The sequence below is a fragment of the Perca fluviatilis genome, chromosome 1, assembly GCF_010015445.1.
Source record: "Perca fluviatilis chromosome 1, GENO_Pfluv_1.0, whole genome shotgun sequence".
NCBI classification, from domain to species: domain Eukaryota; kingdom Metazoa; phylum Chordata; class Actinopteri; order Perciformes; family Percidae; genus Perca; species Perca fluviatilis.
The window spans coordinates 19604028-19746453 of NC_053112.1; the positions used below are offsets into that span (position 1 = coordinate 19604028).

General features: G+C 39.8%; 7 protein-coding genes and 20 non-coding genes across 38 annotated transcripts; 1 reads left to right on the plus strand and 26 right to left on the minus strand.

Moving 5' to 3' along the window:
* Positions 1 to 401: 401 nt before the first annotated feature.
* Positions 402 to 35846, minus strand: pnpla6 (patatin-like phospholipase domain containing 6). 7 transcript variants are annotated; one of them, XM_039785132.1, is made up of 38 exons: positions 35738 to 35846; positions 27487 to 27575; positions 24378 to 24431; positions 24044 to 24131; positions 23851 to 23933; positions 23583 to 23674; positions 23300 to 23440; positions 22880 to 23039; positions 22357 to 22437; positions 21814 to 21942; positions 21617 to 21697; positions 21345 to 21480; positions 21037 to 21111; positions 20146 to 20243; positions 19544 to 19723; positions 18255 to 18332; positions 17513 to 17718; positions 16871 to 17002; positions 16597 to 16720; positions 15325 to 15438; positions 15174 to 15249; positions 14942 to 15091; positions 14670 to 14733; positions 14190 to 14358; positions 13874 to 14056; positions 13650 to 13768; positions 13120 to 13276; positions 12806 to 12922; positions 12574 to 12643; positions 9175 to 9267; positions 7512 to 7535; positions 6999 to 7115; positions 4908 to 5056; positions 4571 to 4723; positions 3420 to 3536; positions 3222 to 3303; positions 2857 to 3002; positions 402 to 2124 (listed from the first exon to the last, which is right to left on the minus strand). In XM_039785132.1, the coding sequence occupies exons 2-38, from the start codon at positions 27532 to 27534 to the stop codon at positions 2050 to 2052; spliced, it is 4161 nt and encodes a 1386-aa protein (XP_039641066.1). In that variant the 5' UTR covers positions 27535 to 27575; positions 35738 to 35846; the 3' UTR covers positions 402 to 2049. The 7 variants fall into 7 exon arrangements, with proteins under 7 accessions (XP_039641066.1, XP_039640985.1, XP_039641225.1 ...); XM_039785051.1 differs by having other exon boundaries at positions 6999 to 7535; positions 27487 to 27572; XM_039785291.1 differs by lacking the exon at positions 6999 to 7115.
* Positions 35847 to 36503: 657 nt separating this feature from the next.
* LOC120568545 (ATP synthase subunit d, mitochondrial-like) lies at positions 36504 to 40066 on the minus strand. The gene is made up of 6 exons (XM_039816127.1): positions 39966 to 40066; positions 38408 to 38538; positions 37454 to 37550; positions 37008 to 37079; positions 36810 to 36872; positions 36504 to 36687 (listed from the first exon to the last, which is right to left on the minus strand). Exons 2-6 carry the CDS (start codon positions 38527 to 38529, stop codon positions 36556 to 36558), a joined length of 486 nt encoding a protein of 161 aa, XP_039672061.1. The 5' UTR covers positions 38530 to 38538; positions 39966 to 40066; the 3' UTR covers positions 36504 to 36555.
* A 1407-nt stretch (positions 40067 to 41473) lies between these two features.
* Positions 41474 to 43876, minus strand: LOC120574931 (homeobox protein MSH-C-like). The gene is made up of 2 exons (XM_039825483.1): positions 43395 to 43876; positions 41474 to 42769 (listed from the first exon to the last, which is right to left on the minus strand). The coding sequence occupies exons 1-2, from the start codon at positions 43804 to 43806 to the stop codon at positions 42357 to 42359; spliced, it is 825 nt and encodes a 274-aa protein (XP_039681417.1). The 5' UTR covers positions 43807 to 43876; the 3' UTR covers positions 41474 to 42356.
* A 32760-nt stretch (positions 43877 to 76636) lies between these two features.
* Positions 76637 to 86218, minus strand: caly (calcyon neuron-specific vesicular protein). 4 transcript variants are annotated; one of them, XM_039816558.1, is made up of 5 exons: positions 86038 to 86218; positions 83385 to 83680; positions 82600 to 82719; positions 80853 to 80966; positions 76637 to 78719 (listed from the first exon to the last, which is right to left on the minus strand). In XM_039816558.1, exons 2-5 carry the CDS (start codon positions 83511 to 83513, stop codon positions 78471 to 78473), a joined length of 612 nt encoding a protein of 203 aa, XP_039672492.1. In that variant the 5' UTR covers positions 83514 to 83680; positions 86038 to 86218; the 3' UTR covers positions 76637 to 78470. The 4 variants fall into 4 exon arrangements, with proteins under 4 accessions (XP_039672492.1, XP_039672484.1, XP_039672479.1 ...); XM_039816550.1 differs by having other exon boundaries at positions 76637 to 78722; positions 83385 to 83551; positions 86038 to 86217; XM_039816545.1 differs by having other exon boundaries at positions 76637 to 78722; positions 83385 to 83647; positions 86038 to 86217.
* Positions 86219 to 97110: 10892 nt separating this feature from the next.
* LOC120556888 (trace amine-associated receptor 13c-like) lies at positions 97111 to 98103 on the plus strand. The gene has a single exon (XM_039796741.1). The coding sequence runs from the start codon at positions 97111 to 97113 to the stop codon at positions 98101 to 98103; it is 993 nt and encodes a 330-aa protein (XP_039652675.1).
* A 1299-nt stretch (positions 98104 to 99402) lies between these two features.
* nsmce1 (NSE1 homolog, SMC5-SMC6 complex component) lies at positions 99403 to 109616 on the minus strand. Of its 3 annotated transcripts, none has more exons than XM_039816186.1 (8): positions 109493 to 109616; positions 106766 to 106897; positions 106046 to 106167; positions 105362 to 105439; positions 104139 to 104285; positions 100803 to 100919; positions 99999 to 100125; positions 99403 to 99541 (listed from the first exon to the last, which is right to left on the minus strand). In XM_039816186.1, exons 1-8 carry the CDS (start codon positions 109578 to 109580, stop codon positions 99507 to 99509), a joined length of 846 nt encoding a protein of 281 aa, XP_039672120.1. In that variant the 5' UTR covers positions 109581 to 109616; the 3' UTR covers positions 99403 to 99506. The 3 variants fall into 3 exon arrangements, with proteins under 3 accessions (XP_039672120.1, XP_039672129.1, XP_039672138.1); XM_039816195.1 differs by having other exon boundaries at positions 109486 to 109596; XM_039816204.1 differs by lacking the exon at positions 109493 to 109616 and adding an exon at positions 109337 to 109469.
* Positions 109617 to 110674: 1058 nt separating this feature from the next.
* vps37a (VPS37A subunit of ESCRT-I) lies at positions 110675 to 119719 on the minus strand. The gene is made up of 12 exons (XM_039810990.1): positions 119257 to 119719; positions 117554 to 117628; positions 117333 to 117450; positions 116319 to 116422; positions 114609 to 114828; positions 114033 to 114103; positions 113709 to 113836; positions 113536 to 113594; positions 113137 to 113205; positions 112479 to 112622; positions 112251 to 112339; positions 110675 to 112087 (listed from the first exon to the last, which is right to left on the minus strand). The coding sequence occupies exons 1-11, from the start codon at positions 119361 to 119363 to the stop codon at positions 112259 to 112261; spliced, it is 1176 nt and encodes a 391-aa protein (XP_039666924.1). The 5' UTR covers positions 119364 to 119719; the 3' UTR covers positions 110675 to 112087; positions 112251 to 112258.
* Positions 119720 to 123093: 3374 nt separating this feature from the next.
* Positions 123094 to 123305, minus strand: LOC120569705. Its single transcript, XR_005640950.1, has one exon. It is a non-coding gene; the product is annotated as a small nucleolar RNA U3 (small nucleolar RNA).
* Positions 123306 to 124068: 763 nt separating this feature from the next.
* On the minus strand, positions 124069 to 124283 carry LOC120569594. Its single transcript, XR_005640905.1, has one exon. It is a non-coding gene; the product is annotated as a small nucleolar RNA U3 (small nucleolar RNA).
* Positions 124284 to 125039: 756 nt separating this feature from the next.
* Positions 125040 to 125254, minus strand: LOC120569665. Its single transcript, XR_005640939.1, has one exon. It is a non-coding gene; the product is annotated as a small nucleolar RNA U3 (small nucleolar RNA).
* Positions 125255 to 126000: 746 nt separating this feature from the next.
* Positions 126001 to 126215, minus strand: LOC120569683. Its single transcript, XR_005640946.1, has one exon. It is a non-coding gene; the product is annotated as a small nucleolar RNA U3 (small nucleolar RNA).
* Positions 126216 to 126955: 740 nt separating this feature from the next.
* On the minus strand, positions 126956 to 127170 carry LOC120569670. The gene has a single exon (XR_005640942.1). It is a non-coding gene; the product is annotated as a small nucleolar RNA U3 (small nucleolar RNA).
* A 756-nt stretch (positions 127171 to 127926) lies between these two features.
* LOC120569617 lies at positions 127927 to 128141 on the minus strand. Its single transcript, XR_005640922.1, has one exon. It is a non-coding gene; the product is annotated as a small nucleolar RNA U3 (small nucleolar RNA).
* Positions 128142 to 128900: 759 nt separating this feature from the next.
* Positions 128901 to 129118, minus strand: LOC120569659. Its single transcript, XR_005640936.1, has one exon. It is a non-coding gene; the product is annotated as a small nucleolar RNA U3 (small nucleolar RNA).
* Positions 129119 to 129881: 763 nt separating this feature from the next.
* Positions 129882 to 130099, minus strand: LOC120569689. Its single transcript, XR_005640947.1, has one exon. It is a non-coding gene; the product is annotated as a small nucleolar RNA U3 (small nucleolar RNA).
* Positions 130100 to 130859: 760 nt separating this feature from the next.
* On the minus strand, positions 130860 to 131074 carry LOC120569633. Its single transcript, XR_005640928.1, has one exon. It is a non-coding gene; the product is annotated as a small nucleolar RNA U3 (small nucleolar RNA).
* A 762-nt stretch (positions 131075 to 131836) lies between these two features.
* LOC120569638 lies at positions 131837 to 132053 on the minus strand. Its single transcript, XR_005640930.1, has one exon. It is a non-coding gene; the product is annotated as a small nucleolar RNA U3 (small nucleolar RNA).
* A 759-nt stretch (positions 132054 to 132812) lies between these two features.
* On the minus strand, positions 132813 to 133029 carry LOC120569643. The gene has a single exon (XR_005640931.1). It is a non-coding gene; the product is annotated as a small nucleolar RNA U3 (small nucleolar RNA).
* A 756-nt stretch (positions 133030 to 133785) lies between these two features.
* On the minus strand, positions 133786 to 134002 carry LOC120569615. Its single transcript, XR_005640919.1, has one exon. It is a non-coding gene; the product is annotated as a small nucleolar RNA U3 (small nucleolar RNA).
* Positions 134003 to 134757: 755 nt separating this feature from the next.
* On the minus strand, positions 134758 to 134972 carry LOC120569621. The gene has a single exon (XR_005640923.1). It is a non-coding gene; the product is annotated as a small nucleolar RNA U3 (small nucleolar RNA).
* A 755-nt stretch (positions 134973 to 135727) lies between these two features.
* On the minus strand, positions 135728 to 135942 carry LOC120569799. Its single transcript, XR_005640976.1, has one exon. It is a non-coding gene; the product is annotated as a small nucleolar RNA U3 (small nucleolar RNA).
* Positions 135943 to 136698: 756 nt separating this feature from the next.
* LOC120569673 lies at positions 136699 to 136912 on the minus strand. The gene has a single exon (XR_005640944.1). It is a non-coding gene; the product is annotated as a small nucleolar RNA U3 (small nucleolar RNA).
* A 755-nt stretch (positions 136913 to 137667) lies between these two features.
* Positions 137668 to 137882, minus strand: LOC120569623. The gene has a single exon (XR_005640924.1). It is a non-coding gene; the product is annotated as a small nucleolar RNA U3 (small nucleolar RNA).
* A 755-nt stretch (positions 137883 to 138637) lies between these two features.
* On the minus strand, positions 138638 to 138850 carry LOC120569653. Its single transcript, XR_005640935.1, has one exon. It is a non-coding gene; the product is annotated as a small nucleolar RNA U3 (small nucleolar RNA).
* A 755-nt stretch (positions 138851 to 139605) lies between these two features.
* LOC120569628 lies at positions 139606 to 139820 on the minus strand. The gene has a single exon (XR_005640927.1). It is a non-coding gene; the product is annotated as a small nucleolar RNA U3 (small nucleolar RNA).
* A 754-nt stretch (positions 139821 to 140574) lies between these two features.
* Positions 140575 to 140790, minus strand: LOC120569541. Its single transcript, XR_005640891.1, has one exon. It is a non-coding gene; the product is annotated as a small nucleolar RNA U3 (small nucleolar RNA).
* Positions 140791 to 141544: 754 nt separating this feature from the next.
* LOC120569680 lies at positions 141545 to 141759 on the minus strand. Its single transcript, XR_005640945.1, has one exon. It is a non-coding gene; the product is annotated as a small nucleolar RNA U3 (small nucleolar RNA).
* Positions 141760 to 142426: the final 667 nt, after the last annotated feature.

Sequence of the window (142426 nt, forward strand, 5' to 3'; positions counted from 1 at the left end):
ATTGTTGATAATTATTGTGAGAAATCATTAACGTGATCAGTGTCTTCACATAGATGAGCGTCATTAATCATTAATAATCATATATAATATATAAAACTAAAGGCAAACTGAGCACATTTGTTATTTCAGAAGAGTGTATCAAACTGTTAGCCCTTCATATGACTCAATACCCATGAAGTAGCTCTCAGTTTAGAAAAGGTTGGCGACCCCTGCACTAGTGCATAGTCCATTGTTAATATTTTCACGTTTCCGTCCCGGAACTAACGTTCTCCGTTTCTCGCTGTGACCCTGTGGGGGCTCCGTACAAAACAGCTGAAGCCAAGTTAATTAGAATAGAAGAACCCCCCCCCCAAAAAAAAAAATATTAAAAAAAAGAGAAAAACTTTTTAAAAAGCCAGTAGTTAACACTTATAAATAAAACTTTAATTTTAAAAGAAGAAACCCTTTTTTTTTGTTTAGGTGTAAGTTCCCTTGTTTTGCAGCAAAGCATCAACTTACAAATCTCCACATCATATACATATATGAATATGAACTTTGTGTATATTATAATATACTCCTGTTACAATCTACAATAGGTCCATGTTAATTGTTAATACTTGCATCAGGTGAATTTCTGCACATTTGAAGTTAAGGAGTACTCAGGGTTTCTGCGTATTATCCGACAATAATTTGTTGGCTAGGTTTTAAAGATTTTCATTGCTGTACAGTCTCAGATACACCCTCATACACACCTTATTGTCCACCATATGCAGGAACCTTGAGTACTGTATGTGTGACCTCCTGCAAGTAGAGACGGGCACACACCGGTTTGTTGTTTAGTGTGTAGTCAAATGAGCGCTCTCTTCTCCACAGTCACTGTGAGTGGATCGAACACTGGTTGACAAGGCATCGTCTTTTTTCTGGCATCATCTCAAACATGACAGCTGAAACGCTACATTTCACATACGCAGACACAATGTCATCCACTCACTGAACTCATCTCATTCACCCTTAATTAATTTACATTACACATTTTCCCCCTCCTCTGTGCAATTTAGTCAACCTACAGTGAATCAAGCTCCCTCTACTCTATTCTCGGTGAATGTTAAATAAATTAAATTAAAAGAACACTTAACTCAGTGGGCCATCTCTTTTCTTCCATCCATGCACTTTTATCTTCCTACTTTATTTCAAAACTTTTTTACATTCATTAACGCGTCTTTCTCTTTAAATGTCTCCTAATTTGAATCAATTCTCGTTCTGCTCGGTTCATTCAACAAAAAGTCTACTTTAGCGTCTACATGAACATCTATTCCTCCTACAGCTTCCCCTTCCTGACTCCCTACTAATGCTAAAGTTACTATTACTAACTACAGCTCAATTGCATGTATTTCTTACTTTTCTTTTCAGTATCCTGCTATTATTTAAAAAAAAAAATAAAATCACAGCAAACAGTCATCCTAACACACAGGCAACGTATACATACTCATCCGAACAAGCACACACAAGAAATGAAAGGGCCACGTAACAGGGTAAAAACGTAAAAAATGGAGCGCAATGAAGATGTACGGATAGACACACGTACAGATTCAGAGACACAGACAAGGTCCTTCTGGCCACTTGAAAGTGAGAAACAGGAGAGTGAATTGGAAGCTTTAAGTGTCCCTGTTTTGTTGTGTAGGTTGCTAGGGGAGTCCCAGTTTTGGCAGGTTTGGGAGTTGGCAGGCAGGGCTTCTGGCAATGTGTCGGTTGGGTGTGAAAGTGATGAGAGAAACGCTGGGTGGGGTAAACATTAAAAAGACCGTTCCTATTCAAAACCATATTCATTTTTGACGGTGAACCAATGAAGCCAGTGTGAGTGCGAGGAGGAAGCCACTTGATGCGAAGAAGGTTCAACAATTTAGGGCATGAACGGCAATTTCCTGCAGAAAAACAAAATCCGTATTTCAGAGTTTCAGAAGTTGCAGGAGCTGAGAGTGGCGTCCCATGTTTCTCGCCTTGACAGTTTATGGACCCGTAATTTGGCCCTTGGTCTTGTTTAAACTCCCTCTACTCCTCCATGGCCCTCTGTCAACAGTCAGAGACTTCGGAGGTGTTGGAGTCACTGGTGAGTTTCCTGCGTTGTCTCACAGATTTCTCCTCATCCTACAGAGAGAGAGAGAGAGAGAGAGAGAGAGAGAGAGAGAGAGAGAGAGAGAGAGAGAGAGAGAGAGAGAGAGAGAGAGAGAGAGAGAGAGAGAGTTGTTTTCACCTGTGCGGCTGAAAATGTAAGGTCCCTCTAGTGTCACCCTTAAGCAACCAAGATGTCAGATATATATTTACACATCGATTAAACCTTTTGATCGTCATGGCTGCTTTTCCTCATGTACCACCATCAGGACCAATCTTAAGTCTGTAGCCCTGCTACTGGTATAGCAGCAAAAGAAGTAAGACGAAAAGACACCTGCAGATAATTGTTCTTTTATTCTAAATGGACATGATTATGTTTCAACAACAAATGTGGTCGTGTCATGATGTAGAATAAAAGAAAAATTAGGAACGAGATACCAGTGTGCATGTATTATTTAGATTTTTTGATGTAGGCATGCACCAATCCGACTTCTTCTATACCGATTCCGATACCTCAACTCAGGATATCTGTCAATACCGATATTTCCCAGACCCGATACCAGCGCTCTCTTTTTCCCAAATGTAAAATCTGTAAACCTCACTGCAGGGAAACAAGAGGTCAGGGATCACTGTGGCACTAAAACGAGTCTGTGGCCCGCCATGACTAAATGAATGTAACTGACAGGAGAAACTAACTGACAAAATGTTATAATGACAATGAAATAGAAACTGTATTTAATATGCATCCTATTTTCTGCGTGTGCTTACAGTCTGAAAGACTCCATTCTGGCCCCACTCTCCAGGGGAGTGGTCCTCAGGGTCCTCTGCCTCCTCCTCCTCTTCCTCCCCCTCCTCCTCTCTCACCGTGTCCATCCCATCTTCCTCGTACTCTGTCAGACAGTCTGACTCCTCCGCTGAATGGAAAGATTTAGAGGAGAGAATTTATTGTGTGATTGACCCAACCATAAAATACCGGGGACATCTCCTACTGTATTTCAATGAAACAGACCAGGTGAAAGGTATGACCCCTTATTTATTACACTGATTAAATCCGACATGATCTTGAAGGGAAACTGTACATCTTTTGGAGGTGACTGCTGTAACAAGAACTTTTTACATGAGTGATCTTTTACCTTCTGCAGCTACGTAGCTTTGGACTGGCTCTATCCTGGAAACAATCTCTGCAAGGTCAGTGAAGTCAGCTCCTGTGCTGGACTATGAGACATGAAATTATCATTATAAACTGACGTATATAACTTAGATGGTAAACATGTATGTAGTTATACATCAACCATATTACATATCATTTGTGGTGTGTGTGCTGTTCTCACGTCAGTTCTCTTGCTGTCGTTGTAGTCGGCTGAACGGTGGTCCTTCAGCATGTTCTCGATAATGTCGCCTCGCGCCCAGCCAGTAAACAGCAACTTTCCGTGCTGGTAGCCCACATCCTGAAGTAGTTTAAACAGAAATACAAGGTACTTCTAATAAAGCAAGTAGACAGTTTTTTTTTTTTTTGGTACAGCTATGTTAAAATGTGCAGTTTGTTGTTGCATTTTAACATCATCTATATTTCTTCAAAACTGTATTTCAGATGTGCCGCTGGGCTGGATTTTCTGAATATCAAATGGATTATTCAATGAACAGGGAAAAGGAAGTACAACAGGAACACAGTTAGAGCTTGCAGCTAAAGTTGAAGGTGGAACGAAATTAATGCGTATTCCCTGCTGATTGTTCTTCTTACCAGGCATTCACGCCTTAAACAGAGCCTTGCTGTTTCAGTCACCGGTAAGACGCTACTATATGTATGTGTTTGAGTGACCGATCCATGAGTTTGAAGGCTTGTCAGAGCCCAGAAAACTGCACAGTAGTTCATAATGATACACGAGACAGCTTTTTACAATTCTTGGACATTGTAAAAATGTCCGTTTTCAAATGTCCGTTACCTTCCGCTTTCTTTGTGTTGTAATTTTAAAACTCCGGTTGATTTATGAGAACTATGGTTAACTGCTCCTCAGATCTCTGCTGGGTAAATCCAGACAGCTAGCTAGACTATCTGTCCAATCTGAGTTTTCTGTTGCACGACTAAAACAACCTTTGAACGTACACGTTCCGCCAAAACAAGTTCCTTCCCGAGGCCATTTTGCAGCGGCACCGGGGCTCCGCTCGGCACTTAGCACTGCCCAAGACGATTGTGATTGGTTTAAAGAAATGCCAACAAACCAGAGCACGTTTTTCTCCCATCCCGGAATGCTGTGTGGACTCGCCAGACCCTCCTCCGCAGCTCTGTGGAGGAAGGTCTGCAATGCGAGACTACAATAAGGTTAATACTAACCACCATCATTACAACTAGTATGAAACGGAGGGGAAATTGACTGTGCTCTCATTTGTCATGTAAATCAAGGCATCACAATTAGCGTGTAATGTTTGCAAATGCTGAATATCTCCCAAATTAATAAAAACAATAAGACATGAAGTAACTCACATAGATCTCGTCAAACTTGCCGAAGTCCATGGTCTTGAAGCGGTCGATGGGCGGTCTGATGTACTCGCAGTAAGCACTCTTCTTTACGACCTCTAACTGCCGCACACAAGACACATAGGCCAACCGAGACTGGATCTCTGCCATGTCTGGCACCTGCGAAAGAGGGTGGTGTAATAATGCTAACAGAATTCACAGCTAACACCGACAGAAATATTTCTTAATCTGCAGACTCAAAATCCCCACTGCTACGTTTTGATTAAAAACTCCAATGTACTGCTCTAAATTTGAAGATGCTGAGTCACCCATCGTTACCAGTGCCCTGTGCTGCCAACTGTACCTTTACTTTCTCTGCCCAGGGATTGATCCGTTTCCACAGCAACCACCAGCCAGACAGGCTGTCACCATAGTTACAGAGGTCTGTCTCATCTTGGCTACCCACGTCGATGGCAATGACTGTTCTGGCGCCCATGTTCCTTGCAATGTCCGCTGTTGGACGTGCAGCACATTCACCAGCATTCACACACACATACACGCAGACGTACAAACACAGCACGACGAAATCCAGCAGCAGAGATGGTAAGACAATGGATCCTGCGTTATTAAGCTTGTTTCAGGATAATATCTGCTGCTTTAAACCTTCATTTGAGGAGCCCCAATGTTCAAACAGACTTACACCACAAAAATATAATTTTTTTCAAGTTGTCAGACACACTTTATGGCCAATTAGTGACAGAAAACAATGCAATTTAAAAAATAAAATAAAAACTTTCCTAGCCAACGAGCACAAGGCTCATTGACTTGCTAGTGTTAAAAAGCGCATTGGGGCAATGAGCATTTTTGTGGTGTTTAGCCTATTCAAAGACAGAAAAACAGGAAGACATCCCACAAGCACAACGCACTGATCCAGAGTGCCAAAAACAACTACAAATACAGCTGATCAAGCACAAACTCTTCAGGGAGAAGACAGAGAAACAAGAGTCAGAAATAAAGGATGCTGATTTTACAAGGCTCCCTTTAGTTGGATCAATCTTTGAGCCCTGAAAGCACCATATTTCACAAACCTCAAGAATGAGTATCACTTGGGACATAAGCAGACATGATTCTCCATACCAAGTAGAGAATTACAATAGCTCAGTTCAGAGCTTTGTGAAATATGGTTGTGGTTTCATCATACATACATACATACTTGATCATACACAGAGACAGAGTCGGGGGAGTTTTTATCTGCGCACCATAATAAAAGCTAAAAATGTCTTAGTTCTGTAAACATAACACAAAAGTGTAAATTTTTTCTGCTGCATTTTTTAAATGCTTTCAAGTAATGAAGACGTATTTAATAGTCCGCAGACAAAAACAGGTCCTCCGCTCTTTCTAAACACTCTCTCCACTCATTATTCCTCTGGTCGGAATGGAACCAAATACTGATTTGAAAACTAAGCTTTAGCCTAATGAACAATAACTGTAGGGCTGGGTAAAAACAATTACCACAATATAAAGGATATTTTCCTATATCAATCATTTGACAATATCACAAATGTATGCATAATCCCATAGAAAATAATCAAACTGAAGTTGAAAGCAGAACTTAATGCGCTGCTTTGCCAAACTCCTTATAAGTATAATTCTGTTTGTTTTAAATTATAATTTGTCATTAATTGAACAACAGAATGATAAAATAATATGATCATATCACCACAATATGATTCTGCTGAAAGTCAATAAATAATTTTAATGTTGATTATTACCCAGCTCTACAGAAAAAGTGCTCATTTCGACATGAAGGGTACCAGACTTAAAGCAGACCGGTGTCTTATGGTATAAAAAAATAGCAAAATCACGCTATGGTTTTAATATGTTTTTTTAAGCGTTCAATTTGATACTAGTGGTAATTCCTCTGCCCATTTTTAATTCTATACCTTTCTGACACCAGGCTGTTTGACAGACAAATACCACATTCCCCTCTTCATTGTGGTATTTCTTACAGTAGTTGAAGTGTAACCCTGACATTATATACACTTGAATCCACTCTTGATATAAGTCTAAATGCTGAATTTTCCCCATCTAGTAATACAGAATATCTCAGAGTCGGAGAAAGATTGTTTACTCACTGAGCTCACTCAGTTTTTATGTTGTTTTTTAATGTGGTTGATGAAGACTAAATTGGTCTTAATTGATGGTTTGAACTGGCTCTAATATTCAGACAGGGAAAACTCAGCAGACTCCTCCACTACCACATCACTTCCCTTTACCAGCATTAGGACAAGCCCACGTCTGTATACTTACCCAGCCTATAAACAACTTGATTAAAACCCCTCATAACAACCATCCCCGTCCCTCGCTCCACCTCCCCCCTCCTCTGGGGGACAGGAGTTTGGTGGACATTAAGGGTTGTGTGTTGGTGGGGGAGGGGGGCACCACCTCTACTTGCCTGGCAGGTTGTTGATGTAGCCACCGTCCATTAGCAAGTTGCCGTCTTTGGGGTCGCAGAGAGGCGGCAGGTACCCCGAGAGGGTCATGCTCGCCCGCACATAGCGCCACAGAGAGCCTGACACACCAGGGAGGGAAGGAGGGAGGAGGAAGGGGGGGGATAACATCTCAATAATTTTTGCTATATGTTTCAGGTTAGTGTCGACACAGAACGCAATCCCAACATCAGAGGGAGATCGGACAAAGGAAGGTTGCCGACTCCCTGCAAAGGCTAGGACTGTGGTTCTGCCCACCTTTACACTCTGTTGTACACCACTGCAAACCCCATTACCTTGCGCAGAGACCCTGTGTGACTTGTGCATAAGGTAAAAAAGTAAATGGCAACAATGACAGAGCAGCAAGGCTGTTTGAATCTCCAAACAGTGTCCCAACAACAGCGCTTTCCAGTATTTGATCATTTGAATTTGCTCAAATGTTTTGCTGTGTTTTGGTGAGCGGGTGTTTAAAATCTGACCTGGGACATTGTTAACATAGCAACCATCCACAAGCAAGTGGCCATCCTTGGGGTCGCAAGGTAAAAAAGTAAATGGCAACCATGATAGAGCAGCAAGGCTGTTTGAATCTCCAAACTATGTCCCAACAACAGGGCTTTACAGTATTAGATCATCTGAATTTGCTCCTTTCTAAAGCAAAATCCACAAATAGTGTATATTTAAGCTGAAACGAACCATGATAGCCTGTTGAGAAAAAGCAGAGAATATTGCAGTGGACCTACTTTAATTGTCTACATGTCAGAGAAGGAGCAGCGGCAGATGTTGTGACAATGTTTGGAGATCCTTCACCGTGAACATGGCAGGGAAGCACCCAGCCTGCCCAGTCCTGCAGTCCAGCTCAGTGCCAGCAGGGGGCAGGAGCAGGACTGGTGCTGCATGGGTTGGAAGGATAAAGAGCACCACAGAGAAAGCGGGAGGTGAATGCTGAAATTCAACTTTAGGGGAGTCACTACCACTAACAGCTTTCCATTTGTTTGCTCTAGATGTATTGTAACTTAAGGGCTTTATTCCACTTGTACAGGAGCTACAACGGGCAACAGCAGGATCCAGAACACACATTTCTGAATAATGATAAAAAATATAAAAAATAAACCAAAAGAAGGTAATACATGCCATCAATATATATTTATAAGAAATATATCGATTGTGTAATGAAGCAAGCAAAGCCAAGGTAGAGGTGCTGTGTAGGAGAGACTGGACATGTTGCTGTAGGTAGAGGTGATTGAAATGAAACGGTAGCAATTTCACAAAGACGTTCTCATGGGAAACAAGGGGAACAAGCTGCCCTTCAGTCCAAAAGACAGACACATTTAGGCCCACCGAAACGCACAATGATCCACAATAACAGACAGATGTGATGTTGACGCGCTGCAGCCATTCACCATCTCCAGTAATTGTCACCTCTAACACTATCAGATTTCATTGAAACGAAGCACGCAGTACTGTCTGGTCTCTATACCTGATCTCACACTGAAAATCATGCTAAATCAAAACCACTTAAGTTTGTTTTATATTGGCCAAGCTGAGCTACCAGCAAGTTAGTAACTGCATTTTTGTAAAAATGTATCAAAATAAGCCAGTAGAGTTGTGCATTAAGACATCAGTGTTTACAAGACACATCCAGAACTGTATAGTTAAAAAAGGAGAAGGTAAAAATGTATCGACTATACATAGGGGGCCAGAAGAAGCCAGACGATCATGCTTCTCTCTATGACCCATATATGTCCAGACATGCATGGGCAAAACCTCACATCTACTTAGAAAGCCAGAGTCAGCGGTTATATTCAGAGGTGGCGCCAAGCTAACTGAAGAAAGTGTGCTGTGTGTGTGAATCAAAAAGCCAATTGGAGTTATAGATATGTACTATTGGCCAGTGACAAATGAGGCACTGGTTGGCTCAATCGTAAGACATATTGTGGATTTATTCTTTCCTTCCAAACCATGGGCTCCCAATGTCCACCTGGTCAGGGTGGGGTTAGTTACGAGTGAGAACTTGGAAGGGAGAGGACAAGAAAGAGGAGGAGGGTAGCCGAGTGGTTGATTGTCGACTTAGTGATGGGGGGGGAGGAGGTTTTGGTGAGCGGGTGTTTAAAATCTGACCTGGGACATTGTTAACATAGCAACCATCCACAAGCAAGTGGCCATCCTTGGGGTCGCACAGGGGAGGTAAATAGGGGGTGTAGGAGGCGCTGGCTCTAACATATCGCCAGACGCAACCTGTCGGGAAATGGAGATGGAGAAGGAGGAACACATCAAATATGGGCCGGACTCAACGTCACAGATGGAAAAAGAGAGCGAGGAAGACAGAGAGAGAGAGAAGAAAGCTGAAAAAGAGAAGAAGGAGGGAGAGAGGAAGACATGGAGAGAAAGAAATGCCCGCAACATAGAGAACAAGAGTGCAAGAGGCTGCAAGGAGCAGGACAGAGAGGAGGGGGAACACAATGTCAACAAAATTATTTACTTATACCTACGGCTTCTAATCAAATGCAGTACATTCTAGTATGAGGCCAATTTCAAATAAAAGCATAATCCAATTCAAATATTTGAAGGCTGATTAAGGAAGAATAATAAATGTTGTTCAGTATGATGACAAGATACCAAAATATCAACACAAAAACATAATAAAACAAAAACAAACACAATTACTACAAACAGCTAAATTTAGGCTAAGTATAAATAAAATCAGTCTGTGATATAAATGACAGCAAATAGGTCTGCTGAATGACACCAGATGTATGTGAATTAGCTTTCCAACCTCAGACAGTGATGCAAGGTTTGTTTGATGTGTTAATTAAGAATATAAAATAAATAGTATTAGCGTTGTTAGATGAGAGGTCCGACGAGCAGGGTGGGAGGAAGACAGGCAGAGAGGAGAGAGAGAGTCCGTCGATACAGGCCGTCCAAGAAGTGCTGTTTGGCGTTAAACTAAATTCTCCAAAATGTAGACTGAAGAGAAAACTGCAAGTGAACTGGACACGGTTTTACAGAAAAGACTTGTGATTTGTGTTTAATTTTAAGTCTTGGTAGTTTTTCTCACTTGATAAATGCAAACTTATGACCATTTGTATCTTACACCCATCAAAACGGCGTACAATGACTGGAGCCAAAGTGACATATTTAGAGTAGCACCACGCTAGCGATGTTTGACAAAGCACACCAGAAAAACTACATAAAGCACAGAATGGTGATGAGTGAGGGAAGCAACCTAGGATGTCATTAAGGAGCAATGAGGGAAAAGCAGAGTGGAGTGTTCTGGATCCTACATGTTGACACAGACATACAGTAGGAGAGGAATCAGAATTTGGGGGTCAGCAACTAACTACACAGTTATTTTGCCTATGGCATAACCTATGGATGGGCAGCTCTGTGATGTCTCTCTATATGCAGAAAGACCTGGCGTAAGGGATAACTATAGGGCATAATCTGGGAGTTTTAGAAACAGATGTGATGGACAAAAAAATATGAAAAGATCTACAGATTTATCAATTTAGTGTATGAAAAGAAGAAAGAAGGAAGAAGAGAAGTTTAACAGAGACAGAAAAGAAAATCAAGACATAGAAGATGGCGAAAGATTAGAAAAATGAAAGAAATTAAGAGAAACAAAGGAAAAAAAGAAATGAAAAGGGAAGAAACTAGTGCAGTATAAGTGAGAGAGGCAGATGATGGGAACAATGAGACAGAGAAAGGAAAAGGCTTCGTGCCAACAGTTAATTCATACACATGCCAGGATGCAAACATAAGCAAACCCCTCAAATCCAGTAATCAGCCTAAATTATAATAATTCAAAACATTGCCTTTACAATGGAACTAGCAATGTCTTATTTTGATGCACAATGCTGTAATTTAAAAGGTAGCATTACCCTGATTATGTCAAAAAGTTACATGGTGTAGAAAATGGCACACTGGATTTGCGAAGTTGATGGGGGGTCCTTTCAGGCTAGATCTGCTTTGGCTAATGTTAGTTATGGTGCATTTTCTTTAACGCAAGTCAAACAGAACACATTTGCCATTATTTCAATAAATGCAGACACAAGCACAGAAACATCTACACAGTGTTTTCTTTTGTACATATTTGGTGAAATAACAATCTAAGCCCTTGGCTGTGGCATACTCCAAACAAGATTAAAACTGGCACGTTTATGGAGGCAAAATACTGGGTCTGTAACTAAAATGAAGCAATGCATTTGGCTTTGATGGCTGCAATGTATGCAGGCTGGCACTCAAACTTATTTGGGTCATTTCACCTGGATTCTTTTTTTTTTTACAAAATGTTCTCTGAGCCTTGTGTTTCAGAATTATTATAGTCTGGCATTGCCAGACCTTCCTCCACAGCGCTGCGAAGGAGGGTATGGCTAGTCCACACAGCATTCCGGGAAGGGAGAAAAACTTTTTTTCTTCTTTCTTTATATCAATCAAATGAACCATCTTGGGCGGTGCTAAGCGCCGGACGGAGCCACGGTGCCGCTGCAAAATAGCCTCGGGAAGGAACTTGTTTTGGTGGAACATGTATACGTTTAAAGGTTGTTTTAGTCGTGCAACAGAAAACTCAGATTGGACAGATAGTCTAGCTAGCTGTCTGGATTTACCCTGCAGAGATATGAGGAGCAGTTAACCATAGTAGACAAGATAATTATAGTCATCCCACTTTACTAGTTTTAACACATTTTGTGGTAAGGAACTTAAAATGGTATACTTCCAGCAAGAAACTTTTACACAAACACACCTAGAGTTGTAGCAACTACACTCAAAGTGGCGTAATCAAGAGCAGTTTGAAAACACACCAACCTCAATTTAGTTTGGAGTATACCGCCTTAAACCCTGAATCTGAGGGCATGTAGTCCTGTCACTCTAGATGATGCATAAGCCAGTTCAATTTTTGTGCTTAACCCATGGAAAGATTAAAAAAAATGCTACAGGGCCTAAGGTGACTTCTGAAATCAATTGAGTCCAACAGCATGCCAATATATTCACTTAGGTAATAGCTTTAGTTACTGTGCCATTTTACTTCTGATTGATTGCTACTCACTGCTTAATTACTTTTGAAACCTGAATTGATGACAATGCCAATTTCACACATTAGTTCTCTGTCATTCGGAGCAGTATTATTGTTCGAGCTGTGTTAAATGTTGACTTAAGCAATTACTCATTTAATGTGTATGATGTGATGTGTGTTTACATTTATGTGTGCTCATCTGAAGCTATCAAATAATGTACTGTACTAACAAACACTGTAAAACTACCGCAATGTACAAAAGTACTGTCTTGAGCTTATCGAAGGTGAAAAAACAACATCTAGCCAATCACAATAGTAATATAATATGTGGTGGCCCCTACATTCAGCTCAGCTGTCTGTGTTTTAAGCCCCCAACGTCGCCTTCCAGGCAGCGCTGCCTGGAAGGCACTAGGATTAGGCAATGGTTATGGTTAGGGTTAGGGTTAGGTGCCTTGAAATCAACAGTCGCAGCGCTGCCTTGAAGTCGACGTTGGGGGCTTAAAACACCATCAAGCTCAGCTGTCACTTACCATCCTGGTGAACACGCATGGCAGAGGCTGTGATGTCAGTGGTGACGTTGAAGTATGGCAGCCACAGGTCCTGGGGGCACAGAAAGTATTTCAGTGTCATAAATTGTATTATTATTTTCCCAGTGACCGCTTTAAACACATGACCCTCTTGTGTTCTGGCAGACCGAACTGCAATGATAAAAAAGAAATTCTCTTTGAACTTGAAAAACGACTTTGTACCGCGATCCCTCACCTCAGCTTGCTTATCCTGGAACACTTTATAGATGCTAGTGTTAAAGGCAGAACCCGAGAACATGGAGGTGATGGGATAGGTAAGGTCCAGGACTGTCTTGAATACTGAGTTCATTGCCTATTGAACAACAAAATACAGAGAAATGGGATGCAAGTCTTTTGTTAATGACCTATTCTTGTTTGAAAGCGCAAGCTTTTTAAAACATTGAAAGACATTGAATTGAAGGCTGCTGGGTAAAATGAAACCTTTTTTCAAGAGCAAAATGTCATCTTAGACAGAAATGACTGAATAATTGTTATAGATGTGTGCACTACCTTGGACCACTCTCTAGCTCTCTGTTTGGTTCTGACGGCACTCCTCTCCTCAGCATACAGAGCGCCAATGAATGAGCCGATTGAGGTCCCACCCACTATGTCAATAGGAATCCCCGCTTCCTCCATAGCTTTGATCACACCCACATGAGAGCAGCCTCTGCATGAGGGAAAACAAACATGTTCAACAACAGTCAGGTACACTTCAGATTACTTCATATGTTGTAAGATGCACATGGTACAGAGTTGTAAAAAATGTGATATTAAAGAGTACTTTTTCGTCATCAGAATTTAGTTTGATAAGATGGGTGATAAGATGTAATTTTGACACAATTCTTCCCTGCATTACCTTAACATAATGTTAACAGGAAGGGGAGTTTAGGGCTGCTGACACATTCAATGATATTAATGTCAGGTGGGTAGACTGCATTGTTGATATTACAAAACATCAAGACTTGTAAGACACCACCTGTTCTCTCCACAAGACTGTACAGATAGCTGTGGCTCAGCCCGCTTTGGACAGCCCTGCTCACCTGGCTCCGCCTCCTCCCAGCACCACGGCGATGCTGTTTCCTGTAAGGACTCGGGCCAGCCGAGAGAAATCACTGTGCCTGTCTGCCGTTTTCTCAAACACCTTCTCATATACATCCCTCTGCACAAACATAGAAAATACACATGAAAACAGAGTCAAAGCAGCTATTTTTCCATTGACATTTAGCAATACCAGTTTGGCAGATATTACAAGTTTGCTTCGTACTATTTTGCTGGGGCTGCGTCTGGAGAAGACCCTGCGGGGACACTTGAGATGAAGATGCCCGGAGCACCAGCTACGCATGTTGAGCCACTCGACAGTCCTGGAAGGGCCCGGCCCATCCTCTTTGTGCAGAAGGACCAGCTGTTTCAGAGCCCGAACTGCTGTGTTCTCCAGCATCTGCTCCAACTGGAGCAGGAGAGGAGAGAAGAGAACGGAGACAAGAGTTAGAAAAGAGACAGAGAGAGTAAATGGGAGTTATTCATATTTGAAAGGTTTGTTACAAGAACCACCCCCTTTCCTGTCCTAGACACACACATACCTCTCCAAGGGCAGGTTCCTGGTCCCCCAGGCCGACGATGAGGATGCAGTCAGCCTGGCGGATGCAGCGCTGAGTCCACGGGGTCATGCTGTTGTCAGTCTGGTACAGGACAATCCGATTGATGTCCTCCTGCTGGGCCAGCCAGCCGGAGAGACGGTACTCATGGATACTGATAGATAGAGGAGAAAAGCAGGGATGAGGTTATAATTTTATCGTTTTAAATCACCAAAAACAGACACCGACAGTGATGGAGAGGAATGGAAAGTGAGAGGGGTTAACATAACAGAGGATCAAAAAATATGTGATAGCAAAAAGGCAGGAAGAAAAAATTGGTAGATATAGTGACTGGAAGTGAAAGCGATCAATACAGACTAACTTCAATGGAGGAGGGGGTGAGACAAAAATGTGCAGTTGGAAAGCTTTTGTGATCATGCTTGATGAGACTAAGAACTGAGACGATTTTCTCATAGTTTGACTGACCAGTCCAAAGCACAGGCGCCCAGTCGCTCTTTGATTATTTCGCTGGTTAATAGCAGAGTGGGCCCTGCAAGTGGCAAACAGAGACAGACAGCAGAGGCAGTATAAAATGTATGAATACAAAGAACAGTAATAATGTAAAACTTCCACTTCCATGTGTAATCCAAACTGTTTCACTGTATCATACTTGTAAGGAATGTATACTTCTGATATAAGCAGGAACTAAACAAAAACAATAATCTACCAAACCCAGATAAAAAAATGTGTGGGCCTACCAATGGCACTGAGGGCATGGCTGAGCTCCATGTTGAATGCATTGATAGGCACCTCGTCACATACAGGCAGGACAGCCACAGTGGAGAGGTTGCTGGCAGGGTTGGTGACATCAGTACTGGCTGTCACGCTGGGCAGACCCAGGGCTGACCCTGGAAGACAGAACAACAGCGTGTAAATGGAGTATGTATGTATGTTTATGTGCACATTAAATGCTCCTTATCATCACCTTACCTGAGAAGGGCCCGCGACCCTGCTGCAGGTTTCCCAGAATCTTCTGGCCTAACAAGTGGATCAACCTCGTCACCACCTGAACAGACATCAAGCATCAGTACCATTTCAGCCGTACACACAACCACAACCAGTTGAAGACAAATTCCCTGACCTGGGGATATCGTCTTTTGATGTTGTTGAGTGTTCCCTCGGGCAGTTTGACCAGCTCCGTGTCTCTCACAGCGTGGACAGTGGTGGCTCTTGGCTGTCTGGTCAAGGCCTCCACCTAAAGTATGAGGCAATTCGACCATGAGATGCTTCAGAACTAAATTGTATTATACAGTGCTAAGCATAAGTGAATACACCCATGCTAAAGTTGACTAAAAAGAGGAATCAAAAATCATCTTATTGATCTTAATGCCTTAATTAAGAAAATTAAGAAAAATCCAACCTTTAAGGATCCCAATTTTCTTTGTGAATGAATAATGTATCGTAAATAAATAAATTTTCTTCCTTAAAATATAGGGGGCATAAGGAAGTATACCCCTATGCTTAATTCCCATAGAGGCAGGCAGATTTTTATTTTTAAATAATACTATGCATCCTGATAAAAGTTCCCTTGGCCTTTGGAATTAAAATAGCCCCACATCATCACATACCCTTTACCATACCTAGAGATTGGCATGGGGTACTTTCCATAAGATCATCTCTCAATTCAAATCAAACCAGCTATTAGGCTAACTGAAATAAAACCATGCCAATCTCTAGATATGGTGAAGGGTATGTGATGATGTGGGGCTATTTTAATTCCAAAGGCCAAGGGAACTTTATCAGGATGCATATTAAAAATAAAAGTCTGCCTGCTTCTATGGGAATTTAACATAGGGGTGTACTTAATTATGCCCCCTGTATTTTAAGGAAGAACATTTATTTATTTACGATACATTATTCATTCACAACGAAAATTGGTGTCCTTAAAAGTTGGATTTTTCCTCATTTTTTAATTAAGGCATTAAGATCAATTTTCAAAAGATGATTTTTTATCCCCCTTTATTCAACTTTAGCATGGGCTGTATAATAATTATACTAAGTATGTAATAATAATGATAAATAATTGATCAACATTTCACACAACATGATTGGGTTTGTCATTTCAATCAGAATGGTTGAAAAAAATATCAGAAAGTATACCTTATACAGTACATCAGCACAGTATGTCTGTTTGAGCTTTTGAAAAAACATCTTACTAAAATTGTCCTTATGTGGTAAAATCCCCTCATACTGCATTACAAGCAATTTGTTATGCAGCTTATTAAGGCATCAAAGTAATTTGAGCCTTTTTACCTTAATCATTTTCAGGTCCATATTTAATTTTAATAGCTAAAGATAATTTTACATGCAGGCAGAATAAGACTGTGACTGATGGGAAAAGTCTTGTTCTCACCACCCCGATGAGGTCTCCTCTGCCGTATTCCCCAACTAGTTCTTTTTTGCCATTTGTCTTGCGGATGACTGAACGTAGACGTCCATTCAGAACAATGTAGGTGCAGTCTGACTGGTCGTCCTGTCTGTATATGTGAAGAGAAAAAACACAGATATTACAGTAGCCATTGCAACAACAAAAAAAACAGTTAATGAATACAATGAGCAAAATATGTGATGTTAAACCAGGGCAATGAACAAGAAGTTTGCACAAGGAAGCTAAATATTTGTTATACCTGTAGAGGGCTCTGCCAGCCTCCACAGCCATCCAGTCAATAGCAAAGTCCATCTGCCTGACAAAAGGGGACATGCGGACGGCCACCGTGTGAGCTGCACTCAGCACCACACTGGGCTGCTCCCTCATGATCCTGCAGGTGGCAGCATACAGCACAGACACAGACATGAGCAACACTGGCTATACAGTATTTATTTACATTGTTTGTAAACAGTTGATATATAGCAGAATTAGAATGGTTCCAGCAATTATGGAAGATTATGGAAAATAATTAGAAATGATGGAAGGGTTCTAAGTAGGCCTTAGTGCACCTGGGTCGAACACTGAATGTAAAAGCGAATAATTCAATTGTTTGCACTGCATCCACGTTCTGTAATGTCTGATATGGTTTTGTTGTTTGGTCTTAAATGCTGTGTTTTGTATTTATGTGAAACAGTGTACATCTTGAGACGAAAGACAAATTTATATTTTATATATATACATATATATATATATATATAAAATATTCTGATAATAAAGTGAAATCAAAATCAAATCAATCAACCTACATAGAAAGCTTCAATTAGAAATTGAAACTTTTAAGCAACCTTTAACAAATACTGGTCATTCTTGTTTGTCCACACACTCAAGGCGATCAACTCACTCGTAGAAATCTGACTTTGAGATCTTGAGGTAAGTACAGTCTCGGACGGCCTTGATAGTGAAGATGAGGGGCTCTCCAGTGAGCACAGCGAGCTGGCCCACCATCTCCCCTGGGTGGGTCACAAACAAGCAGACGGCTTCCTGCTTGTCAATCATCCGCTGGTAGACGTGCAGACAACCAGACAGGACGAAGTGCAGACTCACATCCTAAAAGAGTGAAATGAGAAAGAGATGGAGAAAACAGAAACAGGGGAGGATAACAAGAAGGTAATGACACATTTACTATGCTGTATTTGATTACTATACTTGCTGTTACTACTACTACTACTACTACTACTACTACTACTACTACTACTACAACTATAGTATATTGTCTTACAAAGGTAAAGCACAGTAACTACATATTTGGTCAAATGCTTTTTATATTTGTTTTACAATATAAACAACATATAAAAAATGATATCAACTGAAAATTATCAAAATAAAAGGATATTATACAATTTATTTATATTTAAGGATAATCTGATAATCTGAGGTTTTAAGGCAATGATTTTTGAGGTAAAATAATTAGTCTAAAAAGACATTACAACTTTTCTATCTGTTAAACAGTTTTTTATTCTATACTTCACTGCTTCTGTATTGCTGCACTCTGCCTTTGTAGGGCAGCAAACAGTTAAAGGCAGACAGATCAGTCTATTACGAGTTTTCAAAAAAGTGGTCAGAGTATGTCTTGTGTTAAGTACCTGATCTCCCTGTCTGGCTAAGACAGCTCCAGCTTTTGCATGGTGCAGAGTCACTTTCCCATTTAACAAGGATGGGTCCTGGATTTAAAAAGAAAAACAAAAGAAAAACAAAGTCAAACACTCAGGTCAAGCTGTAATAGAGTCAAAGTGGAGGAACACTATGGACGAATTGTCTTCATTCTACTACTTTCTCAAACACTTGTATAAAACTTCCTTGCAAATTTAGTCTTGTAGTGAAAACTGCTTTAGAATTCAATCTGCATGGATGTAGCATTGAAGTGCATTTATTATGTTACAGTTACTGGTATCCAGTTTAGCATAACTCTAGCTTGTCATCACATTTTTCTTGATTTTAAGTGGGTTTTTAATGCTAAAGCGACTTTTAAAAGCATGCATATTCTGTTAGCACTTATTTTATTATATATTAGCAAACACACAGGAACAGCTAACGTCTCAGCACTGTGGCTTGACACTGCAGCCTGCCCCCAATCTATAGACCAGGCCCAGTTCCTCACACCATAATCTGTCAGCAGATGCTCCAGGGGGATTTACAACAATGCACTGTGCACAATGTGCTCATCCATGCAAAAAGAATAATGTAATGAGCCTATTATTATTTCTTAATCCATGTGAATTTGGTCCTACAGCATATGTAGGATACTGCATACTACATACTGCACTAACTGCACTGGATCCCACTTAACTTGCAGTACTTTGACTGCTTCAGCTAAACAAAATGCACAAAAAACTAATGTGAGGGCACCTGGGTAGCTCACTTGGTGGAGCATCCGCCCATATATAGAGGTTTAGTCCTTTACGCAGCGGCCGCGAGTTTGACTCCGACCTGCGGCCCTTTGCTGCATGCTGTTCCCCGTCTCTCTCTCCCCTTCATGTCTTCAGCTGTCCTATACAAATAAAGGCCTAAAATGCCCAAAAAATAATCTTAAACAAAAAAAAAACTAATGTGATGATATAAACACATCTGATAACATCACTTATATACATAATATAGAAAACATCTAGTACCATGGTATTTTATGCCTTAATTTATCTTGCAGTCAATTGGTATTTTAATTCTTATCCTCTGGGTTTTGCAACCAGTGTGATGAATGTGTTGATTTGGGAAAGTGTCTAGTCATGCTTGTTGATGATTTGCTTTAATTTACAGTCTCTATGGGTGTGATTACAATGCTAAAAATGTATACACTTCAGGTTGTGTAAATAGTGTCTGTGGCATACTACTTTAGTGCAGTGTGATACCACTACATACAAAAGACACTTAAACAAACCTCAATCTTCATGAGTTTGAGGATCTCTTTCTGAGCTTCCTCAAACAAAGCAGCATTGGATCGACTGGACACAGGCGTGGAGATATTGTCCACTCCCGACTCTTCCTCCGGATACAGATAGATCCCTGAGGGAACCTCATCTACTGTCACCCTCCGCTCCCGCTGGTCCTGGCATACAGACTGTAATGGTACACACACACAAGAAAAGGTTTGATGAGTCTCAATCTAAACTAGGACTTACAAGTATAAGATCTGCCCCTACAAAAACTAAGAATTATATAATTATCATGATGAGATGGATTAACTAAGACTTTAGCTTACAATCTGATAAGTGTTGGATAATATCATATTCGTAGCTGTGTTTCTGATGTACTGAACAATTCCCGTTTACATGTTCAAATCTGATATCATGTTTTGGAACAATACAGATATTTTAATATCACACAGCCGAGAGCATTTCTAGTAAGACATCTTTGTTTTTATCAAGAAAGAAAAACATTTTAGTAGCCTCAGAGAGACACTTATGTTGGACACTTAATACATGTAATATCCTGGATTACGTTGTTGTTGTTGTTGTTGTTGTTGTTATTAATGACACTGACCCTAGTAAACACAGGAGTGTTGCCATCCTCTGCAGAGACAGAGATCCGTCCCCTTTCGTAAGCCATGTCAAAGTCTGATCTGAGACTTTTCTGCATACCTGCATGGACAAAAAATGGATATTCAGTCTTTAATCAACATTCTGGTTTTGTTATTTTAAAGACATACATCTATCTCTGGTTTCAGGAACTGTGTGTCACGGCCTATCTGTGACTCAGGCATTAGCGTTTCCTTTTTCGGTGTTCTGTCTGTGTGTGTGTGTGTGTGTGTGTGTGTGTGTGTGTGTGTGTGTGTGTGTGTGTGTGACTTTCTCCAGGGCACCTGGCTCTCCAACGCAGCTGCAAGTGATCTCCTAATCAAGCTCCAGCACAAGTACTCCTGAGAACCAGACAGCCAGTGCCAGTTTGTTTCAGTCACTCGCGTGGTAATGTACTCTCGGCCAAACTTCTAGTATTGTAGTGACCCTTTTGTTGTTTAAGTTATCCTGGTATTAACACTGTGTTGTCTCTCTGTGTGCTGTCGTTGGGAGTTGACGTCAACTATGCTACCTGCTACTCTACCAGCCCCGTGTGTCGTGCCTGCCACGCCTACCTCCACTCCTCCACATTTGGATTTCCACCTACCTTTGTTGCAAGATTTCTGTTCAGTTGAGCATTCGTTAAAGACCTGTTACTACCTCTAACCTCTAGTCGGCGTCCGCTCTTGGGTCCAGACCTCACAGACACAACACTGAGTGCTGAAACCAGCACACACTCTGACCCCTTTCCTCAGGCATCTCAGCAATGTTTCTACACAAGTACTTTTTTTTTACAGTTAAAACATATTGTGTTTATTGGTAAACCAAAGAACCTCAAGAAAACATTATCTCTCTGAACAGGAGAGAAGTCCCTCACCAGCAATGTCCGCAGGCATGGAGATGGTCCTGCTAAGAGTTGGCACTGTTGCTCCATCCTTCCCTTGTTCTCCTCCTGTACATACAGGAAACCACAGATGAAGCATTTATTAGAAAACCAAACACAAAATTGGAGGAAAATGTAGTGTCAGTCAATAAATATATTCAAGCTTTGATGGAAACCGATAAACATTTAATTAAGATTTTCTCAATCTCTTAAAGTGACTTTAGTGGTACTTCACAGAGTTAATTAATTTACAAACAACATTTTACTATCGTGTTATAATCCTTCTAGGGGTTTCTCCTTACCTGTATCTTCACCCTTAATGGCAGCTTCCCGATGCTCCTCTGTAACGGTCAGGCTGCCAAAACGTTTGCCATGCCGGATGGGACTGGTGCGGGTTGGGTGGGGAGACGGAGGTGGCAGACGCGAGGGCTGCATTTCCTTTAGGACAAGAGCCATTTAGCAAATCAAATCATAATAAAAACAGCATGTGTACTGAGCTAATGATGCAGAATTCCTGATAAATACCAAACCATCATCAACAGATGCTGCGTGCGTGTGTGTGCGATAAACTCACATGGCTGAAGAGCTCATTGGTGAGCCCCAGATAGTTGTGCAGGGCTAGGACTGTCACTCTTTGGAGACGAACCATGATAATCTGAACAGATATAACAGGCAGTGAGTCATTTCCCATACATGCAAACTGTCAGACCACTGTTGAAACCAACAGTAGAGGTGGAAAAAAGAATCAACAGAATTATACACACAACTCACCTGTACTACCCGCACCAGGCTCTCAGGGTACTTCTCAAATATAGAGAGGAAAGCCTCTACAGGTAAACGGAGAACAGTGGAAACCTCTGCAGCCCGTGCCGACACAGTTCTGTAAGGCTTCTGGTGGCCCTGGACACAAAGATCCCACAGAATACTTCAGAAAATGTTCACTTTTTCTCAACAGTTCTTATAGTAATGATGTTTTTAGTCTAATTAAAAAAAAAATTATCTTTGTGTTTATCATTTTAACCCTCTTCATTTGAGATGGGCATTGACATCATACTCATTCCATCCAGTTTATCACAGTATTACATTGCCTGAATTACAACTACAGATCAATGTATGAGTCACAGGTATGCCAGTGAAGAAGGTTGGGTGAGTCAGCTGAATGTGAATGATGCAAGTTGTTGGGGTGGCCAACGCACTGACAGCCAGGACTGCATGTCATTCCAGAAAATGTGAATAATGTGTATGTGTGTACAGGTGTGAAGCACACTTGTCTGTGCAGATTTGTGTGTGTAAGAAGAAGTGGGTGGGACATACTGTGATGACATCCAGGATGCTGAGGAGGCTGTGGACACTGTCTCCCGGGTAAACCTCCTTCACAACACTTTCTTTGCCATCCTGGTAGACAGGAAGAAGACACATCAGGCAACTTGTGTTCATCCGTTTTTCTAAGAACTAGAGTAGCTACACTCAGTTTTATAGATAGATAAATATATAGATAAAGCCTTAGCTGAAAATCTATATCAGAACAAATATCCCAACCACCAAGACTTGGTAAATGCCATTGAAACTGGCTGTAGAATACTTATTATTAAAAGAGCAACCTTTGCTAACAGCCATATCCCCCTATGTCCCTATGTGAGTCAACTGTTAATAGAGGCTACTGTGTTGTCAAAGTCAGAACTCCCATGGTTAAGCCTCTTAGAAGTTTTGCTCCCATGTGCATTAAGTTTAATAATAATAACACAATCAACCACATACAAATACAAAACTATGACATGCATGAAATACACAGGAAATCAGGATAAATGGGCATGCATGAACACACAAGCTTGCGTACAATTCCAGTAAGGCACAATTCTAGTTTTCCATCCTGAACCACGTAGATGCTGCAGTCAGGCTGGCCCGGCCGGAAGACGTACTCCCCTTGTTGGAACTGCACAAACACCATGTGTTTACACAGCTCCAGGAAGAGGGGCTTCTCAAAGTGACCCAGCACACTGCAGTGAAGGATAACAGAGAGGTTAGGAGGTTTCCACACACACGCAAGCAGTTGTGTACAGGTGTGAACACTAATCTGTAAGGTTTGAATATTCAAAAATGCTGTGTTAAGTTGTGTAGAATGCTATTAACTGAGCTGTACGATCAGCATGCAAATCAACTCTGTAGTGTACGACCATGTTTGGGCCTTTAGAAAACTGTGTTTTACATAGGGACATATTAACACAATTACACAGACACGACAAGAAGACAAACCTACCGGACATTTTTGAGCATGTAGAGCACCTCAGAGGGGAGGTGGGAGTTGGCGACATCAAATTCGGTGAGGTCAGCCTCAAGCACTGAGGGAGGGGGCTCCTTGGCCTGCAGGATGGGCACCTCCTTCTTAAAGCGCAGGATCCTGCACAGCAGAGAGACAGCAAGACAGTGGGACGAGATGAAGAGATGGGAAAGTATGTGAACCACTAACAGTTATCCAGTCATAACAGTAATAGAAGTTGCTTTTTTTATGTTGGTAAGAGTGAACTTTCTGATTTACGTACTTTTTGGCAATGTTGAGCATCTTCTGCTTCTTCTTTAGGCGTGGCCGAGAGGAGGAGGATGTACCCACCAGGGAAGAGGTAGATTGTGAGACCTGTTGAGAAACATATTGGTTTAAAAAGTATTCTCATACTACTGTTAAAGTAGACTAAAAAACTATAGGAATGACATGTGACTCACTGTAGGTTAAAACAAGCCCATGATAACTACAACACTGATTTGCATACTGGCTGTTGAAGTATTATCATTTTCTGTCAGCAACACACTCACTTTGCGCATGATCTTTCGCCCGTAGAACATGACTTTGTCCCTCTTGCGAAAGCGGTATTTGGGTGCCTCCTGAGCTTCTATGTCTGTGAAATATGACAAATTACCGTAGAAATACATACAAGTTTGCATTTTTCTTGACTATCATTGCATGTTCTCAGTGCATGGTGAGATAGGGTTCTAAGCAATTACTAACTTCGAAGCTTGATCCTCCGCAAGATGAAGAAGATGAGGATGGCGATGAGGACTATGGCAATGCCCGCACCAATCACCATCCCCACCATCTGAAGAGAAAAGAAGAAAAGTGGAAGAGAGTTAATTTGTGTAAGGTCAAAGGCTGCATAATGACATCACGACATGGCTGCAGCACTAAAATTATATTTACCTAGATGTTTTAATATATTAAAACTATCACTTTAGTGTTTCATCTACATGTTTGTGCTCTTTAAATATTATTGAGCTGAATGTTATTTTCAGACTCTCTCTTCCTGTGGTGAAACATGTACGAAAGTACAATTTCCTGCACTTACCATGCTCGTCTGTAGTTCCTCCTCCACAAATGTCTTGATGTTATTAAACCCGTCCTAATGTAACAGAGAAATACAGAGAAATTAGTAATCCAAAAAAACAACCAAAACTTCTACAGGCAACATGTTTGTTGCTTAGTAGCATACCCAATGGCTGCAACCTTTCATTGTGTATTGAGACTGAAAGACTGTGTGGGTCTGATGGTTTCAATTTCATTGAAGTGTAATGGAATGTGGGAATAAGGGATTTGCACTGGCGGCAGGAATGTCTGACAATCAGTGCCCGGGAAAGAAGAGGAGGGAATGAACATGTAACATGTTATCTGACCTTCTCCACACTTACATGTGTCTTCCAACAATGTATCCCGAACATTTACTACCACTTTTCACTCTGTTAAGAACAGTGAGCACCATTCACAGCTTCCATGCTCTGCTCTCTATGTCGAGACTGAGGATTCCAGATATGAAGCTGTTGGGTTCACAGGCCACTAACTGGTACACTGTACACAAGGGCAAAGCAGGGCTGGATGGTACACTGCAGCCCAGGTGAGTGAGTTAATTTTTCATGACTGTACCTTAACAAACCTGTAACTGCAGGGAGTGCACAGGTACTGTGGCCAAGATGAGTTTGTTTGTTTTGCTACAATAGACTTAAAGAATGCAGATAACACTAAATTGGAGAAACTCTCTCTCATGTTAGCGGGGGGAGACTGAGACTGACAGATAATATGCTCAGAAATAAACTTCTACAGGTTTTAAGTGGTCTGAAGTCCACTGGGAAAGCCAAAGTCTGTATATCACTCTAGAAGATAACTAGTGCTGAATACTAGACCGAGAGCTCCCTTAATTCTTAACTTCTCAAGTGGTTAGGGTAGTCCAGTCTAGCTTTGAATAGGCATAAAAAACATGTAGTGTGATTTAGTCGTAACTGAGTTTCACCCTTGTGTGGTATGGCTGTGTTCATTTCAGTCACACATAGTCGGAATTAATATGGTCTCCTGCTGCTGAGAGGGGGTGGAGCTTCTCTACACACACACACACACACACACACACACAACACAAGGTCTATGGGCTACCAAGATATAATTAAAATTGATAGAGCTGGACTTTGGGCAAGGCAGAGGGAGACAAAAAGCAACTAAACATAAAAAATAAAAAATAAAAAAAATAGATAAGAGGAAAGCTTTAGAACAACTAGGAAATGGCTTATTTCTATCATGTGCATTTCCTTTTCAAAAACAAGCAGCTAAACAGAGAAGGAGTTCTCATAGAAAGCAAAGCAGCTTTTCCTTTTGGCTTGATTAAGGAGACTTTATCACTAAAGATAATCGAACATCAAACTGAGCACTTCTTTAGACATCAAAACAAGACTGTCAGTGCAGGGAGTGGAGATCCTGTGACCAAGATAAGCTAGTGTGTGTAGGTTTGGTAACCTACTAGCCATCAGATACAGTATTGTAAGAGCAAGAGTAATATGTTTTAGTGTTCTGGCTGATGGCCAATGAGACTACATTCTCTGTTATCAGTGGTTATTGATTAGCGTGTGAAGGGCTAAGGGTTATTTGGCAGTAAAAGGCCTAAGCTGGAATCTGGGGATTTCGACGGTGGGGCTGACAGATGGGTGAGTGCATAGGCAGGATGTGCACACAGAAATATACTTTAGGCGGAGGCTTCAACTAGGCGCAATGGAGTTTGGAAAGAAAAAGTCTAAGTGTGGAAAGTGTGTGTGCAAATGTACAGTCTAAAGGTGATGACGGCGCCAATAAATTGATAAGCTGTAAATCAAAACTAGCAGAATTATCATACATGATGCTATTCATATAAAGACATTGTCATATGTCCTCACATAACAGGAATTATGGGCTAATAAAAATAAATCTAATACATGTATCGCTGCCCTTAAGTTATTATATTTATTTAGGTGTTTCCTTAAAAAGTAAAGTTCAGTTTAAGATGTTTTGTTGTTACGTTATTTTCACAGTGGGAGAAGCAATGTATGGCAGGAAAAAAAAAGCAAAAGACAGAGGCCATAGCCTGTGCACTGTTTTAGATTGGTAAGCTAACAGTCAGAAAGATAAGATCAAAATCCCCAATGACTTAGGAAAGGCTGCTTCATTATGGGAATATTATGACTTTTGATTGTGGCTGTTTGGACTCTCAAGCTCAGCTAATAGGAAAGAAGTTCTGAGTTTACCAGCCACATATTTATCTGGCTGATGTTGGGAAAAGGTCATGTTGAGTTGTGCGGTTATGAGCTGTTATTGTGTCCTGTGCTGCTAGTTGTCTGCAATTTGTGCAGTGTAATTGCCACTAAACATGTAACCTAAGGCTATGTTCACACTTGGCGTCTTTTTTTAAGCTGCCAGCGTCTGTTTTACATTATAATCCTATGGAGTAAACCGTGTTTTCAAAAAAGTCCTGAGTGCCTTTTTAAACGCCACGGCCGACTTCTTTTTTTTGCAGCTGGGAGCATCTTTTTAAAGTTGAAATAAGTTCAACTTTACTGAGAAAAAAAAAACCATGACAAGCAGAGTAGCCAGACCTGTCGTTTTCATAACGATAAATAAATAATAAGAAATGGAGTCGGAGCACAGCGAGTTATACAGTATGAACTCGCTTTGTTTTATGTAATGTTAGCATCACCACTCTCTCTCTCTGTTCTTTCTCTAGCTCGCTCCACCGCTTTGTTTTATCTAACATTAGCACCGCTCCACATAGCGCTCTAGCTAGGACACTGTAGCAGTAGCTGTTGTTATAGCAACAAAAGATGCTCTAGGCTGCTTTTTGGAATAAAAACGCTGTCAGCTTCTAATATAAGATACTTAAGTTTTGTGCTGGTGGGCTGCTATGCTCCATTTTGTGTGTACCTCTATGGCTGTCCACAGATCATTGATTTATTATCATTCACAGTCTCTCTGTGTCTAAGGCAGGCCTTTTTCTATCCTTTAAAGGATGACATTTTGCCATTTCTGTAACACCTATTTCTGTCAGCCCCCTTACCAACTTCTAAATGGCACGAAGTACATTTTCTTGGTTAAGCCTATACCTAGATTGTATTGCTTTACTTCATATGTTTAATGATTATGCAAATAAATCCAGTGAGCAAACCTACCTCAGGGTTGTCTCCTTGGACCTCTTGTTCAGAGGTACTCTGTCCCATTGTGACCCTGTTTCTTCATAGGGGTGGTCCATCAATGGCTACTGGAAACAAAGACAGACATGCTAAACAGGCTTTTTTCATGGAAGACATTTTGTGATTTAAATATATTGCAATATTCTGCGATGTATTCCAATTTATTACCTTTTTTCCAACTTAAAATTTTTCCCAATTTCAAATGATGTCCCCAAAAGGAAACTTTGTCACTGACCAACACATATATAATAAAAGATTTATACTTGATACAGTATTGCCACGGAAAATATCACGATACTATGCTGCATCGTTTTTTTCTTCCACCCCTACTATGGATTTAGTAAGAACATTTAAGGCAGCATAATAAAAAAAATGTAGCCTGGATGCCAGCCGAACTTAGCCCCGCCCACAAAATTCGAGGTCGGGAAGTTCGGTCTGGACTCGCTCCGTTGAGAAGCAATTATTGCCCGAACAGGATCTGTTCGGACCAATCAGATTGTCGGACAGATGATCAACAGTAACAGAATCAACCACGTCACCAAAGAACGCTTGGGTTGAATTTGTTGAGATGTGTAGATTCTGTCTGTTACAGAAGATATCGACAGCGCATTCATTTTAAAATCCTCAGCTGAGGAGCCTCAACAACTGCCCGAAAGCATGGTAGCGTTATATGGTGGAGCGAGATAGAGAGAGACTGAAGAGAGAGAGCGTTATATGGTGGAGAGACATAGAGAGAGACTGAAGAGAGAGAGCGTTATATGGTGGAGAGAGATAGAGAGAGACTGAAGAGAGAGAGCGTTATATGGTGGAGAGACATAGAGAGAGACTGAAGAGAGGGAGCATTATATGGTGGAGAGACATAGAGAGAGACTGAAGAGAGGGAGCGCCCAGCGGCGCTAGAACAAATCCGTGAATCAGAGAAATAACATGTGTTTTCGCCGATTCATCTCTAGAAACGCAACTGTAGCAAGCATGTCACTATCACTAACGTTATCCACATTTATATTTACATGCAACAAATGATATATCCAGATTCAAAAAGGTCTAAAAGTCGGAAGTTAGAACGAATGCATTGTGCAAAGAGTGGTTGCTATGGAGACGATACACAGTGTTGAGTTCTGTTGACAGTTGAGTTGAGTTCTGTTGCTCTGATTGGTTGGAGGTCTATCCAATGAATGCAGAGGCATTTTTTTCCTGGTTCGGTTGGAACACGCCCCATACCATAATCACAGCCCAATGGAGCGGTTTCAGACTCATATTCTGACTAGAATCTGAGTATGACCACATCAGGCTAAGTATGACCACATCAGGCTAAAAAAAAATGGGCAAAGTTGTTCTATACAATTTCTTCTATTTTAATTTGTAATCATGTTTGTATATAATTATGTGTGAGTGATTGGTTTTCAACAGAATATAACTTGATGTCTTTGCAAGAAAAGCTGTGAAGTTGCAGAATTTCTTCTCTTTGTTTTTGAATATACCTAAAATGCCTCGCCCTTGGTGACATTAGAAGCTGCTGCATTAATAAAATATAGTATTTTGATTGATTTATTGCACAACCAATTTCATCTAACCTAATCTTAGTCTCGAATTGTCAGACCTTCCTCCACAGTGCTGCGGAGGAGGGTCTGGCTAGTCCACACAGCATTCTGGGATGGGAGAAAAACATGCTCTGGTTTATTGGCATTTTTTTAAACCAATCACAATGGTCTTGGGCGGCGCTAAGTGCCGAACGGAGCCCCTGCAAAATAGCCTCGGGAAGGAACTTGTTTTGGTGGAACGTGTACGTTCAAAAGTTGTTTTAGTTGTGCAACAGAAAACTCAGATTGGACAGATAGTCTAGCTAGCTGTCTGGATTTACCCTGCAGAGATCTGAGGAGCAGTTAACCATAGTCCTCATATGTAAATCCACCAGAGTTTAGAATGCTAACACAAAGAAAGAGGAAGGTAACGGACATCCGGCGGAAAAGAAGGACATCCGGCGGAATTTCTTTTGGCACCAGAGCAATCCCGGAAGTGGAACATGGTGGATATAGACTTACCTAATCTAAACACTGTGTAGGTACCAACTTCCCCTACAAACAGATGCTTCTACATCATGTAATATTTTAACTACCCATGTTGCTCTGTTTTTCAGTCATATAACGGTGCACATTTTCTGGGAGTAGCCCAGTTTAACCAGAATCCTCAAATCACTGTGCTACTGCACTGAAGTAATAATTCAAGTTCATCCAGGCCAGCTACATACCACCTCTCTGCCCACATCTGCCAGTACAGACTTGATTCAGCTGACACAGGCGTATCTGCTGTAGCTGGGACAACAAGCTTCATTCACTGTCTATAGACAAATAAATAGCTATGCTAGCTTAGTTAGCCGAGGTCCACCAATTTCCCACTCTGACAACTCCAGCGGAAAGTGAGGCTGGAGAGAAAACAAGCTGGCTAACAACACACTCTAAGTTTGCTGAGGGCATACAAAGTAGGCTGCAGCACTAGCATGAAGAAGCCTATAAACGAGCAAGTGTCTCATGGCTAATAACCAAAACTTCAAGACCGTTAGACAAAAAACATTACCATAGCTGTAAAAGAGACTACAACCAGGCCTCTTGTTCTGTGTTCTAAGTATTCATCTTAAGGATGTTTTAATTATTATTATTGGGAGATGAACAGAAAAAAATAATTGACTGTCATTTATTCTGACAATACATTGTGATGCAATTGATTCAGAATGACTCTAGTCTAGTTGCTCTAGTTGAATACTGCTAATAAAACCTTTGTGTTTGTTTTTTATCAGAATCCGAGGATGGGCTGCAAATAATGTTTAGTCAATTAATTGATTAGTTGATCGTTAGAAAAATAATCGACTTGAATTGAATAAACTATTTTGATAATCGAAAAATCGTAATTTTTAAAGCAAATAAATGAAAAGAATGTGTGGCTCCATGTTCTTCAAATATCATCAAATTAACTGGTAATGAAAATAATCATAAGTTGCAGCACTATGACTTCTAAGTAGCCGCTGTTGTTTAGTGTCAAAGCTCTGTTCAGCCCTATTGTCTAGCCTACATCCAAGAAACAAGAAAAGGTTGCTGAAAAAACTCAATCAGTGAAAGGTTGAGGATGCAGTGTCGAGTTACATGATGTAACCCTATGAGTCACAACAAACCACAGAACAGAATGCTGCTGCAAGGAGACACCGTTTCAAGGCCATAATATCTAAAATGAGAACCCAGCAATAATATTGACTATTCTGTGTTCAGCACCTTTATAACATTAAAAGAGGTGTATATTAAAATTACAGCATGTGACTGAAAGCTTTATTGCGTACCTTTTTGATATTAAAGGTCCCATGGCATGAAAATTTCACTTTATGAGTTTTTTTAACATTAATATGCAATCCTTCAGCCTGCCTATGGTCCCCCAGTGGCTAGAAATGGTGATAGGTGTAAACCGAGCCCTGGGTATCCTGCTCTGCCTTTGAGAAAAGGAAAGCTCAGATGGGCCGATCCGAAATTTTACCTCCCCTTTCTCTGCTTTACCCGCCCAGAGAATTTGGCCCACCCATGAGACAGAGACATGGCTTTCAAACGAGCAAAGTGGCAGTTGGTCAAAGCCATCATTAGCCTGACGTGGTCATACTCAGATTCTAGTCAGAATATGAGTCTGAAACCGCTCCATTGGGCTGTGATTATGGGGCGTGTTCCAACCGAACCAGGAAAAAAAACGCCTCTGCATTCATTGGATAGACCTCCAACCAATCAGAGCAACGGAACTCAACTCAACTGTCAACAGAACTCAACACTGTGTATAGTCTCCATAGCAACCAGTCTTTGCACAACGCATTCGTTCTAACTTCCGACTTTTAGACCTTTTTGAAGCTGGATATATCATTTGTTGCGTGTAAATATAAATGTGGATAACGTTAGTGATAGTGACATGCTTGCTACGGTCGCATTTCTAGAGATGAATCGGCGAAAACACGTTTTATTTCTCTGATTCACGGCTTTGTTCTAGCGCCGCTGGGCGCTCCCTCTCTTCAGTCTCTCTCTATGTCTCTCCACCATATAACGCTCTCTCTCTTCAGTCTCTCTCTATCTCTCTCCACCATATAACGCTCTCTCTCTTCAGTCTCTCTCTATCTCTCTCCACCATATAACGCTCTCTCTCTTCAGTCTCTCTCTATCTCGCTCCACCATATAACGCTACCAAGCTTTCGGGCAGTTGTTGAGGCTCCTCCGCTGAGGATTTTAAAATGAATGCGCTGTCGATATTGTCTGTAACAGACGCGATGGTGGAATCTACATCTCAACAAATTCAACCCAAGCGTTCTTTGGTGACGTGGTTGATTATGTTACTGTTGATCATCTGTCCGACAATCTGATTGGTCCGAACAGATCCTGTTCGGGCAATAATTGCTTCTCAACGGAGCGACTCCAGACCGAACTTCCCGACCTCGAATTTTGTGGGCGGGGCTAAGTTCGGCTGGCATCCAGGCTAAGCCATCATAGTCCCTTCTCTATAAATTGCTCTCACGCCCACAATTTTTATTTGTCAAATTGTCATACATGATTCAATTGAAAAAATAAACACATTTATGAAACCGTGTGTTTGACACCACCACCTGACTCACTATAGGTCTTACATGTCTGTCAATCTTTCAGAGTGGAAATGAAGACCAAATTTCAGCAAATGTGGGCTGCAGTTGGAATTTTCATGTATTGTTCTTTGGCAAGTAGCCACTCATAATTTGCAATTCCTTTTCTATTCTGAAAATTGCCTGTTCCAAAATGTTGCCAATTTTGAGATGTGACTGTTTTCATCACTGCTGAAAAACATTTCTTACTCTGTCTCTTGTGCAGCAGCAACCCCTGTAACAGAACTTTCGTAATTCCAGAAAGTTGCTACACATAACGTGTTGCTACACATTACACTTTGCTTCAGATTGTCTCTCTTTGTCTCAACACTGTAAGGAAAGCACAGGCCTGCTATTATCTGTAGATGAGACAGTAGCCAACCTCTAGCCTCCTAGCAGTGCCTCCCTTCATGCAGGCCTATTCCCATTGTTCTCTATGAACAATGAAGCTAGTGTTGACTCCACTTTCCAGGGGCAGACCTGGGCCGACTACTAACAACCATGTCTGTATTCACCTAACACAAAACACCCTCTAGGCCCTGAGATTCACCATAACACGCCTGTAGGATGATATGTTTGAACCCACATATAGATGGTAAAAAAAACATCACATATGCTGTGACTCTGCACACATCCATATTTTAAAGGATGTAATAGTGGAAGAAGACAACCAAAGAGAAACATGTATTTGGTTGAATGTGCTACTGTCAACACAAACTTACACCAGATAGTTTTTTTTAGACCTTCACCTTCTGTCGCCTTTGACACTGGAAGTCTAGCCAAACTGTTTAATTTCACTCCACACTAAAACTTCATAGAATCATGTCTTAAAAAATAAGGGGAAAAAATCTAACATAAGCCCAAATATAAATGGCAGCAAAGCAATGACCAAAGTGAAAAGCTCATATTTCACTCCAGCCAAAATAGTTTTGCATAATTTGCACCGACAGAGGTGTTGCCTTACTGACCTCTCATAAATCACTTTCACAGGATTGTTTAGTGACACATTGAGTAGGTGGGGAACCGCTTAACAGAATACTAAAAAGTGGAGTTTTCTTTCATTAAACCTCAAGCTTGTACTTCTTTTTATTTAGTTAATTCACAACAGTAGTGGGTGTTTTGACTCAGTGATGTACCGTTAGCTAAGCTAGCTAACAGTCACAAGCCTATAGGGGCACTAGCACAGAGATCGAAAAGTGGCTGATGGTATGCCACTAGCCGGCAAAAGGGGCTAGACACATGCTGCATTTTTTGCATCCACAAATATATTGTTGTCAATGTAGAAGCGCGGAAGCAGCACTGTGTTGCAATGACTGGCTACAGAAGAGATTGCTCTGACAGCAATCAGTATGAATGACCAGACAGTAACCGGCGACCAAGTTGAACTGTAGATCGTGCACTGAACCGCGACAAGCGCAGCAAAAAACGTGTTTGGTTTAAAGCTGCCTACAAGTGATCCACGGTAAAAATGCTTTGCGCTAGCTGTCCCATTGCTTTCCTATGGGGAGGGACAACTCGAAAGAAGCGCAACCCTTTGCGTGGCGCACTGCTCGAAATTGCCGATGAGCGCTGCACTCGAAGTTCAAATTATTTCAACTTTGCGCTTCAAGGCACAACCAAAGCCAGAAGCAACAACGACATTATACCTGGTATAACGACAATTTCTCGCGGCAACGCCAAGGGTAGCCTCCGAGTTGTCTCCAACGCTCTCCCCATAGAAAAACAATGGCACAGCCATCGCGGAGCAGTTTTAGGCGGATCAAGAGTAGGCGGCTTTAAAGGCTGAAACGTGTTTCATGCTTCTTGCTTTTGGCGCGGTCGGCGAGATGTGGACGGCAATATGATACAACTGCCCTGCGCGGAGGGTCTGGGAAAGGTCTGAGCGCAGAGCCGTGCACCTCTAGATTTTGTAACAAGGTGGCAGTGTGTTTCAATGATTGGCTACAGAAGAGAAGAAGTCCGTTGTTTTAGCCACTCTGACCACTTTTAATCCAATCAGCATGGACGACCAGACAGTTGGCGGCGATCATGTGCGCCGTCCGCAGCGCTTAGACCGCGCTGAAAACAAGAAGCATAAAACCCAATTCATCACACTAAAGGCGGCAACGGCACCACTGTGCTCTGAAACCCATTGTTTCCAAGGATTTAGAAAACTTCAGAGGTGCACGCCCATTAGCTGCGACAACAGCCTTTGCGCTGGAAACCACAGACGTGGTGACGTCATTTTATAGCTTGCGCACCTCGCGCCAGTCCAACCATTAAAACCAAAGCTTAACCCAGCGGCAAGTGCAGCGCAAAACGCGTTTGGTCTGAATTCAGCCACTTTTTCGATCTCTGTGTCTGGTAGTCTCACATTGCCAGAGATATCCTTGGCACTGGAGTATGGTCTGGCTACACCGCTTATCTATTGTGGGATAAGAAAAAAACAAAACGGTCTGGCTTTGTTTTTCTTTAAAGGTCCCATGGCATTAAAATTTCACTTTATGAGGTTTTTTTACATTAATATGAGTTCCTCCAGCCTGCCTATGGTCCCCCAGTGGCTAGAAATGGCGATAGGTGTAAACCGAGCCCTGGGTATCCTGCTCTGCCTTTGAGAAAATGAAAGCTCAGATGGGCCGATCTGGAATCTTGCTCCTTATGAGGTCATAAGGAGCAAGATTACATCCCCTTTCTCAGCTATACCGGCCCAGAGAATTTGGCCCACCCATGAGAGAGAGACCTCATGGCTTTCAAACGAGCAAAGTGGCAGTTGGTCAAGGCCACACCCCCACCCTCCACCTTGCCCCCCCCTCTCTCCTCCTCAGTAGCTACAGACACAGAAATGGCACATCCTAAGGAAAGCTCATTGTGGGACTGGCTCTAGTGGCTGTAATTCTGCACCAAGGCTGAATTTCGGGAAAGAGACTTCAGATACAGTATTAGGGGACCAATAAGGTCTATATGAGCACCATGTCATGGGACCTTTAAACCAATCACAACCGTTCTAGGCGGCGCTACTAGATATCGGAGATAGCCAGAGGGCAGAGATATGGATATGTCCGGCTCTATCCCAGCAATGTACATCTGTTGAGCCGGACTACTCTATATGGTATTATGGATAATAGATATAGTTGGGCCTTATTGTTTATATTCGGACGAGTGTAAAATTTGTGATTTCCACGTGGTGAAACATCAGCGTTACGGGTGATATTATTGCTCAAATCAGACATCTATCCACTATCCAGGGCATAGGGCACCTGGCTGACGAACGTTATCCCTTCCCTGTGGCTAACGTTGTCACTGGATGACGGTAGCTAGCATTCGATGTTACCGATTAAGGTTTACAGTGGTCATCATGGCGGATTTCGAAGTAAACAACACCCAAACAAAAAATAGCCAACGATGTTCTTTTGTTTTTTTTAGTTGTTGACCTCCGTAGGAGAATTGAGGAGACTGAGTTCTAACGTTACCGTTATTGACACACATAGCCCGTGTTTTCACTGCGGGTTACTAACCAACGCTAAAGGAAAAGTCTCAGTAAATCACGACCGTGAGCTAAAACCTATCATACTGAAACCATGTCATTAAACTATAGATTAGTTTGTTAAATACATTTACCTGAGCTGATGGACTCCCGTCAATCGTCACTGTCAAATAACATAAAACGGAAATCATCTCTGAGGAAGCCCCTCCTGGCTGTACCGGAACTTTGTCAAGATGAACCAATCAAAATGTAGAGCTGGGGCGAATAGTTTACATCCCACCCACATATATGTAAATAAATAACCGGTGTCCAATGGTTATCGAGGAACACAACTAGCCAATCCATGATTGGATAAGATCGGGCTGATTGACGCATTACATTAATCTATAAATGCAGATGGATTTAAGAGCGTTTCAATCGGATTTCAACATGGGACTCTGACATCATTAATTATTTGACGTATGTTCATATGTTATATCATTGATTACAGTGAATAAATTGATTACATCAATTATATTATTTACCAGACCTCTATGCCTCAAAACGGCTGCTAATTGAATCAGGAAAGGTCTCTGACATCACTGTGATTGATTTAATGGCCACACAAACACATTTGCCTTGGTAACACATCTTTTATCATGCAGTGGTTACAGATATAAATCCAAGAAGAGCAGATCAACGATAACATTACAGTCCATCTTAAAATGTTAGTAAATATCTTTAGATTGTTTTGCAGACAAGCTTACCTTTCAAGAAAAGAAATTTAAAAAACACCACCACCCCCTTCTGGGCTCTACCTACAATATCAGAAGCTGCTTTAAATGTATTTAGCTCTTATTTCAAAACAACGCAGATAAACATCTGAAAAGAAAAGGTGTACCAAATAATGAAATCAAACAGTTTGATTTAAAATACATAAACTTTATTGTGAGGTGAGTGTCCAGTAATAGGATTACAGTTCCGCAATGGGTTTGTGGGGCCAGTAGGGGTGTTTGACCTTGTCCAACTTGGTCTCGGGGAAGGTGTGGTTGAGGTCCTCGATGGTCATCTGGTCGAAGGGGATCATGTTCTTAAACTTGTCCAGCTGAGAAAGAAAGAGAGGCAGAAAAAATAAATAAATAAATAAAAAAACAGCAAAGTTATAAATACAAGTTTTCTGAAGAAGTCCATGAGGAGTTTCAGTAACGAATGCAACTACTGTCTCACCTCTTGCTCATACTGAGCGATGCGGGCCTTAGATCCTTCAATATAGGCAGATGCACTTTTATTCTGTTAGAGAATAAGAGAAACAATTACATCTGACAATGCAAAATGGCAAACAGCCAAACATAGCGCTGTTACTATTAATTTAAATTAATTCCAGCTGAAATTCAGGCAACACATTTGTTTGGTGTAACAACTTACAGATTCAGCCTCCTGTGAACTGATGGCGCTTGTCTGCGTGTCCACAGGCTCCGGGATCTGCAGGGCTTTGAACTGTGTGTAGGAGGAACATTTATCCTTCAGTACTGTGACACAAACCAACAAATGCTAAACACACTAAGGAAATTATGACTTAGCTGCACAACCACCAGCTTGACTGATTATTTTTGCAGGGACCAAAAGCAAATGTAAGCTGTAGTTTGCCTCTTATTCACTAGCACTGTAACCCTCAAAAGCGGTTTAAACAAAAAACAATTAAAAAGTGACACGCTAAGATTAGTCAGTTAGATTATATGGCCTCTACGGACCACTCCAAGGTATTTTGCTCCCTTGATTTACTATTAATTTGAATCCTGGAAGGTGTCTGGAAAGGAACTACAGGAAAAGTTGTCATGACCCCATACATAAACCAGTCGAGTAAATCTCACCTTCTTCTCAAACTCATCAACCATCCCGGCTTTGGCCACTGTGCTCCTGTACAAACTCCAGTCAATGGCTGCAGGAGTCTCTGGCAGAGAGGTTAGTCTGGTATAAAGAGAGAAGATGGGTGGCCGGTTAGCTCAGTTGGTAGAGCGGGCACACATAATCCTCGATGCAGAAGGTCCAGGGTTTGAGTCCGACCTGTGACAGTTTTCCTGCATGTCTCCTCCTCCCCCCCCCCCTCTCTCTCCCTTTTCACATCTCAGCTTTCCTATCCAATAAAGGCAGAAATGCCTAAAGTCTAAAGGGGAGCAGCTTAATAGATAGAATGAGTAAGAAAAATACTGTAGAAAGATGATAATTCTTCAGGGAGACCAATTAATAACCCAATGCAATTTACTGATAAAGAGGACCCGATAAGATGCACCAAAAAAGGCAAAGAATAAAATCACAGGTTCAACAATTGTCTGCAGCTTTGATTTCTTCCCCTCAAACCTCTAATAATGGGTATAGGCATGGTCAACTTGATCAAGTGTACGTTGAGCACTTGAGATCAGGTTGACCGTACTATTTTGTACTAATATATAATATTAATATAATATTAAATATAATATAATATTTTGCCCAATAATTAAAATACTGAATTCAGCCGTGATGCATCCAATCCACTCAAGGAACTGCACACTGTAAATAAACAGATGCTAGTGTGCAATTGGTCTTTTATGTATTTACATGTAATCGTCCTTCCAGCACATTGCAAAGTTTCTCAGCCAGGTGCACACTTAAGCTGTGTAGCCCTGGTATGTGCCACTCTCATTGCATGAAGGATAACATCACAGCAGACTCCTTTGACACTTCCTTTAGATTGATGTTTTGCTTATCAGCATGAAAACAAATCAAGACTGAAGTTGACTTTGACTGACTAAGCATGACTTTCTACATCCTGTTGGTGTAAAACTAACTTGGCAGAGATGGCATCACTGCGAGTTTTCAGTGCATTGAACATGCCCCTCTGGTTGGGTGGAACCCTCTCAGCAAACGCCAGCCAGTCAATGGCCTTCAGGGCTACACGACGGCTTGCCATTCTGCCTGTCTGAAAGGTAGAAGGAAATCTTGTTCAGTCCAAACAAACCACACAAAAAAAAAAAGTTAAAATAATCTAGGCTACATATGGCTGGGGGGTGAAAAAAGTGTGTACATAAAAATGTTATACGGTTTTATATATACTTAGTTGCCAGTTTATGGAGGTACACCTAGCTAAGACTAACAGTCTGGTACAACAGCCACTGCATTAAATCCTACCTTAATAGATGGTAATGTTCAGTTTATGTTAAAGATATTCGAGAGTGTGACAAAAAAAACGTACTAGCTTTTTGAGTTAACTTCAGTAAGGTTTTGTTGTCATCTGACAGTTACCAAGGTCAAAACTGAACTTTCACACTTGTGTTTTAGAGATGTGTTAAAAAAAAATGGTTTGATGATTTTGGATGCTGTAGTTGCTGATGAATTGTATTGCATTATACTAACATGTTACCTGATTTATATCAGTAAGGGTAGACTACATATTAGAAACACCTATTAATGCAATATAATACCAAAAAGCACAAATACGGCATCCAAAAAGACCACAAGGTTGACTCAACACCTCTCTAAATCAGTTTCAACTAAAGCAGTTTAGCTTCATGAAGGTAGCATTTATTGCAGGGCTGTGTATTGGGCTACCATTAGTTTTAGCTAGGTGGACCTAATGAACTTAAAACTAAGTGCATATGGCATTCGGTTCTACAGCATTAAAGTGATGTGTAATGTATGTGTCTAGCAGGTGTAATAATGACATTACATTTATACTGTGGCGATATATATATGGAAAGACATGTACAGGCTGCTGACATAAAAGGTTAAGAAAATGTCCTTGATTAATAAGTAAAGCCTAGTTGCAGCATAGACAACCTAGACATGTTCACCTCCAATTTAACGTAACGTTATACTGCGATGTTATGTCATAATGCAGTTACTCAATTCAGTGTGGCAAGTTCACTTTTAATGATTGACTCCAGGATATAGGTCTCACGTTAACAGTTAACGTTAGCTTTAACGTAAATAGAAATCAAGACACCAATGCCCTCAGTTTAAAGTAGCCTACTTAGGTTAACGTTACCAATAAAAGCCGTAAACCTGCAGGTGCAAATGGTAAAGCACGTTTAGCTGAAGAAGAAGATGATAAGATGGGGAAAACACATTTTTGACAAGAGGCAATCAATGACACCGGGCCCTTGACATTTTGCTCAATTCAAGACTCCTGCAAGGCTAGCTTACGGTAGCTAGCTCTGTTAGCCTGCTAGCCAAGGTCAGAGAAGTACCTGAGTAACGCCAGGTTTTTTATAAAACACCGAGTGAACGTTAAGTTCACTGCTGAATCTCGCGTATAACGATAAATGTATAAGCCACACAAACAACTATTTAAACATCTTCTCATTAGATGGTCGTTCATTCAGCAAACCGCTCCGCTAATGTACTCACCTCGCTGTACAAAGTGACAGAGTGGAACAACGGAAGTGCTTTTTCTTCATGAGCAAAAGGCAGCAGCAGCGAGGCCGCCACCGCCCTCTGCTGGACTGGCAGAGTAGCCTACCCACAGCGAGTTCTACTCAACCAATCAGTCAGTCAATCAATCGATCAATCAATCAATCAATGCTATTTGTCGCATGAAATCGTACGAGGTAGGCCTATAAATCTAGTGAATTCTAGTGAGTTCGGACGATCTTACAGCAGAATGTGTGTGTGTGTGTGTGTGTGTGTGTGTGTGTGTGTGTGTGTGTGTGTGTGTGTGTGTGTGTGTGTGTGTGTGTGTGTGATTCTTCTTGCCGTCTCCCTCCTTCATTTGTTCAACTAAAGCTTTTCCCAAGGCTACATCTGCAACTATGCTTATAGCTTATATCACCTAAGTGCTTTAATAGGGAACATTTTAAAGGCTATACCCACAATAAAGTGTAAGTCGTATTCCTGTATTTTATTTAGCCTATAAAGGAAACACACGATCACGTTTTGTTGTAGAAGTAGTGAATGAGTAAAGGTCTGAAGAGATTTTCTTTTTTCTTCTTTTAATATAACCTGTTAAACATTGGTTAATAAATGCCTACAAGAACTAACATAGGCTACCTACTGGTAGGCCATGAGTGACAGTTTAACATTGTAAAAGTGAACCAAACAACAAGTTAGAATCAATAAATCCACTGAATGCACCACGTTTAACATCAGCTTGGCCATTTAAAAAAAAATATATGTAGCCTATATTTATACACAACTGTATCGAGTTGATCATTTGTGCTATTTTGCTATATTTCATATTACTGGGCACGGTGAATAAAACATATAGGCACGTGAATGTCGGCCTCTTGGTGCGCAATGCGCAGCAACAACACGTACCACAATTTTACAATTAAAATTGTCTTATTGGAAATATGTTTTACTGGACAGGAGGTAGGCTGTTGTCCAAGTGCCCGCTAAACACATGTGTCCTGAAATGACAATGAAATGAAAGGATTTGTTAGATTATATGCTTAATGCTTTGTTCAAAAGTAAAACAAACGTGTGATGTGCCAAATAAGACATACAGTTGTGTTACTTATTTTACTTAAACAGAATAGGGATGAACTGATATGGTCTTAAAGGTCCATGTATTACACTCATATGCTATTTTAAATTAAAGTTGCGCAAAGTAAATGGCACGATATTGGAAAATCACATAATTATTGGGCCATTTTCAAATTAGATAATAATAATTATGTGCATGGGCAGGCGATGAGTTTTTTTTGGCAACAATGTTGAAGTTTGGCATGCTTACATACTTCAATTAAAAATTACAATAAACAAAAAAAGAATTATCTCATCTAAGTCTGTTACTTTTGATAAAGTCATATTTCTTGGAGGAGCACTAGGCTGAACTCCTCCACTGATTCATCAAATTCACAAGTTATAAATAAAAAATCAAACGGTGAAAAAGGTTTTAAAATGAGTCGGCCACTTTATACAGGTTTTGTATAATGTTTATTTACTAAAATCAGTTTTACAAGTAACTGAACATTTAGATAGAGTGATGTATGTACACAGTACAGATACAAAGATATTCAATAAATACCACATCTCCTGCTGCTCTTCAAGCGAGGCTGCAGGGCTTTATGAACACTACAAATTGTATTTACATTTACAGCAAAAATCCTCAAAGAAAATCTATTATCACTCCCATAAAGGCCACGCTGTGAGGGTAAAAAAATATCTAATACACGTGTTTTTCTAAAATATAATTTTGCTCAATGTTTACAAAATGTAGAAATCGTGACAGGAAATGCTGTAAGGAAATACAAACATTCAAACAGCAACTCCGGTAAACTGCAGTTTTACCAGAAACAGTCAATGCTGAATGAGGAGAAATACTTCAAGTGATACACTGGTCTTAAGGCACTGACACCGTTTAAGTACTTTTCTGTTGCTTTTAAACCTCCGCTTTAGCCTTCATGTCGGGACACATTTTCACAAACTACTGCGGAGCACGGTGGATGAATTGGAATGAGATATTTAAGACATGCTGTTTAAAAACCTGACTTTTGGAGTAGGCCCTATTGCCTCACAAAATTAGGCCTGAATCCACAGACCTTCTTACTTATTAGTCTTAAAATGAGGAGAGCGATGTGAACTCACTCAGTCCATTACGCACACAATTATATATCAAAATGTGATCCGAAATTACTTGTTTGTTTTTTTATTCTGGAGGTTAGAAAATTTCTCTAAACTCCAAATACCAAAAAAATGTGCCCGATGTGTAGAAAACGCATCATCCTCGTTCATAAGTGTATTGCAACCATGACATAAGACATATGTTCTCTTAAAATCACACGTACACACGCAGTACTACTAAGACAAATAGTACATCCCATAAGTGACGGGTCCGCTGAACAGTCCTGGGACCGGCAGACCGTGCCTAGGGAAGGCGTTTGACGGACCCCACGTTGGAGACCCCATGTGCGCTCCGAGGGGGAGCGGCAGCGCGAAGGCGGGCAGGATGGGCTTGGAGGCCAGTTTATACTTTTCCAGCTCGGCCTCCTGCAGTCTCTTGGCTTTGGCCCTCCTGTTCTGAAACCATATTTTGACCTGAGTCTCCGTCAGGTTGAGAGAGTTGGAGAACTCGGCTCTCTCGGCGATGGAGAGGTACTGCTTCTGGCGAAACTTGCGCTCCAGCGCCAGCAGCTGGGAGGTAGTGAAGGGCGTGCGAGGTTTCCTGTTGTTTTTGTGTTTCCTTAAAGTACACGGAGTTGGACTTGAGCTCCCTGTAAGGGAACAAATTACAAAGAGAAATAGCTGAGGTTAGATTCAATTGAAGCGTGTCGATCATCGCAGCAGGTGAACATGTGAGCATCTAATATGAAATGCAAAAACATGATTCAGCAAGTAAATATATCAATAAATGTTTAACTATATTGTTGAAGGCAAATTAAACCTCTTTGTCAATATGCACCAGAAACTGATCACATTCATTCGTACAAATATTGTCAGGTTTAATCACGCTAACACCCTTTAATATTTGCTTGCATATGTCACCTGTATCTGAAGGTAAATATCAAATAGCCTATATTAAGAAATGTGTAGAATAACAATAAAAGAAAGAACAATCTAAAAGAAATCCAATATGCTCAGTGGCACAACACGTTACCATTATTTATGTGCCGTTTGTAAGACATAACAAAAGCCAAAATGCAAGAAATAAATTTACGCACAGTCTGTAGAGCTACTGGGGCAATATTAATATGACTGTGACACAACAAGGACATTATTATGTGTGTATCTGTTGCCTAATAACACAATTTTCTTTGCCCCTTTGATTATCGACAAATACATGTGAAAAAGTATCCTTGAGTTTGCAAAACTCTCATAACAGCAGAGGGACGGACTTACGAGGCGGAGTAGAAAGGGAGGACGTCTGGAACCAAGTGCTCTGATCTTTCTCACAAAACTGCGGACTGTCCTCGCTGGGACTACTGGAAACTCCCTGCGAGCTCTCCGGGGAAACCTTGCTCTCCGCGTAAAGAGTCCTTGGAGAGAACTGCAAGCCTTGCCCGGCCACGGGCTTAGGCAGGGCCAGAGTTAAATCTGTGGGGGGATAAGAAGTCCGACAGGTGGTTTTTTTGGAAATCAAGGACTCGACGCTAAACGGGAGGCAGCGTTTGTATCCTTTCTCGGTGGTCATGTCTTTAGGCTGAAGATCCTCGCCCTCCGTATCCGTCTCCTCTTTCTGATGAAGCAGTTTGGCATCTTGGGACGGCGACCCCTGCACAGGATTCATCATGACACAAGGGGATGGGGCCATGCACCTCCGTGTAGCCGTTCAGAGGAATGAAGTCGCTGAGGTGTACAGTGTCCAATATGCGTCTCCGCGCTGTCAGCGGTGCCCAGTAGCTTTTACGCCCTGTACGGGGTCGTCTATAAAAGGACAAGGGCTGTTCCCCCTCCCCGCTCCCACCAATCAGCTCGTCACGTTGGCCTCGTGACGTCTGCGAGTGCGGGTTTGATTGGCCCGCTGCCTTCCAAAGGAACATCAAGAGGCCTTTGAAAGGAAGGAGAAGTTAATCATACAGACCCCATGCGGTGCGGGGCTATTGATGGCCCTCACAAAGTAGCTTAGACCAATTTTAGCGCAATTAACCAGTGGGGAGGATTCTCTTGACCATTTACATCCATTAGCCCGGCACTCCATCCCTATTGGTCGAATTATTCTCCTACTGTAAAGCTAAGCAGGAACTAAAGAGTCACATGTCAATATCAAAGTAATACTATTATCAAAGAAGAAGAAAAGAAAAAAAGAAAACAGTGAAATAGCTTAAATTAACAGATTAAAATATAAGAATAAGTACACTGAATGACATTTTGATAAACAAAGAGGCTGCATGAAGTGATCAAATGAAAATCAAACAACCGAGTATAAAACAATTCAGCTGAGAATCAAATCAAAGAAGAAAAGGTGCGCAACCAGGATAGAAATTGATTAGGTATGACTGTTGGTCACACAGCATTACAGCAATTTAAGGCCTGTCATGAGCTCTTCTCGCTTCACAATGGCCTCAGTTGAGAAGCAACAGGCGTTTTCTTTCTCCAGGTCATACTATTTAATAAGCCAGACAAGTTGTGTTCTGCGAGGCGCCAGGCTCGGCACGATCAAAAAGGAAGATACCTCGGGGAGAAAAGGCAACGGTTAACTCCACTTAACCAATTGTCCTCCAAATATTTCATAGTCCACTGCATGGAGCTGGGAGGAAGCAGACGCTGACAGTTAACTGTTTCATGTCTAGTCTGAAACTGATGAGGGTGGAATTTAATTCATTTGGACATGTTTTATTAAAATGATGACAGCAGTCCTACAAACTCATCATCGTCATCTAAATCATCACGACACCAGCATCGACTTCGCAACAGGTGAGAAAATACATCTAGTTAAGTCAAATAAATAATTGAACCGAGGTCATTGTAATGTGAATTTATTTAAAAGAACACAAGTCACAGAAGTGCCATTATTGTGCTCAGCAAGTATTTGTAGAATGCGATCTGCTGCAATGGCTACAGGTCACTTCCCCGACAATTACTGGTGATTAGTAGTTCATGAAGTCAATATTCAGATATTGTTGGTTTTAGTATTAATACCACAGTGTAAAAATTAGACTGTTACAAGTACAAGTCCTGCATTCAAAATTTCACTTGAAGTATCAAAAGAAAATGTGTCATTTTGCACAATAGCCCAATTCAGAGTTGCACATTTATTACATTATTGGATCATTAGTTGCACGAACATGTTTCCAGTATTTTTGTACTGTTGTAAGTGGTTGACGTGAAGCTAATTCTAACTACTTTATATGATATAAGACAGTTGTTGCTAGAATAAATCGTGTTTCAAAGGCTGATTATGTTTTGTAAATGCAAAGCAACTAAGATGCATGTAGTGCACTAAAAAGTACAATATTTATGATATGATGATTAGGGTTGGGCATCGAGAACCGATTCCTACTTGGAAACGTTTCAAAAATTAGGATTCCATCGGAATCGTTTCTTTATTGGAATCATTAGGAATCGTTTGGAGTATTTGGTTTCAAATCTGATCATGGGTTCCAAATTTAACATGCGCAAGTTTTGGAGCTCATTGTTTTGCAGGAGACATAAACTCCCTTTAAGCTTCATGATGTCTATCATTTAAATGTTTTCCTTTCAACATGTCCAAGCTGATATCACATTACAGTAAATGTGTCAGCAGCACACTGTGTCCTCCTGGACGTCATCAGTCCAACCCAACACAAGACCCCACTGAGAGCTCCGCACTCATCAACACTATCAAATATACGATTAGGAAGTGGTTAAGTGAGTAGATGGAGTGGTAAATCCGAGAACTTCGCGTTTCCACCCTCTTTCACCCCACCAAATTACTGCATTAGTTCTCTTCGTGCTTAATTGCTTAATTGGATGAAACAAGAATTATATATTAGACTTGCCATGTTAAAAAACAAACAGTTGGTTGTGTGTTGCAGCCTTGTACCGCAGCATATGACTGTCGCCCAATTGGAATAAGTGTAATTTTAGTGTAATAAGCTGCTGTTTACCAAAAAAAAAAAAAAAAAAAAAAAAAGATTGTTTGATTGACAAAATTCTTCATTGAGATCACTAATGGCTGGCCTCGGGAAAGCCCTCAGGTGCAAAGAACAGTTTACCCCTCGTCAGCTTTGGTTGACGCTTCAACTTGAGTAAATCCTGATGTTGAGTCCGCTCCTTCATTTTCTATCTGACAAAGCCGGCCCTCTGTCTCCTCACACACCGGGGCCTCTCGTCACCCAGCTGGTTTGGGTTTAAATCCCAGCGAGCGTGTACCCTTCCCTCTATCTCATCTCCGTAGTGTTGTGCAAGAAGGGGGATGAGAGTCGGCCCGCGGAGCACACAGACTCATACAGAGATTCATCCGATACAGGTACACCCAGAGATAAATCTACACAAGAAGTACAGTTACCTCTCCTCCCCTGGTGTTTGGTCCAGCGTATTTAGCTTCGGGCCCCCTCTCCCCTACCCCAAAAGACATTTCTGTAACAGCATGCAGGCGAGTGAACTGTGTCAAGAGGTGTTAGTGAGTTTAAAAGCAGATCTGTCCTTCAAGGTCGGTGCATGCTCGATGGGAAGCGCTTTCCCCTGGCAGCTGGCACCAGAAATGAAAACTTCTTCACATGCGTGTGCGGGGGCCATTTTCAATACTCAACGCTTTGATGAAACCACTTAGCCAGTTCGTAAAGAGCAAGGGCCAAGTGGCGGCACGATAAGCTATGTGAGAAAATTATGTGATATGCTTATAACGTGATTCTCACATCGTACGTTTGTTTTCTTTGAAAAGACGATCCGGTCGAGGCTGTACTCTTCGGGTACACCAGCTGATGAACTCAGACTTCGTGGGAGTTCAGGTGAGCTGGTGTCTGTCCTCCATCAACAATGTGTGAATTCCCTGCTGTAGTGAGGCCCTCTGACAAACAAACAGATCATTTAGAGGAGTGAGCGAGCTGTGGAAACCCAATCTCTGTGAGATGTGTCGACAGTGGCACAAAGACCTGTAGCTACAGGCCTCGACGAGATGGACACTTTGCTGACATGACAGCGCAGACAGGGACAAGTGAGTGTGCTTCTCTCGGCATCATCCCCGACACGTCACTCTCACATTGCTCTCACTTTTCTGTAAGAAAGGAACATTTCTGCGGGGAAGTTTAGTCTTCATTTCTGCACGAAAGCAAGAGGTAACGATTTATCTTTACATGTATTGTTTTAATTTCCTGCCTCTGTCAACACCTCGACTTGTGCGCCTTCCTCGCATAAGCAGACTAGCATGGCGCTCTCCATTTAACAGCAGTTTAAATTGCTGTTCTTAGGGTTGCTCAACGCTGTGGAAAAATATTTTGACCTTTCATTTGACTTAACAAGTTGATCCAATCCACATCAGACCCGCTTCAATCCTGCACTTAAACGATGGTTTGACATTTTCTGCCAAAGCCACTTCCTCTTGTGGCATCAGAGCGCCCTGTGTTTGAATGCAGGGTAATGAGGGAAATATTCTTGCTGTGCTGAAGCGAAGAAAGCAAGCTGCCTTCATCATGGCTTCGTTTTTTGGACTGTAAAAAAGCATTCAGGGGATGGAGTGTCCTGCGGTGTTATAGCTGCTGTTTTTAACTCAAACCTAAACACAACAGGGTTTCTTTCTTTGGACTGTGGTGGTGGAATTTGCATTTTACACTCAAGCTGAAATCAATGTTTGCTCATATACTGATAGCTACATTTTCAAATAAGATCTTGAACACTGTTTCCCACTCTAGCATCTTCAAAAACAGATGTTTTAGAGTAGAGTTCTCCTGAACTCTACTGCCAATAGAGATTGTTAAGGAGAAAAACCACAATAGGTGACAATGCAATTGGCAATTTTGTCTGGCTTGCCGTTGACCATAGAAATCCACATTCTTGAGGAAAGTCTAGAGACAATGCGAGTGGGCGAGTTAGGTTGAGGACTGGGGACGAGGAACTTTGTGTGGCTACTCTGTGGTCTCATTCACAAACCGAAGAATGTCGCCACAATCTCATACGTTCATAGCAGCCAAAGCTGTGATGCAGTAGATTTGAGGAAAAAAAAAACCAAGGCAGCAGCATCAATTTTCTCTTTTACTGCTGGCTTCAAATCCCAGCGAGGCCAAAACCAGCAACTATTGTATAAATTACAGCAATTTGGTATATATTATATGAAATCTTTTCTTTTGCACGTCATAAAAATGCATTAGCTGGTATTTAAACTGGTTGAGGAGAAAATATATTTGTTGCAACCAATTTTCTTCTTTTTGTTTCACGTCGTCATTAAATTTAATAACTGAGATGATAATTCTCTCTTTGTAGTTGATGCTGGCAAATTTACAGTCCTCATGCAAGCAATATTCCACTGAAAGGCAGATAAATTATTTGATAATTTGCAAATGTATAATTTCATTGCTCTGGAGAGGAAATGAAATCATCATACCAATAATGACAGTAACTGATAAAGCATTTGAAGTAAAAACAATGTATAATTGAAAATGTTAAATAACAGTTAAAAGTGTTTTCTTTTGACAGTTTGTTCCAGTTACCAGGCATTTTTATATCAGTGCTTTATAAAATGTTATAATGAAAAAAACACAAAATAAAGTGGTCACAGGACTAGCAGTTCAAATGTTTCTTCATATTTGTTGCAGGACATGTAGGTACATTTAAATTTGCTCATGACCATAATTTCCATAATTCAGTTTTAATGACAACCAATGGTTTGTCACTTGTTTTAGCCCTCATTTCTTAATCTAACTCGCCTTATAAATCTTTTACAAGCCGACAAAAGTGGTTGAATGCCGTGTAGATCCAAATTGGCAATGCCTGTCTGATAGTAATAATGTTATTGCAGTCACCAAAGGTCAGAACAAATGTGTGTGTTTGAATATCCTGAGATTACAATTTCAAAGTCCTCCCCATGAGAAGTCGAACAATGACGAGGGTGGGAAGTTTAAAAAGCGGGGTCTCTTTCAATTAAACAAGCATGGGTTGATCCTGAATAGGGCTGCTCCCGAGCAGCCGGATTGTTTCTCAGAAGATCGACAGCAGCGACTGTGCAGGCTCTTCTCCTCCTCCTCCTCCTTCTCCTCCTCCTCCTCCTCCTCCTCATCCCCGGCTCCCAAACCAAATGATGTAGTAAACACAAACAACCTGATATCCTCACAACTATAATTTAGCACTTTGCTCCATTTCCTTATCCCACCTTTTATCTTCTTAGTACTCCCCTTTCTCTCCCGCTGAACAGAGCGTGGACGGGAAAGTATATGGGGGGGAGGGGGGGGGGGGTTGTGCTATTGCTTAATGAGCCTGAAAATACAATTGCACTGTTCTGACTGTGAAGGTAGCCTGCAGGCTAGTGTAAATTAGCAGCACGAGGAAGCCCAGAGGGCTGAGTCTTGCTGAGCGGCCAGAATAGAGAGATGTGGTGAGAGGGGAAAATCCTGTTAGGGCAGTGCATGTGGAGGATTCACGGTGAGTTTTAGACCTGACTGGAGAAGACAGGGACACTTGTTGCTGCGACAAACCCCAGATCCATGGCAATCTCACTGCTGATGTGTGAGATTCATTGAGGCTGCACCACAGCCATGCGTATTGGTATCCATTATGTGAGATGTCAGTTGTTTGTCACATTTTAAACCCATAATTCCAGTTAGTTCCACACAATGGCTCTTTTGAGCCGCTGCTACAATCATCATTCAATTTAATTTTCTATTCTTCTGTAGCTTCCAAGGCGAGAGGCGAGAGTCTCCCACATTGCATATGTCCTCTCATGAGCTTTTGACCGCTCCGCTAGGCATCTGCTGCCCATAGCCTGCCCATATCTGCATTCTAATGCACATATCCTGCTGGGATGTTAACTTTAGGCCCTCAGTAATTGATGGCTTCCACACTTCAGCTGAGTCCCCCCTTTTTCATTCTCCCTGCCGATTGTTGGTATATCTCTGTGGTTTGGGGGTCTTTCAGTCAACCATTGTTCTTTTATGGAGGAATTATAATAGACTAAAGGAGAGGGAGAAAAGAGAAAGAGAGGAGGGGGGAGAAGAGTGGAGGGGATAAAAAGAGAGTCGCTGCTGATATTTAGTGAACTCCGAAGGGGGAGTTTTCATTCTCATTCTGCAAGTTTGGCACATGCCTTCTGTTACTAAGTGGCAGTGCATTGAAAGAGTGCCTTGCATTTCCCATTCTGCGGCTCTGCTAGGTGCCTAGACTTACAACCCTGGCAGCTGTTGGGCCTTCTATGCAGCTATAGACTCTTCTCCACAGGTGAGCTCCCCTACCAAACTCCCAGTCTCCACTTCACTCAATGGGGCCTTTTTCAAGTCTTTTATCAGTGGGGAGAGGCTGACTTTATGTGTGACACTCACAGAACTGCAATTCATGGTTCTCAAGATTGCAATTAATGTTATTCACTGTGTCACGCATGCAGTTTAAATCAGCACGGGCATGATTTATATTTTGTTTTAGCATCATCTTCTCAAGCTCAATGGATGCAAGATGTTCACATATATTTTTGGAGTTTGTGTACACAGTTATTAAAATTTCCACAAACAAACAAACAAATAAACACAAGACTCATAGAAACAAAGTGTTTCTGTCTGTGGCAAAGAGATTGGACCCTTTCTGAGGCTTCTCTCAAGTAATCAGCTAACAAAAACAGAGCAGTGAAAATAATGTACAGCACATTCGAAGAACAATACAAAAAAAAAAAATTTCATATCTAATTTCTGTCAAATTTGCCACGACATAATGTAGCATACAGCGTGTGTTTACGTGACAGGCCAGCCAAAGTGGCCAGCGGTTGGGTCTTGTGCCACAATTACTCTAAAAGCTATCGGCTGGATTGGTAAACCACTCTAAATGATGTTGTTGTTTTGGTTTGGGCAGATTTCAGCACCTTTTTTCTTCTGAATTCAGTGGCAGAATATTCTGTTGTTTATTTTCTTCTTCTCTGTTTTTTCTCTCTGTGATGCGAGCTGTTACATATTACTCCTGAGGTGTGGTGCCTCTTCCCTCAAAGGCCTCCACTGTTTCCCCCAAACTGCTGCCAAGCTGGGCTATCTTTTCATTTGGTTACTTAAGTGTAATTGCTCCCCTTTGAAGCCTCAGAGAGGCAAATCATTTGCTTTGGCCCCGGGGCAGTAATGGTCACCGAGCCAGCGACCCCCTCCTGGTCCGAGAGCGTCGGAGAGACCGCGAGAGGCCAGCTCCCATACGGAGAAGAAATAATACGGCCAGGGCCGCTCAATTTCACCTCCCTTTTCATCCCATTCTTTGAAAACTTTTTATTAACAACAGCTTTCTCTCTCATACCGGGGCGCCAGGAGAGGGGAGGAGAGGAGGCAGAGAGGTGGGGAAGGAGGGGGGGGTGGTGGTGGTGGCATGAGAGGATATCGGCAGCAGGGGAGGAGGGTGAGGGGGTGGCTGTCCCCCTGTAGATGTCTGCCGGATTCTCACACACTCACATGCACGCACATACACACATCATCAATAGTGACAGGTCAAGGAGGCATTGAGAAAACAGCCTCCCCCTTCCCTCTCCCCCACGGTTCACACTGCTAAACAGGGACTCATGTTTCATAAGCCACAGGCCTCAGCGCTCACACACACACACACGCGCACACACACACACACATGCACATACGCGCACACACACACACACACACACACACACACACACACACACACACACACACACACACACTGGGATTCCTGCTCAACGGCAGCTTGTCAGTGTGACTCTGTGTTTGCTAATATGAATATGTAACTCTGTATTTATATGGGCATAATGCTACCATATATACACATGCATCTGTATATCTGCTTGCCGTATTAAACATATGAGAATGTATTTGACTTGACGCCAGAATACTCGCTTTCAACCTATGACAGGCCGCGGAAATATACAGCAACATAGCACACAAAGACCCCATTTAATGCTGAAAATTACTCCACCACTTACTGTAATTGTCACAATTTTGAGCACATTGACATTGTAATCTCATAATAAGGTAATGAGGGCTGAAACTGTGTACAGGAGTGCGATTAGAAGGGTGTAGCTCAGAAAGAAATGGGTTAAAATGTCAGGGGTTAACATTTTCTAGTCCAGACAGAGGGATTGCATATTGTATGTTTGTATTTCTGGGAGTTTGTATTGATGAAACTAACCAGGCAAACCTAAAACTGATACCTGTTTTCTTCCTTATCTCTACGGCATGCTGTAACTCAAAAGATTTCAACACATTTCACAAAGAAAACTCGTCTTTAAGGCGTGAAATATCAGGCTTTAAATATAATACTGTATTTAGATGCGGAAGCATCAGAGAGATTTGGTGAAACCAACTTTTAGAAGGAAAAAAAGATTTCTTCTAAATAGCATGAGTTATCTTCAAGACACTGTGGAGCCAAATCGATGTGGACAGGCGTCCATAAAAAGCCAACCTGGTTATGAATGCTGCGTTTTACTTGTATCATTTTGACTTTGAGGTTTTTAAGAGAGAAGCATTCCCTGCAGTCAAGCCAGATGGTAACAATTCTTAGACATATTACGAGCTGCTCTCTGCCAAATAGCATACCTTTGGGCTATGTTTTCAGTGGGCTATAAAAGCCAATAATGTAATTTTGATCTATTTTATCAGATATCACCCCAGCCCCGGCTACGTTTATAAGACAAAGTTTAAAACAGGATGGGAATTCTCTCTGTTTTGCTTTTCACTCTATACGTGTACAATTTTCAATATCTGACCTGCTGCGTGGCTTTGCTTGTTTGACTTCTACGTTGGACTGAAAGGTGACGCGAGCCAAAACGGTGAGGTTAGCCTCCATGTTGTCAGACATATGGCCCTGGGTATATGTAAAAATACACTTTACTGTAGGTGCGTGGTTGTCCACAAAATGACTTGTGCAGGCCAGTGCAGAGAGAAGAGGGGATCCTTTGTGGAAACACTTAAAAAGCCAGACCTTGACATCCCTTAATGTAACGATGACACAGTAGCAAACTATCCCAGCGTTGCACTACACTCCCCAGCGGTCTGCCATCAGCTCCATGACTCACTGCTGACCTTGCAATAACTTTCCAGCACTCCTCCAGACCCATTTGGGGAAATCTTATGGGACTGTCGCACATTGCAGTATTCCATTTGAGATGGTATAACTTTAAACACACCTGAAATCCAGTGTGAGCTTGCACAAACGCACACACACTGCACAGAACAACAGAGCCGAGGGATTATATCCCATCTGCGGGTACTTCTCCCCCATAATGTCTACAGAATGTAATTGCCCCAGAGTACAACCGCAACAAGGTGGGACAATCGAGGACATTAGCTCAGGTTTTCCATTGTGAAACTTGTTGTTTTCTTCTCGTCCGATCACATGCACAACTGGAGGCCTGCTGTGTGGAATTACTTGCGCTAATGGCGCTACACACTTTTGTTGCAGGAAATCGGACAGCCGCGCTGTAACTGCTAAAACGGTGATTAAATACCCAAATTGCATCATGATGTTGGGCAATTTAGCAGAGAAAAGAAAGAAAAAAAAGTGCTTCAAATGAAACAAATGAGATTATTGAGCCGTTATGGGATGTGTAAACTCGTCTCGTAGAGCTTTAGCCTGCTATTGGATTCCTGCACCTACGGAAAAATAAGACTTTAAAATAACTTTTCCAAATCTGAAGCTGCTAGTAAAGATTAGAAATGAAAGATCACAATATAAACTCTGTAATTTGCTCGTCTGTGGGGTCTTTAAGTGTCACCCTGGCTTGGTTTAATGGGATACAAACTGCAGTTAATGAGACAAATAGTTAGCTGTAGTTATGCCTGGCTGACTGTTGGCTGTGGACGCTGTGAAGACTAAACAAGTCAATTTGAGATTTCTTTGTACTCTGTAGGTGAGAATCATTGGCTGAATGATGTGTATCAAGTGTGTTTTGGATTAGTTTGTTTAGCGATGATTAAAGGTGAAGTATGAATACCAAAGTCATGAGGAAGAAGGAATGATTTGCTTGATAAAGAAATGAGAAAAGAGCCAATATTGCATCACTTAGGTGCCACTGAAAACAGGGGGAAACAGTTTGTGATCAAATAGCTGCACCAGCTTTTAATCATATCTGACCTTTAAAAAAAACGTGGTCTTAATTTAACATCAGAGGGAGAAAAGTACAGTGTGCGTTATTCTGAGGTTTTATCTCCTTACAGTCATATCCCCTCCATGCTTGTGGTGCTTGTTAAAAGCCATTGTCGATAACAAACACAATTTTCCTGTGATAAACTGAATACGACAAGGCAGCCTTATTGAGCAGTCTGCACAAAACTGTCTTTGTCTCTCATCTCCAGCGGCCAGTTAAAAAGCCGAGCTTCGCCGACGACTGAAGTCTGAGTTAACTAAACATTTTTTTTCTCTTTATCCCCTTTTCTCTCTGTAAATTTGTGGTCGTGTGCAATCCTTTAACGAGCTCCATCTTTGACCTGTTGTATGTTTCCAGAGATGTCATGTCTTGTAAGTCAAGGAAAGACTTTAATGTCCACATGATTTAACATTAAAGGGAGAGATTCCAAAAACGGGGCTCAGTGCCAGAGAGGTAATAATATCCCCGTAAATGAGAAATTGTAAATGCTAAATACATCCTACGGATCCTGGGAATAGACTAGGATACTGAAGGCTCCTTGAGAAAACTGAGAATCACTGCATCAGCATTGACCCTACGTTTTTCTGCCTTCTTTTTCTCCTTTTCAGTCTTTAAAATTATTTAAAAGGCAAACTTTTATGTGTGCATCCAAACACAAAAGATGATGTAATTCTGAACAGGGGATTTGACTAACTATTCCCAAAATTAAAGTCACTTTATGCTGCTTTTTTGTTTATGTTGCACACAAATTTAAGATTTATCTTTTCCCCCTATGCAGCTTTTTATTTTCAGTGTAAATTTGTTCTGCGTGTTTCCTGTTAAAACACATGACCTATGTCTTTATTCTGAACTTCAGATCACAAAGATGAAAAGAATGAGAAGAGAAGAAATAAACTAAAACAAAGAAAAAACAGAGAAGGACTTTGGCTTGTGACCGTAAGTGACATGCCTGCCACGGCATTGTTTGAGGTTTTTGCAGACCTGTAATCAAATTTGGGAAGGTTTGGAAACCTATCGTCATGGTGTGCTCTCCAAGACAGAATGATGTCCAGTAAGAAAGAAGAAATACTCAGAAACACATTCACCATGCTGTGCTGAACTATTACTTTCTCTAAAAGAAATATGCCCCACGAAAAGCAATTTCAATGCACCATGAAAAACGTTCCTATTACAAATACAGTTGTTATGTCCTTAAATCTGTTTGTTTTGTCATATTGCTCCAGGGTTGTTTCTTTTTCAGGAAACCCTGCTTCAATTAAGTATGATGGAACACATGTGTCCCTTATCAGGGGCCGACATTTTCTACTGTTGGCCTTTTGAAACGACACCGGCTCCATGGGATAATTGGGCTTTAAAGGGGGATTCTCCCGGGGTGCCGCTCTATGTGCCTGTCGGCGTGGATCAGCTGACCTCCGCTGTGTCTATAGACTTGTTATAAGTGATCATAAGTGGTTGTGTATGTAGTCGTTGCCGCGAGGATGATAGCGATCCCATGAACCGACTCTGTTTTATTTGAGGCCCCTGGCACACAGGCAGACAAGTCTTAAGTGTGTGACTGAATGTGATCAAATTATATGGTTCATCTTTGAAATTTTACACTTTCTGCAAAATTTATTATATTTTGATTAAACAACTGACCACAAAATAAAAAGTGTACAGGTACGCATGTGGGGGGATATCTGTCTTTATTGGACACACACACACACACACACACACACACACACACACACACACACACACACACACACACACACACACACACACACACACACACACACACACACAGTCAGCTTATGACTCAGCTGCTGCCCTCACAAAGAATCCTTTCCTCTGACATCCCATAATGGCCCAGTGTTTACTGTTATGCACCGTTTGTGTCACGTCACAAAAACATCAATTTGCAGCCTGTACGTGAACAAAAGACTTCAAAATAAAAGCTTGTGACAGTAAGCCCTTTTTTGTTTGTTTTTTACTCAGAGGCAAAAGCAAAAAGATAAAAGTTGATCCTCCTCGTTGCAGAGGATAGGTTTGCTCTCGGAGGCTATTGTGACGAAGACAGACCGAGCAGAATGGAAAATTGATTCCCTGCAATCATCTCCTGTCTACTTTTGTCTACATACTGCACCACTTTGGCCTATACACTCCAATCATCCCTGAGCACTGACTGCTCCTTTGAACAGATGAACTTGTTTTAACCCTTTTTGATTTTGTTTATTTCTTTATTTGTTGTGTTTATCTTTTTGCGTACGCTTTCCAGTGACTTAAAAGCGGAAAATAAGGAACTCAATCACTGTGTTGCACCGAATAACCCGCAAACACACATGCTTTAGCTTTTTTCAAAGTCGTTTCAGCTAACCATGGAGATCTCCTAAAGCACTCTCTTAATAGCACTGGCCTTAGAATACGATTTTACACCGGCAGGAGTGGGGAGCTGCCGGGGGCTCAGAATAACTGCGTGAGCCGTCAACAGGAAGAGCGTGCTTCATGACTACAGGCCAAGAGTTTTAATTGGCTGTCTGCAGGAATTTCTGCTGTGGCAAACTAATTGACCCACAACTCCCTGGTGCTTTATCAACACGAGGAAATGCCACTGGGCCGATAACCAGCCAGCCTTGTAAACCAATCTATAACCAATGGCCAATTTGAAACACGTGTTAATGCCTATTTTACGACAGGTCCTCTCTTCTACTTGACTGAGATGTTTTGGTGTGTAGCATGGACTTTTTCAAGTTTAGGCAGCAACAGTTCCTGATTGACAGTTTGACAAATAAAGAATCAGTGGTTAAGAATAAAGTCAGTGTAAGGATTTTTTGTGTGTGTTTTTTGAATTTGCCGTGTATTTTAACTGACGCTAGTGTTTGGGAAAGAGACCTTAACAAGTAATAAGTTGCTTTACCTTATAACATAAAAGGGCTGGTACACCCAAATTGAGAAATGTACATATTTCTGTAGTATTTGCTGTCAACAAATATATTTGTTTTCTGTAGAACACAGTTTCAGTTGTAACATCGTTACAGTGAAGTCTGTGTAGGATAGTCAGAAAACTAGAATTTTAACCTATTATTCTTGTTTTGAAAACATCTCCTTAGTTTGTTTACCCCTTTGAATCATATCGCAGCAATATAGACACATAAGACCCATTTTTAAAGACACAGTTGTGCTCCTTTATTAAAGGATAAGGCTGGCGATATTTTATATTTTTGTTATTGTCAACAAATGCCATTAAAAGTATCATTATAAAAGATATAATTAAAAATAATTTCTTTCTTTTCCTGTCCATGGCATTTAGCCCCAACCCCATTTGTTCCAACTGAAGACAAACATCTTTAAAAATGGGTCACAAGTATATAGTTTCACAAAAAAATAGACTCAGTAATTTCCTCAAACAGCTGAACACTGCAGTTGTTATCAAAAGCTACTCAAACATAAGGAAATAGTATTTGTCTGAGACTGTTTTTAGCTGTGACACATATCTCCAGCAGCAGGAGGGCGTATGTGGGATTGAGTCAAAATAAACTACAGTCCCCATGTTCATCATAATGAGGGAAGATGGCACCCAGTGTAACAGTGTGCCTCATTAACCTGATTTGAATAGTTTTAGACAACAACAAATGTCTATAGCGCAGTGGAATGAGATGTACTAGGGTTTTTCTGCAGGTGCGACTTGGTAGTTAGTGACATCAGTTCATTGTTTATGTTGTTTTTATGGAATTGTTTTGACAACAGGAGACATATCACCACATTTATCTTTTAAGAGCATGTTGCTGCGTGGAATTCAGTAGGTTTTGTATTAAAATAAAAGCAAGACTAAAGGTTTAATGACATTTTACTTTACTTGTACTTTAAAAAAAACAAACTAATATGGACTAGATTTACAAAAACTGTAAATAGGCTGTACCTGGCTCACTGATCCATGTTGCCTTTGCACAAGTAGCGACACATTGGCACAACACATGCTGTTAACATGACGTGATGAAAAGCCACAACTGAAAGGTCCAGTGCGCGCTCACAGACCTGGTATTCACTTCCCCAATTGACTACAAAAATTATGCCATAAAATCTCTGAGTGAGTGTGACAGGTTCTGATCAAAACCAGCTGCCAATTAACTTAATGACTGAATCTATCACATTCAATTAGAGCGAGCCTATGAGCTGTCAATCCAGCCCTCGGCCCGCTCGTTAAACAAAAACACAGACGGAGAATGATCACTTTAGGAGGCATGTCTCTGTCTCTGTGATCCTTATCTGACGGGCCCTGCGTCGTATTTGAAGCAGTCGACCCTGACAGGTCCCACGGATAAACTGCTGTATGAAAGGGGTCACCCCAACCTCTGGAATCCATCGTCAGCTTTCTGTCTTGCGCAACTGACAAATGGTTTCAAACAGCGTTCAGGAAGCTTTAGAGAGGTATTCCCTGATGTGTGTCTGTAGAGAGAACAAGAGAAAAGTGGAAAGAGAGAAAGAGAAAAAAATGAGATAGAAAAAAAGAGATCTAAGTGAGATAAATTAACCAAAACAAAACAAAGAATGAGCCCCACTTTCCCTCAATTGCCTCCTTACTTTGGCAAAGGGCCTACTGTAATCCCCCAGAGGAGCTGCTATCTGGCAGGAGTTTGCTCCATGGTCAGTGTCTTTAACCCCAGATGATAACACTTAGCCCGGCCATAAAGCATAGGCCCCTTTAACTGATCCATTAGCGTCCGATCCCTGAGAGTGGACCCGCTGGTGTCTACTGAAACTTACCAGGAAGCCTTGAAGGAAAACAGCATGGCAGACATGCACTGAGATCAAAGACAGCCCCCCTCTCTCCCTCTCCCCATTGAGCCCTCTGCCTCTCTATCTCTTTCTCTAACTTGTCTATATCTAAGAGTACGCCCACACTTTGCAAGTGCATCTTTTTCTCTCTGTTTTTGCCCTCAGTCCACATTATGCCCAGGTTTTTCCTCACAAGAAAATGGAGCTTCACAAAAATAGTCTCCAGAGAGGATACATTTTTTTCAATGTGTTCATTAGTCAACAGTAGGGAGCCGCCAAAAAAAAAAAAAAAAAAAAAAAAAAAAAAAAAAAAAAAAAAAAAAAAAAAGAGAGAGAGATGGGGAATGACATCCAAAGTTCTCCGGATGTACTCTAACCAAGGACATTGTGGTTAATGGTCAGAGCCTTAAACCCCTGGCATCCAAGAGTGGATCAATATTGGCAACGATGTTGTCCTGTCTGGTCAGAAAATGCTCATATGTTTCATGTTGGATGGCAATGATCAAAGACTTTCCTCCCAAGAAAAAGAAACATGTCTATAATTTAAGTGAAAAAGTCTTTGAGTGTCTGCGCAAATCAGAAAAACGCTTGTTCTGAAATGTTCTGGAGGTCAATTACTGAGTGATCATCACACATAGCAGGAGGGGACAGAGTGAAGGTTTAACCAGCTGAGACTCAGCCGAGTAATCAGACTCTGTGTCTAGCAGATCTTGGCTGTGATGTACAGTTTTGTTGTTTGATGACTTAAAGAAGATGGAGATGAAGAGACTTCTCTGTTTTTTTTTCCGTGTGGACAGAGATATTTGTGAAAACGACTCAGATGCTTCTCCTGCTCTATCTAGCTGATACTGCACCTCCTCTCCTCCCTCCTCTCCTCCCTCCTCTCCTCTCTGTACAGCCATCTCCCTCTCTTATACTGTTTTACTCTATCTCTGTTTCTCCTTGAACTTCCTCCTCAGCAGCCTTGCCTCCCTTTCTCCTATCAGCATCCTATTTACCCCCTATTCTCTCTGTCCTCCTACTTTTCCTCCTCCTTATACTCTACCTCCCTGTCTCCTCCCAACATCCCCCTGTGCTCTGTCTCTCTCCTCCCTGTCTTTACTACCGACATCCCCCTGTCTTCCTCCCCCGGTGTTTTCAATTTAGAGCCACTATGAACCAGATGAGATTGTAACGCTATCAATTAGTCAGCAACTCCAGCACGTTTATTCAATGGGGCCGGCAGTGAGCTTTGGTGATTTACAGGCTGCGATGGAGATGTAAGGGAGGGATGTGCAGACATGGGCTGATATGGGTTTTTGAGGTCTGTGGGAACGGAGCCTACGTACTGTGTACCTTGAGGATTTGGTCCTGCGGTTTAAGGTCCCTGTAGTAATGCGGTGAAACCTGCATAAGATGAAAAGGTTTGCAGAGGAAGAGAAGAAATGCAAAGGAAAGAGAAAATGTTTGAGATTTTCTGGAAGGCTAAATGCCTCTTTTCATACGTATTGGATTTCAACCACTGCTTTTTGTGCAAGAGCCACATTCTTGTGATATGCTATGTAAATGCTTTATGATAAAAAACAGAAGGTATAAATACATCATGTTGACCTTGGATTTTGCCTTCAAAGAAAGATTGCAACTTAAATCGCTGCGCCGCTGTTACAGTAAAAACTGCTAAAAGTGTTATACCTTGTCTGTTTGGTGTATTTTTCCTAAACTGACTAAATGGAGATGATGCGATGATGTTGTTTGTCCAGAACAGAAGTCCCAAAAAACAGCTCAAAAACAAAAGCAGGCACTTTCTCACTTAGTTAAAAGGAATTCTGGTAAATGTACCAAATAACTTACTAAATATGTTGCACACATTTTGAGTAAATTTCTAGAATGCTAATCAGCAAGTATTTTAAACGACTACACCTTTATGTGAATTTTCTGAAGAGGGCTGCGTGTTTCTCCCGGGACAATCAACCCCCCTGCTTTATTCTACTGTCATGAAGAATTTGTCTCTGTGCTGGCTGCTTGAAGGTGAAGGGTGGAAGCAACATGATGATGTCTACATTGCTGTAGATAATTAAAGGAAAAAGCGTTATTTTTAACTTATCTTTCATCAGTACGGCAACTACTTTTTTTCATCCAAAGAAAACGTTTTTTTTTTCTGTCATTTCTAATGATGTGTTGTTTCAGGGTTGATTTTTCCAGATTCTTTTCCTTTTTCCATGCTCATGTCTTACATGCTCATGACACTTGTATGCGTTGTGTGTTCACATATCAACATGCATTAATATGTACACACACAAGATTTCTTCACATTTGCAGGTGTTACTTGTTGCCATCTGGCAGACGGCAATTGTTCAACACCGATGGGTGAGCTTGTACACACGTCACTGTCGTACCTGCAGATAGCAGATCTGGTAATAAGATGGAGTGTATTTCATGTTACCCTAACAGCACCGGGAGCATGTGACTTCTTATCATTTGTTGTAACACATCAGTGCCTCCTCTGTCCTTCCTTCAGGCCTCTACAGAGACCTCCGTTTGGTTTTGTCCTACCTACAGACAGGGAGAGAGAGAGAGAGAGAGAGAGAGAGAGAGAGAGAGAGAGAGGAGAGACACTGGGTCCCAGTTCAATATTATGAATACACTTATGTATTCATATTTACAGTCCCGTTTTAGCTAGACACAGCTACTTTCAAGTGGGGTGGACTAAATATTAGAAACACCTCAGAGTTTAACACAATATATCTCAACAACACCACAAACTAAATCCTCCAAAATGACCTTACAGTTGAACCAACACCTCTTTCTCTAAAACAGTTTCAACAAAAACTGAACTATATAACTTTTGCAAAGTTTAGATTAATTGGGTTGTTGCATTAGACGGCATTAGTGCTGTGCCAAAACTAACCACTGAGAGTATTTTTTAAGAAGCATGAAGCTCCTTCATTCAATTGTACATGACATTAGATGGGATCGTGTTTGTCACCACCACACAGACATTGGCATATTGAAGTATACTCCCAGTTTATTACAATTTATTTTCATTGGTTTAGCCATCATTTCCCATTGCTAATAATACCATTGCACTCACAGAGTTCATTGCTAAGATCTGTGAAAGTGATGGCAATGCTAAAAAGAAGTCAGATGTGAATGCACACAGTCAGACAATCAGACAGGTTTTTAACAAAGTCCAAGATTAGCTAAATTTATTTTAAAGAAAAAACAATGGGAAAGTGGAAAATTATTACTCAATCTGTCTGTTGGAAACATCTATTACAGTTGTCAGTGCAATGAGGGATCATAAGTGACATTTCGGGTGCACTGTAATTTCTTTTTTTCCTTCAAATATAGCAATGCCACGTGATGTTGTGTGCACAATCTTATCATAACTGAAGGCCAAAGCTATGAAAATACAGTAAGACCCAAGTTGTGATAAACTAGATTTACTCCTTTAGCAACCTTAACATGTCTCGACTTATTTCATTTTTCCTGAGTGAAAACACAACATGCATAAAACACAATTATCAGTATGTGGTATGTAGTTGGGCAGCAGGGCAAGAGAGAAAGAAAGAGAGAGAATGTGTGTGTGTGTGTGTGTGTGTGTGTGTGTGTGTGTGTGTGTGTGTGTGTGTGTGTGTGTGTGTGTGTGTGTGTGTGTGTGTGTGTGTGTGTGTGAGAGAGTGTGTGTGAAACAGAGCAGGGGGCCAGTCTGTTATGGGAGAACCAGAGAAGGGTTTGTTGGCTTGTCGGTACACACAGCCAATGGCCTGCCGCCTGTCACCAAGCCCCCGCCATGTCTCTCAGTGTCTTCCTCTTAATTACCCATCATTCCTCTCGCGGCAAGGCCCCTCACAAATTACAGCGCATTGTCCCATGCCTATCGGCCTGTCATCACGCGGCTCCATGTTTCAGAGCACGGCTCATTGTGGACTGAGAGCAGAGCTGGGGAGCTGGGGAGGGACTAGCACACACACACACACACATACACACACACGCACACACACAGACACACACACACGCATGCACAATACCTTTAATGTGTATCTGTATGCACACCGATTCATTTGAATAGACATAGATGCCATAAAACCATTAGTGCATCCACACACACACACACACACACGCACACGCGCACAGTCCAAGCCCATTAGCTCTGGTGCCAGCTGACTCTGTGACCCAGACGGTTTTCTGCCATGTCAGCAGGGCCAAATGACAGTGCTATGGTAGTAATACCCCCCCCACACACACACACACACACACACACACACACACACACACATACACATACACAATTAGATGTCTTCTCTGTCAATCAGCTGAATGACTGTGCCGCCTCGCAGAGATGAGCAGAGAAAAGGTGACCCCTGTTTGTACCGTCGACCATGTTGAGACAGCAGCAGCAGCAATAGGTTCACTGTTTGCGGCAGGACACTTCTCAACAGGATAACAAGTTTATACAGCGCACGCAGGTTTAGTGTTTGAGATGATAATCCAGCAAACATTACTTTAAAAGGAGGAATTAGTATGTTTGTTGGGGACTTATTTCAGCTGCGGATTAATACACATTGTGAGTATTTCAATTTGGCAGCAGAGCGGTGTATGTGGGATTGAGGAAAAAGAAACTACAGGGTGTGTGTTCATGTTAATGAAGGAACATGTTAGGCAGTGCAGCAGTATGGCTCATCATTTCTCTATGTTTTTGAACAACGATGGAGCTCTATGACAACTGAGCAGTAATATGTTATTGTCTATCCAATAAGCAAAATATTGAATAACACCAGACTTATCCTTTAAGCAAACTTATATAAAACTATTATATTAATAATTTCCACTTGATTTTATATTTACCCTTTGAAATTGTCATAATTTTATTTTAGCACTATATGAGATAATGTATTCAATGCTCTGTTTAAAAGTGCAATATTTGGTTTACATTTGAAATGATTGAGTTTTTGTCACTTTATTGCCATTACAAAACAAATTGCAGGAACTCAAAGTGCAACAGGATGGACGGTACATCATTTAACACATCGTACATAAAACCATTCAATAGTTAAAACATATGCAGAAAACACTACAAATACAGTATACAATTTGTATGGTACTGTTGGGTATACATTTTCCCTGGCAAATTGGTTTTTATTTGTTTGTGAGTACTAAATTGTATTTTTTTATTTTTTTTTACATGTTAAGCTCCTTGTTCCAATTGCAAACTTGCTTCCCTCCTCTTGCTCACCTTGACGGGTTCACAGACGCAGTGAGGAGGACGTTCGCAATGTCATCGTCCTTTAACTACTTTCTCCCTCATCATTCAGACTGGCTGCAGCTCTATTTATCTTGCAGGAGGAACTCTAGCTGCTCTGAACCTGTATCTGCCAAGTTGTTGCATCAGCCGAACGTTAAAAAACCTATTGAAAAACAAACACATAGTAAACTTTAATTGTAGGCATTTGCCTTGGGTATGAGGACTCGCAATTTTACTGGTTCACTCTCTTATTACCTAAAATGCAGGCAAAAGACGAATTAATAATCACTAGCATATGCTTGGTAAAGGGTGGACATCTTGTACTGTGGAATGAGGTGCAAATTAGATTAAACGTGCACTAATGGCCTTCTATCCAACATGTTTACTTTAAACAGCACATCTGACAGCTTGTTTTTCCACAAATAGGAAAAAAAATGTTGATAACAATTTCAATTTTATTTTTAAATCACATTCCTCCATTCTACTTGTTGTAATCACATTCATAATCACATAGATGTCTCAGAAGAAGATGAAGAAAAGTAAACATAGCGCTTATCTTAACCCTTGAGCTATGTTTATGTACTGCATTTGCACTGGAGATTTTGTCCTGCAGTGTTGCTAATATGACAAAACAAAGTGCCATGTGTATGAAGAATTTAGCACCCTGCAGCTCCCAAACAAATGCCTCTTAATTATAAGCAATTGGCCCTCTTTCCCCACAACCGCTGACTGGGACACATGAAAGCGTTGGTAATTGTAAGTTGCTGCGTTTATGTGGGGGAGAGGGGGGACTGAATGTGACGCGGCCATAAAAAACAAAAATGGAAGGCTCTCATTGAAAACAATGACTTCCTTCCTCTCTCTCTCTCTCGCTGTATCGCCCAAGCTGGGGAAGAGGGGGGGAAAAAAAATCTCCATTTGGCACTGATTAGGGAAGATGCAAATTTGAAGGAGGGGGCTTAGAGACCACAGGGGTTACACACATGTATCTGAAGCCACGACACTCTGGGCCCCCTCTAATTTAGATGTCTAAGAATTTGCTGTATGTGCTGCCTCATGCCAGTAAGTCTCAGCCTCACTGTAAATAAATGGAACAGAGCAGTGTGCAGTGTGCAGTCACCCCCATTTGTAAGTCATTAAAATATTTTCTCTGTGACATATTAATTAGAGTGTTGTGTCCATGTCTTCTTGCCTGTGCATTAAGAGTGTTGGAGTTCTGCATGCGTTCTTACAAATGTGGGTGTTTGTGTGTGTGTATGGCTTTATTTATGCTGCATTATGTGCTGAACAGGGACAAGATTGCTGTACAGACAAACACATTTCAACTGTCTGTAATTCCTCGGCTTATCATTTAAAGACACAGATGTCTTAAGATGACTCACACTGTGAGTTTAACTATACTTTTTAACTAGAACACTAGAAACACTGAGGTCATGATGCATTCCCAACATCCTCAGACAATGTTCGCCAGAAACAAAAAAGAAGATTTGATTATTACTATTGTTCAAAGCGTTCTCCACACTAACAGGAATACACTTAATATGATTTTTAGGAGAATTTGTAAATTTTTGTTGAATTCTAGATGTTGCAAAGTAAAACTTGCATGTAATGTTTCTATTATCGAGGTCACTTTGGGGAAATATGCTGTAAATATATTTAACATTAGCAACTTTTTTTTTCAGAAAAGAAAAATGTGGGACATTAAAGTGTTACACAGTCGGCACACTAGTAAGAAGAGTAAAAGCAAATAATTTCAGCAAAAAGCACAATGACGAACACATAATATTCGTCTGAAATATTTTTGTTTTATATTATATACTGATAAGTTTGAATGTGATCCAAATCTTACACTATCATTATTCCAGTGATTATTTCACAGATAAACCTAGGAACCTCCAGCCACTTAATTAACAGTGCAGCTCCCATCACTATCCTAAAGGGCCATGGCTGGTGTGGACCCATGTAACAATCATGGTTTACAATGACTGCAACATCCGAACCCTGGCTGTTCTTTAACATGCTAGCCTCCTCTCATGGGAATAATGTCCAGCAACCTCGTGCTTTGACAGGATTACAAAGGGCCGGGGGTGATGTGGTCCAACGCAACCCACAACACTAATGTTTCCCAATCCTGTTTTTGTGGATGGAGATTTCGTGAAACTAGTTTAACCACAGCCATTACTATTTCAATGGTGCAGTGGATTTCAACTCTGCCAGCTGAGTGGCAGAATGGTAACAGTGCATGAAACATGTCCACACACCTTGTAGGAACTTCAGGGACAAGGGTTTGACTGCTGACTTCTGCAGTGCACTGACTTTATGCTTCAAGATTTTTCAAGCAATTCATTTAGCATTTCTGCATTTCTAGCAATGCTCTAAAAATGAATTTCAGCTGTCAGCATTCACACTGCATTTTCTGCAGAAAATGCATTTAAAAAAATAATTAATTAGTGAATCTCTGAATCTCTTTCTCTCACTGTTACAAACACAGCATTGATTTCCCTCTAGTGTACCATATCTTTTCCCTCTTCGTGTGGATTATCTTTGTATCTCTTAGCCCGCTGGGAGAATTATGGCTCTAATAACTTTCATTCGAGGCCCCTGTAGCATCAGGAAAATGTTTACTACAAGAACACAGAGAAGTCCTTTGGTAAAGCCATGAGTTCGTTACAGAGCCTTTGACTCAATTCAATGTGTATAAATATATCCATTTCATTATGGAGGCCAGTCAAATATTTGTTTCAGCGGTTTTCCCCCCATATAATGTAAATTGCTGCAAGCTGTTGCACTTGGAAAATGTTTTCTCATAATGCTTTTCTGCCTTCACATAAATCACAGCTAAATGTTGCATTCAAATGACTACAGACAGGCAATTTATTCTTGGCTTCCCTCTTCCCCGAGAGAGAGACTTGTGGCAAGAGGGTCGCTTCGGTTTTTAATAGCGACTGTCATTATTTGTTGACAGTTGTTCATCATCGTTTCCAAATTTATTGTGTTTTCTTGAAAGTATTTCTTTGTTTTCTCTGTAGTTATGACCACTGTCAAATGAGGTGAGGGGTGAAAACATGTCAAGAATTAGGCCACTGTAAGGCAATGAGCACATGACATGACATTTTTTTTTCAATATTAAATTTTACTGGGGATTCTTACAATAACCATCCTTGTGTGTTGCTGAGAATGTTGCTCAAGAGATAATCTCATAAATACCAATAACCTCTTTACAAGAGTTTATTGTCTCACATTTTGCTTCCATGCTACACCATGTAACCAGACACAGAGACGTGGAATACCACCTCAAATTGACAGTGACATTTTTATTCCCTTAATAAAAGAGAATGACTTTAATAATATATCATGTGCAAGAAGATCCAGTGGTGAAATTATAGTTGCCTAATAACAGAAAGCCAGCGTTATCTTGTGCAGTGCTGCTGCTGAGCCGCTCTGTGTCAGCTTTAACAGAATCTCAGTGGGGTTTGCTGACAGTCGGCCCAGTGTGTGAGTGAGTCGCCCCACTGAGGGATTATGGTGAATCTGTCAGCAGTGGCAATCAATGTTAATCATGAAAAAGTCTGTGCTGGCTATTAACTGAGATCTTACATGATAATGACACTGTTAGAGCAGACATGCAACTGATGGTGTGTTGAGGTAGGCTTGTTCGTGGTGTAGACACCTCTGAAACTGAGTGTAGTGAAGTGGACCCACCTGCTAATGTTGGAACTACTGTAAACACAAGCTGCAGACAGGAAAAAAGACCTTCATGTCAAGCTCCTTATGGTAATAACATGTAGAATATGTGGGATTTTCTGCAGGCTCTATCTTCTGCACTAACGCATTTCCAATAAAGGTTAAAGACAGCCGACTGCCTTTGAGGTTTTAATCGGAGGCAACTTTGAAACTGTGAAAACAGTACTGGACAACAAACTCAATGACAGTGATTAAAAATTGCTTATTAGGTAATACAGTAACAAGAAAATTGGATTTACAAAAGTACGGACAAGCTGTCCAATTAGTTACATTTGTTTCATGCCAGGAAGAAACAATGTATCACCAGTGAAAGATCACATGAAGTCCCAGGAGAGCCTGATTTCACAGAAATATATGAAATGGCCACGAGCTCTCAAAATATGGTGGTGACACGCAATGTGTGAAAATTAGGTTAATTTACGTAACATAGCGGAAATTCTGTGAATATCTCCTCAGAGTCCGCTACCTGTCCGTTCTGGTGTTCATACAGAGCCCCGGTTCTGCAAGTGGAAACAAACAAAGTGGCCCGGACCTAGCCACAAAACACTATTCTGTTTGTGCTCGTGCACAGGACAGGTGAAAGGCCGTTGATGTATAAAGAGAAAGACGGTGGCAGTGAAGGAGCACTGATGGGAGGGGTGTATTTGTTTTTGGTTTGGAGTTCAAATTTTTACATATTTTTTCAATTAATCTTTTTCCAGAATCGCACACTCCACCACATACGTAACGTAACAAACATACTTATTCAAACCCAAACCATGATCTTTTCCTAAAAACAAACCAAATAGTTTTGTTGCCTAAACCTCAACTGTTTCCGTGTTACCATTTTACCACCGTGTAATCATTTTAGCAAATTATTTTCTGGCACTACTTAATGCCGTGTTAAGAGGTCATGGTCATTTCACGCAGGCCTAGTTCTGTGAGTCCAGGTTGACCCAGCAAGTACAGTAGGCTACAGTAATGAATCTGGTGAACAAGATGAAAGGTAAAAAGAGTCAAATATATTCAACCATAAAAATAAAGTGTATCTATATGGATTCAACAGTTACTCAGAATTAGCAACATATTAGCTTCAGACAGTATAGTGGCTAGCCTGGTTAGCAGTAAGCTGATCATAGAAAAATTAAAGTTAACTAAATGAACAATCACAAAACAGCTGTAATAAAAGGCGTACCTACAGATAATGCTCCACACAAGGACGTTCGGGAAGTAGATAAAAGATATTAAACCCTGTGATGTACAATGGCAATAAATGAACATTGAGCCTTGATTTTACAGATGTATTTTTGTCTTGTCTGAATTGACTTACTGGAATAGAGATCTATGCTAAAGCCTTTTTTTGGGAAGCCCAGATGCTGGACGGGGTACCTGGAACATGTCAAGGATTAGAAACTCGTTGGGGGTTGTAGGATCTTGTCATGGGTCCCAAAATCTTTCGCCAAACCCCTGTTTGCTGGCCTGGGCCTGGCAGACTTGTCAGATATATGGTCGTAAAGAAAACGCAAGGAAATGTGACTTGACTCATTTCTAAAATTATGTTGATTAGTCTTCATTCAGTTTTGTCATGATTGGTTGGCTAACACAGGCTCAGAGTGAGTTTATAGTCAGTTTGTGAAATGCATTTAGAGTAGTGGTTAACGCTTGAATAAATATTGGGAAGGAGACAAATGTATTATTAATCAACACGGGATGTGATTTTGATTTTTTTTGTATTATAATTTACAGGTGAGTAATGTGGAGGAACATGCAGATGAAGCACCTTGGTGAAGAGAGAGCAGGGGAAAGTTAGCAAGCATGTATCAACTGTGATCAATTAATTTCCTGTGTTTCTGCTTTTAGTAAAATGAGTAATTCAACATGAACATTGTGATCCTTTAATTAAATGACGGAATCCCAAGTATGCTTTGTGCATTAACAATGACACCAGCAGAGAGAGAGACGAGGACACCCAGAAAAAGAGAAAGACAGGCCAGTGAGGACATCCTGAAGTAAAGAAAGAGACAGACAGCTACACCAAGTGAGAGTGATTTCATGATTACTTTTAAACACAAAAAAGTATCAATATGGACAGCTTAAATAAATAAAAATTATAAGTAATAGAGCTGAAACGATTAGCCAATAGTAGAGTAGTAGTAGATCATCAGTAAATTAATGGGCAACTACTTTGATAAGTGATTGTTGAAGTCAATTTTCAAAGCAAAACTGCCAAAAATTCCATAAATAAAGTTTCACATTTGTAAGTATTCGTTACTTTTTTTATTTCATGTAATCTTAAACTACATATCTTGGTGGAATAAAACAAGACATTGATGGCATTTTTCACTATAATTTGACATGTTGTTGACCAAAATAATCAACGTATTAATCGTCAACAAAAATAATAATCATTGGTTACAGCCCTCATTAGTTTTATTCCCAGTAATCCAAGTAACAAAAACAAGTACTGTATGTCTTCAGTAGTTGATTTAAAGGGACAGTCCACTTGATTGCACTTTGATAAACTTGAGGGACTCACAAGAGACATGTTTTTAAAAAGAGTGGTCAAAATCAAAGCAGCAGAGGCTGAGATATCCTGACTTTAGTCTGTAGTATGTGTCTTGAAATATAGTGGAATCTACATTTCCCATAATGCAACTTAATGCAAAAGCATGCTCCATTAGATGCCACCCCCTTGCACACATCAGCACATTAGGGTACTTCGCAAAACATCAACGCGTGAAAGTCTCCGTTAGCCCAATTCACAACAGCCTTTTCTGCATTTTACACGTACGTGTGTTTCTATTCCCCAAAGGGGGGCGCAGCCTTGGGCGATGAACCGATGCCAGTTTTTGTAACGTGGGCTTTCTGATAAAAAATTCCAAACCAAGATAACCTTGACAACACAATAAAGGTTATTTATTCAGACTACGAGCTCTCTTCAGGGAAAGAAAGAGTTTTTACAGGCTAATTCCTCATGATGAGTAAACTGTAAAATCAGTGGCGTGCCCCTTTAAGTGAAATTTGGAAAACATTAATCAGAATATGACCTTTTCAACAAGTTAAGCACATGGACACTTCAAAGGGTATAATTACCAGTGATTAAAAAGAACAGTAGGCTCACAGACAGTATATTCATCTTTATAAAACTACTGATACCACAGCATTGGTATTACATGACACAGAGACCAAACCACTTGTCTGGATACATTTAGAAATCATGCTGATTGAAAAACAAATGTACTGTATGGTAAACCCACTTTGGTTTGAGTAACAGTTTGACATTAAGTTTTACAATTTGTTTCAAACTGCATTTCTGCTGTGTCATGCTCCGCATTTTTCCTGCAAATTTTCTGGTAACTCATCCTGTGCTACGTCTTAGCCGGCCGAGTCATGGATTCAACAGATCACTATTAATCACACCGTGACCTTCCTCTCAACCAGGCCCATCTAAAGCTCATTCATCCCTATTTGCCATGCAGCTCTGCGGGTCGATAATTGGCAAAGCAAAACACAGATTAAACCCAATTTGGAGGGTTTCAACTTGAAGCTTAGCAGAGACAGCCAGGCTCAGGCTGAACTGGGGTTCACTGCGCTCTGGTCCTCTCTGCCTGTCTGAGGCTGCACCGGGAGGGGACCGCAAACCTAAATCAAACCAGTCTGTTCGTCTGTTTGTGTTTGTCTGTGTGTGTGTGTGTGTGTGTGTGTGTGTGTGTGTGTGTGTGCGTGTGTGTGTGTGTGTGTGTGTGTGTGTGTGTGTGGGAAAGAGAGAGAGAGAGAGCGAGAGAGAGAGAGAGAGAGAGAGAAAGAAAGGAGGAAGGAAAACAGTGTGTGTGCAGTGCATGCAACAGTGCACTTCTCCCTGCGTTACCATCCCTAATAGAAACCAACTTCCAGCGTTCAAACTCCATTTGTCTCATTAACCTATTAGCTTAAAGTTTAATTGCAGGATGTCGTAAAATGATTTGGTCTATGAGTAATGACAATATTTCGGCTTCGTAATGGCCAGAACAAAGCAAACTAAAGCTAAGCTTAGCAAAGCCGGTTGTTTTTCTTCCTCACGGAATGTCTGGGCTGCAGATTTGGGCCTTTACCTCGCTGTGTCGGTCGGATAATTGTTTACGGCCGAGGTTTTTGTTGCATGAGGGCAACATCACAGCAGGATAACAAACTAATGACTAATTTCATGGCTATTGAGTAATTCTAAAAAGACCATCACGAGGATCAACTTTAAAGAGCAACTGTGACTAATCCGACAGCAGGTACTCAAGGTATGGTCAACAAGGTATAATTCCCTTGTAAAGTGAAAAAAGAAGGGTATTATGATGTCTTCAAATCAGCTTTTTAGTGACTTTAAATGCCTTTAAGAAAACAATCCCTTTTAATTCTGTTCATCAAACTAGTGGTTATAAAATAAGCAGAGATGAGACCACATTCCTCCCTGCAACCATGGGAGATGACCCCTAGGTGGCAGCGTACCTCATGAAACCTCCAACACCACTGTAGCAACAACATCACTCCAATTACAAAACCTCCTCAATTGTCCTCCCTTTTATTTGCTCCGCAGGGCAACGAAATTGGATGACAGTGCGTCCGAACACTCGATAAGTTATGATCAGCTGCCCCGTCTCTCGCTCCCGCCCTTTAAACAGCAGCTTGATAGGATCTGTGAGGCGCGCTGGGCATGTATAGTGTTACTCTCATCAAAGGGGGCTGAATGGGGGTGAATGGAGGACGATGTGTGTACTGCCTCTGCTTAGTGGAGGCATTTCCAGCTGGCGCCAGGGCAGAGGAAACCCACTGAGACACACAACAACACACACAGACACAGGGGTCAGCCTGGATTCACCCTCCTCCTCCACCACCTCCATGCCTCTTGGCCTCCACCGCCTCCTCTTCTTCTACCCAAACCCTCACCCCCTGCCTTCTCTTCCCAGGCCTGGCCGCCTCTCATCTGCTCTTTCTCTCTTGTTCATCTTTTCTTCTGCTTTTCCTTCCATCTCTCTGCTGTCTCCTTTTCTCTTCCTCACTCTCGCTCTCTCTTCCAATTTATCAAACTTACACTTTAATAACATTTTATTATACTTAAGAATGCTCTAAAGAGCCAACTTAGCTCTCCAACTTAGCTTTATTAACCACATTTATGCTCTGAGTAGGGACAGCCAATCAGAGACAAGGATTTATCTTACATCTGCCAAATTGTTCATTCTTTTAAAGACCCATTACAATGACAACCACGTTTTTATCCTTAACATTTAGGCCTACATATGCTGTTTTTTATATGCTACAAAACATATCATGAGCAAAATAAGAGCAGTCAACGCCATTGCTGAGCATTTCCGTCTTTCACTGCAGTGTAGCAATGACAAAAAACTGATTCAAACAGAAATCAACTTGCAGGTGTGACAATGTGAACACACTGCAACATTGTAGCAGATATTTTTGCATGTTTCACATCTACAAACGCTGTCAGCCACTGCCAGATACAAGCTATCTAGCTTGACAGAGTCTGGGTCTGACTGACGTGTGTTCAGGACGCCAAAACTATTGTCTAGCGTCCTGTCTGAACAGCCCAATTGGATAACATTGGCGCCAAAAGGAAGCTTCAGCGTCCTGTCTGAACGTAGACTGGGTAGACCCAGCCCGATCTGCCGGCGATTTGATTTCGCCCTGCAGCTCAGGCTGGAAACCTAGTACATTTATCTATCCTGCTTCCGTTACAATTTAGCGGGGACCAATCACAAACTGGCTTATCCACCTGGCGCACTATTGGCGGGTTTAACACGATGACGATAGAGAAGCGACCAAGCAGCTTCGTGTTTACATTCAACATAGCGGCCACTGAAGCGCAGCAACCTGTTGATGCCGCTGTCGCTGCTACGTCACACGAACCGTTGGTCTGATTGGTTGAAGGACTATCCAATTGCGTACAGAGTCATTTGAACTATGCCCGTTGATCACGCCTTTTGTGCAGTAGAAAATACAGAGCAGACTCCCCAGACTAATGATCAATCTTAAAAGATTGAGCTTGGTCTGGTGATAGCCAGACTAGTCTGAACATGGCGTGAGGGTCAAATATGCATGGCTGAATCTCTCCGATGCTTAAAGCCATCTTGATGCACGCTGCTCTTTCACTGGTCAACTTAGCACAACAGTGGTGGTGGGCCGGATCCAGAATTTCTCTATAACTGAGAAAGAGTAGATGGGCTTTCAGCACTTTTTGAGTATTTTTCTACTTTTTATGTATAAAATCATGTGAAATTAAATATTAATCATAGCTGAGTATTTTTACATACTTTAAAACGTGTCTAGAGGGAAACTTTAAAATAAATACATTTTACTTAGTGGTAGGCTATGTGTTTCTGTTCAATTTAAATGAAAAAGTGTTCATATTATTCATGTGAACAACATTCTAATATATTTATAATTTATATACAGTATATATGAATGAAGGATGAAATAATTGGAAATTGCCTTAAAAAAAAAAAAGCTGGAGCAGGAAAGAAAGGTAGACCTAAGATACAATAAGCAGAAAGTAGCTCTGAACAGAAAATTAAGATATAATGAAAAGCATTTTAATAATTTGGGGGAAATATGCTTATTCACTTTCTTGCAGAGGGTTAGATTAAAAGATTATATCAGATCTGAATCTGAAATAGTCCAGCGGCTAGGCTAGCTGTTTTTCCCTGTTTCAAATCATTTTGCTAAGCTAAACTAACCAGCTGTTGGCTTCAGGTTAATATTTAACATACACATTAGAGTGGTATCAGTCTTCTCATCTAACACTCCGCTAGAAAGCAAATAAACATATTTCCCAAAATAAGGTAGTGAGCAGGAGTAAAAGTGAATGGTTTTTACGTTAACTTAAGTTCCACATTTTTCACTTTTAGCAGTTTCATAAATATGCTATCTATCCCACCTTCCTCTTTGTTTTCATCTCCATCTTCTGCCTTTTATTCACACCTACCCATCTTTTTTTATTGTATATTCCATTTTGTGGAAATGCTAACTCTGCTAAAGAGGGACCACATCATAACGCCTCCTGTCTGATCAGCTTCAGATACACAGGAAAACAGAAAAGGAGGAAGACCATACTGAAATCACCACAAAGCTTTGTTCCTCCTCTCCAACATTTCAGTGACACCAGGGCCCAGAGGAACTTGATTCTACTGGGATGTTAAAGGCTAAATGACTCTTGGCACGGCCCTGCCTCACAGTCTTCAGGGGGAAGGGGGGACTCAGAACGGTCAGAACAAATTAAAGAGCCAACCTGCTATTTTACTGTTCAGATCTGTTGATGCTATAAAGCAGGAAAATGGGGCTTGGCGGCCTTTACGTAACTATGCGGCTGATTTTACGTGATTTTCCCCCGGCCCTGAATCTAAGCTTTTTTGGCACAACATGCTATGCCTTGACCAAGCATGGGATCTGTAAATGCCCTAATAAATATTTTTTAGCACTTTATTTAGTTCCTATACTCCGGCAGCATCTTAAGTATTAACCTAGTAAGAAAAAAGAACCTACATGGCGTATATTAACAAGCATATTCAAGCTACCCACAACATAAACACACACAAACACACGCAAAATGGCACACACAAAGACACTCACACTATAAACTTTACAAAACACACACATAACTCTAGGTTAATGATTTCATAGTCACACACACACTTCTAAAAAGACATCACACACCCACACCCCCTCAAGCCACACATCCCTGGGTTTAGAGCGATGTGTGAAAATATGTGAGTGTAAATGAGATGCAGACAGGCTCACAGCAGTAAACCCAGCAGAGAGAGAAAGAAAAAAAAAAAAAAAAAAAAATAAAAAAAAAAAAAAGAAAGAAAAATGTGCGGCTAGAGTTATTTAAGATTGAAGAGAGAATTTTTTTCTTCTTCTTCAAACCAGACTCTGAATAGCCAATGTTAATCTAAGAGTAGGAATGTACTGCATGTAGAGGTGAGACCTACATTATAATGGTTGCCTAAATAAAGTATGCAAGTTTTATAAGAAAAATGTGCTTTAAGTATCAAAAGTAAAATGTATCTCTTTGCAGAACAGCCCCTGTCATTGTTATAAGGGTAACAGTCAACAATACGGTACACAAACGTTACTAGAGAGCGATCGAGGGACAAATCAGGAACTGATAATGAATCCTGCTGTCTCTTGTTTTGGAGTAACGGAGAGTATCTTCTCAGTATTACATATCACTTTACTTGACGGGGCAGAAAAAAGTAATTAATTCAGGTAATTATGAGTGATTAATGATTACTTTTGTTAGTAATAATTAATTAGTTTTGTGCAGCTCAGCAGCTGATTTGGAGTTAATGAGGACTGACTCATGAAGAAAGTTTTAGTATCCCAACTCACCAACCCAGTTCACAAATACCTCACCATTACATTATTTTTCACCAAGATAGTATCTCGTGGTCTGTTTTTAAGTAACATACGTTATAATTATCGACTGTATAGACTGTATATTTTTTAACACAGCATTTCTCTGAAAAGTTACTAGTTACTATATATATTACGATTTCAGATAAAAAAAAAAAAAACATTTGATGGGCTTACAGTGTGACCTTTATGGTGCTCTAAATACAAAGCTAAGTTAGTTCCTGTAGGCTATAAAACACCTAATGAATGGTTTCTGTTAAATAAAACCACCAATATTCAGTCTCGACAAATCATTAATTCAGGTCATTAGAGGCAATGAGTCTAAATCAACAGGGTCACTTGTCAATGAGACAACTCCACACTTGAGTCATTTATTTCTGTTCAGACAGTGTCATCAGAGCAGATGGATCTGATGTAAACGTTTGGCACTTGAACCCCCAAAGGACAAGCTGCGCTGGGATCTCACATTCGTCCCACTCGCATGAACAGTTTTGTTTCAAAATGAGATATCCACCATTTGAAAAAGTGACAAAGAGAAAATATAGGTCAAAAAAACAAATTACAAGATTTGCCAAAGAATTTTGATCTATTTCTGATGACGGTTGAAGAAAAACAATATTTGTTTCACATAGTTTTTCCCTTAAAAATGGATGAACACTGGATTGTGAAAGAGCTCTTAAAGCAAGATTTTCAAACACAACTTTACCGTTGAAAAGACACCAAAAAAACATACACGTAAATCGTCTGTTAATAAAATAAATAGAAACATGTGTAGGCAATAGAAGCTTTTAAGTAGTACATTATAAGCACTAATTACATCTACTGCATGATTAGAGCAGCTACTTCATACATTCATATAAGGATCATGATGAGACAACCCTGTAGTTATACTGTACATGTTCATTTACAGTGGCATTACAGAATACTTACAGCAACATTAATCAAAAGCAAAATTTAGCAAGAAAACTAATACATTATTACATTATTATTAGTTTTAAAATCATCTTACATACATTAACATATAGCATTATTGAAATTTAGATTGTTTTTAAGTATTACATTAAAAGCTCTCAAGTTTTTTTATAATTACTGCAAGTAGCTCACATCATCATGTAACATAATAAGAGTCTTCAAAATGAAGAGTGGCTTCAGAACGATTTAAGGCCCATTTACTTGTTGCACACTTTATTGTGTTTTAAGATTTAATTTAAAACAGACTAAATTGACTTTTTGGTGATGAATTCTACACACAATTATTCATAATGACAAAGAGGTTGTAGTTTTAGATTTTTAATAGTCCAAAACCACTGTGTGAGCCTCTTTAAACACACTTTCCTCTGACTCTAACTGTAGACGCACACAGAACTGCAATTAACAGTCTCCGGATAATAAGATACATATACAAAAAATTGAAATGGTCAATTATAGTTCCTTGTCTTAATGTTTAAAGAGTGAGCACATTCACTGATGATTTCGCACATTCCACCTCTGCAACTAAATGAATAGACGGGGCGATAACGAGACGGAGTGATGAGGAGAAACTTGCAGTATAGTCTCATTAAAAACTTGTTATCTTCAGTTCTCACTCTGAGCTCTCTCACCTCGCTTCTCTTCTCTCACCTCCAACTTTCTCAGACAAGTATGCAAATCATACAGTGTATGCATACACACACACACACACACACATACACACATATACACACACACACACACACACACACACATGAACGCAAATGTGCATACAAATGTGTTCAAATGTAGGCCTAGGTGAGCAGCCGCAGTGTACAGTACATACACACACACTGAATGCAGATGGCGGAGATTACTCATACCTCAGTAACACTGTAAAAGTCAGCCACATTCTCCAACACTTTTTTAACATTCATGCCTCTAACCACAACAACACTCTCTCTCTCTCTCTCTCTCTCTCTCTCTCTCTCACACACACACGCACACACACACACACATACACACACACACAGTTGGGTATTAGCATCTTAAATACATGTGGTTTACATAGCTGATTTAAATGTGTAGTAGATACACCTTTAAGGATTTGGAGCACCAGTATAAACAAGCGATTCGATGGACTGTACGAGGGAAGAAAGACACAATAATCTACGCTGCCTCCCCGTCATCATTTCCACCTTTAACACCTGCGTTTCTGTCAGCCCCTTCACTCCTCTCCCTCCAGTCCTCCTGGCAGAGGCTCGCTGCCTTGTTTGGCCACCTCTGCCTCCTTCAGAGCACTGATGACTGGTAACCATGGCGATGGCAGCTCCGGCCCAGTCCTCTTGACCTGGTTAAGGTGGCTGAGGGCGGCGTACAGCCCGGTGTTGGCCCTGTCGCGGACGCCTGGAACTCCCTGCTGCTGCTGCTGCTGCTCTGTGTAGTACATCTCCAGAGCTGCCGGGGTGCAGTGCTTCTGCTGTTACAACAGAAAGACAAACATATCTTAGTTTGTTTCAATCTAGGTGACATTACTGTAATAATGTAAGTCCCTCCCAGCAGGTCAACATAGACTGTTTACTTGTTCCTGAAATTCATTTACTATATAATTATTTGTATTAATAATGATTAACAAACTCATCTAGGACAACTTTTATAAGTACATATACATATATATCAATATGTAAATGCTGCACATGAATACGTTTTGGGGATTTGTTCATTCATCAATGTCTCTGTCTATAGTCATGTTAGAATGTGTTCTGGTGTATCTCTAAACTGTGAAAACTTAACATAATTGTTATGGTAGAAAACAAAAAGCCAAAGTACGTTATGGAAATGAGGTACAGGTTCTGTTGTCTTTTTGCACTCGGGGGAGAAGATCCTGAAACTACATTTGAGCTGGAGCAGCATTTCAGAGGGCTCAATGGTGTTTTAAGCCCCCAAGGTCTCCTTCCAGGCAACGCTGCGACCATTGACTTCAAGGCACCTAACCCTAACCATAACATTAACCCTAAATAATCTTCACTCAATGTCCACCCACTAGCTTTTTGTCTGGGGCTGCCAACAATACCACAGCAGATTAAATTAGCAGATGAAATTAGCTCATTGTGGACCTTGTGTTAAGATTATCTGTCTAAAAACCTTTTTATAAAGCCAAGAATGAACTTCCAAGCTCAGAATAAATCAGAACATAATGCAGGGTTTGGAAAGCTTATAGGGAGGCATCACAGTGCAAGGAAACATTCAGAAAACCTTTATCGGAAAAAAACGTAAAAGCTATCTTTATAAAAAAACTGTTGATTAAAAAGTGTAAGATGCGCTGTGCGGAAACAAGTTACAACAAATGTTAGCATCACAGTGTAAAGTGAGTTTTTCTTCACTAGTATGCACCACAAATGTTTCTACAAATCAGACCAGGGGAGTTTAAATACCTCCTGTAAAAGTGTTTCTTCTTTCTCCCAATGCACAGATGTCCATTTAGAAAAAGCCTTCACTTAAGGAAAAAGCATCCTGTGCAACATCTTTAAACTCACATTTGCTTGTTTTTGAGGAGGGTGAGTGTCTACAATGTGGGCAAATGAAATCAAAGAAACTGAGCATCCATCCTTATGTTTTGGAAAGAACCCACTGAGTTGTGTTGACCTCACGAGTGTTTCCCTTCCGAGGATCCACTACCTGACCTTCCCTCACAGAGAGGATTTAAACCTCAGTGACGATGCCTCCCTCCATCCTCACTTCTCTTTTTATGTCTCCAACAACGCTTTAGCAGGAAAAAATGCTGAAAGCAACTGTAACCGGCATAAACTTCAAAAGCCTTGCCGGAAGGTCCAACCCACCCCCCCCCCTTAGCTTCCCCCCTCACTGTTAAGCCTTTAATCACAGTTCAGTCACGCTCAGCTCTAATTAAAGACCCCTCTGATTCACAGGCGGGCGTCCCAATCTCTGCCTGAGCAGAAAGCTGGGTCTGTAGCTCCCTCTCCCTCCTTCTCACTCTGTCTCTCCCACTCTCTCATATTCTTCTGCAAGACTCTTGAACTAACATGCCTGGCAGCGCAGGCTCACTACACGATGCCTCCAAGGTGTCATTGGGAGATAATGAGTTTGAGTTTCCAGCTCCAGTTTTCAGAGAGTCCTCCCCAAGTGATTGATGTGAGGGTGTGTCGAGAAACAATGCACCAGCTGCATTGTAGACTGACTGTGTAAGTACCCTTTGAGTGGGTGTCGCACAGACTATTTTAACCTGGATAATGAAATGAGAAAGTTTAGGTTGAGTCTATTACATGAGCTGATTCTGCTGGTCTCTGCTTTATTGCAGGAAGATGATGGCCATTTAGATTTCTTTCTCTCCCTAAATCATGTAGATCCACAGTGTGTGTGTGTGTGTGTGTGTGTGTGTGTGTGTGTGTGTGTGTGTGTGTGTGTGTGTGTGTGCGTGGACACAAGTGCACTGCATGTGTGTTTATGCACACTAATTTTCTGCAAGGATAGTGAACATGAAATAAAAAAATGACATACGCTAAGCAGCGTTTTAATGGCTTGGACTGTGTATGTGAGCTCGTCTATGTGTGTGTAGGTTTGTGTGTGCATGTGTGTTTATGCTGTGTACCTTAAGGATAAAACCCTCTGGGCAGGTAAGTTGGTCATACCACATGGCTTTGTACATCAACAGGAGGAGCAGGCTGGTCAGGAAGGCCAATGTAATGAGGATCAGACCTGTGATCTGAGCAACAACACACCGACACACACACACACACACACACACACACCACTTCAGCAACAAGTGTCATCAATACTGAAAGCTGGTAATATATTTTTGTTCTGGCTTCCCAACCCTATCTGTGGCACTCAGCCCCAATCCCAAAGTAAACAGTAGTAAATAGTTAGTAAACAAACTAACTTAAAAATTTCATTTAAAAAAAGGCAAAATATTTTCAGCTGGGCACTGTAGTATTTAGCAATTGTTAATCAAACAGGAAAATGCAGTGTATCTGTTGGGGACTATGTTACTCAACGGATTAATACACATTTGGTGCTCTATGATTATTCATGGCAGCGGGACAGTGCATGTGGGATTGACTCCAGTGTGTGAGTGTCAATGGCAATATGGAACATATCAGTGCAATTGTTTGGCTCATTGTTGTATTTTTAAGTCCAACTGAAATTAAATTGCATGTATATATTTATCTGCTACAGCATACATATTGATATCTGCTCTATAAATTAGTTTGTTCAACTTTGGGAAAAAAATCGGAATTACGCTATATGTCTAGATGGAGACCTTATTTCCATACTGCAAATTAAATTTTGCATAAAGCAGTAATGTCGGCGTTCTATCATAGACAGGGCAGATGGTCACACTGAGCCACAGACTCTTAACAACAACCCACGTTAGCTTTTCTGCTAAAGACTCCTTATATAACCTAGAAACATGAACACAGGTCTTTTTTCTGCAACTTTGCTTGTTGAACAAGCCACCAAACAAACATTCACTGGGGACAGTGCACTGCTAACGTCAGTTTGCAGATTAGATAGTTAATCAGCTCCAGCACATTAAACAGCATGTAAACATTCCTGCAAATGTCACTTCGGTCAAGTCAGATGCTGGTGTGTTCCTTACTCTTCAATACCACTAACAACACACCGTCTCCCCATGACATGTAGGCTATGGTTTTACATTGTTTACTTTTCCTCCCGGCATTCTGGCAGCCTGCCAGGCAGCTACTGTCAATCTAACACAGATGCGCCCTTCCAGCCAGCTGAGATGAAAAAGAGTATTTCTGATATTTCCCCAAATACCTTTTATCTTCCTTTTATTAATACAAATCTATAAACAATGCATTAAAAGAACATGTTGACAGTACCTTAGACTGCAAAAAGGGATGACTAAATATGATTTCAGTTGGACTTTAAAGCAACACCAAAGCACTTTTCCTCTTCGTTCCCCCTACAGGTTAGAAGCGGAATTGTCCATTATCGATCTCATTCGAACTACAGATTCGCTACCCGATCTGGCAAATGTGCATAGTGTGGTTTTAGCAGATAGAGGGCCGCAAAGTGAATGCAGGAGTGCCATTCACCCTGTTATGAGTTGATGAACCATTGAAACGATTTTGGAAACATTATTTTAAGGTACAATCTTGCTTTAACCTTTTCTGGACAACAATGGAGCTCTATGGCAAAGAGGAATGAACTGTATCAGGCTTTGGATACATAGTTAATACTTAAGTGTGATCCATCTATTGTTGGTTTTGGTCTTTTCATGAGATTTGTTGACAATAAGAAAAACATAACATATCGCCAGACTTATGTTTTAATCAGAACATAATTCCCCAGACACCAGATGGTTGCTGTACCTTGGCTTTCTCTGAAACATCACTGTAGAAGTTGATATTCAGCTTCTTGATATTGGGCACATACAGCTTGTTCTTATTCTTCTGCGGCAGCTGATATTGTGTTGATGTCTTTACAATGACCTGCAGCAGAAACAATGCACTGTTATTGGGACGTTTCTTGATATAAACTGAGAACTACTAATTAGCTGTTATTTGTTTTACATTATGGTGGATGGATGATGATGTGCCCAGTGTTCACCGCAGGTTCAGTGATTCTGTGTCCACTGAAAATACTCTTTTGCATGTCTAAAAATACACAAGCATCATTTGCGAAAACAGCCAGTTCTAATCGATGCCTTAAAAACACATTTGGGAGCTACAAAGTGTTTTTCATGTTAATGTTTCAGCAACATCTAATTAGCCTGTGGAACATCCTGTGCTGCTGAGTGCATCATCCAACCAAAATTTGAGTGTGAGGGCTTTCATCTTCCATTATGCATTCAAAGAGGTGCTTGCATTGCGTGGGCTAATGCCAAGGATTTAACCTGGGACAGTAGGTAACAGAAGGTAAATACAGCAGTCTCAGAGTTGGGGCTCATGCTTGGAAGGTATGCCCTGAATTTTAATAGTGTTTGTCCAGATGTGTTCAGCAGCGACTAATCTGTTGGCTATTTCTGTGATGCTGTAATGCTGGTTTGTTGTGGTCGGTGTGCAACTTAGAAACACAGTAGTTTAGAGAAAAACTAACATAAGAAGGCAGGCACATAAACAGACTTACAAACACTGACCTAATAGGCCGCACTTACCTTGTCTGCAAACGGCTGCTGGAGCTGGTTGACCTCCAGGGGTGTGATGAGCGGGATGTTATCAAAGCCGTCGTCCGCAGACGGCTGTTTCTCCAGCTTATCAGACAGATTGCTGCCTAGCTTCACCATAGCTGCTCGGCTGTCTAAAAACAAATGCCTGGATATATCTGGAGAGCAGGGACAGACTGTTCAGGTCAGACTGACTCAGACTGTGTTCTTTTAACCAAATGTGACAGCGCTGCTTGTTGCTCAAATCCTGGATACTGCCAGGACACAAAAGAAATTGGAGAAGATGCCTGCGTGATGAGGAAAAACAGGATGGTACAAGAGTAATATAGACCACACAAGAAGGATAATAGAATAAAAAAGTATTTCTGATACTGCAATAAAGTAGTACGTAGATGCAATGTCAGCCTGTTGGTCCACTACTTTGGTCCAGACTGAAATAGCTCACCAACTATGGGATGGATAGCTATGAAATCTGGTACAGAGATGATGCATGACTCCCTTTGGATGATATGTATTGACTTTGGTGATCATCAGGTCAAGATTTGTATTTGTCCAATATTTATTTATATATATATATTTCGTTTCATACAGTACGGATACCAACAGATATGAGAATGATATAAATCTTCTCATCTAACTCTCAACAAGAAAGCAAATAAACATATTTCCCCAAAATAAAGAGTATTCCTTTAATAATTGAATAATTCTGAGAGATAAGCGGAATTATAATTATGCGGCTTGAAGTGGGGGCGCCATCTTAAATGTCTTCAGACGTCTGTGTTTGCAACCATCCTAATACTACAGAATACTTTCCTCCTGGTTATCCAATCCAGTAAACATTGTTTCATAAGCGTGAGTGTATGATTAATCTCATATAATATATATATATATATATATATATATATATATATATATATATCAGCCTCAGCTATTCCTCCAAACTCCTTCCTCCTTATCGTTAATGTTTAGAACCGACATGTAAATCTAATGCGCCACCAACACAGCACCGAACGCCCTTCCGCTTGGATTCTATTTTTTCTCCTCGATCAAATGATCATCTGAATGTGGAGGGAAGAGGTGAGGATCTACTTATCTCATTCACACAGTGCAACACAACACCTTCCCTCAGCCAAAGACCCCACGGGCCTTACTGACGCCACTGACTCACAATGATGATACACTCACCAGGAGGCAAAGTTTTTTACATGATGCAGGAGATATCCCCTATGCACACAAAATGTGTTTTTGATAAAGGAGATATACAGGCTCATTAACTAAGGCTGCCGACACATCTACTGTGAATAAATGCTGCTAAAGAAGGAATATTTAATTTTTGTATTTATATTAAGTGGAAACCTTAAACCAAATTGAATTGTGGACTTAGATTACAGCAGACCAGGTCTACAGAGAATAATGGTGCAAAGTGATCGCCTCTAAATTGTGTAAAAGATGAAGACAGATCTTCTAATGCAGAATCTGTCCATGTTTTTTGTTTTTTTCCAAACAGTTAAATAGCAGCTTTTGTCAAGTGAGAAAAAAGAAGGATCTTAAGTAAGTATGTTATTCAAGAAATACAGTACATAGTACTTGGTGTCTTTTGTGAGTGGGTGGCTAAAGTGGTTGTGCTGACCACCATTTTTCCTCCCCACTGTTGGAGGGAAATGTGAGTACTTGATGAATCATTCTGAATCTGTGATTAACAAATGAGCCGGGTGTTGCTGTCAAACACTCAGTGTTCCCAAACTGACAGGAAATGAGAGCTGCAAATGACATTTTAAATGCACATTCATTAATTACGCACTATGCACATTATTAGCAGAATGATGGCATGAATATGCAGATTAATCCATCGCCACAATCTGGAATATATATCAACTAACAGGACAGGGAAGACGCAGCTTTCTGAAGGTAAAGACGTGCTGTGTTAGGAATAGGTAAGAGTGGGTTCTTTATGCCTAGCCTGTGCCTCTCAAGTTCTTCAGGGTTCACTGGTCATGCATATGAACTTGCTGCACTGAAGACTGCTGCGACAAGATAGGATGTGTAACAAGTAATCAGAGAGCAGAGATGTAACACAGCACAATAAATAGATAGAAGGCTGATAAAAAACAAACAATTTTCTATGTAATTTCTATCTAAAAAAAAAAAAGGATCTGAATTAAATAGCATATTATTCCAGCCGATGAAGCCTGTTTTTGCATCTTAAATGTAACACTGAACATTTTTCTACATGACGAAGCTTGTGTTTAATAAGTTGGGTAGCCTACTTAGTCTAACAGATGTAGCCTGAAGCCAAAAGGACGATCATTAGATGCGCGTAGTTAATTGTAGCCGTTTATGTAACGTGGAGGCAGCCTATAGCGCAAATTACAACGCAATTCAGCCTGCCATAGAGACATAGAGCCTCATATATACACCCGAATAAAGATGTAATGCTTCTCCATTCATTCACTAAAAGCAGATGAAAAAACATGAATCACCTGCAGTTAAATCACTAAATCACGTCATGTGAAGAAAGGTCTCTCCTGTTACCGCAGCGGTATGCTCTACAGACTCTTTACCCGCAAACCCGTGTGTGAAATACAAAAATAAACGGCATGCGCACTCAAAAACATGAATGTAGAAAAGGGGGATATCAACTCACTGTGGTGTTCGGTGCTCTGTCGTCTGTGGATGGGATCGGACCCCACTGATGCTGACGGGGACTCGGTGTGAACGCCGGTTGCCGTGGTGATGTGTGATTCACGGCAGGACTGCGCATGTAATTCAGCCCTGGAGCTGCTCGTCCTCCGGAGGAAACTGGCAGCTCAGTGTGAATGCGCATCTCAACGCGACTCACAGGGATTGTGGCTGATCAGGAAATTGCGTTTTGCCTGTGTGAAATAATCACATCTCGGTTTATCCGAGTGTTTGTCCCCAATGCGGTAAGACAGGGCCTTAAGGTCTAGTTTGTCTCTGAGTGGAAACACAAAGTGTGTGACTTTAGCCTATGATAAACCACATAGTAATTTGACTGCGGCAAAGAATACTCGCGCAATATTGTGTTTATAGTTCGATGTGTTCACATGGAAACAGGGCTTATAGGATCAATAAAGTGCGAGCCAATGACGCAATTATAACGCAGCCCAACAAAACAACATACACGAAAAAAACATACACGAGCCTGTAGCCCAGTCTAAGCCATATCTTATTGTGCAAATGTAATGCTGGTCTATGGTCAACCCATACTAAAAATACAGGGACAACTTAATTTAGAATTACTTTGAGATATTTGGTATAGCCTATAGGCCTACTTTTTTGTTAATTATGTTAGCCTACTTTTTGTAATTTCAAACTGAGGTCATCATTTGAAGCCTTTAGATTTCTCAATATTTCCTTTAAATGTGTCTCTAAGTTAAATAAGGCAAGGCAAGGTAAGTTTATTTATATAGCACATTTCAGCAACAGGGCAATTCAAAGTGCTTTACATAAAACATTAAAAAGCAATTAAAAACGAATAAAAAAAATTAAAAACAGATAGAATACAAGAATAAAATTCATAGTGCAGTATACAAAATTAAAGAAAGGCAACATCAACATATATAAAACATGTATCCACAGTAAAGGCAGCGTTATGGGGTTCTGCGTCTGCTCACCTCAGTCAGGTCAGTGGTGGTCACTGGTGAAAAGTAACTTAGGTTGCCTACGTTTAGTCAAGTGCTTGACATGAGGTATTTCTATTTTAATTTACAGTATTTCCATTTAATCTTTATCTACACTACATTTCAGAGGGAAATTGTGTACTTTTGCCACAGCCTATTCGACAGCTTTAGTTAACACTTTAAGTCCCCTGTTTAGCATTTATTATTAGTAGGCTATATAAACATTTAGGTCAGGTCTATAAAACACTATAATGTAGTTGTAAGCAGATATATTTGATCTGTTTATTAGTATTGTCAATAATTAGAACTTCTCTTATAAAGACATATATATATAATATTATTACAAGTGTTTTAATTATTCATTATATTCATTTATACACCAGTTTTCAACATGTAGGCCTATATCTGTTACAACTACATTAGTGTGATATAAACTATAATTACACATTGTTTAGGCTACAGTGTAAATAAAGAGTAGTTTAAATTAACATTACACTTCTGCGTACATATTCATGCGTCAGCAATAATATTCCAATAATATGATATAACTCTCTAAAAGGGCCATTCTGCATACACATAGCTGCTCCAGTTGAGTAAAAAAATTAAAATCCAATTTCAGTTGTGAATTTTTAATGGTGACACCTTTAGATGCAATGTAAATATTCTTGATGTCTTGGGTCAGTTTGCCCTATTTAGTAGTTTCTTAAAAGTTTGGGATCTTTAAAGTTCTCCAGCTGCAAAACATGAGTTTGCAATGATGGAGACAAGGCCAAAGGCCAGCAGACCTGGTGTAGCTGGGTTGCCTTTGACCTACTAACTGATAACCTGTGACCCGGATGACCTGAGGAATCTTCAAAGACATATTCAAGCATTTGTGTATTTTTGGGATTATTGACTCTTGAATGAAAGGGGTCTTGCTGTGAGGAAGAGTTAGGTGGAGCAGCTTACTGAGGAGTTTTTGTTCCATGGTGATGCGGTTCACCTCTCTCAGTGAAGGAGAGGAGGAGGTGATGCATATGCAGAGTTGTGTGTCAAAGAGACGTGAAAGATATATTTATGAACATTTATTCCTATATGTGTGTATGTGAGTGTGAGACAAGCCTAGAGAGAGAGAAGAGAAGAGAAGAGAAGAGAAGAGAAGAGAAGAGAAGAGAAGAGAAGAGAAGAGAAGAGAGTGATGTGTGTGGAGAATGAGTGGGCAGAAGGAGCCAGGCTCGTCTGCAGATTTAGATCAACCTTTTCATGGAAAGAGGACCCATGCTGTTTTCCTCTTTGGCCGTGCCTGACTGTATGAATTCATTATGCCTTTAGGGGAGCACTCGTCCAAAAATTAGCCCTGAACCCCCCGTGCCCCCCTGCCAACCCATCAATTGGGCCTACATTTATTATTTTGACCTTTCCTTTGCGGGGGAAGGACATCAAAGTTGATCCTCGACTAGTTCCCCTGTAAGAAGACGGAGGTGTCATCCTCACAGTGTGAGAGGCAGACTGCTGGCCTGCGCTGGTTTTGTTGTCAGTGAAGAAGAGAGACAGAGTCTGGGTCAACATAATTAAAATGAGAATCAACAAGGCAAGGAAGGAAAACCGGGTGAAACCAGGCGTGTTAATGTGTCGGCATGTTTGTTTGTGTGTTAATGAACCTATGAGACATTCGGATGATTTGATGATTTCACAAAGAATGTGGTATTTGTTTTTATTTTTTTACATTTAACATTCTGTTTGTATGATAATAGTAACTATATTATTCTATTCTATATTTTGAACTATAAAACTGACTCAACACCAGTTGAGTCATTTGTCATATTTTTGTTCCATATAAAGCATTACAAAAACAAATTGACCTACAATCTAAAACCAATCTGTTGTTGCTGAGTCAGACAATGCCATTAATGGTAACTTAAGGACTTGTTTAGTAACTTAGAGGTCCCAAACGTTTTTCTTGGACGTACTATAAGAGAAAAAATATCTGCTCCTAAAGTTACCCAAGAGCACCAAAACTATTTAGCAGTAAATTGGTTCCAATTGGCAAAGTGAGCTTTGACATTTTAAGGTCATGGGAGAGACACAAGAAAAGAGTAATGTCATGAAAACCCAAAAAGTAATAAAGAAAAAAGTTTCCACTCAATTTGAACTGGTGAAATAATTTAAATGGATTCCTTTAATCATGAGATAATATCGCCAACAGAAACAGATAGTTCATTCGAAAAGTTCCTCCTGTCAGATTTGTAAACACAATGATGACTCCACCAGCTCCTACTTGAAGTACCAACACTTTAACTAACTGTGGATTTGAAGCTTTTGTGTTGTTTTATTTGAGACAGAGTGGTGACGATGTGGTTAAAGGAAAAAGAAGACCAGACGTTCGTGTTCACCATAAGCAATATAAGCACAGTGAGTGCTTCCTTGTGTCTCCAATGTTTTCTCACAGTCATTAAATTTCATTGATATAAAATGTATGAAGATCATACTTTTTCCATATAATCCAAACGTGACAACCCTTATGTTTTTAACTTCAACTACCAATTTGGATATTAAACATTGTATAGATTTTGTATACAAATGATTACATATTTTCATTCATTCAATCAGGCTAAATCATTGACTTACTGACTGTAATCTCAATAAAAAAACAACAACAACTATTTAGTTATATAGTTGTAGACCCCATCTGTACAGACCAGTGAATTACACAGTAAATGAAGGCAACCTAAGGTAAAAGGTCTCCAACCTTGATATACATAAGACACTGTAGCTTAAAGCAGAGATCTTCAACAGGGGGTCCGTGACTCCTAGGGGGTCCTCAGAGTTAGTGCATGGGGGCCGCCAAATTATTTGAAAAATATATTTTTTTCAAAAAATAAAATGTCTGAAAATATACATTAATATGAATCCAACATATCATATAGCAAAGATAAATTGGCTTATTTATGAAAAATATTTTTTACATATTGAATATAAGCCTACTATAGGTAAGGTAGCCACTATGGTAGCCGTACAGTTAAGCTTAAACATTCACTCTGCCTTCCACATGTATGTTTAACATTAAAACATTATGTAAAGATAATGACCATTTATTTTCATAAATTTGGCAATATGCAACTCAATTGTATACAATATATGCAGTAGGGTGTCCCTACTCGGTCTCTCTTCCAGATATGGGTCCCTGGACTAAAAAACTTTGAAGACCCCTGGCTTAAAGAGATCTGCAGCAGGACTGGCCCTGTAGCGGCTGCTCAGCTCTCCTCTGCCATCCGACCTTACATCATCTCTTCTCTGGCTCAACGGAGCACCAACTTTCTTCCCTCCTCAACAGAAAACTCATCTTCTAAACAACATCGCCCTCTTCCCGCTGAAGAATGTAACCTATCCATGCTTTCTAAAAGTATCTCATCTGTCTCTTTCCCAAGTAATTATGTTTCTTTCTCACTCCTTGCTCTACAGTTATGGCCACACCAATATTAAAAGAAAACCAAGGTGACTATTTCTATTTTGGCTAGGGCTAATTCTGTAGCCCTCCAAATTGTAAATACCAGCAAGAAGATCATTAAAATGCCTGGAATATAAGCTGGTAATAAGAAGAGTACAACACGTGAACTAATGTGTATTGTGTAGTCTATTACTACTGTGAGTTTCTAAACCCTCATTACAATATTATTTATTATTGTCTTTTATTTGCTTAACCAAAACACTACAAAAAGAGTAATTGCGCTTTAACAGAGAATCCTAATTTGTTTGCATTAATCAATGTTTTTTGAGTATAAAATTGAAATCTTTTCTTTTTTAAAAGACAATAACATATTTCCACTTAATAAAACTAATAGTTTCAATTGAGTTGCTCTCCACTTTCTGTCTGCTGTACATTTTGTAATTCACCACATCATGTCAGCAGCGGTCACTGGCCATATTGTTTTAATTTAAGTATCCAGGACAGACCACTCAGTATATTGTTTCAGGCAGTCTGAGGGACATACAACGGGAACATGGGTAGGGAGGTTAAAAAAGCCTAAAAAGTAGCCTATCCAAACATAAAACTGATCAAGTTAGTTAAGTATGAGATGACTGTAAAAATCCTATTCACATATTGTGTTCATATAACACTTTTCATCCTTTGTCAAAGTTTTAAATCAATGTTGACTGCTTTACCAACAGAGCCATCTAGTGTCTGATTTGCCACATAACAAACTCCAGAGGTATTCATTATCAACAGATGGCAGCACCACATCAACACCGATCCAACATGGGACTGTATTTTCTTCATTAGATAATTGACAATTAGCAAATTATAGTCTGTTGAAGTGAAAATAAAACTATACATTAATAGTTCAATGAATGTTAAAACAAAATATTTGCATGTTGTAGAGGAGTTTTAATACCAACAAATAAATCAGAATCAACGTGTCAGTTGTGAGTTCATGCATTTGGCCTTACAGTTCTTCTGTTATAAATTTTTCCATTTGGGCATGCAAAATAGGTGAAAATTTAAAAAAAGGTGTGTGTTAAAAGATTTCATATTTCATATCAGGTGTTGTCAGGACCTCTTAAAATTTGTGCTATGCACTACAGAAAGTAATGTGTAATGAATTATGTTCGATCAAAAGTTATTTTAATCTAAAAATACAGAAGAGACAAGACAAGTTATATATAAGTAATGATGACATTATAAAGGATGCAGGCTACATCAAGGAATTGACAAATCAGGAAAAAATTTAGGTAATAATGATCTGGTCATTATGTACTCAGGGCTTATAAACACTCTTAATTATGAAGTGCTACCAAATACATAGGGCTCTGCCAATAATCACAACACAAACAGATTTTTTTTTTTTAAAGATAATGTTTTGGGCTCTTCCACCTTTAATTTGACAGGCTAGCTAGGTGAGAAAGAGGGCGAAGACACACAGGAAATTGTCACAGGTCAGATTCAAACCCTGGACCTCTGTATCGAGAAATAAACCTCTCAGTATATGTGCGCCTGCTTTACCCACTGACCCAACCCAGCCACAAACACAGATTAAGATTAAAAAAAATGTACCAGACATGTTGAAAATTGAAATTGTTCATTGGGTTGTCAGATGTAAAAAGAATAAAAGGGTATCAACAATGCTGATAACAAAGCACTGTTAAAGGATAAATTCATTGTTTTTTAACCCAAATTTTGTTAAGAGGTTTAACATAGTTGAGCACTGCAAAATCTTACAAAAGCTTAAGTTTTGAGAATCCCCTGATGCAGCTTCTCACTGGACTTTGAAATGCGGCAGGTTTTTGATCCATAGGAAACCAGGTTAAATCTTCTTTTTGAAAACACAAAACTCACAGTAAATTCAGACATCTTTAGATGGTCTACAAAAAGAAAGTCACAACACATGCTTTCTAAATTTCCAGTGTGACTGTAAACAAAAGAAAAGGTCAATACAACTTGAGCAGAAGTGTCATCATGGCTGAATTTTGATCCCGTGAATTTGAAGTATTTGTACTGAAGTACTTTCAGTTATGGGACAGTTACACTCACTTACTTTTAAATACATTTAAAAAGCATCAACTGTATAGTCAACAAAACCCATGTGCCCGCCGGGAACCAGCTTCTTTATATATCATATTTTCACCATAGGCTAGTTAACCCATGCCTCTTTTTTATACATCATAGTTTAGCCAGTGACACCACAAACTAAAAACTCCTTAGCTCCCATAAGGTTATATTGTTTTATATTCTATACAGGTGTGGTTGACAATATGTAGAAGGTAAGTGGTGATTTTCATAGTTCTGGCATAAAGCATGTCCTAGTTATTGTTAATCAAACTTTTTGGAGCCATATTTGAGCTGATATGGTTTAGGTTGTGTTTCAGCCACATGATAAACAAACACATTTTTCAGAAACGAGATGTTATCTTTCAAATGATGAGTCATATATGCATTTTGGCCTAACAGTTTTCCATTTGGGCATGCAAAATAGGTGACAATTTAAAGGTGTGTGTTAAAAGGTTAATAAACACTAGACAAAAGGTCTACTGAACTGGATTTGCTGCATTTTTTTGGCAAAAGCTGAAAATATACTATTATTGAAGTGATAAAGAAAAAAATAACAGAATCTCTAAAATAACTGGTTAAACCAATTGTTAAATTATTATCTGAAAACACTGCAGAATGATTTAGGACTACACACAAACTTATCTAACTCATCATTACCTCAGAGGATACATTAGTCTCAACATTAAAAACAAAAACAAACGTTATAGTTGATAGCAATGTTGTGTACCGGAGGGACATGTTCACACCTTAATAATGTCTGATAACACCTTAGTAAACCACAGGACAATTCTAGTCAAAGGTGTTAACAAACACATTTTAGCGTCAACACATGATGCAACCATATCCCCTTTACACTGTGAGCCATGATCTCAGCTGGGGTCAAAATGAAGAACATTCATGAAAACATAAAAACATAAATGTACTGGTTTGTGATTACGAATTATGAACATTGGCAATGGCTCCATCACAGAGTGACAGTCAGTCAGCATGCTGTTACCAGGACCCTGACACTGAAGAAGCCAAATGAAATTCAGCCATCATTCATTTTAGTATTTACACCTGTACTTTTCCTACTGTGAAATGTCAAAATGTCTTCTGTTAAAAACGCCTGCTGCGGAAGCAAACACATGCTATTACTGTCCAGGCACAATCTTTCTGGGCTGACTACCTGGTACGTCTCATCAGGGGCCTGAGGCCACAGCATCTGCCAACAGATAAACAGACAGTTGTCCTGATTACAAATTACTTGCAGCTGTGACTGGACAAAGTAATTGTTACGTGTGATTATGGAACCCACGCAACTTCTAGGAAGGACCCACCCTTCAATAGCATTCACATGCTACTACTGGCCAGTCATCGATGCTTACACAAGGTAACGATATGTTCAGGTCCTAGCCCCTGACCAATCAGCTATCCTAACCTTAATCACTCAAGGTCAATGCCTTACCCCAACCATTCGTAGGGTGGGACTTGCCTAGAAGTTACTTGGGATCCATAATAACGCCATTGTTACATTAGTCTAATGCTGCGTTCCAGACACAATTTTTAGCCCCTAAGTTACGACTTCAAGTCACGACTCACGACTTGGTAGCGTTAGAGGCAAAGTCACCACAAACCCTTCTAGCTTGTAACTGGGAGTACAAGAATTTGGTACGAGTTCACGAGTAGTAAGTTACCGGTTTGACTGCCGTTCCAGGGCACTTTCACAGGTAGAAGGTTGTGAAAACACGAGTTACGGGTTGCCTGGAACACAGCATATATCCTTGACGTTCCACTTCCGTGATTGCTCCGCTGCCTTGCGCTTTCTTTGTGTTGGCATTTTAAACTCTGGTCGATTTATGAGGACTATGGTTAACCTTTTCCTAGATTCTGCAAGGTAAATCCAGACAGCTGTCCAATCTGAGTTTTCTGTTCCACGACTAAAACAACTTTTCAACGTACACGTGTTCCACCAAAACAACTTCCTTCCCTAGGCTATTTTGCAGTGGCACTGCGGCTTTTCCCGGTGCTTAGCACGGCCCAAGGCGATTGTGATTGGTTTAAAGAAATGACAATAAACCAGAGCACGTTTTCCTTCCATCCCGGAATGCTGTAGGGACTAGCCAGACCCTCCTCCGCAGCACCGTGGTAGAGGAAGGTCTGGCAATGCGAGACTATTGTTCCATCTGCTGCTGCAGTCAGCTAACGTTTGCTCATATTATGCTCATTTTCAGGTTCATCATTGTATTTAGAGGTTATATCAGAATAGGTTTACATGGTTTGCTGCAGCTCCCCTTTTCACCCTGTGTGTTGAGCTCTCTGTTTTAGCTACAGAGTGAGGCATCACACTTCTGTTCCATCTTTGTTGGGAGTTGCACATGCTCAGTAGCTAGGTAAGGACAACTAGCCAGTCAGAAGCAGAGTATGAGGGAGTGCCATGCTAGCAGCTAGGCGAGCATTATAAGGTGTGTTACAAAGTGATGCACGGTCATCACGGAAGTAAAGGCTGGACTACAATAGAGCTGTTTGGAGCAATTGGTGAACAGTGTTTTCTGTTGGAGATTGTAAGTGCGTTTGGGGTGGACTTTGGGCTTTTTCACTTTGTAAACCTATAACGTGCACAAAAAAAGATACATAACACAATAAAGGAAAGGGGAAAAGCCAAAAAGCATAATATGAGCACTTTAAACTTCCTCTACGATCTTTGTTCAAGAGCTGTGCACCATCTTGAAGCCAGTGGGTTGTCCCCTCAATATAGTGTTGTAACACTGATGCTGAGAAGTAAAAGTCCACCTAATGTAGACTACTAAGTGGTCAACTCTCCCAACTTTCAGGACAAAATGGTTCACTGAGACCTCTGTCCAATGCAGCTGCCTTGAGACAATAAGGAGAAAAGTTAAGGCCACTCTGCACTGTATCTGTACCTTGCGGGAGAAGTCAGTGAAACCTAAGGATGACATTATTAGCAAACCTGTTCCTATTCCTATTTGTTTTAGGGCCACCATGGCTAACCTTGGGACACACCTCCCTCTACCTGAGTATACAGTAAACCAAATACTTTACCTCAGCTCACCAAAAAAAAACACTTTTTCAGGTTGGCTCTGGGTCCTGTCGGTCTAAAGCACTTCAGTATTGTGCCCACAATAATGATGCGGTCGAAGTAGGCTAGGGCTCCAAACTACTTTAAGGAAAGTTAGATCAAATTGTCCTAAACCTTGGAGTTTGATGATAATTTTGGACTGTGACCACAGGGGAATCTGCCAGTAGCCCTTTGTCAAACCAAATGTAAGAGCAAGCAGAGCCTCACCAGTCCAAGAGGTCCTTGATGGGTTAATGCCCAACCAAGCTGTGGCTTAGGAGGTAGAATCCATTCATTGCAGTGTTGACAGTAAGGTCCTGTCTCCATGTCAAAGTGTCGTTAAGCAAAACAGTGAACTACACATTTCTCCTGATGCTTAGGCAAGTGCCTTGCATGGTAGCTGTCTGAACTGCTGTTTTTCGGTGCATAGGCACCTCAGGTTCATAGTCGCTCAGCCAGGGGCTCGTGAGTACATCCACACCCGCCCAACACCTATCACCTTCGGCACCTCCAGAAAAGGTCCAGGCCTCTCTTCAGGCAATGCCGTGGGTCAACACATCTAGGTCCCCGCCTTTAGCTGCCCTAATAACCCAAACCCCAATGCCTATCCCTGTGGGTGGTGGGCATAGACGTGTTAAAAATACAGGACGTAGCAGGAGTAACGTGAACCATTGGTTTGTGAAACAAACCCCTCCACCATGATAAGGTGGAAAAGTATCTTTTTGATTAAGTGACTTGCTGTTTAGTCAATAAAATGCCCATTGCAATTTCCCAGGGCACAAGTTGCCTTCGTCAATTTGTCAGATGAATAGTCTAAAACTCAAAAATATTCAAAATACATTGACATAAAACAGGGAAAAGCAGAACATCCTGCCAATGACTTAAACGATTAACTTAACAATTATCAAAATTATTGTTAATTGATTTCTTCAGAAACCAAACCTTGGTATATAAGCATTACCACCCAAACTGCTATAGGATTCTAATTTTCCAGCATAGCCTTCAGTTTCACCACAACAGTTTTGTGCCTATGCCTGTACATGTGAAACGTTTATTCACACAACCACAACAGCAGTTGTTTTTAAGTGGTGCTCGAGTCTCATATGTCCTAACAAAGGACAGAACAAGTCAGAAAACCACAGTTGTAAAGTCTCTGTGACTATAACTTGTTGGCTTGACTCATATCTGTTGATTACTGACATGACACCTATCCCCTCAAGGCTTTAAGGCGGTTGATGTAACTTCCCTAAGCTTTACAGATTTTGTTTTTCCATCAGTTGCATGAAACTAATATATTGCATCATGTCACAGTGGGATAAAGAAGGGAGGGTGGAATAAGCAAGGGAGAGGTGACGAAGAGGAGAAGAAATTCAAGGAACAAGGAATAGGCTGACAACAGCTGACAAATGAGCTGCACTATATGTCTCAGAAGATCAGAGCACTGCTTGAGCTCAGCAGGTTCTGATCGTCGCCTCTCTCCAGTATTGGATGATGCACGGCCTGGGGGGAGAAGAGCTCTGCTACCCTCAGCTCCTGAACTCGTCCTGCAGGGGTTTAATGCGTCCTCGCTCTGAGGCCGTCCTCCTATACGCGCTGCTCTCCTCCATCTCTGTGCTCACTGCAGCTCTCAACCTGATGGTCATCATCTCCATCTCCCACTTCAGACAGCTCCACACCCCCACCAACCTGCTCCTGCTCTCCCTGGCCATCTCAGACCTCCTGGTCGGGCTGCTGGTGATGCCGGTGGAAACAGCACGATTCATAGAAACCTGCTGGTTGCTGGGTGATCTCATGTGCGCTCTGTCATACATTTTCGGCTTCACTCTCACCTCAGCCTCTGTGGGGAACATGGTGCTCATATCGATCGATCGTTTTGTAGCTATTTGTTATCCTCTGCAGTACTCAAACAAAATCACTCGCAGCAGAATTGAGGTGTCTGTGTGTCTGTGCTGGGCCTGCTCGTTGATCTACAACGGGCTGATTTTAAAGGACCATCTCAGGGAGCCCAACAGATATAACTCTTGCTATGGGGAGTGTGTGGTGGTGATTAACTACGTCTCTGGAACTGTCGACCTTGTGATCACATTTATCGGCCCCTGCTCAGTCATCCTCGTTCTGTACATGAGAGTGTTTACTGTGGCAGTGTCCCAGGCTCGAGCCATGCAGTCTCATATTACAGCTGTTGGAGGCGGTGCAGTTCGAGTCACTGCAAAGAAATCGGAGAGAAAAGCAGCTAGGACTCTGGGTATTGTGATACTGGTGTTTTTAATCAGTTTCTGTCCATATTACTATCCCTCTCTTGTAGGACAGGACATCTCAAACAGTGCTTCATCTTGGGCCATTGTGTCCTGGCTGTTGTATTTTAATTCTTGTTTGAACCCACTCATATATGCTTTTTTCTATCCGTGGTTTAGAAAAGCCATCAAGTTAATTGTCACCCTGAAGATACTTGAGCAGGACTCCTCTCAGGCAAATATACTTTAAAGTCACTACACAATGTTTATATAACCTATATCCTCTAGTAAGTGAAAGTGTTGCAAAAAAATGTAAATGCTGGTGATCATATGTGATGGTAGAGTATGTAAACAACACAAATGCAGCATGTGACAACATAAACAATGTTATCTACTGCAAGTATTTTTGAAGCAATAATCCAAACATTTGATAGTTTCATCCTCTTAAATGTTATACTTTTCTGCTCTTTTTTGCCTTACATTATAAGTTCGTTGGTAGTTGTAGACCTGGTGAAATAATAGTTTTACTATATATATATATATACACTATAATAGTTTATATAGGTTTACCTTTTGCATACAGGCATTTCTTAGAAAACATCCAGTCTATTTATCAAATGCAGCATCATGTATACTTTTAACTGTGAACACAATTTGATTGCACATTTATCTATTTATTACTCTGTGTCACCTCCTACTGTGCAATATGTCATCTCTATTCATTCGCTCTTACTCATCTGTATATCTGTTTATATACTGTCTGTTTATACAAGGTTAATTAATAGGTTATTAGGTTATTAATGTCTATTTGTGTTATTATGATGTGTGTACATTTTTCTTTTGAGCTGCTGTAGCAGAGGAATTTCCCCAGTGTGGGATTAATAAAGTCCATCTTATCTTATATTTAGTAACAGAGACTCTAAAACTGTTATTTTTGTCTAGATAGTTAAGTTTTGAAGAAATAAAACATAATTCTAGCTCCGATTATGAATGGTTGCCTAACTGCATTACCTCACATTGCTCCAAGTGTTGAGGAGAAAGAACATGTAAAGAAAGCATGGTCTCAAATTGTATTTAATCATTATCTCAGTAATTCCATTTAAACACAGGATTATCGAGTGAATTATATATGTATGGATTCAGCAGCAATGCAAAACTAATATAATTCAAACCATAACCACTTTGAAAAAATGTTTAACAGCAGACTTTATGATTTAGGTTTCCACTGGTTATGGCCTGATCTGTCAGATGCAGAAAAAATTATCATGGATGAAACAAAGTGTTTTAACATTACATTTTGAGAAGCTTTGTTATGTTCTTAAAAATTGAGCTTTAAGTGGCATGTAGAAGGGAGCAATCTGAAAATGACTACAGGGAAAGAATAAAGGACGGAACCAACATTCAGATGCAGGTATATTGTGTACAAAAATAGCAACATATAAAACGGCGGTTTTTTTTTTTGAAGATTGTATATAAATAAACATAATAAAAGACATTTCAGTGAAACACATTCTCATACATTTTTGTAAAAAAATAACTATAAAAGACATTTATATTAACAGTTTGGTTTATTACAAAGTTAAGTTAAAAAATACTAAACAACTTTAACAAGCAAAAAAAACAACAAAAAAAACACATTTGATGCTGAAGTCCTCACTGTTTGGACTGAGACCGGGACCGTCTGACTTCTGTAATGAACAAAACAAATAATATGTGAAACATACAAGCAGAGAGGGATTTATTGTTCGAGTCACTTGCCATTCATACATCTATTAATTTTAATTCTATTTATAAATACATCTAAATGAAGTCTAATTTACTATGTGGTTTTAAAAAGGTCAAATAAATCAAAAAGAACACAAAGGCCAATGTATTTATAATAGTAAAATAGTGGAGCCACTTTTAATGTATTGTATATAAACAATTTAGACAATAGATCAGTATACTGTACGACAAAATTCCAAATGTATAATTACTTTCCAAAAATCAAAATGTGCAAAATGTGATTTTTGAAAAGCAGAGCATCCTGGGTACGGATCTGGAAGCAAGTAATAAACGTATGTGGGACTTTTGAATGTGCATCTATGTAATGATTGCAGTTCCAATATGTGTGTAAACAGTATCTATAAATGAACAAAAAACTACCAGGGATTTCATGTGGCCAAAAGTCATCACAAGCTGGACACCTCGGCTCTGCTCTTCCTTTGAAATATCTGGCCACACAGGGGTTGTGTATTTTTATACCACATGTAGGCTTCTCACAAATTTGGCACTGAAAAAAAAAGAAAATGAGATCAGATTAATACTGTGAGCAAACTTTTCTTTTTTCTTTGTAAAGCAAAAATCATTACCGTTTACAAAAGTAACCAATGTCAATGCAAGGTGAAGAACAACGCAACATGACACAGGATGTAAAAACTGAACTAACAGACACATGACTATTACATATGAACGTTATCTGTTTGTTTGTACGGCAGAAACACATACAATCCTATTATTAAAAGAGTGAATTCTTGGTCATTCATATTCATGTAGTTACTCAAGAGCAAGTCTGTGTGACTTCCCAAGTGAATGACTTCTCTACACTATAATCATATTTACTCCAGACAGCTTCAAATAGTACAATTATCTAATGTTAGTCATTTATTGCATTAAAACATTTGATTTCGTACTTTTATGGTCATATTAAAAAAAAAAAAAAAAAAGATATCTTTAAATGCCACTGCCTTTCAATTACAAAATTGCTGTGAAGTAAATCTTGGAAATAATTATGAGTGTAATCATTTAACTATAGAAGTTAGCCTTCAAATAAAAAAATAGTTCTTACCATTAACGCATATACTGAAAGTAGTATTGAGAGATTCCCAATTAGAGAACTGATTCTAATTAATTTCATTCAGGTATTTGTCACAGGGTATAAAGTTTATACATAACAGAGGTAGCATTTACCTGGAAAGCGATGTTGCGACAGATGTGGCACACTTTGACCTGGTCCTGATACATTGAGCGAATGTATGGCTCCATCTCTATAATACATCTGGTGGACAAAGTGTATTCACCCCGTTTCTACATTAATGAACAGAAATAAATCACACAACAAATTAACCAACAAAAAAAAAGTGTTTAAATGCTACAGCAAAGATACTGGTCAAATTTCATCTGGTTAGTAGTGAATGCGATTTTAAATGATTTGAAATAAATCTATGTTACAAATGTACAATGACAAATTGTGTTGACCCATTTTATATATTACTTTGCCACGATTTGAACAGCAAAGTCTGGTTTTGGGAATATTAACAAGTCTGTCAAAGCTAAAATCATGAGAGCCTGGCTTAAGATGCAGCGTTTCCTTTAGGATTTCAGTTTAGCAGTGGGGGCAGGTCTGCCGAACATTTTTAGTGGAGCTGTTCGTTTAATAGTCGACTCGGAAGAAAGCAAACGTTTTGACGATAAACTACATAAACAACCGTATGTGGAGTTAAACTGGACGGGCCCAATAACCTCTGAATAGTTCTACTTGTTGTTAAATTGCAATGTGAGCTGCAGGATCATTTAAAAGGCAACCGCAATTACATTTTTTTGTACAGCCTCATTTCTGATACCGTTGGTGCAGAAATTTTGCCATAGTGGGCCGCCACTACAAAATCAACATAGAGGAAACACTGAGATGATATTGTTTATTTTATATTATCACTTTTGATATTCTTGTTATGCACCAATCTTAAATAATATTGTACATCTTTCACCCCAACTAAATTGCAAAACCTTACCCTTGTTCAGTAACCTAATTCCCCAACAGGGATCAGCAACACAGCCGGTTGATAATCGACATCACCAATATTAAAGGGGTGATAGAATGATTATATAGGGTATTTTACACTGTTCCTTAAGGTCTCCTAATGGGGTATGTAACATTGGTTGGGATAAAAAATTGCCCGAATGATATTTTATTAGGCCCTTAACTACCCTGTGAATATGGCTCTATTTGGAACGAGAGCTTTTCTTCCAAATATGGTATGCTCATGAATATTCAGAATGAGCTACGCGCTGATTGGTTTGAGCAAACTACATAGAAACACATGGGAGACTCTCATATTTCAGACACTGCAAAGTTATACATTGTTTATCGGGCTATTTCGTTTATTAAATTCACTTCTGATACTTTTTAAGCGAGAAATCAACTATATAAAGCTCAAATATGGCGCGTTTTACGAAATTTGATGGCTAATTGCAAATGTGGTAGGACTGTGTGGCGGAGTTCAGCCGCCCGGTCGCGTCTCGCTGCCCAGCCTGCCTTCCTTCAGAGAGCCCGGCGTGCTATGGAGGTACTTGGAGCTCCGGTCACGGCTGCAGCCCACAGCAAGGGACTACCAACACCGCTGCCCTGACAGAGCTCCAGGGCCTTCAACTCCTCTCTTCCTGCTAGCTAAATGGCCCGTTGTGTGAGAGGTAGAGCCCGTCAGCGAGCTTGTTACACCAGCAATCTGTTACCACATGTTACACATATGTCACGCTCGCTTATACAAAATCTAATTAAAGGTCTTATAAAGCTAACAACGGTGTCCGATTTCAAGTTAATGAATATTTGTGAAGACAAAGTGTTTCGTTAGCTGCGACTGTCCCTTCAATCCTAGCTATGTGTAGCTACAAACCACGGATAGTTAGCTTCCTTTTACGCCTTAATTCGATTATATTTACAGTTATGAATTTCGTCCACGCCACTTACACAACATCTAACTATATATGTCTTATAAACCTAACAACGGTGTCCGATTTCAAGTTAATGAATATTTGTGAAGACAAAGTGTTTTGTTAGCTGCGACTGTCCCTTCAATCCTAGCTATGTGTAGCTACAAACCACGGATAGTTAGCTTCCTTTTCACCTTAATTCGAGTATATTTACAGTTTGAATTTCGTCACGCCACTTACACAAAATCTAACTATATGTCTTATAAAGCAACAAGGGTGTCCGATTTCAAGTTAATGAATATTTGTGAAGACTAGGTGTTTCGTTAGCTGTGACTGTCCCTTCAATCCTAGCTACAAATCCGCATAGTTAGCTTCCTTTTCGCCTTAATTTGAGTATATTTACAGTTTGAATTTCGATCGCCACTTATACTACATCTCCCTAAAGGTTTTATAAAGCTAATAACGGTGTCCGATTTCAAGTTAATGAATATTTGTGAATTCCAGAGGAATTCTAAGAGGAGGCTAGCTAGCTCTCATTGATAGAGCTACATCCGCGCGCTCTATCAATGAGACTTCGCGGATAAAGCGCGTTTATTTCCCCAATCGTTTGTTTAAATAACTCAACACATTATAATTACACACATTAAAAGATTAACTGGAACCTGTGGTAAGAGATTGCTGCGGGCGTAACAGCCGCTGACCGTTGCTCTCACTCACACACCCCGGGCATTTAGCTAGCAGGAAGAGGGGAGCCGCAAGCCCTGGAGCTCTGTCAGAGCACCAGCGTTTAGTAGTCCATTATCCAAAAACCGGTGACTTTGCGCGGGTATGGAGTGCCAGGCTGCCAGTCGTGACAGAACTCCAAGTACCTCAGAGCAGGCCGGGGTGTGTGAAGGAAGGCAGGTCGGGCGGCGAGGCAGCACCGGCGCTGAATTCCGACACACAGTTGGACAAAATTTGCAATTAGCCATCCATTTTCGTAAAATGGCCCATATTTGAGCCTTACATAGTTGATTTCTCGCATAAAAAAGTTTCAGAAGTGAATTTTATAATGGAATAGCAGGCAGATCGCGATGCGAGATTCGGAAGACTACCTGATCTCCGGTCAGTTTTGTAGCCTATGTAAATGTTAGGCGTGACCGTTCTCTTAATACACCCATGGGCTGACAAAGGTTCCGGTTTTTGGGAGGTTGACGTCAACTTCCAGCTTTGTTGGGATTCGTTTTCAGCGGCAGTTTCAAAATATGAAATTTTCATAGCAAAGGGGTGTCAGTGGGACTTTGAGCTTCTATGTATGTCCTATTTACCCACCGAACTGTCGTTATTCAACTATGACAGGGTAAAATCGGTTTTGCATTCTATCACCCCTTTAATCTTAGTGAAGCTGGCTAACCAAAAGATAGCCAAACTAAGATGAATCGCTTTATAAAAGTGCCCCCAACTGACATTAAATGAAAGCGATAAAAGTGCCTAAAATCGATCTAAAAAAACATAGATTTCTGTCCAGGCAGAAAGTGTTCGAAGTTTGTAGAAAAAGGAGCAGAGACTACATAACTAAATACGATTTGAAATTCTGGCGTAGACACCGTGTTTTACCTCATTGAGCCATTTGTCATGCACGAGTCGGTTCAAGAGGTGCTCGGTCTCGCTCTTCTTCAGCTTTTTGGTGGTCAGGGTGTCGGCGCTGTTCAGAATATCAGTGGAGGAGGCCTTGCCATTCTCAGAGCACACGATCAGGTCCATCTGAATCAGAGCAGCTCAAGTTAGTCAGGACACACTCTGCACACTGAAGTAGGCATCGCCCAAACATCTGTGCACTTTCCCCTCTGCCTAAACTGGACATTGAAAACTGAATAAAAGAAACTAAATGATTTAGGTGTACGGGATAGACTGGACGCCAGCTGAACTTAGCCCCGCCCACAAAGTTTGAGGTCGGGAAGTTGGGTCTGGACAGCGCAACTATGCTCCAACCAGAGCTGTTCGGAACCAATCAAATTGTCAGATGATCAACAGTAACGTAATAAACCACGTCACCAAAGAGCGCTTGGGTTGAATTTGGAGAATTGAGATGTGTAGATTCCGCCATGGCGTCTGTTATAGAAGATATCGACAGCACATTCGTTTTAAAATCCTCAACCGGCCCGTCTCAGCTCGACTCAAACCAGCTGATTGTGTCACTGCGACTCAGCTGTTCAAGTCCGCCCTGAAAGCACGGTAACGTTATATGGTCGCACGAGATAGAGAGTGACTGAAGAGAGAGAGAGCAGCTAGACTAGAATCTGAGTATAACGACGTCAGGCTATGTACAGGCCCTTTCTGACTAAAGATTCAAGCAAGTGATTTTAAACATATTGCGATATTCTGCGATATATTGCAATTGACCTTTTTTCCTGCTGACCTCAACTGCAACTTCTAGCGGACAGACAATGCCATTGATTTGATCATTCTAGTACCATAAAAGTTGAATTGACATGGGCAATTTATATAATAAAAGATCGATACTTGGCGTCCATGTATTGATACAGTATTGCCACGGAAAATATCGCAATACTATGCTGTATCGATTCCCCCAACCACAAAGGTAGTATTTTATTACAAGTTCTACTGGTTTTCAGTGTAATTTTCCAGCTCACACAGTGTAAATAGCAGTACCGGGCAAGACAAAGGGCTTGACAGTCAGCTGATATTTCAGGTTTTATTTACATTATAGTTTCACCTTTTAAAAATACATGTAGCAACAGCAGTGCTGAAAAAGGATTTGGACAAAAGTGTTTAAAAGATGTTGACATGCAGGATTTCCTTGTGTGAATTTAACTCACCGTTTTTCTGAACAGCTCCAGCTCATTGTCAGCATAATCTGACGACATCCTGGTGACATCAGTCTCAGCCATGTTCACCTGGACACCATTAAAGTGAAACAGTGATTAACAATTCTTCCAAGTGGTTTAATACACCTTGGGCCCTATCTTGCACCCGGCGCGGCGCAGCGCAACGCCCCACGCATGTTTATAAATCCTGAGGTTTTTCATTTTTAAAATTTCTTTCACCCCTTACTGAGCAACTACTCAAACTGATAGATATACAAATGTTTTCATGTACATTGATTCAGTGGCCCTGGATCCTGGATTAAGTGAGCAACCATTAATGATGAATGATCACATCCACATAATGCAGTACTCAAACAGATCCCACAGCCAAACATACAGCAGTCACTTGAATAGAAATGGTGAGCTTAAAAGCGACAGACATTTGTTTTTAGATCTAATCATCTTAATTGGTCAAACACCGTAGCAACAAGACTATTATTAGTTGTCCAGCAAGGCAAATAGAAGTTTCTTTTGTGACACAGTTCACAGTGCTTCACATCCCCAGATCTGTGTACAGGTTCTAGTCCAGTGGCACTCGCACTACCTCGACTCACAAACCAAAATGACTCATGACTCACTTAAAAATAGTCACTAATTAGGTAAAACGGGCCCAGTACAGCTATTAAACCCACTAACCAAGGCGTAGAACTGGTGACCGTTGTCTTCAGACATCCCTTTTCTAATTTGCATGAACATGGGCTGCAGTTTTGAGTTGATGGTTTCAATGAAATCATCCAGTTTATCTGGGGTGTGCTGTGCTGCAAGAACAAAACAAATAAAGACCAATTTTGTTAGTATCAAGAAGACTTGTGTAACTCTCATGTTTAAACTTCTCCTGTGGCCTCAAATAAGGTGGTGACCCCGTTCAATATTAAAAAGGGACTGTCTCAGTTCACCTGTCCTAATAAAGACCAGTTAACCCAACAACCTGGTAATTTTGGATTCAGGTGTACATATAGTTATTTGGGCAGAAAAGTTACTTCTGTTTAGAAAACAGTCCACTGCCTGTGATTTCGTATTTTTTGTGCATTTCAACCCATGTTTTAAAGTCCTTTATTAGTGAGATTTCAGTTTTTGTCTAATTTAACATTTTTGGGAATTTAACTGTAACGCAACACATGTTCATGAAGTTTATATACAGTTAAAATGGTCCATGAAAAAGGCAATGTAAATATTGAGTTGAACTTCAAAGGTAAAAATGATCAAAATAGACAAAAGACTTGTTTAGAGGCGAAATTCTATTCTTGTCATTCAAGGATCTGCTATAAATCCTTTGGTCTGATACAGAGGTTAACTTTTGACTTATCCTGGATCAAAAACATCAGTAATTGGCTATATTTAAATAAAATGACTCACTGTTGTGGGTTTCACAACAATATTGATAGAGCGTCCTTGCACTTTGTTCATCAACGATGCCATTGGCCATCATGGTCTGTAGGAAGCGTCGATGGCTGTCTTCCATCGGTCGTGCCATGTCTCTGGACTGATCTAGACACACAGAACGCAGATTCTTATTCAGTCTTAAATCTTACAATATATTGGTAAATTGTTATTCAAGTAAAGTACCGTTAAACCCAACAATCACATAATTATCCAATGCACATAGAGACAACAACTCCCCCCACCCCCCCATCAAGGAGTCACAATTTTTGGTGAAAACTATCAAACTATGTGGCTTGAGCAAAAAGCATCTAACGGGTAACAGATTTCAGTGTAGGTCTGCAATCTCGCTGACTTTGTAAAGATCCGGTGTCGTCGTTGTAAATGTGGTTGTTATGTGTCTATATACCTGTCTTGTCTATGTTATCTGTTGAAGTATTTGTCCGTGTATATTGTCATGTGCGTGAAACAGACTGTGAAAACAAATCTCCCTCATGGGACAATAAATATCTATATATCTATCTATCTTACAAATGCAACTTTGTAATATTTCAATATGCACTCATTAAAGTTAATTTGACTGGCAAAACAGTTGAAGTCCTTCTGACATTACACAATAATAAAAGTTATAATTTTTAAAAACTAAAACGTTTTGGATCAATTTTTACTTCTTCCAACCATATGTTAAATTAAGAGTCAATCTGGATTTACATATTGCAATAATATCATAATCCTACAATGAATCATTGTGAAAACTAAACTTAACTACTTTGGCCAAGTCATCATCAAACAACTAATAGTGGCTAAGACCATACTATTTGAGAATATACAGATTTTTGTTGGTTTCTCCAAATACCTGAGGAAAAATGTCATTAGCACCACATAATAAAATTAACCGTTTTAGTTGAACAGGAAGCTACAGAAATTGTGGCCAAGTTATTGTATACACAATTTCACATGATCACGTTTTACTGTAGTTGTTTTTTTAAACTATTTGTCTTAGTCATTGTCACGTTTAACCCTTGTGTTGTATTGCCTTGTCCTTCCGGGTCCAAATTGAAAATTCATTTTTTTGTGCTTTTTTGTGGCCCGTTTGTTGCTTTTTGCAAAAAAAATTGTTAAAGGTTTTTGTCAAAAAAGCTTTCAAAGCTTTCTTTAGTCATGATCAATAAACCAAATTTATATGACATTATACCTATTTTTTTTAGGTAAAAAAGCTGAATCAATAAATAAATAAATATTTTTGTTGTATCTCTTTTCGGTGTTGTAATTTGTAGACGGCCCTAAGCACTCGTCTAACTGCCGGCAGCAGCAACAACAACAGCAGGGAGCAGAAGCCAGCAGGCAAGTGTTATTTACATACACTTCTGGTGTACTTACAAACTTTACAATCCATCGTTTTATGAGTAAATAAACTATTTGTACTAGTGTAGAAGTTTGGCATCATTTCGGACATTATTAGTGGGGTCATTTACGAGATACATCGCTGGATCCATTAGCCCCTGCGCTAAGCTATTCAGCTGATAACGCTACTCTACGCTAACTCTCCCAATGTTCGACCCAGGTGAAAAAAAGGGGTGTTTGGCTCGAGGTCATGGTGCAAAGGACCCTAGGGTGAAATTACTTCGAACCATCACTTTAAGAGTACAGCAGGGTGGCAAAAGAAGTGTGAAAAGGAAAAGGGGGTCATCATTATTTTTCAATTCAAAATAGGGTACAGGCAGAGCAGTGCTATTTGGGCAAAGAAAGAAGACACTCCGTAATAATGACAAGACTGAGACTCGGGCATTGCAGACTTGCATGGGATCTAGCAAAGATGGGCAAGCATGAGGATGGACTTTGTGGAACTTGCAAACAGCAACAACCTGTCCAACATGTACTTTTGGATTGTCTTTAATACAAAAATGAAAGAGAGCAGTTGTTCTCTGCGCTATGTCACATGGGAATACAGAACGGGGCACTGAGAGACTTACTAAATCCCCCTGAACATCAGTTTGAAATAGTGGAAGCAGTCATGGATTATATCTCTGCTACGAGACTACTCTGCTGAAATTGACAATCCATTCGAATGTTACCTAAACTGTCCTGTGAGAGGCAGCAATTTGCCGCAAGGCTTCTAGTCTGCCAGAAGAAGAAGAGGTCAGGGTCTCTACAGATACAAACACCATCACACACACACAAGAGGGATTATTTTTTATAGGTTTATACTTAATTTAAAAAAAAATAACACTGTCTATATATTATACCTTTAACAACCAAACAGAAGTGATTGCCATGGTCATTAAGACCGTGAAGCAGTAACGTTTGGTTAGTCAGTGGCTAACTGAAGTTGTAACTTTGTAACGTTATCGACTTAGCTAACTAGCTAATCAATCTTTTAACAATCACTGAGACTGTATACAGCAATAACTGGCTTTTGTTAGCTATTAGTTATATTCATAATTTAACTAGCTAACGTCAATGCCACATAAAAGCGTTTCAACACCCCTAAAGTAAGCTAACAACACGTAACTGTTAAGTTAACATAACCGTCAAGTGTTTGCTAACCTGTGCCAAAGTAGAGATTTTGTCGGTTAACGGTTCACTTTAACGTTTTTCGGCCGCTTAAATGATTGAATACTTAGCAGAAACGAGCCTCTAAAGTCAAAATAAGTCAGAGTTAAATAATAAGACGTGAACAAGTTTAGCTAGTTTACCAGTTACCCTTCTGCAATGCGCGCCTTCTTTTTCCTCCTGCTGCTGCTTCTTCTTCTTCTTCGACTTCCGGTAGTTGTGTGCGTTGTAGTCTCATATGTGAATTACCATCGGCCAGTGTGCTTGTGTGCCTCTGCAGTTCCTGTTTGTATTAAACCTGACACTGCTGGGTGTTATCAAGTAGATTTAATGGAGCAGAGATTTACCGTAGATAATACATCACTGATAAAGTCAACTGTATATTAATTAAAGTCATTGCAATCTACATGAATTCTATTTTTTAAAAGTGACTATTTCTGCTTTGGTGCTGTTTAGAAACGGCGTGATTGTTATATAGTAGCATTGCAAGTTTAAGCTGGGAAATTAAAACCTTCAACTGGAATGCACCTGTGGTTCGACTTGTTAAGATGTGTGAACATCTCTGGAAGGATACACAAGACAGCAACTGTAAGACACTGTAATGATTGCTTTTCCATGGTGAAAGAAAAAATTTTCTTCCAAGATCACTTTTTGTTATCAACTTTCATCTAGCAAAACATAAGACACATTGCTATTATGCAGCAGGAGTATTTTGTGGGATACAATTAGAAACTTAGGTGTGAAGATGATAATGATGTGTAATAGCTCAGTGTTAACTCTGAATACTTAACACTGAGCTATTACACATCATTATCACCTTCACACCTAAGTTTCTAATTGAATCCCACAAAATAATCCTGCTGCATAATAGCAAGGTGTCTTATGAGTGTGTTTTGCTAGATGAAAGGTGATAACAAAAAGTGATCTTGGAGGATACATTTCTTTCACCATGGAAAAGCAATCATTACAGTGTCTTACAGTTGCTGTCTTGTGTATCCTTCCAGAGATGTTCACACATCTTAACAAGTTGAACCACAGGTGCATTCCAGTTGAAGGTTAAATAAACAAATAGTCACTTTTAAGAAATATAATTCAGGTAGATTGCAATGACTTTAATTAATATACAGTTGACTTTATCAGTAATGTATTATCAACAAGAAAGTGGGTAGTCTTGGTAAGCATGTTAAGAGTATTTATACTGAACTTAATGCATTACTGTTATAATCAAGATAATGCATCCAGTGTTAAAGTATTTGTGCTATGATCTTAATGAATGGTTCAACGGTCAGAGGGCTAATAGTGATTGTCAAACAGAAAGTAAAGCAAACAAGATTTATTCTAAATGCTTTATTACTCTAACAAATTAAATAAGAACATATAATACAAGGTGTCTGAGTCTTTGATTACAATATAGCCTATTATTAACAATATTTAAATACAGTATCCAATGTCATTGAGTTTTACTGCAGCATTTAACATAACATTATCCCAAATCTTCTGAGGCTCTTCACCAAAAAAGTTCAAAAGGTGTCATAAAATAGTTGAGTTATCATAATAGTGCTCATCATAATCAGTATGTTTACATGTACACAAATAACTCGATTGATGTCAACAGCACAGAATGAAGGTAACAGTGTGATTAAACCGTTTATATGGTTTACTGTATTCTGATTTCCCCGATAACCTCGGTTTACATAACGTGTTTGTTAAACTGGTCAATGTTTGAAATAGTTTATGTTAACCTCTAGGAAATATTTTATTAGCCTCCCACAAACCTAATGCAGCAATTTAAAAAACAAACTGACCAGTAACCAGGTTTGTTATTTGGATTACGTTAACTCTGATTTTGAGGTACAATAGATAAGACGGTTATGGTGTTAACAAATTATTAATATTTGTGCAAACACACTGATTTCGAGGCTGTGTTCAAGACATTACTTAATGGGGAAAAATTCATATGCAATTTAAATTCTAAGCTCTCCTGACAACACTGCCCTGTCCTTGATAGATTATCTTGACTTGTTGAAGTGACACTGCCACTGCTGAGTTTCACGTATACTGTATGTATGTATATTATAGAACAACCAATTCAATGTAAACAGCAGCTTTGCAGTGTAAAGGTTGGTCTTCTGTCTGTCCGGTAGGACCTTTCAGGGATAATAAAGCAAGGACTTGACAATGATCTCTGAGACGAGAAGTACAGACACATTAGCATTTTTTAACACTTCTTTTATAGTGACATTTACTTGCTCACCGCATGAAACAAAATGTAAGATTGGGAGTCCTGTCCTAAACAATTTGTATTTTCTTTCAAATGTGTCACTAATAACTCTGATCAGGTGCAGGTGTTGCTCCGATTGATCAACGTGACATAAATATCGGAAAGAAACACAACTCTTTGTCATCACTGTCAAGTCAAAACTGGACAAACAGCATATGCAATAGAAATGATCCAAAATGTGATCAATCCTTCCTTAGTAACGTAGTTGTAAAAGCTAAGCATGTGTCACTCCTTCCAGTTTTGGCCTCTTGTAGTAACTCAATAGCTTACCGATCTAGCGCTCACGCAATCCAACTTCAACAGTATTTTTTAGCCCAGATCTGGGCACAGTGGGCTTCTTCCACCATTGCAATCAGCGTCTTCCTATTTCTCTAAAGTGCCCATTGTTGACTCAGTGTGCTTTTCATCCCCTCAAAAGTCTTTATCCTTTAAGTTGGCAGCAGTTGGCTGAGAAAACACCAAACCTGAGGAATAAATGTAAGAAGTAAGAAGGAGAAGGAAGAGATGATGATGACAAATCGGTTTCCCCATTAGGGCCGCCTTTTGCAAAATGGACAGCTAAGAACCAGCAGTTTCCCTCCACAAAAGAAACAGATGATTTATAATCTGTTTATGTGTGGTTTGTACCTTGTGTTCTAGTGGCTGGTAGGAAACGGTCCATGTGTGTTGATGGACTGTTGCAACTTTTCCTCTTTGGCCCTTCTGCTGTGGCAAAGCTGTGGAATGGCACAAATAACAGTCAATACAACATTATTTTAAAATGTTTCAAACTGCACTTCTAATCACATTCAGACTAAAAAAAGACAATATATTATGATTATTTTTTACACAAATAGTGCACTTCTGGCTTCTCACCGTTCTCTTCTCCATGAAGCTGGTCAGGAATTCGTCTATGTCTGTGCGTCCCTCCAGGAAGTTTTCAGCCGTCTCCTCCGACTCCTCCTCAGCCTGGTGGGCTGCAACTTTTAACCGAGCCTGGAGAGTACTAAGACTGCAACTCTAGTGGGGGGGATAAAAGACAAAAGTAAGAAACAGAAAGACAAAGATTCAGTGGAGTGTTTCAAGACATGTTCAAAAACGTATAGGTTAGTTTCATGACAACAATGTGGCCGTATGGTTTACAAAGAGGGAGAGCATAATACCATCTAACAGAAGAGGATCGTCAAAACACGAGTGCTTATGTGTAGTAGGAGACAGATGTTGACATGTGGTTGCTAGTAAGTCTGGACTGAAGTTTCTATTCAGCTGTTGTTTTTCATGTGCTCCTAACTGGTGAGTGTTCTGATCGACACAGGCCATTAAATTATGCTTAGCTTAAGTTAAAAAACTTAACATAGATTTCTTTGTGCTCCTACAATTAAAAAGGGAACAACCCAAATGTTCAGTTTAAAGTCATCAAAATGGTTTAAATTAAATTAAAAAAAAACATCAGCAGCTTTAAAACAAATAGGAGCATCTGCACTTAAAAGCTCTTATCATTTAAACCACCAGTGTGAGGAGTGTAGCCTCTTACCTCACTGAGCTCATGCTGTCTCTGCATCCTTGTCTCAAAGGCCGACTTCATCTGAGTCAGCTGTTCATACTGTCAACAGAAAAAAAACACATCATAAGATGTTAGACAATAGCATGAATGTGTTTGTTGTGTGTATTTGTTTTTGTTTTTTATTATTTTTGGGGAATTTCTGCCTTTATTTGATAGGAAAGCTGAGATATGAAAGGGGAGAGAAAGAGGGGGGAAGACATGCAGGAAAACCGTCACAGGTCGGACTCGAACCCTGGACCTTCTGCGTCAAGGAATAAACCTCTGCATATGTGCACCCGCTCTACCAACTGAGCTAACCGGCCACAGTTTGTTTGTCTGTCTGTTTGTTTGAGAGAGAGAGACAGAGAGACATTGGATGTAATAGCTGACCTTGTAGAGCATTTCTTGTCTTTTTCCTTCCAGCTGTGGCTCCATCTGAAGATTTTTCTCTGTAAGTGACAAACAGAGATGCACAAATCTTTGTAATGCTCAACTAAATTTAAACTTCTCTTTCAAGATTGAAACATCAAGACCTTCAGTCCAGCGGCAGAAGAGGAACTTACTAGCCACATCGACTATATTGGTGATCAGCTCTTCTTTATCACTGGTGACCTGTTTCAGTTGTGGCAAACTCACAAAGAACTCCAGTAACAAATCCTCGTTTTCAGACATGTTGGACAACTGGGCCAGACTAGGGTGGGGTGCAGCAGAGGTGGTAGACATAGTTAGGTAGATGTACAGCAGTAAGTAAGAGAACAAGAGAACACAGACATGAATCATAGGTTCAAAAGAACATTTTCCCTTATCTAAAACACACATTATAACCTGCTTATATAATATCTTAATTCAAAGATGTTTTAAGTTGACAATATTTGGAAATACTTTACTTCAAGTCACAGAGTTCAGGAAAAGACTCAGGAATCTCAGGCATCTTGTACATGTGTCCGTTCAGTCCAGCCTGAAACAGACAGCAGTAGAATCAGTTCTTCAATGAATTTATGTCAGTGTCGACAGATTTGTCTGAACCCGAAGGCCAATTGGTTTGTGTAAATAGCGGCAAAATCACCAAATAAATACAAATACACACCATCAGTTTCAGGGGAAAATATATCTAATCTGAAAAGCTTTGCTTGAGAAATCCTGGGTTGTCAGTGTCAATGTTTGAGACATTGTTGTTCTACCTCTTGCTTTCAGCATTCATTTTTTTAATAGGTTGATGAACCTGACGCCTTGCAAACTGTCAATGCTTGATTTGCTTTTCATAGATCTGGAGCTGTGGAAAGCTCCTCTGTGTTCATTCATGACAAGCTGTTTACAAGGTAACACTTAATGTATATATATATATTTACTTAAATATATATATATACTTTATAAAGACTTATAGCTCTTATCATAGTCCTTTATATATTTGTAATTGTGCTTAGAATGGATGATATCAACCCACTTATCCATTATCAGTGTACCTGTGAGTCTCCAGTAGGAACAGGCAGTGGCAGGTCAGAAATCACTCCGTATGGGGGTGGAGCTCGAGGGGGCCCATGGGCACCATCGGCTCCTGGGTGAGGCATGAGAGCTGGAGCTGGGCCTGGCCCAGGAGGCGGCGTGTGACCGGGGCCCACGTGGCGAGGGCCGTAGTGGTAAGCCTGAGTGGGGTAAGGAGCCATGCCTGACGACTTGTACATACTGATGGGTAAATGCGGGAGGAAATGAGATTATTTCACTAAGGCATTCAAAATATAGTAAGACATTTTATTTTATTTTTTTTAAGCTAGGTTTTTATACCTGGTTATATATGACTATAGCTATTTATGACAAAAATTAATAAAAACAAAAACAAAAACAATGAATGACTGGTGGAGCAAAAAAAAACCTGTTTAGATTTACAATTAAAAATATGTAAAACTTAAGCGAAAGCTACACAGAAAATATGCATTCTTCCTTTTTAGTCACCTATTGATATTGCCTTTTGGAACTTTTAGGAACTGGGCGAGAGGCGTGAGCCTCATTTCCACTCCCACAGTTAGCCCTAAATGGATGTAGAAACACCCTTAGCATAGCGATAGTTGTGTCCACTCCACATCAGTAGGATGATCGATGATTTATTTATAGCTCTTATGTTGAAACAGACTTTACAGGGTGCTTTACAATTCAGGATCAAATTAAGTGATTACTAACAAGGAAATAATGGCTCAAATGTAAGTAAAAACAATGATGAAATGTGTCACTCATAAATCATTGAAAATGAAGTTCATAAATGTGCCTTGGATTGGCATTTTACAGAACTGTGGCGACTAACATAAATAATGACACAATCAGTGAAATTGGAAAACGACCTAAAAAGACAATGTTACCTGTCTCTCAACTTATATTCAATCTCCTCCTTATCATATCACCTGCAGCTATCTCAGGTTAAATCCTGTGTATGCCTGGTCTGAAGTATGTGTGAGGTGCACACATTCCAACTTTATAAAAAACAGTTTATGATAGGCATAGCTCTATGCATAGTTTATACATCTGGCCTCAGGAGACTTAATCAAACTTCATTCAACTTCATCATTTCCTGAACTTTCTGTTGTTAAGAAATGTACCAAGAAAGTACTGAGGGACATGTGTCCAGGGGCGTAAGACTGGGGGGAAAAAGGGGACTGAGTACTTAGGGCCCTCATGTGAGGAGGGCCCAAAAAGATGCTAGAATGAATAGCTGTGGATGCGGGGAGGGGCCCATAGAAAATGCCTTTCTGCGGGGACCAGAATTTTGTGCTACGCCCCTGCATGTGTCCATGAATGTAATTCAATTCAATTTTATTTATAGTATCAAATCATAACAGTGTTTATATCGAGACACTTTTCAGATAGAGTAGGTCTAGACCACACTCTATAAATTCCAAAACCCCAACAATTACAGTAATTCCCTCAAGAGCAAGCATTAGCAGTGGCTGTTGCAACAGTGGCAAGGAAGAAACCTCGGCAGACCCAGACTGTTGATAGGCGGTGTCTGACGGGGCCGGTGGGGGTGTGATGAACAGTGGCAAATAATAGTCACATTAAAGATAATGGAACAGTGACTTCTAAGGTAATCGTGGAAGTTCATGTCATAGCAGGGCACATTGTGTCATACTGAGTAGTGCAGTCTCCAATAACGGATCCTGACTACTCTGTAAGAGGAAACTCACAATGGAAAGCCAGCAGGGCCAGTAGACATCAAGGCAGGAGGACTTTTCCAGAACTCGTCCAGCAGACTCTGAATGACCTTACCCAGATCGGAGTGCATCCCAAACTACAACATACACAACAAGTAAAATACTTAAAGGAAAGTGAGATCATAAAACTAAAGCACGAACTAGCAAAGAAGTTAAATAAAAGAAGTGGATTTTCTTATTTGAGAAGAAAGTTGCAAGGAGAGAACCATGAAAAAGAAAAAACAAGTTGATGTTGCTACAGGCTATTGGGAAAAATCTGCAGAAGGCTGGAAAACCCAGGTTTGGATGTTGCGCACTGGATCACGGGAGATGGCACACACCTTGCATCTCACTTTGGATCATCTTTTACTATATCAAAGTGCACCCACACTTTAAATTTTCTTTTCCCAGACATTTTCAGTTCAAGATTGAAATCCCTGCCGCCAAGATTCTCCTCCATCGATCACGGAAAGTGAAACTTAAATCTGTCATGGGGCGGTTGGATTTATTCACGGACTTTAAAAAGATTTATTAAAAGCTTCTTTCTTTGCAAATTTTTATTTACAGCATTATATGTTGATATTTATATCATGGGCTGTATATTAACTTATTTGGAGAAAACAGGTAGTTGTATGTAAAATCAGACATTGAGCACCCCGATATAGCCAAAATGGCACGATCCTCGTTTCACAACGCCTCTGCGAAGCTTTGACTGTGAGATTAGCAGTCGAATCAGGCTCCTTCGATCAAAGCATCGAATATTCAACTATTCGGGAGTCACCCCTATCCATTATGATCAGTTTTTTTGAGTATGCTGTTTATGCATTTGTACGTGTAAACAACACTTTCTTGTTTCGACCGACAAAGATGATCAGAAACCTGCATGACGATGACAAGAAATGTCAAAAACAAACTATGTTTTATTTCAAAAATCAAAAATGGATGGGCTCTGTGCTGAGACAGCACACAGTTTTTAAATCTAGACAAGGGAGAATAGTAACTACTTACGTTAGTAATGAGAGGGCTAGTGATAATGGTGCCATTATTGCCGTCGACTAAATGATGACCAACAGGGGGGTAGACACTAACCACCGGCTTCTCCTGGGGGAACTGAGGAGGCAGCAGACTAGAGGAAAGAAAAGAGATTCAGCTTTCAAGAATCCCAGAAACAGGATATATAACAAGTTATAAAATATGTGATCTGACTGTATACGCAAAGATGTACTCACATGTTAACACTAATGGTGGAGTTGTTGACTGTAAATGGTATTCTGTACTCCACATCCTTCTGGATCTCTGCGAGGCTGTTGAGAAACACAAACATATAATCAGTAATGATCAGCACATTTCAACGTATTGAACGTCTATCTTCAATAAATGTTTATGAACCTTCTGCTGCTTTAGAGAGAGAGCTTTTAATGCCTTTCCTCACCCAATAACTGTACTTCGTAGCAAAATAACATAAAGTGAAAAGGCAAATGTGTTGTAATGCTGATCCCAGTATATATCTGTCTCATTGCATTACCACCGCATGGCTATGTTCCACCAGTGACTGTCGCCTACTATTATTGTTTGCAATAACTGCATTGCTTTAGTTTTTTCTGCAGTCATCACTTCAAAAATGTGTTGTCTATTGCAAAAAATGAAATGGCAATTATTGTTATTGGCCCCAGAAGTAATATCAGATTTTTAAATAATCCATACCTTTCACAGTATAAGAAATCATTATCCCTACAAAAGCAAAAGAGAGCTGCATGTCAAGAAGCCCTGGCCTTTCACCCATTCCAGTATAGTCTATCAAGAGTATGAATTCTCTTTTCACATCCATTTATTCGTTAACATCATTGCCATGACACAAGCAGCCTTCACCACAGCACATTAGCCTTTGTGGCCTCTGCAATCCCATGAACTTCACATCCGTAGTGTAATGTAATTCTTTGTCTCTCTCCAACACACACACACACACACACACACACACACACACACACACACACACACACACACACACACACACACACACACACACACACGAGATGAACCAAGAGAACAGTTTATGCTGGGATGTTGACACTGAGATGACAGAGCTCCTTAGTAAACAAAGGCTAATACTTTAATCGCCAAGTCTAATTAGCTAGCTCCTCCTAAAACTACATGCGTGACACGTTGGCATGACAAACACTGGAATGATCACAGGACAGGACCAACCAGCTACAACTCGTGTCATCATACCTTAAAATAGACTAACTGTCAATAGCTGACTCGATTAGCTAGCCCAGTGGTTCCCAAACATTTTTCACGTCAAGGATCCCTAAACTGACACAAATTAGACCACAAACCCCACATTTGATAAGATTTGGTCCCAGGGGCCACCATCTGATACATGTTTGCTTTAAAACTGATGAAATTATAGTATAAATAAATGAATCCCATTTGTGCTGGGGACTCCCTGGAACCCCTGACACGACTGAGCTAGCCAGCTAACACAGCGCCCTGGCGAATCACATCCAGCTAGTTAGCTATGAGAAAAGGTTAGCAAACATTAGCTGCTCAACGAACACACTGGGGCATGCCAAAGCAGTGGTTGTGGGTCCACGTAAATAGTGTGTATAATTTTGACAGATTTACAGAATCGCAATGACAACTGTGTGTGAAAAACGAGGCTATAAACGCTATACTTTTTGTTAGCCTAACGTTCTTCCTCTGGCTGAACTGTGAGCCTTGTGGCTAGCCATGCTAAGTAAACATCAGCTGTATGTTAACAGTCAACATGTTGTTGTTTTTTTTAAATCAAAAATCGTTAGCAAAATGGAGAGGAAACATTAGCTACATGGACCATAGTCTCCTTTGAAAAGCTAGTGTTATATTTAACAAGCTACCGGTAATCAGCAGCACCTGGGTCCGGTTTTATGTGACCGGTTACCGTTCATTTTACCTGGGATGAGCGGCTTTGAGCGACTCGATCTGCCGCTGTCTTTGTTGCTGTAGGCTGTTCAGAGGGAGAGATCCGGAGCCTTTGGACAGGGGGAAAAGCCAGTTCATCCTCTCCTGGCGAAACCACGGACTGAACTTGGTGACAGAATGTAAAGGCCGACTACAGACGAAATGGAAGAGAAAGTGAGAATGAACACGGTGTGGAGATTTGTGGTGCTGACTCCGGTTTAGCTGGTTGACAACGAGTCGGTTTGTTGTCCACACGGTTTTGACTTTGTATTTACGTTCCAAAGTCAGATAGCATATCCTTATGTGTCGAATAAAATGTTAACTCCGTTTTATCTACCAAGATTTTGTATGTAATTGCAGATCTGTCATTAATATTTCTGAGACGAGAGATAATTATAGCTAAAGGAAAACAACCTCGAGAGTAAGCAGCACAAGCTTGAACTTATTTACGTATTACGTCACGCAGCAATGTACGTAAAGCGCAACTTCCTGTTTTTATATTTTTTTCACAATAATAATAATAAATTCCTTAAAGCTAAACAAAATGATTTCTTAGGAATAATCATTGTGAATAATATGATGCTAGGAATTTTAAATGAATGGTATGTGATCGATGCAAAACGAAAAGAATAGCCTTTTCAAAAAAGTATTTTTTTTATTTTTCAAAAACCCACCTCTACCTTTATGATGAATCATGCACAGTTGAAGGAGCTGATCGTTCATTTCACTCAAATTGTACCTCACACGATTTTAATGTGACCAATAAGATTGATTTATGGAGAGAGGTGTCAAAAGTATTCACATTCATTACTCAGGTAGAAGTATAGATACTAGGGTTTAAAACGACTTCTGTATAAGTTGAAGTATCAACTCAAGCTTTTTACTCAAGTAAAAGTGTATGCCATTAAGAGCAAAAGCTTAGGCCGCCCCACAGGGGCCTATAGTGCACCACCTCACCTCCACTAAAAAAACATTTTCTAAAGGCCATAATGACTATAATGTTATATTAAAATGTTAATGTTGAAAAATATGGGATGCACCTGTTTCAGCTGCATTTATGCCCATTGAAAATTAACACATTTTTGTACAATGCAAATACATTAAAAAAACATATATGTGTACTACTGAGCCTTAACATGTGTTTCATGGAGTGGAAGATATGACTAGTTGCCTATAAGTATTGTAATGGTGCAAAAAGTCAAACTTCAGAGGCATGTTATCACTAGCCTTTATTAGAATGCAAATGTACGTCCAAGCTTAACTGCAGGAATCTGTGAGGGCAACAAATGTAAGATAACAAAACTGTACAAGAAAATTGGTGTACCCAGGGCAGCAATTAACAACAATTACAATTACCCTGGTTGTCTATATAGGAGTAACGAGGCTATTTTTTTTTTAAATGTAAGGAGTAGAAAGTACAGATAATTGCGTGAAAATGTAAGGAGTAGAAGTAAAAAGTCTGCTGTAAAATAATTACTCCAGTAAAGTATAGATACCCAAAATTTCTACTTAAGTAAGGTAACAAAGTATTTGTACTTCGCATATCCTTCCTCATCCTCCTTCCTTTTCAAAACCAATAATTAGATATAAAGTATTTTAAATCTGGAATTGTTTACATCCATGTGTACTTGCTAGCAGTCTTCTTCCCTGCCTGTGTTGGAGAATTGCTGCATTTCTTGGTGCATTATTGTCACTTGTAGATCAGTGGAATAGTGTGAAACCATTGGCACATGTATAAAAACAGATCCACAACACTACACCAGGCCAAACGCTCCACAGGGAATCTTCTACATTATAGATCCTTAGCAGATTGACAAAAGGCATAACTTCCAGGACTATAACACTATGGTTGTATTTAATTATGTCTAAAAAATACACAAGTAGTACCCATATTAAATATTTAGTAAAGTACCAATTCTTTATTCTTATTTTCTATAACTTTTAGAAAACAAAAAAGGATATTGCAAAGTCAGGAAAATAGCTGCTCATCCTAAAAGTTGGGAAATCATTCTTCAGTAACCTTGTCAACTCCAGACCAGCCAAATCTTTTAAATTTCAGACTGATCCCAAGAAGTGGCATATGACAGGCCAATTCATATGCCATTTTGGCATGTCATCAAGACGCATAATAGCTTTTCAGCATGTTTATCAACACCATTTGGCCTCCATTGACTTACATTACCTTGTGATTGTGTCAATGTCAATTTACGTCGTAGCAAGTAGTATGAAAGCCCAACAATCTACATGGGGAGGTTGGTTGGGGTGGTGGATGGGTCAAACAACACAAGACTTTCACCCAGGACACCAGAGGCCTGTACTACGAAGCAGGATTTGGCGTTAACGAGCTAATGTAAGGCTCAACCCAGGATTTTCTGTACTACCAAGGTGGATCAGTTGTTATCGGGTTCAATCGCCGTGGTAACTCATGCTGAACGCCTAACCAGAGGCCTGTACTACGAAACAAGATTTGGCGTTAACGAGCTAACTTCAGGTTCAACCCAGGATTTTCTGTACTACGAAGGTGGATCAGTTGTTATCGGGTTCAATCGCCGTGGTAACTCATGCTGAACACCTAACCTGGTCGGGAGCAGGTTAAGTTGGAGATCAGAGATCAACCGGTGTAAAAGCACCGCCTACTGACCAATCAATACTCGATTGATAACGGCGTCACCGTTCTTTGAAGACCAGGCGGAGCTCGGTGCACTGAGCGAGAGAGCGAGAGAGAGAGAGAGAGAGAGAGAGAGAGAGAGAGAGAGAGAGAGAGAGAGAGAGAGAGGGGGGGGGCGCATATAAAAGTTAAAACATTTAGAGACCGACAACCCCGTTAACATTCCCTGATGGGTATTTTTATGAAATATATATATTTTAATGGGAGGGAATTACATATGGGCTATTTGTCGGCGTCTTGAGCCGTGTGTTGCCAATGCGCACATCGGTTTGAATTATGTTTTTATATGTTTTATTTGCTCTCACGATCGCTTCCGCGACAGTTTATGGAAAGCACAAGTGTAATTATGGTCAGTTCTTGGTCCTGACTGATGGGGAAGTGATATTGATAAGAATAATTTACGCATCTACAGCGTCGGCAATTTTTTTTTTTGCCAGCTTTCCTTCCTGTTTTAGGAAGCAGCGACTGTATTGCGTTTTCCCTGTAAAACCGAGTCTGTGTTCTTCATATTTATGTAGAATTATAGTTTGCTCTTCTTGTTTAAAATATGCGGCTCTGGTAGATGTTTGCGATTGGTCGTGGTGCGCAAACACCGCCTCTTTTATGTGAACGCACGCGTCTCTAGATTGGACAAACCTGGGTTGATTGATCTTGTTGATAACCACCTTTGTGACACCGGCTATCCAGGGCCGCAGTTGTTAGGGTTAGTGAAGCCGGATTACTGAAAGAAATCCAGGCCATGTTGATCTTGCTTCGTAGTACAGGCCTCAGGGATCACATTCCCTAAACCCAACCCGTTCGCCGTGGTGCTAATTCCTCGAGCCGTTTTTCCTGCGCGGTCTCTGTGTCACTATTACACTGTTGACCCTGGCAACCGATAGCTTAGATCACAAAATGGTGTGCGGGCTCAAACATCTCCCAAATCGTCACGTGACAGCAAGCTACCATGACGTATGTCCTCATTCTCTATACGGCGTAGACATACACGCGGATAGCTCAAAATGTGTACAGATAACACGCCACTTGGCTTTAGAAAGTGGTGTGTAAGTTCATGCGAAGTCATGATGTCACATTGCAAATTTAGAAATAACAATTTAAATAGAATGCTTAGTATTATTTTGTATTGTCTTCAATGAGCTTAGTTCTCCACATAGGACTGCTACCACTGATCATATTCCCTTTCTCAATGCTGCTAAAGAAGCAAAGAACAATCATCAATGACAGAGGGCACATTAAGTGAGTCATTACTCGCTGCACCTTCATGCTCTGAAAGGAATATCACAGCTCATCATCATGGTTAGCGAGACCAAACGCTTTAGAAACACATTTCTCAAGTCAGAAACTATAGAAATGATCCCTGAAAGTATAGTCTTGGGTTGACTGAGGGTGAGAACGTCATCTCATTCACTACAGAGTGATTGTCACTCAGGGTCTAGAGGTACAGAAGCTAATCATTACGGGCCTCAGATGACTCTGAGGTGAGAGAATCTATTAGATTTTTAAGAAGACCAATGTGTAGATTGAATTAGATTTTCATTCACTGTTTGTCTCAATAATTCTGTTTCCTACTTATTTTCTACAATAAATGCTCCGTTCATTTCTTTGCATTCAAACTGGTTCTTAACATTTCTCGAATTGAACGACCAAGCTCGTCATTCACAGACCAAAGGATGGTTGAACCTGCTGCATTTAGACTTCAGCCACTGTTTCAACCTCCACACCTGAGTAAAGTGGAAAAAACTTAAAGGAATACATGCCAATCAAGCACAGCCTGTAATGGCCACACAGTCTGATTAGTCAAGTGAAAACACCTGTGTGAGTGTAACATATATATGTAGAGATGGTCATTCAAACAATGCACCTTTTTGACATTTTGACATGTCACAGTAGGAAAAGCAAAGGTGTAAATAAAAATGAATTATGGCTGAACGCCATTTATATTTTTACAAAAGAAATAAGACGTTACAAAGTCAAGAAAGTAGATACTGATCCTTGAGATCGGTAGATCCTTCTCGAGTAATCTTGTCCACCATCCACCAGCCAAGCATTTCAAGATTGGCAGTAACTTAAATTAAACACAAAGTTTGACATTTGTTATTATATTCACTCGTATTAGTTTTCTACATACATGCTACTACCACTCTGACCATATTCCCTTCCTCAATGCTTCATAAAGAAGCAAAGAGCAATCATCAATGACAAAGAGCATATGAACTGAATCATTACTCACTGCACCTTCATGCTCTGAAAGGAATATCACAACTCATCATCATGGTTAGCGAGACCAAACGCTTTAGAAACCCATTTCTCAAGTCAGAAACTATAGAAATGATCCCTGAAAGTATAGTCTTGGGTTGACTGAGGGTGAGAACTTCATCTCATTCACTACAGAGTGATTGTCACTCAGGGTCTAGAGGTACAGAAGCTAATCATTACGGGCCTCAGATGACTCTGAGGTGAGAGAATCTATTAGATTTTTAAGAAGACCAATGTGTAGATTGAATTCGATTTTCATTCACTGTTTGTCTCAATAATTCTGTTTCCTACTTATTTTCTACAATAAATGCTCCGTTCATTTCTTTGCATTCAAACTGGTTCTTAACATTTCTCGAATTGAACGACCAAGCTCGTCATTCACAGACCAAAGGATGGTTGAACCTGCTGCATTTAGACTTCAGCCACTGTTTCAACCTCCACACCTGAGTAAAGTGGAAAAAACTTAAATGAATACATGCCAATCAAGCACAGCCTGTAATGGCCACACAGTCTGATTAGTCAAGTGAAAACACCTGTGTGAGTGTAACATATATATGTAGAGATGGTCATTCAAACAATGCACCTTTTTGACATTTTGACATGTCACAGTAGGAAAAGCAAAGGTATAAATAAAAATGAATTATGGCTGAACGCCATTTATATTTTTACAAAAGAAATAAGACGTTACAATGTCAAGAAAGTAGATACTAATCCTTAATATTGGTAGATCCTTCTCAAGTAATCTTGTCCACCACCCAAGCATTTCAAGATTGGCAGTCACTTAAATTAAACACAAAGTTTGACATTTGTTAATATATTCACTCGTATTAGCTTTCTACATACATGCTACTACCACTCTGACCATATTCCCTTCCTCAATGCTTCATAAAGAAGCAAAGAGCAATCATCAATGACAACGAGCATATGAACTGAATCATTACTCGCTGCACCTTCATGCTCTGAAAGGAATATCACAACTCATCATCATGGTTAGCGAGACCAAACGCTTTAGAAACACATTTCTCCAGTCAGAAACTATAGAAATGATCCCTGAAAGTATAGTCTTGGGTTGACTGAGCTTGAGAACTTCATCTCATTCACTACAGAGTGATTGTCACTCAGGGTCTAGAGGTACAGAAGCTAATCATTACGGGCCTCAGATGACTCTGAGGTGAGAGAATCTATTAGATTTTTAAGAAGACCAATGTGTAGATTGAATTAGATTTTCATTCACTGTTTGTCTCAATAATTCTGTTTCCTACTTATTTTCTACAATAAATGCTCCGTTCATTTCTTTGCATTCAAACTGGTTCTTAACATTTCTCGAATTGAACGACCAAGCTCGTCATTCACAGACCAAAGGATGGTTGAACCTGCTGCATTTAGACTTCAGCCACTGTTTCAACCTCCACACCTGAGTAAAGTGGAAAAAACTTAAATGAATACATGCCAATCAAGCACAGCCTGTAATGGCCACACAGTCTGATTAGTCAAGTGAAAACACCTGTGTGAGTGTAACATATATATGTAGAGATGGTCATTCAACAATGCACCTTTTTGACATGTCACAGTAGGAAAAGAAGTAAAAAAAAATAAATTATGGCTGAACGCCATTTATATTTTTACAAAAGAAATAAGACGCGTTAACAAAGTCAAAAAGTAGATACTGATCCTTGAGATTGGTAGATCCTTCTCGAGATAATCTTGTCCACCTACCCAAGCATTTCAAGTTTGGCAGTAACTTAAATTAAACACAAAGTTTGACATTTGTTATTATATTCACTGTCGTAGTTTTTCTACATACATGCTACTACCACTCTGACCATATTCCCTTCCTCAATGCTTCATAAAGAAGCAAAGAGCAATCATCAATGACAAAGAGCATATGAACTGAATCATTACTCGCTGCACCTTCATGCTCTGAAAAGGAATATCACAACTCTCATCATGGTTAGCGCGACCAAACGCTTTAGAAACACATTTCTCAAGTCAGAAACTATAGAAATGATCCCTGAAAGTATAGTCTTGGGTTGACTGAGGGTGAGAACTTCATCTCATTCACTACAGAGTGATTGTCACTCAGCTAATCATTACGGGCCTCAGATGACTCTGAGGTGAGAGAATCTATTAGATTTTTAAGAAGACCAATGTGTAGATTGAATTAGATTTTCATTCACTGTTTGTCTCAATAATTCTGTTTCCTAATTATTTTCTACAATAAATGCTCTGTTCATTTCTTTGCATTCAAACTGGTTCTTAACATTTCTCGAATTGAACGACCAAGCTCGTCATTCACAGACCAAAGGATGGTTGAACCTGCTGCATTTAGACTTCAGCCACTGTTTCAACCTCCACACCTGAGTAAAGTGGAAAAAACTTAAATGAATACATGCCAATCAAGCACAGCCTGTAATGGCCACACAGTCTGATTAGTCAAGTGAAAACACCTGTGTGAGTGTAACATATATGTAGAGATGGTCATTCAAACAATGCACCTTTTTGACATTTTGACATGTCACAGTAGGAAAAGCAAAGGTATAAATAAAAATGAATTATGGCTGAACGCCATTTATATTTTTACAAAAGAAATAAGACATTACAATGTCAAGAAAGTAGATACTGATCCTTGAGATTGGTAGATCCTTCTCGAGTAATCTTGTCCACCACCCAAGCATTTCAAGATTGGCAGTAACTTAAAATTAAAACACAAAGTTTGACATTTGTTATTATATTCACTTTCATTATTGTTTTCTACATACATGCTACTACCACTCTGACCATATTCCCTTCCTCAATGCTTCATAAAGAAGCAAAGAGCAATCATCAATGACAAAGAGCATATGAACTGAATAATTACTCGCTGCACCTTCATGCTCTGAAAGGAATATCACAACTCATCATCATGGTTAGCGAGAGCAAACGCTTTAGAAACACATTTCTCAAGTCAGAAACTATAGAAATGATCCCTGAAAGTATAGTCTTGGGTTGACTGAGGGTGAGAACGTCATCTCATTCACTACAGAGTGATTGTCACTCAGGGTCTAGAGGTACAGAAGCTAATCATTACGGGCCTCAGATGACTCTGAGGTGAGAGAATCTATTAGATTTTTAAGAAGACCAATGTGTAGATTGAATTAGATTTTCATTCACTGTTTGTCTCAATAATTCTGTTTCCTACTTATTTTACTACAATGACAACATTTCTTCTTTTTACATTCAAACTGGTTCTTAACATTTCGAATTGCAACAAGCCCCCCGTAATTCACAGCCAACCAAAGGATGGTTGAACCTGCTGCATTTAGACTTCAGCCACTGTTTCAACCTCCACACCTGAGTAAAGTGGAAAAACCTTAAATGAATACATGCCAATCAAGCACAGCCTGTAATGGCCACACAGTCTGATTAGTCAAGTGAAAACACCTGTGTGAGTGTAACATATATATGTAGAGATGGTCATTCAAACAATGCACCTTTTTGACATTTTGACATGTCACAGTAGGAAAAGCAAAGGTATAAATAAATATGAATTATGGCTGAACGCCATTTATATTTTTACAAAAGAAATAAGACGTTACAATGTCAAGAAAGTAGATACTGATCCTTGAGATTGGTAGATCCTTCTCGAGTAATCTTGTCCACCACCCAAGCATTTCAAGATTGGCAGTAACTTAAATTAAACACAAAGTTTGACATTTGTTATTATATTCACTCGTATTAGTTTTCTACATACATGCTACTACCACTCTGACCATATTCCCTTCCTCAATGCTTCATAAAGAAGCAAAGAGCAATCATCAATGACAAAGAGCATATGAACTGAATCATTACTCGCTGCACCTTCATGCTCTGAAAGGAATATCACAACTCATCATCATGGTTAGCGAGACCAAACGCTTTAGAAACCCATTTCTCAAGTCAGAAACTATAGAAATGATCCCTGAAAGTATAGTCTTGGGTTGACTGAGCGTGAGAACTTCATCTCATTCACTACAGAGTGATTGTCACTCAGGGTCTAGAGGTACAGAAGCTAATCATTACGGGCCTCAGATGACTCTGAGGTGAGAGAATCTATTAGATTTTTAAGAAGACCAATGTGTAGATTGAATTAGATTTTCATTCACTGTTTGTCTCAATAATTCTGTTTCCTACTTATTTTCTACAATAAATATTGCTCCGTTCATTTCTTTGCATTCAAACTGGTTCTTAACATTTCCGAATTGAACGCCAAGCTCGTCATTCACAGACCAAAGGATGGTTGAACCTGCTGCATTTAGACTTCAGCCACTGTTTCAACCTCCACACCTGAGTAAAGTGGAAAAAACTTAAATGAATACATCGCCAATCAAGCACAGCCTGTAATGGCCACACAGTCTGATTAGTCAGAGTGAAAACACCTGTGTGAGTGTAACATATATATGTAGAGATGGTCATTCAAACAATGCACCTTTTTGACATTTTGACATGTCACAGTAGGAAAAGCAAAGGTATAAATAAAAAGAATTATGGGCTGAACGCCATTTATATTTTTACAAAAGAAATAAGACGTTACAAAGTCAAGAAAGTAGATACTGATCCTTGAGATTGGTAGATCCTTCTCGAATAATCTTGTCCACCACCCAAGCATTTCAAGATTGGCAGTAACTTAAATTAAACACAAAGTTTGACATTTGTTATTATATTCACTGCGTTTAGTTTTCTACATACATGCTACTACCACTCTGACCATATTCCCTTCCTCAATGCTTCATAAAGAAGCAAAGAGCAATCATCAATGACAAAGAGCATATGAACTGAATCATTACTTCGCTGCACCTTCATGCTCTGAAAGGAATATCACAACTCATCATCATGGTTAGCGGAGACGCAAACGCTTTAGAAACACATTTCTCAAGTCAGAAACTATAGAAATGATCCCTGAAAGTATAGTCTTGGGTTGACTGAGCGTGAGAACTTCATCTCATTCACTACAGAGTGATTGTCACTCGAGGTCTAGAGGTACAGAAGCTAATCATTACGGGCCTCAGATGACTCTGAGGTGAGAGAATCTATTAGATTTTTAAGAAGACCAATGTGTAGATTGAATTAGATTTTCATTCACTGTTTGTCTCAATAATTCTGTTTCCTACTTATTTTCTACAATAAATGCTCCGTTCATTTCTTTGCATTCAAACTGGTTCTTAACATTTCTCGAATTGAACGACCAAGCTCGTCATTCACAGACCAAAGGATGGTTGAACCTGCTGCATTTAGACTGTCAGCCACTGTTTAACCGCCACCCAACCTGAGTAAAGTGGAAAAAACTTAAATGAATACATGCCAATCAAGCACAGCCTGTAATGGCCACACAGTCTGATTAGTCAAGTGAAAACACCTGTGTGGGGTGTAACATATATATGTAGAGATGGTCATTCAAACAATGCACCTTTTTGACATTTTGACATGTCACAGTAGGAAAAGCAAAGGTATAAATAAAAAGAATTATGGCTGAACGCCATTTATATTTTTACAAAAGAAATAAGACGTTACAAAGTCAAGAAAGTAGATAACGATCCTTGAGATTGGTAGATCCTTCTCGAATAATCTTGTCCACCACCCAAGCATTTCAAAGATTGGCAGTAACTTAAATTAAACACAAAGTTTGACATTTGTGTTATTATATTCACTTCATTATAGTTTTCTACATACATGCTACTACCACTCTGACCATATTCCCTTTCCTCAATGCTTCATAAAGAAGCGCAAGAGCAATCATCAATGACAAAGAGCATATGAACTGAATCATTACTCGCTGCACCTTCATGCCTCCGAAAGGAATATCACAACTCATCATCATGGTTAGCGAGACCAAACGCTTTAGAAACACATTTCTCAAGTCAGAAACTATAGAAATGATCCCTGAAAGTATAGTCTTGGGTTGACTGAGGGTGAGAACTTCATCTCATTCACTACAGAGTGATTGTCACTCAGGGTCTAGAGGTACAGAAGCTAATCATTACGGGCCCTCAGATGACTCTGAGGTGAGAGAATCTATTAGATTTTTAAGAAGACCAATGTGTAGATTGAATTAGATTTTCATTCACTGTTTGTCTCAATAATTCTGTTTCCTACTTATTTTCTACAATTAATGCTCCGTTCATTTCTTTGCATTCAAACTGGTTCTTAACATTTCTCGAATTGAACGACCAAGCTCGTCATTCACAGACCAAAGGATGGTTGAACCTGCTGCATTTAGACTTCAGCCACTGTTTCAACCTCCACACCTGAGTAAAGTGGAAAAAACTTAAATGAATACATGCCAATCAAGCACAGCCTGTAATGGCCACACAGTCTGATTAGTCAAGTAAAACACCTGTGTGAGTGTAACATATATATGTAGAGATGGTCATTCAAAACAATGTCCTTTTGACATTTTGACATGTCACAGTAGGAAAAGCAAAGGTATAAATAAAATGAATTATGGCTGAACGCCATTTATATTTTACAAAAAAAAAAAAAAAAAGACGTTACAAAGTCAAGAAAGTAGATACTGATCCTTGAGATTGGTAGATCCTTCTCGAATAATCTTGTCCACCACCCAAGCATTTCCAAGATTGGCAGTAACTTAAATTAAACACAAAGTTTGACATTTGTTATTATATTCACTCGTATTAGTTTTCTACATACATGCTACTACCACTCTGACCATATTCCCTTCCTCAATGCTTCAAAAGAAGCAAAGAGCAATCATCAATGACAAAGAGCATATGAACTGAATCATTACTCGCTGCACCTTCATGCTCTGAAAGGAATATCACAACTCATCATCATGGTTAGCGAGACGCAAACGCTTTAGAAACACATTTCTCAAGTCAGAAACTATAGAAATGATCCCTGAAAGTATAGTCTTGGGTTGACTGGGGCGTGAGAACTTCATCTCATTCACTACAGAGTGATTGTCACTCCAGGGTCTAGAGGTACAGAAGCTAATCATTACGGGCCTCAGATGACTCTGAGGTGAGAGAATCTATTAGAGATTTTAAGAAGACCAATGTGTAGATTGAATTAGATTTTCATTCACTGTTTGTCTCAATAATTCGTTTTCCTACTTATTTTCTACAATAAATGCTCCGTTCATTTCTTTGCATTCAAACTGGTTCTTAACATTTCTCGAATTGAAACGACCAAGCTCGTCATTCACAGACCAAAGGATGGTTGAACCTGCTGCATTTAGACTTCAGCCACTGTTTCAACCTCCACACCTGAGTAAAGTGGAAAAAACTTAAATGAATACATGCCAATCAAGCACAGCCTGTAATGGCCACACAGTCTGATTAGTCAAGGTGAAAACACCTGTGTGAGTGTAACATATATATGTAGAGATGGTCATTCAAACAATGCACCTTTTTGACATTTTGACATGTCACAGTAGGAAAAGCAAAGGTATAAATAAAAATGAATTATGGCTGAACGCCATGCTTTTATTTTTTAAAGAAATAAGACGTTACAAAGTCAAGAAAGTAGATATTGATCCTTGAGATTCGGTAGATCCTTCTCGAATAATCTTGTCCACCACCCAAGCATTTCAAGATTGGCAGTAACTTAAATTAAACACAAAGTTTGACATTTGTTATTATATTCACTCGTATTAGTTTTCTACATACATGCTACTACCACTCTGACCATATTCCCTTCCTCAATGCTTCATAAAGAAGCAAAGAGCAATCATCAATGACAAAGAGCATATGAACTGAATCATTACTCGCTGCACCTTCATGCTCTGAAAGGAATATCACAACTCATCATCATGGTTAGCGAGACCAAAACGCTTTAGAAAACCCATTTCTCAAGTCAGAAACTATAGAAATGATCCCTGAAAGTATAGTCTTGGGTTGACTGAGCGTAGAACTTCATCTCATTCACTACAGAGTGATTGTCACTCAGGGTCTAGAGGTACAGAAGCTAATCATTACGGGCCTCAGATGACTCTGAGGTGAGAGAATCTATTAGATTTTTAAGAAGACCAATGTGTAGATTGAATTAGATTTTCATTCACTGTTTGTCTCAATAATTCTGTTTCTACTTATTTTCTACAATAAGTGCTCCGTTCATTTCTTTGCATTCAAACTGGTTCTTAACATTTCTCGAATTGAACGACCAAGCTCGTCATTCACAGACCAAAGGATGGTTGAACCTGCTGCATTTAGACTTCAGCCACTGTTTCAACCTCCACACCTGAGTAAAGTGGAAAAAACTTAAATGAATACATGCCAATCAAGCACAGCCTGTAATGGCCACACAGTCTGATTAGTCAAGTGAAAACACCTGTGTGAGTGTAACATATATATGTAGAGATGGTCATTCAAACAATGCACCTTTTTGACATTTTGACATGTCACAGTAGGAAAAGCAAAGGTATAAATAAAAATGAATTATGGCTGAACGCGCATTTATATTTTATACAAAAGAAATAAGACGTTACAAAGTCAAGAAAGTAGATACAGATCCTTTGAGATCGGTAGATCCTTCTCGAATAATCTTGTCCACCACCCAAGCATTTCAAGATTGGCAGTAACTTAAATTAAACACAAAGTTTGACATTTGTTATTATATTCACTTCATTATTAGTTTTCTACATACATGCTACTACCACTCTGACCATATTCCCTTCCTCAATGCTTCATAAAGAAGCAAAGAGCAATCATCAATGACAAAGAGCATATGAACTGAATCATTACTCGCTGCACCTTCATGCTCTGAAAGGAATATCACAACTCATCATCATGGTTAGCGAGACCAACACGCTTTAGACAACCCATTTCTCAAGTCAGAAACTATAGAAATGATCCCTGAAAGTATAGTCTTGGGTTGACTGAGCGTGAGAACTTCATCTCATTCACTACAGAGTGATTGTCACTCAGGGTCTAGAGGTACAGAAGCTAATCATTACGGGCCTCAGATGACTCTGAGGTGAGAGAATCTATTAGATTTTTAAGAAGACCAATGTGTAGATTGAATTAGATTTTCATTCACTGTTTGTCTCAATAATTCTGTTTCTACTTATTTTCTACAATAAATGCTCCGTTCATTTCTTTGCATTCAAACTGGTTCTTAACATTTCTCGAATTGAACGACTAAGCTCGTCATTCACAGACCAAAGGATGGTTGAACCTGCTGCATTTAGACTTCAGCCACTGTTTCAACCTCCACACCTGAGTAAAGTGGAAAAAACTTAAATGAATACATGCCAATCAAAGCACAGCCTGTAATGGCCACACAGTCTGATTAGTCAAGTGAAAACACCTGTGTGAGTGTAACATATATATGTAGAGATGGTCATTCAAACAATGCACCTTTTTGACATTTTGACATGTCACAGTAGGAAAAGCAAAGGTATAAATAAAATGAATTAATGGCTGAACGCCATTTATATTTTTACAAAAGAAATAAGACGTTACAAAGTCAAGAAAGTAGATACTGATCCTTGAGATCGGTAGATCCTTCTCGAATAATCTTGTCCACCACCCAAGCATTTCAAAGATTGGCAGTAACTTAAATTAAACACAAAGTTTGACATTTGTTATTATATTCACTCGTAATGTTTTCTACATACATGCTACTACCACTCTGACCATATTCCCTTCCTCAATGCTTCATAAAGAAGCAAAGAGCAATCATCAATGACAAAGAGCATATGAACTGAATCATTACTCGCTGCACCTTCATGCTCTGAAAGGAATATCACAACTCATCATCATGGTTAAGCGAGACCAAACCGCTTTAGAAACCCATTTCTCAAGTCAGAAACTATAGAAATGATCCCTGAAAGTATAGTCTTGGGTTGACTGAGCGTGAGAACTTCATCTCATTCACTACAGAGTGATTGTCACTCAGGGTCTAGAGGTACAGAAGCTAATCATTACGGGCCTCAGATGACTCTGAGGTGAGAGAATCTATTAGATTTTTAAGAAGACCAATGTGTAGATTGAATTAGATTTTCATTCACTGTTTGTCTCAATAATTCTGTTTCTACTTATTTTCTACAATAAATGCTCCGTTCATTTCTTTGCATTCAAACTGGTTCTTAACATTTCTCGAATTGAACGACCAAGCTCGTCATTCACAGACCAAAGGATGGTTGAACCTGCTGCATTTAGACTTCAGCCACTGTTTCAACCTCCACACCTGAGTAAAGTGGAAAAAACTTAAATGAATACATGCCAATCAAGCACAGCCTGTAATGGCCACACAGTCTGATTAGTCAAGTGAAAACACCTGTGTGAGTGTAACATATATATGTAGAGATGGTCATTCAAACAATGCACCTTTTTGACATTTTGACATGTCACAGTAGGAAAAGCAAAGGTATAAATAAAAATGAATTATGGCTGAACGCCATTTATATTTTTACAAAAGAAATAAGACGTTACAAAGTCAAGAAAGTAGATACTGATCCTTGAGATTGGTAGATCCTTCTCGAATAATCTTGTCCACCACCCAAGCATTTCAAAATTGGCAGTAACTTAAATTAAACACAAAGTTTGACATTTGTTATTATATTCACTCGTATTAGTTTTCTACATACATGCTACTACCACTCTGACCATATTCCCTTCCTCAATGCTTCATAAAGAAGCAAAGAGCAATCATCAATGACAAAGAGCATATGAACTGAATCATTACTCGCTGCACCTTCATGCTCTGAAAGGAATATCACAACTCATCATCATGGTTAGCGAGACCAAACGCTTTAGAAACCCATTTCTCAAGTCAGAAACTATAGAAATGATCCCTGAAAGTATAGTCTTGGGTTGACTGAGCGTGAGAACTTCATCTCATTCACTACAGAGTGATTGTCACTCAGGGTCTAGAGGTACAGAAGCTAATCATTACGGGCCTCAGATGACTCTGAGGTGAGAGAATCTATTAGATTTTTAAGAAGACCAATGTGTAGATTGAATTAGATTTTCATTCACTGTTTGTCTCAATAATTCTGTTTCTACTTATTTTCTACAATAAATGCTCCGTTCATTTCTTTGCATTCAAACTGGTTCTTAACATTTCTCGAATTGAACGACCAAGCTCGTCATTCACAGACCAAAGGATGGTTGAACCTGCTGCATTTAGACTTCAGCCACTGTTTCAACCTCCACACCTGAGTAAAGTGGAAAAAACTTAAATGAATACATGCCAATCAAGCACAGCCTGTAATGGCCACACAGTCTGATTAGTCAAGTGAAAACACCTGTGTGAGTGTAACATATATATGTAGAGATGGTCATTCAAACAATGCACCTTTTTGACATTTTGACATGTCACAGTAGGAAAAGCAAAGGTATAAATAAAAATGAATTATGGCTGAACGCCATTTATATTTTTACAAAAGAAATAAGACGTTACAAAGTCAAGAAAGTAGATATTGATCCTTGAGATTGGTAGATCCTTCTCGAATAATCTTGTCCACCACCCAAGCATTTCAAAATTGGCAGTAACTTAAATTAAACACAAAGTTTGACATTTGTTATTATATTCACTCGTATTAGTTTTCTACATACATGCTACTACCACTCTGACCATATTCCCTTCCTCAATGCTTCATAAAGAAGCAAAGAGCAATCATCAATGACAAAGAGCATATGAACTGAATCATTACTCGCTGCACCTTCATGCTCTGAAAGGAATATCACAACTCATCATCATGGTTAGCGAGACCAAACGCTTTAGAAACACATTTCTCAAGTCAGAAACTATAGAAATGATCCCTGAAAGTATAGTCTTGGGTTGACTGAGGGTGAGAACTTCATCTCATTCACTACAGAGTGATTGTCACTCAGGGTCTAGAGGTACAGAAGCTAATCATTACGGGCCTCAGATGACTCTGAGGTGAGAGAATCTATTAGATTTTTAAGAAGACCAATGTGTAGATTGAATTAGATTTTCATTCACTGTTTGTCTCAATAATTCTGTTTCCTACTTATTTTCTACAATAAATGCTCCGTTCATTTCTTTGCATTCAAACTGGTTCTTAACATTTCTCGAATTGAACGACCAAGCTCGTCATTCACAGACCAAAGGATGGTTGAACCTGCTGCATTTAGACTTCAGCCACTGTTTCAACCTCCACACCTGAGTAAAGTGGAAAAAACTTAAATGAATACATGCCAATCAAGCACAGCCTGTAATGGCCACACAGTCTGATTAGTCAAGTGAAAACACCTGTGTGAGTGTAACATATATATGTAGAGATGGTCATTCAAACAATGCACCTTTTTGACATTTTGACATGTCACAGTAGGAAAAGCAAAGGTATAAATAAAAATGAATTATGGCTGAACGCCATTTATATTTTTACAAAAGAAATAAGACGTTACAAAGTCAAGAAAGTAGATACTGATCCTTGAGATCGGTAGATCCTTCTCGAATAATCTTGTCCACCACCCAAGCATTTCAAGATTGGCAGTAACTTAAATTAAACACAAAGTTTGACATTTGTTATTATATTCACTCGTATTAGTTTTCTACATACATGCTACTACCACTCTGACCATATTCCCTTCCTCAATGCTTCATAAAGAAGCAAAGAGCAATCATCAATGACAAAGAGCATATGAACTGAATCATTACCGCTGCACCTTCATGCTCTGAAAGGAATATCACAACTCATCATCATGGTTAGCGAGACCAAACGCTTTAGAAACCCATTTCTCAAGTCAGAAACTATAGAAATGATCCCTGAAAGTATAGTCTTGGGTTGACTGAGCGTGAGAACTTCATCTCATTCACTACAGAGTGATTGTCACTCAGGGTCTAGAGGTACAGAAGCTAATCATTACGGGCCTCAGATGACTCTGAGGTGAGAGAATCTATTAGATTTTTAAGAAGACCAATGTGTAGATTGAATTAGATTTTCATTCACTGTTTGTCTCAATAATTCTGTTTCTACTTATTTTCTACAATAAATGCTCCGTTCATTTCTTTGCATTCAAACTGGTTCTTAACATTTCTCGAATTGAACGACCAAGCTCGTCATTCACAGACCAAAGGATGGTTGAACCTGCTGCATTTAGACTTCAGCCACTGTTTCAACCTCCACACCTGAGTAAAGTGGAAAAAACTTAAATGAATACATGCCAATCAAGCACAGCCTGTAATGGCCACACAGTCTGATTAGTCAAGTGAAAACACCTGTGTGAGTGTAACATATATATGTAGAGATGGTCATTCAAACAATGCACCTTTTTGACATTTTGACATGTCACAGTAGGAAAAGCAAAGGTATAAATAAAAATGAATTATGGCTGAACGCCATTTATATTTTTACAAAAGAAATAAGACGTTACAAAGTCAAGAAAGTAGATACTGATCCTTGAGATCGGTAGATCCTTCTCGAGTAATCTTGTCCACCACCCAAGCATTTCAAGATTGGCAGTAACTTAAATTAAACACAAAGTTTGACATTTGTTATTATATTCACTCGTATTAGTTTTCTACATACATGCTACTACCACTCTGACCATATTCCCTTCCTCAATGCTTCATAAAGAAGCAAAGAGCAATCATCAATGACAAAGAGCATATGAACTGAATCATTACTCGCTGCACCTTCATGCTCTGAAAGGAATATCACAACTCATCATCATGGTTAGCGAGACCAAACGCTTTAGAAACCCATTTCTCAAGTCAGAAACTATAGAAATGATCCCTGAAAGTATAGTCTTGGGTTGACTGAGCGTGAGAACTTCATCTCATTCACTACAGAGTGATTGTCACTCAGGGTCTAGAGGTACAGAAGCTAATCATTACGGGCCTCAGATGACTCTGAGGTGAGAGAATCTATTAGATTTTTAAGAAGACCAATGTGTAGATTGAATTAGATTTTCATTCACTGTTTGTCTCAATAATTCTGTTTCTACTTATTTTCTACAATAAATGCTCCGTTCATTTCTTTGCATTCAAACTGGTTCTTAACATTTCTCGAATTGAACGACCAAGCTCGTCATTCACAGACCAAAGGATGGTTGAACCTGCTGCATTTAGACTTCAGCCACTGTTTCAACCTCCACACCTGAGTAAAGTGGAAAAAACTTAAATGAATACATGCCAATCAAGCACAGCCTGTAATGGCCACACAGTCTGATTAGTCAAGTGAAAACACCTGTGTGAGTGTAACATATATATGTAGAGATGGTCATTCAAACAATGCACCTTTTTGACATTTTGACATGTCACAGTAGGAAAAGCAAAGGTATAAATAAAAATGAATTATGGCTGAACGCCATTTATATTTTTACAAAAGAAATAAGACGTTACAAAGTCAAGAAAGTAGATACTGATCCTTGAGATCGGTAGATCCTTCTCGAATAATCTTGTCCACCACCCAAGCATTTCAAGATTGGCAGTAACTTAAATTAAACACAAAGTTTGACATTTGTTATTATATTCACTCGTATTAGTTTTCTACATACATGCTACTACCACTCTGACCATATTCCCTTCCTCAATGCTTCCAAAGAAGCAAAGAGCAATCATCAATGACAAAGAGCATATGAACTGAATCATTACTCGCTGCACCTTCATGCTCTGAAAGGAATATCACAACTCATCATCATGGTTAAGCGACCAACCGCTTTAGAAACCCATTTCTCAAGTCAGAAACTATAGAAATGATCCCTGAAAGTATAGTCTTGGGTTGACTGAGCGTGAGAACTTCATCTCATTCACTACAGAGTGATTGTCACTCAGGGTCTAGAGGTACAGAAGCTAATCATTACGGGCCTCAGATGACTCTGAGGTGAGAGAATCTATTAGATTTTTAAGAAGACCAATGTGTAGATTGAATTAGATTTTCATTCACTGTTTGTCTCAATAATTCTGTTTCTACTTATTTTCTACAATAAATGCTCCGTTCATTTCTTTGCATTCAAACTGGTTCTTAACATTTCTCGAATTGAACGACCAAGCTCGTCATTCACAGACCAAAGGATGGTTGAACCTGCTGCATTTAGACTTCAGCCACTGTTTCAACCTCCACACCTGAGTAAAGTGGAAAAAACTTAAATGAATACATGCCAATCAAGCACAGCCTGTAATGGCCACACAGTCTGATTAGTCAAGTGAAAACACCTGTGTGAGTGTAACATATATATGTAGAGATGGTCATTCAAACAATGCACCTTTTTGACATTTTGACATGTCACAGTAGGAAAAGCAAAGGTATAAATAAAAATGAATTATGGCTGAACGCCATTTATATTTTTACAAAAGAAATAAGACGTTACAAAGTCAAGAAAGTAGATACTGATCCTTGAGATCGGTAGATCCTTCTCGAATAATCTTGTCCACCACCCAAGCATTTCAAGATTGGCAGTAACTTAAATTAAACACAAAGTTTGACATTTGTTATTATATTCACTCGTATTAGTTTTCTACATACATGCTACTACCACTCTGACCATATTCCCTTCCTCAATGCTTCATAAAGAAGCAAAGAGCAATCATCAATGACAAAGAGCATATGAACTGAATCATTACTCGCTGCACCTTCATGCTCTGAAAGGAATATCACAACTCATCATCATGGTTAGCGAGACCAAACGCTTTAGAAACCCATTTCTCAAGTCAGAAACTATAGAAATGATCCCTGAAAGTATAGTCTTGGGTTGACTGAGCGTGAGAACTTCATCTCATTCACTACAGAGTGATTGTCACTCAGGGTCTAGAGGTACAGAAGCTAATCATTACGGGCCTCAGATGACTCTGAGGTGAGAGAATCTATTAGATTTTTAAGAAGACCAATGTGTAGATTGAATTAGATTTTCATTCACTGTTTGTCTCAATAATTCTGTTTCTACTTATTTTCTACAATAAATGCTCCGTTCATTTCTTTGCATTCAAACTGGTTCTTAACATTTCTCGAATTGAACGACCAAGCTCGTCATTCACAGACCAAAGGATGGTTGAACCTGCTGCATTTAGACTTCAGCCACTGTTTCAACCTCCACACCTGAGTAAAGTGGAAAAAACTTAAATGAATACATGCCAATCAAGCACAGCCTGTAATGGCCACACAGTCTGATTAGTCAAGTGAAAACACCTGTGTGAGTGTAACATATATATGTAGAGATGGTCATTCAAACAATGCACCTTTTTGACATTTTGACATGTCACAGTAGGAAAAGCAAAGGTATAAATAAAAATGAATTATGGCTGAACGCCATTTATATTTTTACAAAAGAAATAAGACGTTACAAAGTCAAGAAAGTAGATACTGATCCTTGAGATCGGTAGATCCTTCTCGAATAATCTTGTCCACCACCCAAGCATTTCAAGATTGGCAGTAACTTAAATTAAACACAAAGTTTGACATTTGTTATTATATTCACTGTATTAGTTTTCTACATACATGCTACTACCACTCTGACCATATTCCCTTCCTCAATGCTTCATAAAAGAAGCAAAGAGCAATCATCAATGACAAAGAGCATATGAACTGAATCATTACTCGCTGCACCTTCATGCTCTGAAAGGAATATCACAACTCATCATCATGGTTAGCGAGACCAAACGCTTTAGAAACCCATTTCTCAAGTCAGAAACTATAGAAATGATCCCTGAAAGTATAGTCTTGGGTTGACTGAGCGTGAGAACTTCATCTCATTCACTACAGAGTGATTGTCACTCAGGGTCTAGAGGTACAGAAGCTAATCATTACGGGCCTCAGATGACTCTGAGGTGAGAGAATCTATTAGATTTTTAAGAAGACCAATGTGTAGATTGAATTAGATTTTCATTCACTGTTTGTCTCAATAATTCTGTTTCTACTTATTTTTTACAATAAATGGCTTCGTTTCATATATTTTCATTCATACTGGTTCTTAACATTTCGCATTGAACGCTCAAGCTCCTCATTCACAGACCAAAGGATGGTTGAACCTGCTGCATTTAGACTTCAGCCACTGTTTCAACCTCCACACCTGAGTAAAGTGAAAAAACTTAAATGAATACATGCCAATCAAGCACAGCCTGTAATGGCCACACAGTCTGATTAGTCAAGTGAAAACACCTGTGTGAGTGTAACATATATATGTAGAGATGGTCATTCAAACAATGCACCTTTTTGACATTTTGACATGTCACAGTAGGAAAAGCAAAGGTATAAATAAAAATGAATTATGGCTGAACGACATTTATATTTTTACAAAAGAAATAAGACGTTACAAAGTCAAGAAAGTAGATATTGATCCTTGAGATTGGTAGATCCTTCTCGAATAATCTTGTCCACCACCCAAGCATTTCAAAATTGGCAGTAACTTAAATTAAACACAAAGTTTGACATCTGTTATTATATTCACTCGTATTAGTTTTCTACATAAATGCTACTACCACTCTGACCATATTCCCTTCCTCAATGCTTCATAAGGAAGCAAAGAGCAATCATCAATGACAAAGAGCATATGAACTGAATCATTACTCGCTGCACCTTCATGCTCTGAAAGGAATATCACAACTCATCATCATGGTTAGCGAGACCAAACGCTTTAGAAACCCATTTCTCAAGTCAGAAACTATAAAAATGATCCCTGAAAGTATAGTCTTGGGTTTACTGAGCGTGAGAACTTCATCTCATTCACTACAGAGTGATTGTCACTCAGGGTCTAGAGGTACAGAAGCTAATCATTACGGGCCTCAGATGACTCTGAGGTGAGAGAATCTATTAGATTTTTAAGAAGACCAATGTGTAGATTGAATTAGATTTTCATTCACTGTTTGTCTCAATAATTCTGTTTCTACTTATTTTCTACAATAAATGCTCCGTTCATTTCTTTGCATTCAAACTGGTTCTTAACATTTCTCGAATTGAACGACCAAGCTCGTCATTCAAAGACCAAAGGATGGTTGAACCTGCTGCATTTAGACTTCAGCCACTGTTTCAACCTCCACACCTGAGTAAAGTGGAAAAAACTTAAATGAATACATGCCAATCAAGCACAGCCTGTAATGGCCACACAGTCTGATTAGTCAAGTGAAAACACCTGTGTGAGTGTAACATATATATGTAGAGATGGTCATTCAAACAATGCACCTTTTTGACATTTTGACATGTCACAGTAGGAAAAGCAAAGGTATAAATAAAAATGAATTATGGCTGAACGCCATTTATATTTTTACAAAAGAAATAAGACGTTACAAAGTCAAGAAAGTAGATATTGATCCTTGAGATTGGTAGATCCTTCTCGAATAATCTTGTCCACCACCCAAGCAT

What these genes read in the sequence shown, in the direction of transcription:
- LOC120556888 (XM_039796741.1), top strand. Translation starts at nt 97,111, where the DNA reads ATGCACGGCCTGGGGGGAGAAGAGCTCTGCTACCCTCAGCTCCTGAAC.
- LOC120568545 (XM_039816127.1), bottom strand. Translation starts at nt 38,529, where the DNA reads ATGGCAAGCCGTCGTGTAGCCCTGAAGGCCATTGACTGGCTGGCGTTT. An exon ending in TTGATGAGTTTGAGAAGAAG is followed by an intron (nt 37,080 to 37,453) that starts GTGAGATTTACT and finishes TCCTACACACAG; the next exon opens with TTCAAAGCCCTGCAGATCCC. An exon ending in TCGCTCAGTATGAGCAAGAG is followed by an intron (nt 36,688 to 36,809) that starts GTGAGACAGTAG and finishes TTTCTTTCTCAG; the next exon opens with CTGGACAAGTTTAAGAACAT.
- vps37a (XM_039810990.1), bottom strand. Translation starts at nt 119,363, where the DNA reads ATGAACTGGCTTTTCCCCCTGTCCAAAGGCTCCGGATCTCTCCCTCTG. An exon ending in CTCAAAGCCGCTCATCCCAG is followed by an intron (nt 117,629 to 119,256) that starts GTAAAATGAACG and finishes GTTTCTCAACAG; the next exon opens with CCTCGCAGAGATCCAGAAGG. An exon ending in CAATATAGTCGATGTGGCTA is followed by an intron (nt 113,595 to 113,708) that starts GTAAGTTCCTCT and finishes TGTCACTTACAG; the next exon opens with AGAAAAATCTTCAGATGGAG.
- nsmce1 (XM_039816186.1), bottom strand. Translation starts at nt 109,580, where the DNA reads ATGAGACTACAACGCACACAACTACCGGAAGTCGAAGAAGAAGAAGAA. An exon ending in TTGTTGTGAAACCCACAACA is followed by an intron (nt 106,168 to 106,765) that starts GTGAGTCATTTT and finishes TTGTTCTTGCAG; the next exon opens with CACAGCACACCCCAGATAAA. An exon ending in TGGAGCTGTTCAGAAAAACG is followed by an intron (nt 104,286 to 105,361) that starts GTGAGTTAAATT and finishes GCTCTGATTCAG; the next exon opens with ATGGACCTGATCGTGTGCTC.
- pnpla6 (XM_039785051.1), bottom strand. Translation starts at nt 27,534, where the DNA reads ATGGGACAGAGTACCTCTGAACAAGAGGTCCAAGGAGACAACCCTGAG. An exon ending in GCCTGGTGCGGGTAGTACAG is followed by an intron (nt 21,698 to 21,813) that starts GTGAGTTGTGTG and finishes ATATCTGTTCAG; the next exon opens with ATTATCATGGTTCGTCTCCA. An exon ending in AGAATGGAGTCTTTCAGACT is followed by an intron (nt 2,125 to 2,856) that starts GTAAGCACACGC and finishes CTCTCTCTGTAG; the next exon opens with GATGAGGAGAAATCTGTGAG.
- LOC120574931 (XM_039825483.1), bottom strand. Translation starts at nt 43,806, where the DNA reads ATGGCCCCATCCCCTTGTGTCATGATGAATCCTGTGCAGGGGTCGCCG. An exon ending in CTCCCTTTCTACTCCGCCTC is followed by an intron (nt 42,770 to 43,394) that starts GTAAGTCCGTCC and finishes GTTCCCTTACAG; the next exon opens with GGAGCTCAAGTCCAACTCCG.
- caly (XM_039816550.1), bottom strand. Translation starts at nt 83,513, where the DNA reads ATGGTGAAGCTAGGCAGCAATCTGTCTGATAAGCTGGAGAAACAGCCG. An exon ending in AGCAGCCGTTTGCAGACAAG is followed by an intron (nt 82,720 to 83,384) that starts GTAAGTGCGGCC and finishes TTTCTGCTGCAG; the next exon opens with GTCATTGTAAAGACATCAAC. An exon ending in CAGAGGGTTTTATCCTTAAG is followed by an intron (nt 78,723 to 80,852) that starts GTACACAGCATA and finishes CTGTTGTAACAG; the next exon opens with CAGAAGCACTGCACCCCGGC.